The sequence below is a fragment of the Podarcis melisellensis genome, assembly GCF_964234715.1.
Source record: "Podarcis melisellensis genome assembly, chromosome: 13".
Taxonomy (NCBI): Eukaryota; Metazoa; Chordata; class Lepidosauria; order Squamata; family Lacertidae; genus Podarcis; species Podarcis melisellensis.
This window is the reverse complement of record NC_138545.1, coordinates 15,636,466-15,744,109: the sequence shown is the minus strand read 5'-3', so window position 1 is coordinate 15,744,109 and position 107,644 is coordinate 15,636,466. Positions and strand designations below refer to the sequence as shown.

At 46.3% G+C, this 107,644-nt stretch overlaps 2 protein-coding genes across 3 annotated transcripts in view; one reads left to right on the top strand and one right to left on the bottom strand.

Moving 5' to 3' along the window:
* STX4 (syntaxin 4) overlaps positions 1-9,486 on the bottom strand; it is a 14,401-nt gene extending 4,915 nt beyond the window's left edge. The window contains exons 1-6 of one of the 2 annotated variants that reach the window (XM_081883671.1): positions 9,317-9,486; positions 5,071-5,181; positions 3,799-3,898; positions 2,171-2,245; positions 1,913-1,983; positions 1,714-1,822 (exon numbers count right to left, since the gene is read on the bottom strand). In XM_081883671.1, coding sequence (XP_081739797.1) covers positions 1,714-1,822; positions 1,913-1,983; positions 2,171-2,245; positions 3,799-3,898; positions 5,071-5,181; positions 9,317-9,346 — 496 coding nt within the window. In that variant the 5' untranslated portion in view covers positions 9,347-9,486. Of the gene's footprint in view, positions 1-1,713; positions 1,823-1,912; positions 1,984-2,170; positions 2,246-3,798; positions 3,899-5,070; positions 5,182-8,014; positions 8,110-9,316 lie in introns of those variants that run through there. The other variant, XM_081883672.1, reaches the window with a different exon arrangement.
* A 16,161-nt stretch (positions 9,487-25,647) lies between these two features.
* On the top strand, positions 25,648-81,335 carry STX1B (syntaxin 1B). Its single transcript, XM_081883678.1, has 10 exons — positions 25,648-25,995; positions 65,459-65,533; positions 69,434-69,533; positions 69,769-69,843; positions 71,339-71,412; positions 71,863-71,971; positions 73,918-73,991; positions 74,819-74,956; positions 76,191-76,301; positions 79,366-81,335. The coding sequence occupies exons 1-10, from the start codon at positions 25,966-25,968 to the stop codon at positions 79,444-79,446; spliced, it is 867 nt and encodes a 288-aa protein (XP_081739804.1). The 5' UTR covers positions 25,648-25,965; the 3' UTR covers positions 79,447-81,335.
* The last annotated feature ends 26,309 nt before the right edge of the window (positions 81,336-107,644 follow it).

The window sequence follows — 107,644 nt, the reverse complement described above, 5'->3', positions numbered from 1 at the left end:
CTTGACAAACTATCTTTATTTGCTGTTGGAGACTAGGAGAGCCTTCACATCAGGAATTTCAGACAATGTTTTGGTTTGTGTGATCTGGCCTATCTGAAATGAAAGAAATGCTGAAAAACCTTCCTCCCATTCCCTCCCCTCATTTGGCTGTGAAACCCCAGGCCAAGTGTGCTTTGTGCAGCTTACCCTTCCAACTCTTCTGCCTTTCAAGGTCATCTTCCTTTAGAGGACAGCAGACAGACGCTATCCGTCTCCACAGGAAGATGACTTGGCCCACGTACAAGTAGGAGCATGTCAATGAAGCTTTTTTATATATATAAAACAGTTTGAAAGCAAAAGGGCTTTCAAGATTTTACAATACCTGCGAGGTGGAGGGTTCAGTTAGGAGCCAGGGTTGTACTAACCCTTCCCCACCACCACCCCACACAACAGGATACCTTTGAAACTGCTTCAGGAAGAAAAACTTGCCTTTTGGAAAACAGCCAGACTTTAGCAAAACCAGGTCTCCTAGTACTGATTTTTTTTATAAAATGTGCATCCTATCTACCCTCCTCTTCTGGGCCCCTTGCCTTCCCAATTCACAACCTACAACGCATCTCATTACCGACAGCTGTTTCTCTGATGCTTTGCTAACCCTGTACCTGAAATGTGTCACAGAAGGGAGGAAATGGGGCAAATGTCTTCCTCACAAAGACCACCAGTGTTCTCAACTTCCCCCAAACTAGAAATGTTGCCAGTGCTCCCCTGCCTTGTGTCCCAAGTTTTGGAAATTTTAATAGTCCCCGTGCAGCGTGGTAGTTGAGCCTAGGCTCCACAAAAAAGTGCTCTCAAGACCAAGATGCATAGTCATTTTCTCCAAAGCATAAAGAGCTATAGCTTGCCTTTGGGCCAGAGACATGCCTGCAAACACACAGGGGGGGAAATGAAAGCCTCATCTGGCTACAGCCTGAAGTCACTCTGATAAGACAACTTGGGCAGACTTCACCATGCTAGAAATCACTGCAGCTGTATCCTTGAACTGCTCAGTTCCACTTGTCTTTCTCAGGAGCACAGGCCTCAACACACACTTGCGTGGATGGGAAAGAAAGTATGCAAAAAACAGCAGTTATGAGCTTGGAAGTTGCCTCTTTTTAAAGCCAATGTAACGTATCCTCTACTCTGGAAAATGACTCTGCATCTAAAATGTGCAATGCAAATCAAGTTTGCATGCTTGTTTATTTTGCATGTTTTCCACTTCTGCTAGATGATGGAAAGATAGAAGTGTAAAGAACAGGCCTTAAAGACACATCATCTGACCAGTGGAAATGTTACATGTTTTCAATGCCCACTTCCTAAGATCTAGGAACTTGCTTTATAAACAAAATCAACAAAACTTCCAGAATCCACTTATAGAGAGTGATTGCAAAGACATAAAACCCACGTGTCCCTGACCAGCATCACAAACACAACAGCTCATGCGTTTCTGGGATATCTCTAACAGCAGCATTGTGATAAGAACAGGGCACCATGTCCAAGCTTAGGATACTCATCTTAACCACCAGGCAACCCAGATAACTTTGGGCAAATCACAATCTTAGGGCTGGCACTATGACTTGTTCCCATGACTTCTGGGCAACTCTAGTAAGTAGGAACCTTGCAGCAACCGAGATTGCTGATTTGGCACTGAAATGCAGTCATCTCTGGAGCCAGTGGGAAGAAAGAGCAGACACTCACTGATCTGCAGCTGTCTCCTGATGCGCTCCAGATTCTTGTCTCGGTAGTCAGACTGCGTTGCATTGCACTGGTTGATCAGGTCCAAGAACTGTTGGGACAGGATCCCATGCTGAGGCAGAAATGGAAAGAAAGGGTTAAGGACACTTCTGTGGCCTCCTCCTCACCAGTACCCAAGCGAGCTAGCTGGGCCGCATCTGACCTGGGTTCTCTTCATACGAACGTTGATGGAGTTTTTGTTCTCATCTTCCCCATCCTTCTTGGGCTCAATTTCTATATTAAAAAATAAACAGGGCTGCAATCAAGCCACGCCACTTTCTACTGGAGACAGACAGAAGGCCTCCTCCTGGTTTCAGTACAATGAGCACACAGACAAAGCTGGAGAGCAGAAGCTAGGAGGTCCGACATGCAGCACTCTTCCCTTTTATGCATTAAGACCCAATCCTCCTTCCACACTCACTTTTCAGGCGGGTCCGAATGTCTTTTGCCAGCTCCTTGATTTCCTCACGTAGCTTTTGCAGGTCTTGCTTCATGCCTAGAAAACACCAAGGTTAAAAAGTCAACAGCTGGGATTGTGCCAGAAAAGAATTAGATGACATCTGCATGTGGCTTTTGCTAAGGTGTTATGTATGGAGGTGCTTCTTTGCCACATCCCTTTCCCGCAGGCCATTTGGCCAACTGAAGGGAACATGGACTACAGTTGCTCTGCCCAAATTCAATCCACTGCTAGGCCAAATCATTTCTTCCTGAAGAACACTGCAGAAATGGCTGTTTCTCCATATTGCTTTGGCTAAAGCTCCATGATTCCACCTGAACTACAACCACGTCTCCTCACGTCAATGCAAAACTCCTTTGTCAATATTACTCATTTATCCTGTTTCTCTGACCACACTGATGCCTATCTTCTGATCCTTTCACTGGCTTTCCAGTCCATTCTACCTGGATATATAGAACAAAACCTTTGCCTTTACTTTTAAAGCTATCCATGGTCTTGCTCTGCTATCTTTCAGCTTTTGTTCTTCAATATATCCCACCAACAACTCCACCCATCTCCCCTGCTGCCCTCTTCAAGCGGGCCCTTCTTCTCTGAACGTGAACTTGGCACAACATCTGCTCATTCAACTCTCTCCTCACCCCTTCTCCTTTGTGCATGGACTTTGGCTTTTCCTCTTATTTACTTTAGAGTATTTCTATTCTGCCAACCAATCAAAGTTCTCAAGGCTGCTTACAATGTATTTCAATCCCACCCCCTCTGGTTTTCTAATGTTCTAACAATTGGCACCGTGCAGCTATATCTTTTGACTGGGAACTGACGGTTGAACCACCCATCTGAATCCTCATTCCTAATTTAACCAAGTTTTTAACAATGCAGAATAGCATTTGCCCCTATTCACTCCTTCCTACCCTTGTCTGCCTTTCCATCCTACTGTTGTTCCCTTGCTGTCTATTTTAGGCTGTAAGCAACTTTGAAGCATGAATCAGTCTACTGTGCTCATGCACACACTGATGGAACAGTATAAACTGTCGCAATCCATAATCTGGCCTGAAGGCACATAATGCAGTATCCTTGCTAAACTTAAATCAGGTCTAGTCTGGTCGGTGCTTTGATTGGAGGCTGCCTAGGAATACTATTTACATTAACGTAAGTTCCACAGAAGAAAGGTGGGGGTATACATCAATTATATTTTGGAAATTTGCTTAATTTCTATGCATTTGGACACCTCTTAAAATATCATAACCAATTTTTGCATGATGGCAATTGAAACCAAGAAGCAGGTTTTTGTTTAGATACAACTGGATTTCATTTTGAATCAATATGGTACACGGAATCTTTTCAAACTATAACTCATAAGAAAAGCAAGCTATGAGGCTGCTAGGAGTAAACAGCAATGTGCACTTTGCAACAAGGCAATTCTAATTCTGCACTACTTTAAATCATGAAATTTAAATACCACTAAACTCTGCCCCTAAATTTTACCATTTTCTCCAACTTTTCTTAGCCACTTACCTCCAAGAGCTTCTTTGTCCAGTTTTCCCCCAGCCCATATCTTCTACTTCACCACCCGCATTCCCCCACTGCAAACTTACTATCCTCAGGGAGGGGTGTGGCCAAAATGGTAGTTTGATGTTTTTCTAGATCTTTTACTTTGCTTCCCAGAGTCTTCAAGGCTTCACGGATCCCACGTGTCTGAGAAGGCAATAAAAAATGATACGATGAGAAGGAGTCAATTCTAACCAGCTGAACCCTGACTTCATCTTGAAGCAACATTCAGTTATAGAAGTGCTGTCAGTCTCCTACCCTCCCCTTTTTCCACTTTTCTTTGGGGGTGGTTAATGATAACACACCAGAAGAAGAAGAAGAAACACATTTCCTTTTCATTGTCAATGACCCCCAAATCTCCATCAATTAAGCAGGTTGCCATTGAAGAGGTATCTCCATAGTATGAAACCCACTCATATCTCACTGCGTATAACTACAAGCCACCAGCACAGGGAACTGGCTGACTAGATCTATTTACATAAGCAGAAAGCATAATGTGTCTGCTCCATAGGGTTCTAGAAAATGCTCAAGTGATTTGCACCCTCAAGAAATCACACAAAAACACTACTGTGTGCGGGCAATACTGATGCAGCTTCAGCTTACCAAAGACTGTTCATGGATGCCAGAATTCAAATTATCTCCTCTTATTTTATTTAAAACATTTCCTCCCATACAGCTCACAGCACATTAAAAATAAAATACTATTCATAAAAAACAGGAACATTAAAACTGCATGATATATAAAAACAACAGAAATTCAGCATAAAACCAATTTCAGGGGGAATGAAACTATGAAATGATTGGGAAAATAGAAGTTTTCTGCACGGCACTGGAAAAATAACAAGGCAGGCAATGGGCAAATCTTCCACAGCCAGGGCACCACCAAAGCGAAGGTGCTCTCTCTTTCTCCTGTTGCCACCTGCCTCAGGTGGCAGCTGGAGGATGGTCTCCAGAGCTTAACATAAGGAAAGGAGGACAGGGAGGTAAGCATGGTCTTATTGTTCTTCAGATGTGCAGCCAGAAGATCTCCAACTCCTCTGACACATTATAGCAACAAACCAATAGCATGCGATAGCAACTGTAGCAAGAAAAAAGTCAAGTGATTGTGGAAGAGTTTCCATGGGATAGTGAAAACAAAGATGATCATGCTGATAGATGCCATTTTTGGCACCAGAAGCGGGTGGGACGTTGGTAGATGCAGGATGGGTCAGGCTTATGTGTGTCCCACCAATGCACACAGCACCTTGGAATCCACACACACACAGGAAGATAGTTTTCAAGTCAACTCCGCACATGCTTAGAAAGAAAGATTGTGGTACCGTTCGGAAGAATTCGTCAGTTGGATCTGGAGAGCCATTGGGTCTTGCTGATCCTGGCTGTGGGACCAGAGTATCGAGTTCAGTCTCTTCACAGTCCGAGTCGACATCCTTCTGTTAAAGAGAGATGTGGAGGGAAGAGATCAGATGCACCAAAGCCCTCACTGCGCACGTGTTGCAGATGGCGGGGGGGGGGGGGGACACATAGAAAAAATCCCACACTGTTCTTAGACAAGATTCATTTTCATTCCTTTACAAACATTTCTATCCAAATCAACTTCTAAATCAGCTAACAATTTAAAACCAGTATTTTCAAACAATATTTTCATTCCATTTTGCATAGTACAGAAGACACATGTTCTAAGACTGAATAGAATCTAACATGTCATGGTTGCTTAAAAGGCTGACTTGGCACCAGTCAGCTGTGAAGAACAGACAAAACTGTCTTGTGTATTCAGTTTTTCTCCCTATTCTCTATCAACACACACTGTTGTACTCTTAGACTAATACAGAACTTTTGAGAGCTATGGGCATCTGTGAGAAGATGTGCAATTGGCACTGGATGTTCATCTGGCCATAACTGCATGTGGAAAACTGGCATGTAGATCGGGTACCTGCATCTATTGCTGGATGAGATGCATAAAACGTTGTAGACATATAACCAGTGATAGAAACTGAGATATGAAAGCTAGGAAATAAATGGTACCTTAAACCTAGATTATGGGCACAACAACGGAATGTCTAGGCACACTTTTTTTATAACAAGGATAAAAAGCTAAATATGAGTGAACTGCAGCTAAAACTTTATGTTCATTTTTCACATGGCCTAGTCCTTCTCCTGCCCACCCCCTTAATATTCTTAAGAGGGTCTCTTCTCCAGCGAGTAGCTGGAAGTGACGAGGCAGAAAAAAGTCCTCCTTTCCTTCCACTCTGCAGTTTTAATCTGAAATCGTAGGGACGGTACTATGCCCAGAGCTCAGAAATTGCTTGCACTAATGAAATTCCTTGTCGCAAGATGCGCCTAGAACAATGGGAGTTTCAAACTCTGCATATAATGTAACACACATTTCTCTGTGTGGATGCCAACCTGGTCACTACATTTTGCTGCTCAATAAATCTGAGCAATTTTTAAACATGTAATCTTGTACAAAAGTGAGAAAAATCTGTGACTGGGATACATGGAAGACAAGTTGGACACTGAGGGCTTCCTTTGTTGGAAAACACTCTTGCCTCAGTCTTTAATTCAACAAGAACAAAACAAAAAAAATGTGTTTTGCTCCTAGATTGGAAATTGGCTATGACACATACCTCGGATTAAGTACTTAATTTGTTCCAGAGGTCTGTTCTTAACCTGAAACTGTTCTTAACCTGAAGCACCACTTTAGCTAATGGGGCCTCCTGCTGCTGCCGGAGCACAATTTCTGTTCTCATCCTGAAGCAAAGTTTTTAACCCGAGGTACTATTTCTGGGTTAGCGGAGTATATAACCTGAAGCATATGTAACCTGAAGCGTATGTAACCTGAGGTACCACTGTACCACTCATGAAGGATTTGGGATGAAAACCTCAATCAGTGGGGCTGGGATGTGCCTCTGTGTACTTTGGCTGAATTCTGCTCCAACTCACTTGGACCTCACATTTCTTTGTGTCAGTAGCAATGGCAATTCCCCCCCCCCCCAGTTGAGAAGATGCACAACACAGGTCTTATTAGTAATATGCATATGGGCCAGGGTTCTGTGGGAGCAAATCAAACCTCAAGAATGTGACCTAGGGTATAGAATCCAGTTCCAAAAAAGCTTTCATTTCATTACCTTTCATTTGAATAAACTTTAAAAGCACAACATCACTAGCTAGTTTCTAGCTCTCATGGTTGATAAGAAATGCTTGAATCTACATGTTCAACACTAGGTGAAATGTCAATAGCCAAACAATGGTTGATCAAAGTTTCTAGCAGCTGGGGACAGGGCTTCAGCACCCCCCATAATTGCATGCCCCTCTATTTTATGCAAAATATTTATGCAAATGTGCACTCTCCTGTGCTAGAGATCCATGCTGGCTGAAGCTCTTTCTAATGCTGCACTGTACTTACAAGGCAGTGACAGCATTGTCATTTGAATTACCCTACCTTTGTGCAGAATTCCATTTAGTTTGCTTTTTAAAAAAAAGAATAAAGATAATCCTGCTTGTGAGACACTTTCTCAAACAGAACTGTTATGAAAAGAACCAACTATATATTCCAAAAAGTAGATGACTCCAGAAGAACGATGGTGGCATCTTTAAAACTAATTCATTTTAATTGTGGCATAAGCTTTCAAAGGCCAACAATCTTCTTTATCAAGGTAATCTATATAGGTAGTAGGAACATTACTACTCTTTAATTAGGGCTGTAAGCTTTAGCCAATTAAACTTTAACCACAGATTATGATTCAGTCCCTGCTTAATTGGAAATATACCATTGTGCATGGTGCAGATGTGCCAGCTCACTCCCTTCCTGTGTCAAATTTGACAACGGACTTGAAAAGAAAAAACAAAACTAGCAGCTATTTTGTATATTAGTGTGAAACCACCCTGGTTTCCTTTCTAGTAAGAACGACAAACATCTGAAACTGACATGAGAAGTCAGTAATATGTTTCCTAAATCTGTATTTTCTCGCTACTGATAAAGATGGAGAGACAAAGGGACGAATGGTCAGGGCAGAGATACTGAAATCTTAACAAAGCAAAGCCTAGAAATTCCATGTTTATACACAGGAGCTGAAGCATTCTGGAGGACAAGAAAGGCAACGGGAATACAGCAATAGTGTTGTTTGCTGACACCGAAAAGCATCTTAAATGTAATGTATAACTAAGTGGAAGGTGACTTTTGCATTAAGCCATCTGCAAACATTGTTCAAACCCTGAGACAGAATCAAACTTGGTCCCTCTATCTCTCCCTCTCAAACCACTTACCATTTTGGAATCTTGTAACAAGTGAGTCCCAAATGTAACTTCCTAATGTAACATTATTTACATTCTGGTTCTTTTATAATATTTCTATCCTACCCTTCCTCCAAGGATATCAGGGCAGCAGCCACAATAATCCTATGAGGTCCGAAAGGCTGAGAGTTGACGACCTACGGTCACCTGGTAAGATGCATGGCTGAGTTGGATTTTACACATTTTCCCAACCAAAAGTCTGACACTATCCACCACCAGTTGCTGCCTCCCAAGACAAAAAGACCAATGAGACATCCAGTGGCATTATTTTGGGGCTGGGTATCACTTTGGTGTGCAATATTGCCTTGCCCAAATGAGTTAACATCTCCAACTTCTTTCGATCTCTGGAAATTCCTGGGGGCCTAATGTACCCCAACTCCTTTCCATGGTGTTTTCCACTAAAACATTGGAGTAGGGTAGTAGCTAAGAGAAAGCCAATGAAGAGAGCAGATGAGAAGAGGGAACCAATGCAAGAAGGGACAAGGGAGTGTTATGTGAATATGGGGGACAAAAGGAGCACAGTGTGAGGACAAATGGAGTGTGGGGAAGAAATATAAAAATGCTGGGAGGCAGCCTATGGAAAAGGAAGGGCAGAGATGAGGAAGGCAACCCAAAGAGTGGATGGAATAATGAGGGTGACGGAGAAGGGGAAATAACTGGAGGCAGCAGGAGGAGAATACAGGGATGAAGAGAGCAGATAAACAAACCCAGAACTGGGTTGGGGGAGGCGAGTGGGAAAGTGGGAGACCATGATCACGGGAGGGAGGGACGGAAAACAGCGCCCCCCACAGGAGCCTGAGAGGAAAACGCGCATTTGGAAAGGAAAGCTTTTGACTGTCAAGGGGAGGGGAAGTTTGGAATTTATGAAATCCAGACGGCGAATAACAGAAGCGAAAATGGCAACTCCTGGCTGTGTTTTTGGGGTGGGGGAGGTGCGCACCTGACACCCTGCGGGGGGGGGGAGCAATGGGGCCCCGCGAGGCGGTCGGGGTCAGTGAGGGGAGGTGGAAATCGGCCTTCAGAGGTCGAGGGGCCAAATTTGGGGTGAGGTTTAGGAGACCTAAAATTTGGGGTGAGGTTTAGGGGGGATGAGAAGAGCAAAAGGGACTGCGGAGGGAGGGAGGACGAGGAGGCAGAGAGAGCGAACAGCCTATAAAAGGCGAGGGGAAAGCGGCGCGCAGGGGGAGAGCGCGGCCGACGGCGCAAAGGAGGCACGGAAAGGGGAGGAGCAAAGGCGACCGTTGTGGGCGTGGCCAGCCGCGCGAGGATTCTCACCCCTCTGATCTCGTCCGTTCGGTCCCTCATAGCTGCTTCCCCCTCCTTTTTTTTTCCTTTTTCGCACTCCCGGGGACGAAGTGGCGCGGGGAGGAGGGGGGAATCAGAATGGAGGGGCAGGAGCAGACTGCGCACGCGCGCTGGAGGTCCCTCCTCCTCCTCTTCCTTCGCCGCCGCCGCCTCCTCCCCCTCCCCCGCCTCTTTCTTCCTCGCGGGTAGGTTGCTGGAGAGGCAAAAAAAAAGGAAAAAAAGAGAGAAACACACTGTCGCCACCTAGCTCGTACTGCGCATGCGCCTTCTGGCCCCGCCGCTCGACACGGCGGTTTTCACCCTCAACCCCTTAGCCAGTGGAGAAGCAACGGAAGAGGAAGGCAGACACCAGGGATTGATTTAGTATGTTTATTGCTATTACAGAGTCTACCCGGGACCCGCTTTTTTTCTGTCATTCGGAATCATTACAACGGAGGATTTTTAATTTTTTTTAAAAAAAGCAACAGGAGGAGGCGGCGACTTGGGACGCCCATAATGAATATTCCTTTCTTGACTTCAATATGGCCGCTACCGGAAGTTCATTTGCGTCTACCGGATGTCGTTTTTCACCGGCTGGACATCGGCTGTCATTGAGGACCATAGAGCTACGTGTATGCGTAGAGTGTCCCACTAATTCTGGCCAATACTCAATACAGTAGTCCTTTGCTAAAAAAGTAGTGTCGTGTGGAAATGATTTGGAATGTGCAGCCCCGAATTTGTTTTTAATATAACCGCCAGTTTTGGGATACAGACTATTTAAATTTCTCACAAATTTTAAATGAATTAAAACGGGCCAATAGGCAACAGGTTCCCCTTCTCACCTATGGAAAATGCTAGTCCTTTTTTAAAAAAAAGATATTTATTAAAAATTTTAAAGGTACAAAAAGAGAAAACAAAAAACATCATTTTAAACAAAAAATAAGAAAAAAGAAAAAGCAGAGAATTAAAATCCATTAAGCAAAAAGAAAAAACAAGGAAAAATACAACAAATCTTCCCATTACTTATCTTTCATTAGCATATTTCCCTGACCTCCTCACACCTCCCTTTTTTGTATTCTAGGTCAATTATCCATTCCAGCAAATCCTTTCCCTCTTTTCAAATTTTTGTCCTGTAATTTATCTTGATATTAATATACCTTTACTTTCCCTCCTTTCACCAATTAACAGTCTGCTTTTTCCTAAATCTTTGTAACATTTCTGCTAAAATCACATAAATTCATTCCAACGTCATTCTAACATTCATTAATTTTGCAATGTTTCTGTAAATAGTCTTTAAATTTCTTCCAATCTTCCTCCACCGACTCTTCTCCCTGGTCTCGGATTCTGCCAGTCATTTCCGCCAGTTCCATGTAGTCCATCACCTTCATCTGCCATTCTTCCCGGGTGGGTAGATACTGTGTCTTCCAATACTTTGCAATAAGTATTCTTGCTGCTGTTGTAGCAGGAAAATGCTAGTCTTTCCTCACACACCACCACCTTTAATTCACAGAAATTCAGCTGGTGAAAACCAAAATCAGGGGCTGTAATGGGAAATATATATTCGCCCACTGAATTTCTGGCTGTCAGAGCTGCTACATGAACCTTTGCCAGAAAAAAAAGTTGGCAACTCTTTGCCTCCATTGGTAATTTGGAAGAAAGTTGCTTTGTTCATTTTCCTGTCAGTGTACTATAAATTACTAATAATGTATGTTCTGATCAGCCCATCTCCAAAAGGACATTGTAGACCTGAAAAGGGCACCCAGAATGATTAGGGAACTTTGCTTTTGAGGAAAGCCTAAACACATTGAGGCTTTTAGTTTAAGAAAAAAAGATGACTAAAATTAAGGAATATTAAAAAACACTTATTAAGTGGTGCATAGTGTAGAGGATGTAGCTAGAAAGAATTTTTTCTTCTGCTGCTTTAATGTTAGAACTTGGGTTCATCCAATGAATAAAACTGGTTGGCCTTGCAATAGATTCAGGAGAGGGAAGAATGGACAGTGTCAAGATGTGTCCCGAAAATGCTACTTTTAAGAACGTAAGCTGTAAAACGAACACCAGGGTTTCCTGTGGCAATGGTAGTAAATAGCAGAGGCACTTGTTAATTGTGCTCTGAAAGATTAGAATAGATTTAGTATAGTATTAAAAGTAGTATTAAAAATATGAGAGAATATTCCCTATTGAATATGTGCAACCTTTATGCTCTGAGATAATACTACATTGACTACCAGCTGCATCTGGTTGGCCACTTTGGGATAAAAGATGGAGTAGATGTAAATGGACCTTGGGTTTGATGCACCAGATCCCTTCTTACAGAGTGAGCTTCATCTATTTTAGTAAAAGAGTTACATCTACCCTTCAGATATTTTTCAGAGCAGCTTGCACAACCTTCAGATTAATGAAATAATTTGTGGTAGCCTTCAGAACAGCCCTGGGCATAGCCTGCTTCTGTAGTCCAATGTCAATTTATATTGGCTTCTGCACTTCAATAAAATGTACAGGTATTCCATAAAATAAACCCTATTTATTTTTGGGATTTAATATCTGCAGGACTTGTAACCCTGACTCAGATTTGTTTGCCATGGCAGATTTGTATGTTTCATTTTGAATTAATTGTTTTCTGTTGTAGAATCAGTGGCGTTGCCTTAAAACAGACATCCCCAAACTCAGCCCTCTAGCTGTTTTGGGACTACAATTCCCATTCCTGACCACTGGTCCTGTTAGCTAGGGATGATGGGAGTTGTAGTCCCAAAACAGCTGGAGGGCCAAGTTTGGGGATGACTGCCTTAAGAGCAATCCTATAACAATATCCACTGGGATGAGTAGGGTTAGGATCCAGTGGATCTCTGGCTGAGCTGGGAGGTTCCCAGCACAACTGGGCTTCACCAGCATAGCTCGCCATCCTTGGCTCAGCTGGAGATACCTGGCTCAGCCAAAGTCTGGCATATCTTAAACTGGGATAAGCCCTGGAAAAGGGGTGTTGTTTGGCAGAACCAGAGAAGTGACATAGGCTGGGTCCTAAACATGTTGGCTTGGCAACCCAGCATAAGTTAAGCCAGCAAAAAAAGGGTGGTGTGACCCAAACACTCTTTTAAAGCCTCATTTTCCCTCTGTCAGGCTGTACTTTGCACCAGCTTAATTTACACCAGTTAGTTTTATGCCAGCTTGTGAAAAGGCTCATCCCTTATATTGAGTAAGGCCATTGGTCCATCTACTTCACCATTGTCTACACTGGCTGGCAGTGGCTCTCCAGGGTTTCAAACAGGGTACATACCTAGCCTTACCTAAAGAAGTTGGAGATTGGAGCTGGGACCTTCTTCCTGCAAAGAGAATGCAGTAGCACTGAGCCGTGGCCCTTCCCCATGCTCATCAGTAAAGAGGGTGAGGAGGTGCAAAGAAACACAAAGGTTCATTGTCCTTTGGCTAGCTGTGTGGCATACATACTGACAGGTGCAGGTTTATCAAGCTAGGCTTATAAAATCTGTACCAGCCTAATTTCTTCATCTATGCTGCTCTTAAAAGTGGCACTGTCCTCCTTTCCGTTTTAAAGAAACCAGAGATAGGTTTGCCTCCTTTCATTGAGCTGATGATCCAGGAGGATCAGCTGCTATTTCTTCAATGAGAACTAATGACTAGGCGATGTTTCCTTAATTAGTAATCTACCTGCAGTGTGGGATCTAAGAAGAGTGTTCTCTTGGTGCTGGGACGTGGGCCAAAAAAATAAGCAGTTTGACTTTGGGCAGATGGAGAAACCAGGAGCTTTATGAGTTCTAGCAAACACCTGGGGTGTGTGCCATAGCCTTGGAGTGTCTGCATGTGTTTGCACTGCAACTATTCCTCTTTGAAAATCTGCTGCAAGATGAGCAGTTGTTCTGCCTGCTGTTGGGGGTGGGGGGTCTGCTTATAGATTTGTAAATAAGCAGTCTCCAGAGCTCCCTCCCTTTCGTATCGCAAGGAAACAGACTCTGTAGAGAGGCAAACCTCCCATCCTTTCTATCAGGGGAGTGAGCTGAGATGCTTTCATTTTTGTGGTAATAACTAGGTTTACTGGGGTCTCTCTGTGTGTGAAAGGGCTTGGTAGATTGTGGGTGGGGTGTTGTTGTTGTTTTTGCTGCTTTGCAGGTGGAGGGGCTTTGGCTTGTTGTTGCTTGGAGGACCGACGGAGCTGGAGCCACCGTGCGTCAGGCCAGTCCCCTTGCTGGCTGCCTTGGCAGCTTGCCCTGGCTTGTCTGTGTCAATAGCGCAGCCAGTGACTCAGGAGGTTGCAAAGCTCCGTGACGGGAACAGGGATGAACTGATCCCTGCAGCCAAGGCGGAGGAGGTGTGTGTGGGGGAATTAGTGTGGTTCAGAGAGGTAGGATAGGAGGAATTGTCTCCTGCTGTAAGGGACCCATTGTCTATTAAGGTCCTAAACACATAAAAAAGTCCCATTGAACACAATGGGAATACTTTGTGAGCAAATGTACATGTACTTGTACTGTTAAAATGGGGGAAGTGGTGTGACACGGCTGCATGGCGGCTTATGTCTGGCCTTAGCTTTTGTTAGTGTGTGTTGGTGATAATTATTATTATTATTCATTTCATTTCTATACCACTTTATATTTTTCAGAAAACAATCTCAAAGCGGTTTAGAGCACATAAAAACATCAAATAAGACAACCCGGAATAAAAAAATTACTGTAGAAAGTCAAAATATACATTCAAAGCAACACAATTAACAGGGAACTAAAATATTATCTTAAAGATTTCAGAATAAAACATCACAGACGAGGTCAACGACAGAACGCGCAACATTTATCGCAGTTAACGACGACAATTCTATCAAACATGTCGAAAGAGAAGATTGCTAAAGGAAGTCAAATATAAAGTGCACATTTAAAACAGCACAATTAACAAGGGAATAAAATACATCTTAAGCATAGGAACCTGTCCGCTGCTGTTGCTGCCAATCTTGCCAATGATGGTTCATGGCAGGTGGCAGCTGCGGAAGCTCAGGCTCGATGACCTGGGTCTGCACTAAGAGACAGCCAATATATTTCCATCCATGGGGTTAAAAGTACCAGGTTGTACCCCTGCTCTCACAAAATTATTGGGGGCGGGATGACACCCCACTGGGAAGTTTCATTATGTGAGCATTAGTGGAACAAGCTGTGATGCTCTTGTACAGGTTCAAGTTGCTAGAGAACACAAGGAAGGGGGGGGAGTTGCTGTTGCACTCAGGTCCTGCCTTCAGGTTTCCCATAAGCCTCTGGTTGGCTGCTGTGAGAGCAGGATGCTGGAGTAGTTGGCGCATGGACCTGATCCTGCAGGGCTCTTGTGTTCTTATGTTCTGGTTCACTTCAGTAGTGCTTGCATAGGAGAACCTTTGTACCTGGTTCTTTGTACCCCATAGGCGGTGCTGGATTACCTAATAGGCAGATTCAGCATGTGCTTTAAAAAAGAAGAATTCAACATTCGACATTTCAAAGAAAACACTGAAGTGAAAAATCAGACTTCCTTACACTCAACTGCACACCATTTCTCTGTTCCCTTTTTATTAGTTATCCTCGACAAAACCAGGAGGCACCCTACTGGTGTAGATCAAAATAATATGAGGAAATCAGATCCTGCCATGTGTTGCATATTCTATTCTATTTATTTATTTTTTAAAAAATTGATGGTTCAGTATTACCCTTATTGCTGCGAAACACCTTTATTCCCCCCCCACTCCCACCCACCCCCAAATCTGATGCCTGAGACCGATTGATCTTGTTGTCCAATGGGGGGGGAGGGAACCTCCTTCCGATGTCCGACTGCAGTCCCTCTGCATAAGTTATGCATTTCTGGCGCCAAGCCCTTTGTGCTGTTTCATTTTCAGGAAACTATTCCTGGCAAGTTGGGAGCTGTGACACGTTTTTTGCTCGGCAGTGGAATCTTCCTGCCAACTAGGGTAGGCCTGAATGTGCTTGACTCCCAGCAGACTTGGAATCGTGATCCATTCTCCCCAACACACACACACACACACACACGCAAAGTGAAAAATGTAAGACATGCTTCAAAATCACCAGATTTGAACTCTGCAAGAGATTTGTGTATGTTTCTTTGGATCAGCTTTGTGGACTGAAAACAGTACAGGGACATGCTGCCACCATAAGTTTCCAAACTTGGCATCCTGCTTGCGGAAGCCAAAAACTTTATTTCAAACGTAACAGAAGCCGAGATGCCAAATGTTCTTTTTTAGGTAGCTTGTGGGATGCATTTGCCACGAAGCACACATGGATCCCAGCTCTCCTTAAGGAACGCAGGGTGAGGGGTGCTGGGTCACTCTCCTGTGACTTAGAACTGGGGACTCAGCTGAGGGGAGCAAAGGGGCAGTGTCTGTCAGTGGGTAGAGCTTGGTGTGGCATGCGTGGAGCCCCCTAGTGGCATCTAGTTAGGGCAAAGAGTGACACTTTTGGGGAAGAGGCTGCCTGTGCCTCAGGAGTGGAGCTTGATGGAAGTGGGGGCGAGCGTAGACTCCATTTTATCCTTCTAACAACCTAGTTAGGTAGCTTACGTGGATAGATTTGAACCCAAGAGCTCTCTAGTACTGCAAACAGGCACTTGTCTGGCAATGGAGATTTTGCAAACTGGAAGGTAGCTGTGAGAGATTCCCCTCCCCATCTTCTTCCAAGCCATTGATGTGCTGCGAATCTGTAACACAAGTGTGTGGGGATAGCAGGCTACTAAAAATTCTGGCAGACCGGTGACCTTGGTGGACTTCCTAGCAAGGCTGCTCTGCAGTGACTGCACCCTGCTGGGTTCTCCTAGCCTGTGTGACATGCGCCTCCCACCCAGCTCTAGGCAAAGATGCTTGTTGTTGTTTTCTCCAACACTTTATTTATAGATTTCCTTTGTTTTAAATTACAGCCCTGTGGATTACAAATAATGTCATACCCCAAGAAAAAAGGATTCGGGGCTTGATATCTGAAGAAGTGTCTGTGTGGGTCGGATCCAAGCAAATCAGATTCAGGAAAGAGACAAGTGTAACACAGGGAGGGGCTGGTCTGTAAAAGACATGGGAAAGGGGGGGGGGGCGGAAGGCTGGCTGTAGGACTGGAATAAAAGGATTGTGGGTCATTTTGCTGAAATGGGCAAGGCCTAAGTGGGCTATTGGTGTGGTCCTTGATTCCTGTTGGCTGCTCCCTCCACACAGCTGTGGGTTGGCTGCTGGGGTGGGTAGGGGTGCAGCAGGGCAGGGAAGATGCCTAGCCCAGTGGAGAACAGCTCCTGATCCCAAGTACATAGCTATGAGCAACCTATGACTGAAGGACCTCCTGCAGCCATTCGCCTAATTTCAAGCAATTGGGTGGAGCCCAGAGGGACAGAAATAAATAGAAATCATAGAGTTGGAAGAGACCCTGAGGATCACCTAGTCCAGGGTTTTCCAAACTTGGGTCTCCAGCTGTTTTTTGGACTACAACTCCCATCATCCCTAGCTAGCAGGACCAGTGGTCAGGGATTATGGGAATATGCAGTTGGCCCATAAAGGGATTGAACCTGTGACCTTAGCATTATCAGCACCACACCCTAACCAGCTGAGCTATCCAGGATGGAACCTGGAAGGTGGGAGTGGTGGTGGGGGAATGGAAGGAGCTGAAATGGATGTGGCAGCTGAAAAAGAAGATGCGGGAAAAGCTCTCTACATATAATCAATTCCTATTACATGGTGGTCTGATGCCAGCTCCCATGGGCCACGGCCGGTCAGGAGTTCTGCAGGACCACGGATAGCTCCAAGGAAGCGATGGGCTTTGTCAATGGCTGCATGCAAGCCATTCATTTAAAGCACATTTCCCCGCCCCAAAGAATCATGGGAACTGTAGTTTACCCCTTACAGAGCTGAAATTCCAAGGACCCTTATCAAACTACAGTTCCCAGGATTTGGTGCATGCATGTGTAAATGTGCTGGAAATGTATGGTGTATCCACAGCCGAAGTTTGAGAGCAGACTGAGCCTTTTCAAGCCTCTGTCTCTTCCAGGCTCTGCCTGTCTCCTGGTGGATTCCTAAAGGACCAATCCCCCTTGTCTGATCCTGGTGTGTTCTTAGTAATTAGAGTTTAAGCAAACCACACTTCTGCTCTGAACAGGAACTGTGATCTGTTGAAAACTGTAAGCAGAAATTAATCTCTTAATTTCAGGCATGGAGAAGGAGGTGAGAGGAGATGTGAATGTGTGAACCCAGAGTTCACCGTGGTTTGTTCAGGTAATGAGAAAGCATGATTTATGATTATGTCTGAACTGGGCCATTGAAACTGATGATATTAATTATCTTTTGAATATCTTTTTTAAAAAAACTGTCTTTGTCGACCTATCTATTGTACAGTATATAAGACCCAAGTACAACTTAGTACATAGACGTTGTTATTCCTCTTCATATAAATTATGGGGTTCTTTTGCATCCGCCTTTGGCATTATCCTTGCCACTTCTTTAAGGAACATGCAAAAAATAAATCCAGCTACCCTGTAAAAATTGTAGTGCTAGTGATTCCACACATCAAGTAGGATCTGGAAGCTTGTAAATCCAATCCATCACTTCCCCCTCTCCCGAGGATCTGCTTCTCAATCAAGTGCTGCTATTGCCCTCCCTTCCACCCGCTGAAAATAGATTCTGGAGCTGATCCCGCGGAGAAGGCTGCCCAGTTAAGTCTTTCTCCAGCCTCCCCCTTTCCCAATTTGCCGCCTTGTTTTTACACACGACCCCTTTGTTATGTCGCGCTCCCGTTCACACGCCTGTGCGCACGACTATGCAACCAGCGGCCTTCTCCCCCACCCCCAATTTCACAGCCGCACGATCTCATGTTGTAACAAGCTCGTTCGCTTCGGTTGCGTTTTTGTTGTTGTTGTCGTGCCCAGCAGGGGGCAGTGCTGCATTCTGTCATGCAGCGGGGACGCATCCAAGGCAGGCGCGCGCATTGACCAGGGAACATCATCGTACCGAGTACGCTCGCAGGCAGCGCATAACCAGCAACACAAATCCCCTGGTATGCTGGCAAAACGTGCTTGGGTGGACCTGAAAGCACTTCCGAATTCTGTCACACATACACGCCGCCGCCCCCCGGCTCTGTATATGCCCAAATGCATATTCCAGTGGCATTATGGAATATGCTGGGGTTCTGTATATACTTCCATATGTATAAGCCAGGGATTATAGCTCCATGAAGGAATGCAGGAATCTGCTGGCTCAGACCATTGGTCATTTCGAGTTCTGTATTTCCCACACTGACTGGTAGCAGTTCTCTAGGATTGTAGACAAACATTTTCCCCAGCCTTACATGGAGAGATAATAATAATAATAATAATAATAATAATAATAATAATAATAATAATAATATTTATACCCCGCCCGTCTGGCTGGGTTTCCCCAGCCACTCTGGGTGCCTTCCAACAGAATACTAAAATAAAGGTAAAGGTAAAGGTACCCCTGCCCTTATGGGCCAGTCTTGACAGACTCTAGGGTTGTGTGCTCATCTCACTCTAGAGGCCGGGAGCCAGCGCTGTCCGCAGACACTTCCGGGTCACGTGGCCAGACACTTCCGGGTCACTGCATCTGGCGGAAACGCCGTTTACCTTCCCGCTGGTAAGCGGTCCCTATTTATCTACTTGCACCCGGGGGTGCTTTCAAACTGATAATACTAAAATACAATAACCTATTAAACATTAAAAGCTTCCCTAAACAGGGTTGCCTTCAGATGTCTTCTAAAAGTCTGGTAGTTGTTTTTCTCTTTGACATGTGTGGGAGGGCGTTCCACAGGGAGGGCGCCACTACCAAGGAGGTCCTTTGCCCGGTTCCATGTAACTTGGCTTCTCGCAGCGAGGGAACTGCCAGAGGGCCCTCAGCATTGGACCTCAGCGTCCAGGCAGAAGGGTGGAGGTGGAGAGGCTCCTTCAGGTATACTGGACCGAGGCAGTTTAGGGCTTTAAAGGTCAGCACCAAGACTTTGAATTGTGCTCGGAAACGTACTGGGAGCCAGCATAGGTCTTTCAAGCCCGTTGTTATATGGTCTCGGCGGCTGCTCCCAGTCACCAGTCTAGCTGCTGCATTCTGGATTACTTGTAGTTTCCGGGTCACCTTCAAAGGTAGCCCCACATAGAGTGCATTGCCGTGGTCCAAGCGAGAGATAACTAGAGCATGCACCACTCCAGAGAGACAGTCCGTGGGCAGATAGGGTCTCAGCCTGCATACCAGATGGAGCTGATAAACAGCTGCCCTGGACACAGATTTGACCTGTGCCTCCATGGACAGCTGTGAGTCCAGAATGACTCCCAGGCTGCACACCTGGTCCTTCAGGGGCACAGTTACCCCATTCAGGACCAGGGAGTTCTCCACACCCGCCCGCCTCCTGTCCTCCCCAAAAAGTACTTCTGTCTTGTCAGGATTCATCCTCAATCTGTTAGCTGCCATCCATCCTCCAACAGCCTCCAGACACTCACACAGGACCTTCACTGCTTTCACTGGTTCTGATTTGAAAGAGCTGGGTATCATCCGATGCCAGGATCAAGCCTGGGACCTCATTTACATGAGACAGATGCTCTCCCACTGAGCTTTGCCTCTTCCCTCTCTATATTGACTGGGAATCACAACCAGGGGCAGTGCTGTTGCACTTGGGTCCTGCTTCCGGAATTCCCATGGGCATCCAATTGGACGCTATGAGAGAACAGGATGCTGAACGAAGATGAGGCCTTTGACTCGATGCAGCTACAGAGTTTCCTTAGGTGACGGATTCTAGCTTCACGTGCTTGTCCAAATACAAATCCTCCCTGCAGACAGAAAACAAGCATAGCGTGGAGGAAAAAGTCAAGCCCCAGCTCTCAGCCTTTCTGTGCTGGCTTTCTACATGCGAGGAGGAGCATCTGGAAATGTGGTCAGCCATCTGCCACTCGAAGAGGTGCGGTATGTTCTTCTGTCTCGCTCTTCCACTTCGTTGCCTCACTTGGCTGCTCGTTGCCTCACTTGGCTGTGTATACCTGACCTAGTCCGGGGGGGACTAGAAGGGGGAGAGTGATCATTGGGACAACCCCCCCCACCCTAGATCTGTTCTCCAAAGTGGTGGAAATCATAACCCTATTGCCACAGCCTCCATACCAGCTCTCTCCGCCCCTCCTTACCCCTGGTGGGACAGAAGAGACCAAATGTAGCCCAGTTGAGTGATTTTTAATTCGGTTTTTTATTATTATTCCTCCCTTACTCCAAGGGGAGCTCTGTTTTGTTTTGTTGCTCATTTGCAATGCTATAAATTAAGTAAGGCTGAGAGATAGTGGACTGGTCACCCGGTGAGCTTAAATGACAGAGTGAAGGATATGAACTCCTGTTTTCTCAGTCTTAAGTCCAAATCATACACCACACTGCCTGACTGGTGCAGCCCAAGACAACTGCTGTCCTTGTAGACACCGTCTGCTCCCACTATAGAACATTATTAATTACTTAATTAAATTTGTATACCGCCCTATACCTTCAGGTCTCAGGGCAATTCACAAGATAAAAATCACAATAGAAAAATACAAAATACATCATCAAAATAATAAAAACAACCCAATAACCCTACCTCAACACATTTTAAAAGAGGATTGGATGTCAACCCTCCACATCCCATAAGAAGATTCTGCTGGATCAGACCTCTAGCCCAGCATCCTGCTCTCACAGTGGCCAACTGGATGTCTGCAGGAAACTGGCAAACAAGACCCGAACACAAGAGCCCCCTCCCTTCCTGCAGTTTCTAGTGACATATTCAGAAGCATCACCCCCTCTAATCCTGGAGACACAGCCCACCCATAATGACTTGTAGACATTGATAGCCTTATCAGCTACTAATAGGTAGCTTTATATGGCATTTCCAGCATAGTTCTAGTGGTGTATGTCGCCGGCTTTAATCACAATCTTCCATCCAGCTATAGCCAGGGCTGCTCAGCATATTCTCTGCTTTGTGATGGCGACATTGTTAACAGCGACAGCAAGCATGATTCTAAAAAAAAATAAAAAAACCCACTTTCAAAGCTTAACCGAGTTCTGCCCCAACCCTAAACCCACCATGCAGAACTTGTGTTTTGCTTATTTAAGAAAATATGCTTTGTTTCTGTTAGTCACAAGAAAAGGAATGCAACCTATTGAAATTCTGCCCGAGCATCCTTTTTGCGTTTTTCACCAGACACTGCCTGCATGCTTCAAACCTTTCCAACCTCAACAGCTAGAAACTTGCTGGGCTCCTCCTCTTTTTAAAAAGTCGAGACTCTCAGAATGCAGACTTCTGTGCCCACTGCTCAGCCTGCCAAATACACAGAGGCCCTGGTTGTAATTATTAATAACAGCTCTGTCTTGTTATATATGTTATGGACAGGAGCTGGCAGCCCAACTAGCCCTTTCCAAAATTTATTATTGTTAATGTCATGCCGTCAGTTATGCACGGCACAAAGAAGAAGAAGAAGAAGAAGAAGAAGAAGAAGAAGAAGAAGAAGAAGAAGAAGAAGAAGAAGAAGAAGAAGAAGAAGAAGAAGAAGAAGATGGACAGGGCTCTAACACACCGTCTACAACAGTCTCCCCCCATCTGGTGTCTTCCAGATGTTCTGGAGTGCCTCAGCCAGCACAGCTGTACTCCAAAACATCTGGGAGGCTGATCAAAAATTTGACACATGGAGCCAACAGAGGGAGGTGAGAGCAAAATGCATTTGGCTCAGGCTTAGTTTTGATCACCGTTGAAGACTACCTGTTCCTTCCGATGGCAGTGAACCCATCGTTGCTTTCTGCTCCCACCTGCCCCTGAGCAACAGAAATGTGTTCATTAGCAGAAGCATGACCTTTCGCAATGCCTGGCTCCTGACAAAAGTGCTGCCATAGGCTGACATGCCTGGCGGGAGCAGTCAGTCTAATATAGGTGCAAAATTGGCCCTAGACTTTTAAGTTGCTGCTATGCTTGGCATCGGGCCTCTTGATACCAACACCCAGTTGACAGCTGGGCATGCCATCCAGAGCCTGCAGCAGATGCCCTGTCTTTCAGATGGATGGACTGGCCCAGAACATCTGTCTCTGCGGAGCTGCCGTGTGTATGGTGACGTTACTGATTTTTTTAAAGGCGTTCCCACACTGAAACAGGAAACCATGACAAATGCTTAGAAAACTTTCCTATCACTGGGCTTGTACTTAGGGCTATCTAGGTCACTGAAAGCACCCAAAGAATTCTGGGAACTGTAGTTTGTTAAGGGTCCTGAGAGTTGTTAGGAGACTGCCTATTCCCCTCAAATAGCTATTGTTTCCAGAGTGGTTTGGCAATCAGTTTATATTCCCCAGAAACTCTGGGAACTTTACTCTGAGCACCCTTAAGTACAGTTCCCAGGATTCTTCACGGGAAGCCACGACACTATTGAAGTGGTTGAATAGTGCTTTAAAATGTACAGTGCGGCTGTGTACCTAGTTAACCACCAACACGCTTTAAACACACCTTTCTACTCATGATCAGGTTCATTAAAAAGAACAGGATTGTTCCCCAACCCCTTTAGCACGTGATTTTGATCTGTGTCAGTCACTATATCGTGCCCCATACACGAACCCACACCCCTTTTAGACATACAAATAACGAGCCTGAAACTATTACTGGGCACATAATCTAGTGACCGCAGCGTGACCCAATCAGCCCTTTAATCATTCTGCTAGGTTTTTCAGACTTTCTAGCTTCAGCGAAGCATTTCTTCGCCAACCTATCCGCTGAGGAAGCTGTGTGAATTTGTGGGGGTCACTGCACACTGGAACAACCCTCCGGCTTTCATGGGTGGCTTTCACAAGATTCGTTGGCCATTGCCAGCTTCTTGTGGAAACTGAGCATGTGCCCAGAAGAACGCATTAAGATGCTCCTCCTGGAACAAGCTCATTTGGAGGTGAACGCTGGTAGGATCGGGCCATCTGTCCTTCTGGGAAGCTTGCCTGCCATTGATCTCCCGATGGAGGAATTCCCTAATAAGCTTTGGAGGGATGTCCAAGGCCCCACCAAAATCAAAGCTTAAAAGCTTCTACTTGGTTGCATCCACAGCCTCAGTGGCTGTTGTTGTTGTTTAGTCATTTAGTCGTGTCCGACTCTTCGTGATTCCATGGACCAGAGCACGCCAGGCACTCCTGTCTTCCACTGCCTCTCGCAGTTTGGTCAAACTCATGCTGGTATACCAAGAACTAACTTAGTTGGTCTTTAAGGTGCTACTGGAAGGAATTTTTTTTGTTTTGACTATGGCAGACCAACACGGCTACCTATCTGTAACTCATGCTGGTAGCTTTGAGAACACCGTCCAGCCATCTCGTCCTCTGTCGTCCCCTTCTCCTTGTGCCCTCCATCTTTCCCAACATCAGGGTCTTTTCCAGGGAGTCTTCTCTTCTCATGAGGTGGCCAAAGTATTGGAGCCTCAGCTTCAGGATCTGTCCTTCCAGTGAGCACTCAGGGCTGATTTCCTTAAGAATGGCTAGGTTTGATCTTCTTGCAGTCCATGGGACTCTCAAGAGTCTCCTCCAGCGCCATAATTCAAAAGCATAAATTCTTCGGCGACCAGCCTTCTTTATGGTCCAGCTCTCACTTCCATACATCACTACTGGGAAAACCATAGCTTTAACTATACGAACCTTTGTTGACAAGGTGATGTCTCTGCTTTTTAGGATGCCATGGACAAAGACAACAGGCCTCAGTGGCTAAAAGGTGGCAAAAGGGTGGGCTGTGTTTTCTTACACTACACTTGTGAGTGAAATGGAAGTTCAAATCAGCATGACCGGTTGTGAGTATGGAGGAGGATGCCACCTACAGATCACAGCCTTGTACTCTGTATTAATTAACCCAGAATAACTGGCCTCCCCTCCCCATGTGAAAACATAAAGAACATAAAAAGAGTCATCCATTGGCCCATCTAGTCCAGCATCCTGTTCTCACGGCAGCTAACCAGATGCCCGTGGGAAGCCCACAAGCAAGACTCCTGCGGTTCCCAGAAAATGGTATTCAGCAGCATCACTGCCTCTGACCATGGAGGCAGAGCTGGAGCCATCATGGCTAGCAGCCACTGATAGAAGTTGTCCTCCGTGAATTGGACAGATCCTCTTTTAAAGCCATCCAAGTTGGTGGCCAACACTGCCGTCAGAAATCATTTGGCATCCCTCCCATAGGTCCATGTTGAAAGAACTGACCATTCCTTATCACACACTCTCTGTCCACCCTGGTTGTGAGCAGGGCTGGCATTGCATCCGAGACCGATTATTATTATTTGGGTGGGTGGTGCTGTGGTCTAAACCATGGAGCCTCTTGGGCTTGCTGATCAGAAGGTTGGCAGTTCGAATCCCTGTGACGGAGTGAGCTCCTGTTGCTCTGTCCCAGCTTCTGCCAACCTAGCAGTTTGAAAGCACGCCAGTGCAAGTAGATAAATAGGTGTCGGGAAGGCAAACGGCGTTTCCGTGCGCTCTGGTTTCCGTTGTGCCAGAAGCGGCTTAGTCATGCTGGTCACATGAGCCAAAAAGCTGTCTGTGGACAAACGCCTGCTCCCTCGGCCTGTAAAGCGAGATGAGCGCCGCAACCCCAGAGTCACCTTTGATTGGACTTAACTGTCCAGGGGTCCTTTGCCTTTTTTTGGCATCTGAGACGCAAAATCCCACAAGCACCTTTCCCCATCTAGCGGTAAAAATAAAATAACGGCCATAACTTCCTTTTCAGACAACTTGCTGCCTGAGACAGCCACCTCACACTGCCCAATAGTAGGACCGGCCCTGGTTATGAGCAGCAGAATGTGATGTTAAAGGGGAGGAAACCACAAAGAGTCCAATAGCCCCTAGGAGACTAAGAAATGTGTTATGGCATGCACTTTCATAGACTCCACTTCAGCAGCTGCAGAAGAACGCAGGTATCATCCCTCTGGAAGTTATTAAAGGGGAAGTCATCTCTCTGTGTGTTCATATTACTTACATCCCACTTCTGTATGTGGCTCCCGTGATCTCCCATCCCAGTTTCCGTCTGGTTTCATGCCTGCTTATCTTCGGTAGTACTGCAGCAACCTCAGCTGCTCCCAGACCATCCCTTGTCGTCTCCCCAGTCCCCCCCACCCCCACCCGCTTGCCGCTCTGCCTCAGGAAATAAATCTGTGCTTAGCAATCTCAAGTGAATTCCCCAGGAGGCAGCAGCTATTGCAGAAGAATTAATGTAGAGTCCAGGCCGTGCGATCTTATGGGTGATGCGGTGTCTATCGCCTTAGAAAGGAGCCCTCGCCTAGGATGCCCCCTCTCTCTGGCAGACTACAACTCCCATGGCCCCTCGGGTGGGAGGGGGTGCAGCGAGCATGCTCAGCTTCCCTGCTCTGCTCCCCCTCCCCTCCCCGCATCTCTCTCTCCCTCTCTCTCTCCCTCTCCTGCATCTTCCCACCCTGCTCTGCTGCATCAGCACCAACCTCTCTCCATCCTTAGAGCATCTTCCTCCTCCCAGCTTGGCTGAGCAGGGAAGGCTCAGTTTATCCATTACTGCAATTACCAGTAACCTTCCTTCCCGCCCTCCTCCTCCTCCACCACCACCCCAAAGAAGAGGGGTCTTCGCCAGCCACCGTGTCTGTCTGTTGAGCCACACGGAGGGTGGGGGAGAAGACCCACTGAGGACCCACAGCCTCGCCAGGAAGCAAGCGCAATGAAGGATCGCACCCAGGAGTTGAGAAGTGTAAGATGCAATTTTCTTTCTTCCCTTCCCCCACACCCACACAACCTTGATTTAATGCCTGGGGGCCTTGTCTCTGTCTCCCCGCCACCCAGCACCCAACCCTGTAGAGAGGCAAGTGGGGAGATTAGCAATAGCCCTCCGATGGATTTCTTAAATTCCCTTCCTCCAACTCTCCAAATGGCACAAAAACAATTATTTTGTTCAGCAGTCACTAATAGGCAAGGATTTAATGGTAGGAGGAACATTCTATATCTAAATTATGGTGTGTGTATGTTTTTGAGCGCGCGCGGGGGGGAAGAGAAAGTGGCGGTCAGATTATTGAGGGAGGGGGGAGAGAAGCGATCCACTGCGGGATCTGTCGAGAAGGATGTCTCAGGTTTCCAAGATGGGGGTTGGACTTGGCATGGGGAGAAGAGGGGCTCCTCTCTCTGCAAGACAAGGGGAAAGGCTGCCTGGTTGCATTTCAGGAGGGTTGATATTTCTCCAGCGAAGAATTACACAGCCATGTATCTGAATGTGGGGGAGCGGGGAGAAGGTTTTATGAGGTTGTTCCATTCCCCCAGAAGTATGGGGAGGAATTGGGGGGTGCGTTCTGTTAATGTACATGTCCGTGCGTATATTAAGGCGATTTTCTTTCAGAGTAAGGAAAGAGGGTGTTTAAATATCTCCTTTTAAGTCTCTTATCCTAGCCAGTGTATGTCTACAGAAATTTGTGTGTGGGAAGACACAGTCAATTTTTATAGGTCATCCGATTCCTCCCCTCCCCAAAGAGGAAGGGGGGTGGGTTGGAGAGAAAGGAATAGCCCTTAAGGCGTCAAATATTTCAGGAAGTGTGAGAATGGAGGGGGTGGCTGGGCGGGGGGGGGGAGAAGAGGAGGAGGAGGAGGAGGAACTTTCTCCCTCCTCCCCCTTCCACCAGCTTGTTGGGAGAAGGACTGTGATGGATGGTTTTTCTCCTTTCACCTCTTTGCATTTTTGGGGGGTGGGGGGAGGGTGGGGGATGGCTGAAGGTTGAGCCAAATTGGATGTGACAGATTCTGTCTCAAGGGGAGAGGCACTGGGAGGCAAAGAGATGTTGTGGGGTGCATGCGTGTTTTATAGCCCGGTGTGTTAATGTCAATTCCTTGATTAGCACAAAGCACTCACGCATCGATATGTTAAGAGAGGGGTCTAAGGGGAGATCACCGAAATAATTCCTAAGAACCCCCTCCTCCACTTTTTATAAGACCGCCCCTTACACACGAACTGCTGTGCTCCAACCTGCCTTCCCCCCCGCCATCCGTTTTCTGGTTTGCTGAGATAGGATGTGACTCTCATTTCCATTTAAGCCTGGAGACACACAGCAAATCTTTGGCTCCTCTCCCTCCTTCCCCCCACGTCGCTCCTTTCCCTCCCTCCCGTCCCCCACCCCACAAGGGGATGGAGTCATTCATACAAAATGTTTTCAGTCTGTATGTAAAGCAACAAGAAGTAAGGAAGAGGCTTTCTGTGATCTCGCTATGCCAAGTGGGCTGATAGAATTGGAGTGATCTACTTTTCTCACGTCCATCTAATTTCTCGCAGCTCTTTTTAAAGTTGGGATTGTCCGCGATCTGGCAAAAATAAAACAAGGATTCGTTTTGTTTTATTTGGACCAAAACAAGAATCACAACAAACTCGCCATCTCTTTCTCTCCTCCAAATGAGATTTACTTCTTCTTCTTTTTAAACAGTGCCTGCTGTTACATGGTCTGGTCTGTTCAATTTTAGCACCTGTGCTGTTGTTGCTTTTCTGGCCAGTTTCAGGGTCTTTTGTGTGAAAACGAGGAGATGCGCGCTTTTTGGTATCTCTCTCTGTGTGACAGAATATCACGGTGTGCGCGTCCCTATGTGTATAGGTCATCTCTCTCTGGGTCTTTAACGCTCACCCTTCTCCGACAGAACAAACAGTATCTTTGTGTGTGTGCAAAGGTTGTAATTGCTGGAGTAGCACATCCTCTCTGGACCCCTTTCTCCCCAATGGCTTGTGTGCATTTGTGGAAAGCAGGAGAAGGGGCTCCTTGGCCAAATCATCTTTGCGGAAGGAATATGTGACACTATCACCCAGCGACAGAGAACAGAAATTCAGCCATCTCCTTCCATCCCAATTCCACAATTGAATTGCAACCCCGAAGAAATAATTCAGTGACCTTTTCAAGCGTTGGGAGGATTTCTCTCTCTCTCCTCCCAACCTCAGTTTCTGTTTTTCTTATCCGAGTGAAGCAGGTTATAATCACCATTGCATATGCTTCCATCTGCAGTAGCAACAAAATCGAGCTATTCCCTTCTCTTTTAAACAATTGGGGGGGGGGGGAGCAGATGCAGTGACAATAAAGGAATCCGTGTCTCTCTCTCTCTCTCTCTGTGTGTGTGTGTGTGTGTGAGAGAGAGAGAGAGAGAGAGAGAGAGAGAGTGTTTTATACATATTTATTCAGCAGCTCCTCCCCTCTGCCTCCCCTTTATTCTGCATGGATTACCGGGGGGGGGGGGGACACGCCGACGACGGACCAGACAGAAAAATTGTTGCAAAATTTGTGCAGGCTCCCGATCTGGGAATAGCTTTAGTGGCTGCTTATACAGGATGCTGGTGATGTGCCCCATCAGATCTGCTCAAGGCAGATTTCTTTAAAAATGCCATCTCCATCTCCATCTCTCTCTTTCCCCCCTCCCTCCCTCCCAATGCCCCCTGCAAAAAAAACCCAAAACATTTCTTTGCCAGTGGGGGGGGGGGAGAGAGAGATTGGGTTCCAGCATCGCTTCCTATCCTCCTGCCCAGGCAAGGGAGAAAATGGCATTTGCTTTAACGTTGGCGCATTGTGCGTTTGGGGGGGGGGGGGTATGATGGAGGAGACGGTTTTGCTGCAGGAGCCAAAGGCTTGTATGCATGTGTCTGTGTCTCTCTGAGCGTGTCTCTCTCTCTCTCTCTCTTGCTGCTCTCTCTCTCCCCCCCCCCCCATCACCCCACCCCGGTGTTGATAGTGTTAGTTGCTGAATGCAGCAGAAGAGAAGATAGGCACACAATAAAGAGACATGTGGGGGAGATTATAAAAGCAGGTGTGTTGGCAGGAAGGATCAGGATGGTGGTGCTGGCATCGCCACCAAGCGTGGTGGCGGCGGCAGTCGATCTTGATGGGGGCGAGGAACCCGCAGCCCTGAGGCAGTGTGTGTGTTGGGGGGGGTGTTGTTGCAAGCTTTGCAAAATCCTGCAGTCTAGAGCCGGGTTAATAAGCCCACACAGACATGGAGAAGGGCAAGCTTGCTTTGCAATGATGCTATGCACCGGAGGCGCACAGGCGAGGGACTGTGGCCCCGTTGTCTCAAGCCTATTTGTTTATCTCCTCGCTATTTAAACCCATCCAGTCTCCAGCAGGGGAGAAACATCGCAGTGAAACAAATCAAATGGGGAAGTCTAACCCGCTGCTGAACTTCCCTCCCTCCCTCCTTTACACCGCACACAGCGGACCCCAGCCAATTAAAAGCCAAACTGAGATTTGCTTTTGGTTTGTTTGTTTGGGTTTTGTTTTTTAAGGAGGAGGAGGAAAGGTCTTAAATACTCCTTAAAAGATGCTCAGGTTCAGACTCTGGAGTGTCTCTGAAGAAGGAGTTGTGTGAGACAGGCTCGTTGTGCTTAAAATGGGTTGGATTGTAATGAATGGGAGCTGATAGCGGCTGGGGCCAGAGAGGAAAGATGGACCACCCCTCCCAATTCTGCATTTGATTCCCCAGAGGCCCATAAAACAGACTCCACAGACACAGCTCCCTCCGTCTGAACAGCTTATTAATTGCCCGCCGTGTTCAGGGAGCATATCCAGAGGGGCTGGCTGTGTGTGCATTAAACGGGCAGGACAGGGCTGGAGGGGCTGAAATATGAGGCTTGAGGAGGCTGAGAGAACTCAGGCGGCAGGTGGAGACACAGGTAAGCTGAGATTCTGTTGAAGGACTTGAAGAGGAGGAGAGCTAGGGGGGCTATTCTGGAGGATAGGAGAAGATTTGGGAGAAAGGCATGGAGGGAGGGGGCAAAAGAGGGCCTGACTGCGGGTGAAGATGTTCAGAACTGAGACAAATGTGAAGGGGAGCATAAGGAGTCAGCGGCGGAATACGGTTCTTTCTGCCTCTTTTACATGAAATCAATTTATACCCCACTTTTCTTGACTGATTGTGAACTCAAAAGCAGCCTGCAATTAAAAACACAAAAGCAGCTGACTGTGCAAATTAATAAATAAATAGTAAACAAGCAGCAATAAAAGAGCGAAGTCCCGACTCGACAAAGAAAGGGGGGGGGGAGAGAGAAACCAATCACAGTAGCAATAATGATTATTAGTCTATAGCCGCATGGTGGGGATAGGCTAGCCAGATGACATTCTTTTTTAAAGGCAGGTTTTTTTACCTGCTGTCTAAAAGGATGCAGCCTGGGATACTGCCTGGGGTGGGTGGGTGGTGTTCTATAAATGTGGCACCACTACCAAAAAGGCACAGTCCCCACTTGGTGCCTGTGAAACTTCCTCTGAAAGCAGCACCAGAGGAAGGCTTCGGATGCTGAACGGAATGTATGTGTGCAGATAAAAGTGGTCCTTTAAGCAGCCCAGGTCCCAAGCTGTTTGGGGCTTTAAAAATCAAAGCCAGTACCTGTACTGTACCTACAATTGAGCCTTGAAACAAACAGGCAGGTGGATAATATTAGATTAATATCACAGGCTGCAACTGGCCAGCTCTGTTCAATAAGCTGGCAGAGGCATTATTTTTTTTGCACCAGCTGAAGTTTCCAAATATTTTTTAAAGGCAGTCCCACATATAACGTATTATTACAGTGGTCTCGTTCCTTGGGCATGAATGGCTGTGGCAACGTCCGACTTAGGAGGGAATGGCCATGGCTAGCTTGCCAGGTGATGCTGGTGAAAAAAGTTCACCATTGCCATCTCCCCTATTGGAATCCTGACCTCCTGGTTCCTACAGCAGATTTCTAATCTCTAGGGTGGTCTGGCTGAGCTTTTAAAATGAGGACTAGTAGCTTGAATGAACCAGAGGTAAGATGTAAGCCACTGCAATGAGTTAGTACATAACTATTTGTTCCCATATTAAAGGGACAGGGGAAACAGAAATCCTCCCTGTAATTGCTTGAGGTTTGTTTTGTGCATTTGACTTAACAGCTGAATAGTGTGTACAGGGTAGGACATAAGCATATCTCTCTCTGTGTGTATTCATTTGTTCTTCAGCATCTAAAATGAGAGCTCATCCCTGTCATGAGTTTACTTGACAGCCTTATGCAAGTCACTCACCCTCCGGCCCCCCTTATACTATATGGAGAATAATATTGGCCTTCATTGCCGGGTTGTTGTAACGATTGTTGAGCTCACAGCACAATGCGCTATAATTCCTTAATTCTTCTTGACTGGTACTTTTTAAAAAAATAATCCAAGGAGAGGATTTGAACTCGGTCCCACCAGTCCAAGCCCAGAGGTGTTTCCCCCACCCCTCTACTACACTTCACAGTTTCTACATTATTGAGGTTTGGAAGTCTTGAACTGAGAAAGGCTCCTCAAGGCCAAATGCAGCAGTCTTTGCAGGATGTGAAATATACTGCTCAGTTTGCTATACTAAGTTGCATGTTGTAGCGTTAAGGTGGGGAGATATGATTGCTCTCGCTTCCCTCTGTCTGTCTGTCTCTTTCACCCTCAACTCAAGGGCAGTAGAGACGCTTTCGTGAAACCCTCACATCCTCAAAGGCATCATTTGGAGCGAGCTCAAAAGTGCAATCCTAAAACATTGAGCCCAGAGGAATCTGCTTCTTAGTAAATATTCTTCGGATCACACTTCTTAATGGTGCAACCGCCATATAAATTGTAAGCAGGTTGGCATAATGTTGGGAGATGCAGTGTGTTAAGAGGTGGACAACGGCGTGTTCTCAGCACTTCACAAAAACTACAGTTTCCAGAGCTGCTTTGTGGGCACAAGGAAGGAGAACCCACAGCACTCCTGCTGATTTAAAAACCATGTAAATTTGCTGTAGAGATGTGCCTTAAGGAAGGACATGCACCAGATTAGCTGTTCCACTTTCCAGGTAGAAGGAAAGAAGGCTTGAGCGATGCGTAGGCTTGAGCGATGCTTGATTTTTCTTGCTATGGGGAGAAGATGAGGAGGACCTGGTGCTAAGAAGGTTGCTGGGCTGGGAATCTTGTTACAGGGAGTGAGGAGAGGAAGAGTTTACAACTGGGGTGGGGGACATTTTTGGCCCTGTGGGCCAGTTCTTTATCTTCCTCCTCCACCCAATTTTGACGCTACCCACCTGTCTGTCACCTGATGTCAAGTGATTGACAAGTGGGCCATCCCACCTGCCTGTCGGATTTGACTTGTGGGGGGAGATAGCGCCTAAGCAGAACTGAACTCCTCACACATCATTTGACGCCCCCTGCTTTCTGTAAACTTTACAAGAAATGGCAACATCTCAAGAACCCCTCTGCCTGACTGTTGCAGGACGTCTTAGGTTATTCCAGTAAGAGCTGTTATGTCAGAGAGAGGTGACTTAGGTTGGAAGGACCCACTTTGGGGAGGAAAGCTGCAACTTCTGCTTTGGAAACCCTTATCACTAACCCCAGATTGCAGAGAACTAGTTGTAGAAGAGGGAGAAAGCATCTACTTCTTTGTTAACTCTTCCCATGTTCTAGGCCTGAGGCCAGGCAGGATCCAGGGCTATACCCTCAGTGAGATCCATCTCCAGTTAAATCCATCCATCACAGCTCTGCAGTTTCGTACACACAAGTTACTAGCCCAAAAAATGACAAAACCACCTGCTGGACCAGACCAAGAGTCCATCAAGTCCCACAGTGGCCAGCCACCAGGTATCTCTGGAAGCCCCCAAAGAGGACTTGAGGTCAATAGTCCACTTGTGTTTTTGTTCCTACTAGTTACATTCACTTGAACGCCACCGCTGAACCTCGAGGTAGGTGTAGCTATCATGGCTAGTAGCCATTGATAGTCTTTATCCCCTATGAATTTGTCTCATCTCCTCTTAAAGCCATCTAAGCTGGTGACTTCCTAGTCACCTAAAGGCATGTTTTTCTTAGCACAAGTGACCACCAGTATGGCGACAAACCTGATCACAGCTGTCAACTTTTCCCTTTTCTTATTTGGAATAAGGGAATATCCCTTAAAAGGGGGGGGGGGAGTTGACAGCTATGAACCTGATCCAACACACTGGGCCTTTACTGTGTATCCACAGAGAAAAGGTAGACTTACAGCTGTTTGTTCTCTCTCACTGGTCGTTAAACAGTGGGCCATGACCTCAGGTTGGGGCATCACCATCATCCTATTCTCTTTCTCTCTAATAAAGATTTTGAAGAAGACAAAGATGAAAGGATAAAGTTGTGGGAAGCAGCAGAGAAATAAAACAAGAAGAGGGGATAGAGGAAGAAAAGCCAGTAAGGAGAAGCGTCTGTGGGAGAGGCTGGTGGGAGGATAAAAAAATGCATAAAACAAAAGTGTGCCTCGTGTTGTTACTTTGCCTTAAATGTGATGCCCCCAGTTCAGAAAATGTTGGTGATTGCTGTGTTATCCTGCCTGTTGATTCATTCAACTGTTGTTACTATTGAGCATTTGTCCAGTTCATACAAAAAACACTGCTAGGTGTTGTGTTATTAGCCAGAGTCCTATATTTTGTGTGTGTGTGTGTGTGCACTTCAGAGTGTGGCAGGGGGGATTGTAACCTGAAAACCAGCCACTTAGACACACATGCAATCACCCTACACGGAAACGAGATTAAATGTTATATAAGTGTGGGATATTTGTATTTCTTGGAACCCGAGCTGCGGTAAAGCAGCTATTCTCTCTTTCTCTGTTTACCCCACCTGGTAATAACAGAATAAACAATGCAAGGAGGAAGATGCAACCCAAGATAGGAAAAGAAGTGGTCGGGGAACACCTACTTTAAATGAATTCAAATTTCCAGGGCCTGATGATCTCCACCCAAGGGTACTAAACGAGCTTGTGGATGTAATCTCAGAGTCCTGTGGACTGGAGCCAGTGTGGTGCAGTGGTTAAGAGCAGTAGTAATATGGGGAACCGAGTTCGCATCCCTGCTCCTCCATATGCAGCTGCTGGGTGACCTTGGGCTACTCACACTTCTCTGAAGTCTCTCAGCCCCACTCACCTCACAGAGTGTTTGTTGTGGGGGAGGAAGGGAAAGGAGAATGTTAGCCGCTTTGAGACTCCTTAAAGGGAGTGAAAGGCGGGATATCAAATCCAAACTCTTCTTTTTCTTCAAATGTTGTCCTCATCTTCAAAAAGGGGCAAAAAGAAGACCCAGGAAACTTCCAGTCGGTAAACTTGACATCAATACCAGGAAAATTCCTGTAACAGATAAATAAACAGTTGGTCTGCGAGCACTTGGACAAGGTTGCTGTGATTACAAAGATCCAGCATGAGTTTCTCAAAAAACAAGTCCTGCCAGTTGAATCTCATTTCTTTTTTTGATAGAGTATCAAGCTTGGTGGATCAGTGGAATGCTGTGGATGTAGTGTATCTTGATTTCAATAAGATTTTTGACAAAGTCCCCCATGATATACTTTCAGAGAAGTTGGTAAAATGTGGACTGGATGAGATACCTGCTAGGTGGATTTGTAGCTGGTTGACTGACTGAACCCAAAGAGTGCTCACTAACAGTTCTGCCTTGGTCAGATCACAGCTGGAGTACCGTGTCCAGTTATGAGTCTCACAATTTAATAAGGATATTGACAAGCTGCAATGTGTGAAGAGGAGGGCGACCAAGATGATCAAGAGTCTGTGTACTACATACAAAAATAGTGTGCTAGGAGAGATTCTGAAATGATGAGGAATTTTCATGAGGCTTTTTCTTTTTTAAAAAACCAAATTGCTTCAGAAAAGTTTAAGGTTCGAAATGTGAGAAACAGAATCGAAACTGATAGAGACTTTCACATTTAGTCAGGACTGCGCTAAATGGTTGACTAGGTTCAGGGCAGGTTCACAGAACCAACTTTGACCATTGTTTTCCACCAGTTTGTTACATTTATATCCCATCTTTTGTCCGTGATGGAACTTTCAGCAATGTACAGCAGCCTTGCATTTAAATACTCATCTAGTTCCTGAAGGAGTCCAGGAATTGGAGAGTGGACTGTCAGAAAAGGATGGCACACACATCCGTCCTCTGCACCCCATCTAGCAACCAACTGGGCTTCTATGCTCCAGTTGCAGCATATAAATAACCCCCCTCCATCCCTTTTCTGCCCCAGCCCCCAACAGGCTAGTGAAATAATTTTGCCAGCTAGGAATTATTTGTTGTATCAATTTCCTTATTTAATAGATTTATATACAGTGGTACCTCAGGTTACAAACACCTCAGGTTACAAACACTTCGGGTTACAGACTCCACTAACCCGGAAGTAGTACCTCAGGTTAAGAACTTTACCTCAGGATGAGAACAGAAATCGCATGGCGGCGGCAGTGGGAGGCCCCATTAGCTAAAGTGGTACCTCAGGTTAAGAATGGTTTCAGGTTAAGAACAGACCTGCGGAATGAATTAAGTTCGTAACCAGAGGTACCACTGTACTGCTTAACTACCACAGTCTCTAAGCGGTTTACAAAGATACAATACAAAAAATGAAAATCAGTTAAAACTATAAAATCAAACTTTTAATAAAAATGCCTGCTGGGGGTATCAGTAGGCACTGGAAGTTCAGTAGTGAGGGGCCCGGTCTAACCTCAACTAGAAGAGAATTCCGTAAAAATGGACCGATAATATGAAACGTACGGCTCAAAGATCAGGGATATAAGGGATTAGGTGGTCCTTGAGATATCCTGGAAGCTTATTTGCCTTATTTGTATGGCCAGCCTCTATGGGGTTCCCCTTCTGGCACTGACTTGCCCCCGATCTGCTTAGCTTCACCAAAGCTGCAGGACCCAATTGCCTTCAGGCCACGTCTGCTTGAAGTGTTGGGGAGTGTTTTGCCAAGCCCTGATCAAAATTTAGTTAAGCGTCCAAGGAACCAAATTAACTTGTGGGGGGGTTTTTTGGGGGGAGGGGCAGATTTGGCCTCGTGGCCATCTATCCTAGAGAAAGGACCCTGAGCTGTCATACCCCAGCCATACTGGGCCCCCAGAAAAGATGGATTTTGCACTATGTCAGAATGATGACAAAGGACTTCTGTTTTCAAGTTCCACATGCATTTGTGTTCCTCCACTGGTTATGAAACATCTACGTATTCTCTTCCTCTCCTCCTGGTTTCTGGACTATCACCCTTACAGCCTGAAGCCTGATGCCCCTTAAGGACTGGAAACATTATTTTCTTTCTAATGAAAGCTATCCCCCCCCCATGCTGTACCAAGCACCCAATGACATATTAGAGCAATGCAATAGCAGGTATATACATAGACACGCAACCCTGCTTGTGATCTAGAGAAGACTAGGAAAGGAGGGGCTGTTGTTATTGTTTTTAAGGGTGGTGGTGTGTGCTACAGAGGTACCTCGGGTTACATACACTTCAGGTTACATACGCTTCAGGTTACAGACTCCGCTAACCCAGAAATAGTACCTCGGGTTAAGAACATTACCTCAGGATGAGAACAGAAATCGTACTCCGGCGGCTTGGCGGCAGTGGGAGGCCCCATTAGCTAAAGTGGTTCTTCAGGTTAAGAACGGTTTCAGGTTAAGAACAGACCTCTGGAACGAATTAAGTACTTAACCCGAGGTACCACTGTATTTATATAACCATGTTGTGCATTCCATACTTTCGATATTTCCATCCCCATCTTTGCCTTCCTTCTGTCTTTCCTCTGAGGTCTTAGATCAGGCAGCTGGCTCAAATTGTCACAAGACTCACTTAAACAACACGAGACGTTAAAGTGGTCATGAGTTCATTCTGTCTAGTTTGCTTTAATTTCCAAGCTTCCTGGGCCTACTTCACTCATATCTGCAAGCACTTCCAGGAGGCGCAGAATTTTAATCAAAGCTCTCTGGGTGGTTACCTTGAAGCAGTTAGCAGTGGGATCCTAGGCATGTCTACACTGAAGTAAGTCCCACTGTGTTTAAGAAAGCGGCCGTAGCCGAAACCTAGCTGCACAAATAACTAGACATCATCTTTCTAGACCTTTGTGTAGTGTCTGAAGTCATGCTAAGCGCCTGCAGACTTCCTGTGTGTAGAGAAACAACAAAGAACCTCAAAGCACCTTAAAAGACTTAACAAATACATCATGCCATAGTCATTTTCTTAGGCTTAAGGTGCCGCTAAATTATGCCGTTTTTGCTGCAAGAGACTAACATGGCTTCCTCTCTGGAAGTTCTGCTTATACAAGATAATTCTGTAGTTATGTGCAATTTAGCACGTTAAAGAAAATCTTTCATTCCAGTCAAGTTTCTAGCCCTCAAGAGCATCGCTTACAAACTTGTCCAATCCCGCTGCCCCCCCCATTCTTTGTCAGCTATTCCCCACCAAACATCAAAAAGATTCAGCGTGGCAAATTATGCAACCAGAATGTGTTGTGATGACTGCCTAGCCTCTGCTAGCTTTAGAGGTCTACAGTTGTGCTGTCTGGTGTGTGTTTGTGTGTGTGTGTGTTGGGGCTGGAGGTGGGGGGTTGGGGGAAGGACAGCTTTCCAGACTGAGGACTGGAATACTTGGCTGGTGGAAGGAAATACTGCCAGATCTCAGAGGCGCTATTTGTCTTAAGCAAACGGAATGACTCATATTGTAGCTCCGAGCTACTACTTAGTTGTAGTTTTTATTTATTTCATTGATACGCTACCCTCCCAAAAGTTCAGGGTGTTCCCCCTCGTCCCCGTTTTGTCTTTGCAATCCTGTGAGGTAGGGGACCAGCTGAGAGACAATGCCAGGCCTGGGGTACTTCCACATTTCCGCTTGTGCCATGCTTTCTAGGCTCCAGTCTGAGCATTTTCCCAATAGCCCTACTGCTTTCCCTGCGAAAATCCCATTCTTTGGTGCTGGGTCAGAGCAAACATCAGTCCACAGAAAACCCAATGGGCATTTGCTCTGATTCAGCAGTAAATATTGCGTTTTCCTGGGGGAAAGCATTGGAAGTCTGGTTGAGCCCTATGATCACCCAGCAAAGATCAAGGCTGATCCCAGATCTCTCCCTCTGCAGTTCCAGTGCTCTGCCTTGTTTCGAAGCTCTCTTCAGCAGCAGTGAAGCATTTCCCTGTGAGATTTTGAATTATACTGGCGAACCTTCCAAGAATTTGCTCCATCTTTTACAGAATCACAGAATTGTAGAGTTGGAAGGGACTATGAGGACCAAACCCCTGCAATGCAGGAATCGTTTGCCCAACGTGAGGCTCAAACTCACAACCGTGAGATGAAGAGCCTCTTGCTCTAGTGACTTGAGCTTTCCAGCTCACTTGAAGACCTACTACGCATCAAAGCCTGAGTTTGATATTCAGCATCCTTGAATCCAAGCAGCCATGTTTCAAACAAGCCGTTTCATAGTTTGTAAGGTTGCAGAAACAGATCTGGAAGTTCGGGGGCAATGCTGGGTGATGTCTGAGGGCATTTCCTCAGTGGTGCTGAAGCTATGGCTATATGTGTGGTGTTCCTGTGCTACCTCTGTAATGTAGGAAACCTCCGGCCTCAATTGTGTTGAAACAACCAGGTTACATATGAGCAGTTCAAACTGGCTTCTCCCCAAGCTACTGCCCCTGTTTCTGGGTGTTGAGGCAATGCCACTGTGGGAAGGAGCCACACCATGGGTACCTTCTGTGTGACGGAACTGTGTGAGAATTAAGGTAAAGGTAAAGGAGCCCTGGACAGTTAAGTCCAGTCAAAGGCAACTATGGGGTTGTGACGCTCACCTCGTTTTCAGGCCAAGGGAGCCAGTGTTTGTCCACAGACAGCTTTCTGGGTCATGTAGCCAGCATGGTGCGATGGGACACCATGACAGAAGCCAGAGCGCATGGAAATGCCATTTACCTTCCTGCCGCATTGGTACCTATTTATCTACTTGCACTGGCATGCTTTCGAACTGCTAGGTTGGCAGGAGCTGGGACAGAGCAATGGAGCTCACCCCATCACGGGGATTCGAACCGCCAACCTTCTGATCAACAAGAGGCTCAGGAGTTTAGAAGCAAGATCTGCCATGCCACTCCAGAAAAATCAACAAGGGAAGTCAGCAAGGGCCTCCAACTTGAGGAGGCTCAGGTCGAGGAGAGGGGTTTCCATGCCCTTGCATAACTGAGGCCATGGAGGAGGAAGATAAATTATGCAAAATGAGCACATTTGCATAATTAATGCAGGTTGCATAATCCCAGCATTTCCCTCAGCAGAGGAATCTAGCAGGGAAGACGCCCCCACCTCCTCCCTGCGTATAATCTTGCCCATCCTGCTGCTTCTTTCCACCTTCCTTCCTCTTCTCCTCTGCCTCTCCTTCAATGTAGCCCAATTGTTTTTTATGTATCCTATCCTATCCTGCCCTGTCCTCATGTCTACCTTTATAAGGTGGCATCTGTCCAGCCTGTCAGCAAAATTGGGAGCTTCCTATTCTTCAGGGAAAGAAGAGACACACTGCACTTTGTTCGTCTTGTTCAGCAGAGGAGACTGGAAAAGCCAGCGCAAAGGCTGCTTTTATTTCTTTTTATGGTTTCTGTGCCTTCGGGGCACACACTGCGGTCTTTCCACCCAAGCCTGTCTCTTCAGCTAGGAAGCAAAAATGCTGGGTCTATGTGCTTTCCTTTTTTGCTTGTCTCCTTAAACTCTCCCTCCCTCCCTCCCTCCCTCCCTCCACACACACACACACACACACACACACACAGAAACTTAGGTTGTGGTACAGTGAAGGAAGTTACAAAAACAAGGCACCATCATGACATTTTAAATATAATTGCACTTCTTTCACTCTTTACCCCACTACTCCCAGACCAGCCTCGAGTGGTTGCAAAAAGAGACACAGTCTCCCTCAACCTGGTCTGCAGACAGAAATGAGAAAATGATAATTCAAATTAAAATGCTTTTATAAGGAAGAGTGGAAAAAGAAAAAGGAATGGCAAAGGACGCATCGTTGTTGTTTTTTGAGTGGGGGGTATTCAAGGAAAGGAGCTCATCTTTCCTTGCTAAGAACCTGTGAATCCTTTTTAATTTTAAAATAATTAATGTACTGTATTAAATTTCCCTGTGGCCAGTTATATGAGCCTTTCTTACCAAGGCCCAGTTCCTACGTGGCAGGGATATGAAACGGGGATGCTTTCGCCAGGCTTTGCCAGTTCACGGGGCAAGAACATTCCCTCACCTTGAAATTCTCCCCGCATGCAGAAAATTAGTACTGGAAGGAGAAGTGCTCAGTATAGCCTTCTCGCTGGCAGGCTATATCTCCACATGCAGGGACTTTTCCCTTTCCCCCTGCCCCCACACCAGGGGTGGATCCAGGCATGAGGAGTAGCCAGTGTGGTGCCCTCCAGACATTGGGGAGGCAGGAGGGCCTCAACAGATGAAAGAAACAACTGTGTACTGTAGTAGCGTGGAGGAGCCTTGGACTGCAAAATGCTCCTGTTTGGGGTTCCATTGAGCCAACCACGCTCTCTTCCAGGATACTCCATTCCATTCTTCCTCCCCTGAGTTTCCTCGTGTCCCTCCCCCAATGCCACACACACTCAGCAGTCACAGTCCTCCTTGGGTTGTTTGGAGATTTTGCTTTCTCTCTCTCACTTAGGCTCTTCCCCTCCCTTTAAAGATTTTTTAGAAGACTTCTGCAAGCTTTGGGGGGCCCTGATGATACCTCCTTTTTTGTTTCTCATTCAGCGCTTGAGATCATTATTCAAGGGAATGATTAGCCACTTAAGTTCTCAGGCAATTTTAAGGGGCATGCTATACCTTACCTTAGGGATGGAAGTGGGTTTTAAGGACCCACCAAAGCCAGTGTTGTGGTGGGTGCTAAGATTTCCTTGGTTCTCTTTCACAAATGCAAAATTTGGATATATATTTGTGACGGTACGGGGTACTGTCACCTCTTTCTCTGTTGCCCATGACAGCCATTTTGTACTAGAACCCAGGGCACTTTCATCAAGAGATGTGTGAAATATCAGTATCTAAAACAAAACCCTGCCATTTTAGGAATTGCTGTTTCAAACATTGGCATAAAATTGAGTGGCCACAAAAACCTTCATACCCACCCCCATGCCTTTGTGGTTCCTTGCGCACTGAAAATGGCTCCCTGTTCAGTGAGAGACACTTCCATTGGGAAGGAATCCCATGTTCATGCTGCTACGATGCGCCCACTGAGGGCAGGAGATCGTGGCTCAGGTGTCGACCTGAGTGCAAAGGTAATTGCAGGTAGGATGAGGCAGTTATTTAGACATCCCCATTTAGAGCCTTAATCACCATCATGATTTAGAGCAGGGGTCAGCAAGGTTTATCTTGCCTGGGCTGGATCGGTCCTGCTGAGATCCCTCCATGGGCCAGATTGTGCCCACACCCGCAATATCCGGTGTCTGCGTTGCGCAGACGCGATTTCTGGCACCGCGGAAGCGAGTCCCTGTGCTGCGCTGCGCCAGTTTAGTGCAGCGCATGGCTCAGTTTGGGGGTGGCTCGTGGGCTGGCCAAACGACCTCCGTGGACCGCTTCCGGCCCATGGGCCTTAGGTTGGTGACCCCTGATTTAGAGCTTTGGTCATCCCGATAGCATGGTCTCCTTTAGGCTGTTAAAAGCTCAAAACCAACACTTTGAATTGTGCCCCAAAATGAATTGGTAACCAGTGCCAAGATGGAAGAATATCAGAATGTGTAGTAAGTCCCAGCTGCAAGTCTGGCTGCTACATTTCAGACCAATGGCATCTTCCGAACGCATGTCAAAGGCAGCCCCACATAGAGGGCAGGAAGAAAGCACTGGGGGAAGAATAACATGCATCTTGAAAGCAGCTAAATAGCACTGCAACCAAGTAGGCTCTGAGTCCTTGAAGGATACGGTCAAATACTAAATATTAATATATGCAAATAAATGACAGAGAGATGGACTTAAGACTATTCACTTAAATGTTTCAGCTTCCACCTTTTTTATTTGGAATTTCAAAATCCAAACTGTGCTGCTGAGGAAGGCAGAAACAGAAATATGTAACTGTAAAGGCTTCAAGTTACCTCTCTTTGGCAATTCACTCATTTACATCTGTTACATAAACATTTCTCTGAAAGAGAGATGGGGAACCTCTGGCCCTTCAGATACTGATGGACTACAACTCCCATCGCTCCTGATCATTGGCCATGCTGGTAGGGACTGATGGGGGTCCTGCAACATGTGGGGAGCCACAGGTTGCCCAGCCAGCCCTGCTCTAAAAGGTAATAAAACTTTGACATGAATAAGAATGCAAAGGTAACTCACATGTATCACAACCTCTCCATGAGAGCCTGGAAGTGACCTCTCCAGACAACAGAACAACTCTTTTTCTTTTATCTCTGCAAGCTGCGATCTCCTTTTTGAGACAGATGCCATTAGGCTATTGAACGTGTACTCTATGTCTGTTTCCATCCCTCCCACTCATCCCCTCTGTGTGGCCCTGGGCACTGGCAACCCACAGTATGCCACTGAATCCTCCTAGCCATGTTTTAGCCAACGTTGTTTAGCAAACGTTGGCAATGTTGGCCAGGGCTGATGGGCGTTATAACCCAACACCTTACAGAGGGCAGCACGTTGGCCACACCTATTTTAGACCATACAATGTGATTATTTTGCAGCAGCATCTCTGTCTCTGATTTTTATTATAGACATGCCAAACATTCTTAAAATGCAGTGGGTCGTGGGTATCTATCAGTTTGTTTATTTTGCAATTCAAATCTCTACTTTTGCTGCAAATCCTGTAGTTCCCCTGCCTGAAATCTCTTTCCTCCCTTCATTGAGGCTTTAAATCCTGTCTCAGGGACATGATCCACCATGGAAGTTCTCCTGCCCAAGACTTGTTGAAATGCATGAGATCTATGCAAGAGCAGGGGGCTTTCCTGGTGGATCCAGTCTCCCTGGGTCACCCCTTCTACTCTGCTGCTCTTTAGTTCCTAAAATAAGAATGTGGATTGTATGTGGGGTAGTGGTGGCGGAGACTTATTTTTGTTGATGGGAGTCTGGAGGTGCAACTGCATAGAATTTGCAATGTTTTTCCGGGGGGTGGGGGGTGGGAGGTGGGAGGAGAAGCTGGTTGAGGAACCCACACACAGGGAGAAAGAGAGAGAAATCTCAGCCTGCTATCTGGGTAAGAGAGCCGTAGAGGCAGATAGATTTTTATATAACCGGTGATAGCGCTGTCACTGCGTGCTCCAAACAATAGAGCTAGCTGGAGAGACAGAATTATATAAAACCCCTATCTGTCGGTCTCTGTGTTGCCTTGTGTGTTTAGAGAAATCTGGATCTTTGTGGAAAGGCCCGTCTCTCATGTGACCATTTCTAAAGAGACAGAGAGATGGGGTTACCTAAAGTAATGAGCTGCTGTGACCCGCAAAGCTCTGCTTTCCGGAAATCGTAGGCTGTGGCCTAAAATGCCTTTGAAAATGGGATTGGGAGCCAAAGGCAACTTTGCCCCTTTGAACATAAGAAGATTCCCTTTCCCCCCAATATACAGTCAGATGATTTGTCCCTCTAGTTCCCAACTGGCTAGAGCTGATGGGAGTTGTAGTATGAAACATCTGGCGGGCACCCAGCTGGTGAAGGCTGTGTTAGTTCCATGTTGTTGGCATGCCCTCAGAGGCAGAGGACTTTCCAGGCACCTGTTGGCTAAGACACCTTTATAATTGGTGGTGACAACGGATTGAGCCTGAGGCATTCTCTGGACATCACCTGTGGTGCTTACAGGCCAGTCTCATCCTCCATCTATCTATCTCACTGGGTGAGATTAGATAGATAGATAGATAGATAGATAGATAGATAGATAGATAGATAGATAGATAGATATAGATAGATGATAGATAGATGATAGATAGATAGATAGATAGATAGATAGATAGATAGATAGATGATAGATAGATGATAGATAGATAGATAGATAGATAGATAGATAGATAGATAGATAGATAGATGATAGATAGATAGATATAGATAGATAGATAGATAGATGATAGATAGATAGATAGATAGATAGATAGATGATAGATAGATAGATAGATAGATAGATAGATAGATAGATAGATAGATAGATAGATAGATAGATAGATGATAGATCCACACCTTCTCTGAAATCCTAGTGATAAAGGAAAGGATTTAATTTGAGCCCGATTCCTGTCAGGCCATACAGACCCAGAAGCAAAAGGTCAAATGTCAAGGAACACACAGAATAATATTCAAGAAGGGAATGCAGGCACACAGATCACCCCCCTTTCCCTCCTTCCCTCCCTTGCAGCTGAGTAACTACATCTGCCCATTGTGCATCTGGGATTTGGGAATGCAGCTTCTAGGTCAAGCTGGAGCCCTGACACGTCTTTCTTTAAAAAAGAAAGAAATTAGGTACAATATCAAGACACATCCATCTGTATGTTGCTCGCGCTCTCTCTCTGTGTTGGTGTGTGTGTTTAAAGCCTTTCTAGGTGTTGTTTAACAGCAGAACTGGAATAAGGGCTATGACCTGAACTTAAGAAAGTACAAGACCTTCTATAACACAGCACTTTCCCAACCACAACTATGCTTAGGGCACATCTCTGCATGACCCCTCTTTGAGGAAAGGCTGTAGCTCAGTGATTGAGCATCTGCCTTGCATGGAGAAGGTCTTGGGTTCAATCCCCAGCATCTCCAGGTAGGGATTGGACAGTCTCCAGCCCTGAAAGCTTGTAGAGCCGCTGCAATCAGTGTAGACAATACTGAGCCAGGTGGACCAATTATTTGTTGGTTTAATTCGGTAAAAGAAAAAAAATAGACAATGGTAGAATAAAAGGAAAATTCCCTAGGTGCCTAGATCCAGGTTTGGGGCAAGTACTCTTTAGTGAGAGTCCCCCAGCAGAGATTTAAAATCACAAAACAGTCAGCAAAGTAAAATGTGTAAGTAGGGGCTGTTAGACATTTAAATATCCCTTTCTAAGTTGCTTCCAAAGTTCCTCACTTCCTTTAGCATACAAAGAGAGCCCACGTGTAGTATGTTAAAAATGGGTTACTTACAGATGCTTCAAAGGTCAGATTCACGTGTTATTCCATACAACAGCAATAAAAGACTGGTAGTGTAACTTAGGAATCTTGCAATTGGTAGGCATACCTGACAAAGATCATCTGCCTCTGCTGAGATACCTTCATCCATGCAAACAAGTACCCAAGAATGACAGGGGCCTTCTTGCCTGTATGAACTGATCCTTATATCACGTTATATCAAGTTACGCTATCAGTCCAGTCAGTGTAACCAATCTTGACCACTAGGTGTTCCTGGAACAGGGTGAAAGCTTTCAAACCATGTTCTACAGGATAGATTCCAAGAGTTCCCAACCCCAGTGCCATTTCATCAGCACTCCTGGTTTCCATTCGAACGCGGTGCCCATTTGGGTGGCAACTGGTGACCTGGCAAATAATGTGTTATCCTTTAGAGATGCAAGGTGTGGAGTATCTCAAATTTCTGTCCTGACCAGGAAAGGTCCTAGAACAGATAACTAAACACTGGGTCAATGGGCACTTAGAAAAGGATGCTTCGATTTCTCAAAAACAAGTTATGCCAGACAAGTCTCATTTCTTTTTTTGAAAGGGTTACAAGCTTCGTGGATCAGGGGAATGCTGTGGATGTAGTGCATCTTGATTTCAGTAAAGTCCCCCATGATATTCTTGTGGAGAAGCTGGTAAAATGTGGGCTGGATGAGATAACTGTTAGGTGGATTTGCAGCTGGTTGACTGACCATACCCAGAGAGTGCTCACTAACTGTTTCTTATCATCCTGGACAAAAAGTGAAAATGTGGGGTGTCACTGGATTCTGTCCTGGGCCTTTGTTGTTCAACATATTTATAAACAACTTGGATGAAGGTATGGAGGGGATCTGCAGATGACACCAAGCTAGAATAGGTAGCTAATGCTTGAATTGGGATTCAAGATGACCTTAGCAGATTGGAGAACTGGGCCAAAACTAACAAAATGAATGTTAATTGAGACAAATGCCAGGTTCTACACTTAGGTAGGAAGAACTAATGGCACAAATATAAGATGGGGACCCATGGCTTGCCATTAGTACACGTGAAAAGGATCTAGGGGTCTTAGTAGTGTAACATGAGTCAACTGTGATATAGTAGCAAAAAAAGCGAATGCTATTCTAGGCTGGGCTGTGTCGAGTCAAGGGGCCTGATCCAAAGGAGTAATAGTTCCGCTTTCTACTGTCTTGGTCAGACTACAACTTTGTCCAGTTCTGAGCACTACAATTTAAGGAGGATATTGATAAGCTGGAATGTGTGCAGAGGAGGGCGACCAAGATGATCAAGGATCTGGAAACCAAGCCTTATGAGGAATGGTTGAGGGAACTATGTTTAGCCTGTAAAAAAAGGAGAATGAGAGGATTGTTGTTGTTGTTTAGTCGTTTAGTTGTGTCTGACTCTTCATGACCCCATGGACCAGAGCCCACCAGGCACTCCTGTCTTCCACTGCCTCCCGCACTTTGGTCAAACTCATGCTGGTAGCTTCAAGAACACTGTCCAGCCATCTTGTCCTCTGTCATCCCCTTCTCCTTGTGCCCTCAATCTTTCAGTGATAGCCATCTTCAAACATCTGGAGGATGGAGCAAGCTTGTTTACTTCTGCTTCAGAGGTTAGGACCAATCGATTCATGTTACAAGAAAGGAGATTCCAACTAAACACCAGGAAGAACTTTCTGACAGTAAGAGCTGTTCGACAGTGGAATAGACTCCCGCAAGTGGTGGTGAACTCCCTGGAAGGTTTTTAAGCAGAGGTTGGGTGGCCATCTGTCATGTATGATCTAGTTGTGATTCCTGCATTGCAGGAAGTTGGACTAGATGACCCTTGGGGTCTCTTCCAACGATTCTACGATTCTATCCTGCCACTCAAATGGCAATATTCAGATGCGAGCAGGAAGCAAAGTCTGTTGCTCTCGTATCATTATTTCCCTGACTCTCTTGTTGACTCACAGCATCCTTTTCTTATACATAGCAAGGGCAATACAAAGTGATTTCCCACCTCCTGAGGCGATCTGGTATTTTTGATATATAATCAAATCACAACTGAGAAAAGAGGAAAATGGCCTAGCCCCCTTTCTGGCAACTGGCCTGAAAGCAAAAGAACCTTATTTTTCTGGCAGTCTTAGACGCAACATGTCTATATTTCTAAGAGCCAGCTCTGCTGCAATGTTTATCATCAAGAACGCAAATGGACTTGAATATTTGCTTCCTCTTTTCCCCTTCCTTTCTCCTCTTAGTTTTTTAACGTATTGGGTTTCTTTAGATTGTAAATATTTGTTTGTTTGTTATTGTAAGAATTTTATGAGCACTACAATTTGAACTGATTAACAAGGAAATATAAATGTGTGTGTGTGTGTGTGTGTGAGAGAGAGAGAGAGAGAGAGAGAGAGAGAGAGAGAGAGAGAGAGAGAGAGAAGGCATCAGTGCCAGGGCTCAGTCCTTGAAACATGGGAATTAACACTGGTAACACATAACCCTTCGGTGATACTGGGTGACTGGCTGTAATTTATTTATTTTAGTTAGTTAGTTACCTGTCCTTCTCTCTGAGGTCTCATAGCAGGTCATAACCTCTGAAAAAGCAACATTTAAAACAACGTTAAAAACTTAAAATCCTGAAGAATACAATCACTAAAATATGCATGCATCTCAGGTGTAAAGAGGTGTGTCTTCAGTATTCACTGAAAATTGTATAATGAAGTTACTAGATCAGGCATAGGCAAACTCGGCCCTCCAGATGTTTTGGGACTACAACTCCCATGATCTCTATGGCCAGTTGTCAGGGATGATGGGAATTGTAGTCCCCAAACATCTGGAGGGCTGAGCTTGCCTATGCCTGTACCAGATCCACCTCTGCAGGTGGGGAGCTCAACAGCTTAGGGGCTAGTCATAGAGAATGCCCTCTCCCAGGCTTCCGCCACCCAAGTTTCTGAACCACCAATAGGAACCCCTCTGTTGATCTTAGCACCTGAGAGGGTCTATAGGGAAGGAGGCAGTCTTTCAGATATTTGGGGCCAGAGTCCTTAGGACAAGCATAGGCAAACTCCAGATGTTTCGAGACTACTATTCCCACCATCCCTGACCACTGGTCCTGTTAGCTAGGGATGATGGGAGTTGTAGTTCCAAAACATCTGGAGGGCTGAGTTTGCCTATGCCTGCATTAGGACTTTAAAATACTCACATCAACACCCTAAATGGGCCCAGAAACAAGGAATGTGGCTGTTTTAAAACAGGGGTTATGGAAACCCAGCCAGTAATCTGGCTGCTTAATTGGGACCAATTGAAGTTTTGAGATATCTTCAAGGGAAGCCCCACGTAGAGTGCCTTGCAGTAATGCAATATGGAAGTAACCAGAGCATGGACTACAGTGGCAGAGTCATTTCTGTCCCAAAGGGGCTGTAGCTGGCAAACCAATCAGAGCTGGAAAAACACCCTCCTAGCCACTGAGGCCTCCTGCATGATCAGTTAAATGTCTGGATTGTAGCCCCTTCAAGGGGAAAAGCTAGGAGGCCACTTCCTGGACAGGCTGACTCAGAGACATGTGCTTCCACTGCCCAAAAGTGGTAGAATGTCTGGAACAGCCTTTACAAATTTAGGCTCTTTTGGAGAAGATTATGAAACTTATAGTGGGTTGTATCCAAAGTACATCCAAAGTACATTCATTAATGGCCTTAAGTTAGTCACATTCATTCCTTTCAATGAGTCTACATTGGATGCAACCTAGTGCAGGAATCTTTTGGCCCTCCAGATGTTGCTGAACTGCAACTCCCATTGTCCCTGGCTGTGGATCATGGGAGTGGCAGCTCATCAACAACTGAAGGGCCAAAGGTTCCCTACGCCTGACCTAGCGTCTCTGTTGGCATCTGTTTGTCTCTAGAGACAATGGAGTGCGCCTCCAGGGTTGAAGTCAAACTACTGCATTAGCAGCACTGAAGTGACCTGTCTGGGGTACATGCATGGGCAGTGTGTATGGAGGTCCTGGGCTGCCCAAATGACCCCCTCCCCTCGGTCTCGCTGATGTGGCCCAAAGCAGCCCAGAGCAATAGGTTTGTCACCAGCTTGACTGCTGGAATGGACGGAAGGAGGCATACAAGGCACCGTCCAACGCCCTCCCATCAGATGTCAAAGAGATAAACAACTACCTGACATTTAGAAGACATCTGAAGGCAGCCCTGTTCAGGGAAGTTTTTGATGTGTGACATTTTGATGTATTTTTAATCCTTGTTGGAAGCCGCCCAGAGTGGCTGGGGAAACCCAACCAGATGGGTGGGGTACAAATAATAAATTATTATTATTATTATTATTATTATTATTATTATTATTATACAAGGCACCATCCAATCATCTTAGGGACTCCACTCCTGATTTTTGTAGGGTTTACTCCTGAGACTTTTCTTCTCTTGAAGATATCCCACAAGGCAGCAGAGGTTTAGGATCAGTTTCCCTTCTCCTAGATGGGCTACTTTCCCAGGTGGACGAGCCCCATACGCTCCTTGCTTCCCTCTACAGCACATGCAGAGTCCCTAACTCGCCGACGGTTTGAGACCCATCGGCTAAAGCTATTGATTTTAAGTGTACGTGTTGGCCAGGTGTTACAGGTGTGTGGGCATGCTTGTTCACTGAGAGATCATCGCCGAAGGTCCTCCGAAGTCTCAGAACTGGCTTTTCCCTCTAGATACCTTCTAGCAGTTTTGCCAACCACCTCCATCCTCTCTCTCCTCAAATCCAGTTGTCTCCTGTGCCCACTTTAACCCAAATTGTTTTCAGCCCGTGCTCAGGCAAGTGGGTGTGAGTCATATTTCAAAGTAGCTTTTTCAGCAGCCTAACGGCCCGTCAATGACCACTCCAAGTGACTAAGACTCATCAGGGCCAGGGAGGTGTGCAGATGACGTTTGCTTCATGCTGAGTCATCGAGCCCACTACTATCTAATCTTGACTGGCAGTGGCTCTCCAGAGTTTTAGAAATGGGCCTTTCTCAGCCCTTCTGCTTGCAAGTATTTTGAATCGAAGAGATCAGGGATTGAACCTGCAGCCTTCTGCATGTGAGGCATATTGTCCACCATGGAGCCGACGTTCCACCATTCCTAATAGGGCAGTGTAGCTACAGTACAAGACATTTTTTTAGCCCTGCTTTGAGCAGCAAACATACCAAAGATAGGTGAGTGCATTTCAAATGAATATCAGTAATGCATTCCAGGTTTGTAAATTGCAAAATACGTTGACAAAGTCCTTCTGTTGATCTCCTGTTGAAATAGATTCTTTTATCCAGATGTCCTGAAAATGAAATTGAAATCTGATCCCCTCTTTTTCCCCTGGTTCTCCACTGCCCTCTAATAACTCTTTGCTCTCTAGACAACCTTCCATAGGGGACTAGATTTGCTACCCTCTGGGTGTCTGGAGAGAGGAAGAGCTTTCTCCCCTTGAAAGGCGAGGCAGATGACTGGGAAATAATATTTCAGAACACCAGAACAGACATTTTTCCATAATAATGGTTGTTTCAGAGAGAAAGAGAGGCTGTGGAAGCTTCATCTGGAGAGCTGCGTATAATAGCATTATCTCTGGGGATTCAAGCTTTACTCTGCTTAATTGGCAGATTAATCAACTCCTGCTTTAGTTGATTAAAACTGCCCCCCACCCGATTATTCAGCGATGGTAAATTTTAAGTGGTTGGGCTTAGGAGCAGATGCGTTTGTTTTTGAAAGCTGTGTGGTACTTGGGCTTTCCTGCCCAATGAATGAAATAGCAAAGGCGAAAATGGCCTCTGTGAGTTGTGACTTCTGTTTACGATTGAGCTGATAACCATATTGAATTGATTGCAAGTGATATGCTGATTTACTTTTCTTCGGCAAATTTGCCAGTTCTGTTGATTCAACCACTACAGATTCTTCTCAGTGACCGACAGCCCTGATTATATGGAATTTTTTTAAATGACGTTCTGATTTGTTGGAAGTAGGATGTGGGGGGAGAGAGAGAGAGAGAGAGAGAGAGAGAGAGAGAGAGAGAGAGAACAATTCTTGATTCCAGTCTGATCAAATATGATAGAAAATGGGCCCTGACTTAGAACAACAGGCTTTCCAGTGGTTAATGGCAAGTGCAACCAAAGTTATCTTCCTTCCTGAAGTGGCCAAATGGTGCTGTGCCCCTCGGTGTCCCTACCCCCAACTAGGATTAACACTTTAAAAACTCTTGCTTTACTGCTCAGACCCCAGTTCCTGCCTTCATCGATCATTCCGCCACCCGTCCTCCCCGGCCAGAACCCGGCTCAGGGCGGCTAACATCAAAATATAAATATATAGGATGCTTCCTCCCCCCCAACAAAGAAAGGGGAACCAGGGTTCAAGGATGCCCAGAAGTGATACCATTAAGACTGAGGGCCCCCAGCAAGGTCTGGTCATAAGAGGAAGGCCTTCTGCCCATGCTCAGAGAATTTTACCTCTTTATGAGAACATGAATATTCAGGGTTGACTCCTGACTTTGGAAACAATTATGGAGCCACGATTAAGCTCTCGACAAAAGCTCCGGCTCAGTTTAAGATGTGTTTTTCAGTTGCTTTTGTTGTTTTATCACTTCTTGTTTGACCCTGGGCTCCTTTGGGATATATTGTTGTTGTTGTCAATCACTTCTGTTTTGTACATACACGTCTATCTCTCCTTCCCCTCACCTGCTCTCCTTCCATTCATCCCTCTGCTGTTGTATACAATCCTGTGTTCCATCAGGCATTTATATGCTGCTCAATCATTTGCATTTCTGTGCTGCGTACATAAAATAAACCACGCAGAATAAACCAATAACATTAGACTAAAATGAAAACAGAAACCCAAACATGACCTTAAAATGCCTTCTGGAATAAAGGCGCCTTTGTCATGAGTCTGAGGTTCAGCAAGAACCTCCCATCTCTCCCATCTCACTTGGGTGCACCAATCCTACCCTTCCTGTCTTATATATTAATAGCAAAGGTTCTCTGAGCATGGATCCCCTTTGCTGTCAAAATGGCGCCATTCACACCAAAGGGGCTCAGCACAATTGGGGTGGGGGGATCCCTGAAGTTTCCAGCGCTACAGAAAGCTTCTAGAATAAAACCCCTAAGGGTGGTTTTCATCCAACTGGTACTCTCCACATGTTTTGGACTACAATTCCCATCAGCCTCAGCTACCAGGGCCTGGAACATTTGGAGGTCACCAAGTTTGTGAAGGCTGCCTTAAGGAGAAACACAGATGCACACACAGCTCAGTGAAGTCTGGGCATGCTCAATGGGCACGAAATAGTATGGTGAGGTAAACAGAAAACCAGGGTGGGGTATGGAATGGAATCTCCCACAGGAGGGCATGGCCGGCTGGAATTCTGAGCATGCCACGCTGCAACATTTTGCTGCAGGAATTGCTTGTTCCCTGCTGTGTTCTGTGGGGTTTCTTCAGTAGCAAGTGTGTTTAGGACTGCAGCCACCCGCAATTGTTCTCCCTGGCGCTGCCCCCTTCTTTCTCAGCGTTGTTGAAATACTGTTTGCCAGCTCATTATTCATATCTCTCATCCCTGTCTGTCTCCAGCTCCATCTATCCATCAGTCTCCTAGCAAATATCTCTCTGCCCAAACCAGTCCCCATAAATACTCCTTTGTCTCCGCAGCCCCATGAACACACACACACACAGACACACAGACACACACACACCCTACTGTGTCTGATGTTCTCCTCCTCTCCCTTACTTTCCTCCACCTGCATCCTAAAGATTAAGCATTCTGTTGGGATTCCTCCCTCCCCCCCCCCCGAGCTAGTCAGATCGGAGGTTCCTCCTCTTGCAATATAGTGGGTGCCTGTATTTGCACGGGGTGTGGATGTATTCCTAGGGCTCGAATACCTGCATTTCCCTTCCCCAAAAACAGCTGCAATGCAGGAATGATTGTGTGAGTGGCGGAGACGGACGTGGGCTTTGCTCGCCGTGTCTCTCGTTCACTCCCTGGTTCTTTTTTTCTTCCAATTTCCAGCAAATGCTATAACTCATGTCAGCCAGGGTGGTTTATGGGCTGCAGGCGGGAGGCTGGGCTGCAGTGGGGTGAGAGGTGACGTGGGGCTCTGAAGTGCTGGCTTAAGAATGCTAGATCTCTCTCTCTCTCAGATGGTTTATGTGAAACCAGGATATATAGAAATATCTGCAACCACGTTATCTGTGCTTGGACTCTGTCAGGCAACAAGAAAAAAATGTTATTAGTTATGATTAATTGCAAGCGTAATGTCCTGCACCTCCCTGCAAGTCTGTCTGTCTGCCTGTCGGTATGGGTTGGAGAGTTGGAGAGTTACCACTGGAAGTTGGGAAGGAGAGGCAGGTGATAGAAAGGGTTGCCAGACCTCCAGGTCTGAGATGAAGTCTCCAGTTTTGCCTGGCCCCTTGCAGGCAAGAGGTATAATAATAATAATAATCATAACAATAATAATAATAATAATGTACATGCAGCTTGCAAGCTGCAGCCCCACAGGAGGCTGGCTAGCATAGAAACTCTGGGGAGTGGGCTGTCTGCTCCCCTCTCCCAATTAACCTCCATTACCAGGACACCCCCCATGTGACATCACATGGGGCTGGTTTGGCCCTGAAATCTCAGGGTCTGGGATGCTCCTGACCTGGCAACTATGGTGGCAAATGATGTTAGGGGCTGTGGCAACCAGAGCCAGTGAGGTCTAGTGGTTAGTGTTGGTCTAGAAACTAGATGAGGGCTCAAGTCCCTGCATTAAGCTCAGTGAGTGACCTTGAGCCAGCCACGGTCCCTCAGCCTAAGCTACCCCACACGGTTGTTGTGGAGATGAAATGGGGAGGAAGAGAAGCAGGTGTGCTACCTTGAGGAAAGGTACAGTATAAATGGAATAAATAATAACAAATAATCTTCCACTCGAGTGGGAATTCTCTCCCCTTACCTCTCAATACCCTTTTCTCCTAGGAACTATACTGGGAAATGCCACAACTTTAGGAATCCATTGTGCCTTTGGGACATCAGTATCTATTCACCCAATCCCTGTCCTCCCCTCAGACCTATTTGCATGTCTAGCAACCCAGGGTCAAAACCTACTGTGGTTTAATGGGCCTGGAAGCAAAGAGTTGAGAAGGAGCATCTCCCCACCCCCCACCCCCTGTTCTGCCCAGACACTGAGGTCCAGCGCCAAGGGCCTTCTGGCAGTTCCCTCACTGCGAGAAGTGAGGTTACAGGGAACCAGGCAGAGGGCCTTCTTGGTAGTGGCACCCACCCTGTGGCAGACCCTCTCTTCAGATGTCAAGGAAATAAACAACTATCTAACTTTTAGAAGACATCTGAAGGCAGCCCTGTATTGGGAAGCTTTTTATGTTTGATGTTTTAGTATGTTCTGAAATATGCTGTGAGCCACCCAGAGTGGCTGGGGAAACCCAGCCAGATGGGTGGGGTCTAAACAGTGTTTTTTTCTGGGGGGATGTAGACCCCTAAACAGTTTCTGAATCTTTGTACTTTTGCCCAATCACTGTACCCCACCCCCGATTTGAACTATAAAATGGTGGTTTTCTAGAGTCAAAATGAGAGTACCCCCTAAACAATTTTTTTAAGAAAAAAAGCACTGGGTATAAATGCAACAACAACAAAGGGGTATATACAGAGGTACGCAATGATCAGCATTTGCTTTCTTGCTCAACAGCAGCTGTCTTTGTGGCCGCGTGTCCATACACACTGCCATTTACCAGACATTTTGCTAGAATGAAATACAGTGGTACCTCAGTTAAGAACTTAATTTGTTATAGAGGTCCATTCTTAACCTGAAGCTGTTCTTAACCTGAGGTACCACTTTAGCTAATGGGGCGTCCCGCACCACCACCACACTATTTCTGTTCTTATCCTGAAGCAAAGTTCTTAACCTGAGGTACTATTTCTGGGTTAGCGGAGTCTGTAACCTGAAGCGTCTGTATCCCGAGGTACCACTGTAGTGCCACCGAGCCCATCTAGCTCCCCATGCATCTGGGGTTATATGGAAGACTTCTGGGTTAAAGGGTATCACACCTAATTTAGGCTTGCACCCCAGAACCTCTCACTTTGGATATCAAGCACTGGACACACCGGTGGATACGAGGAACAACTGCCAAAACACACGCAATTCCCCCTCTCCCGTTGTTAAGCTGCCATTTTGAGAAGAACAAAAACGGGTCTTTTCTGCAACGCACCATCTCCGAATGCCCCGTCTCGCACCCAGACACAGCCCTGTTCTTTTTGAAGGGACATGCGAAGGGGAAGCGTGTGATTCCATGCTCCGCAAGTGCGATGCCACACACCCTGGCGTGCGCAATCTTGTCACAAGAGCTGCTTTGATCTAGTGCTAGATCAGATCCCTCATGGGGTTGCTTGCAGAAAACTGACAATGCATGATAACGTATCGGGGAGGACAGTGGCTAAAGCGGAAATCTCCCCCTACCACACACAATGGGTCACATCTCCAGAAATGCCCTCACAAAGAACAGCGATCAAAGGGGACACTACGCAATAAAAGGTAAATGCCTCAATATAACCCAGAGGAGAAAAACCTCATCACCTTTTGACCTGATGCCAGCTGGCAAGAGATGGCTAAATAATTTCTGTATAACACAGCCTCCTTCAGCATTGTCTTCATAGTATATTCCTAGGCAAGTTCCACCTCCTTTTTGTTTAAGCAGCAACTTTCAGACTTTGGGGGGCTGTTTCCCTTTCCAGAAACCCCTTTCCATAGGACAAGGGATACGTCTGAGATGTTGCAAAGAAATCTCAAGCATATTACAGGGTGAGCTCCTGCAGCATGTTGTGTTGCTTACATCAAAATTAGCAAGTACATACAAATTAATTCTATGTAATCATATAATGCCTCATAAGAACTAAGCTTATCATCTTTATCTCATTCCACACTGTCTAACATTCTTAAAAGAGCACATGGCTGAAGATTACCCTGCATTTTATTATTCCAAAACATAGTAAAAATATTTCCCGCCCAGTGTGATTGTCCATGCAATGTGTCTTTCAGGGATCTTGCTGATCTGCTCATTGAGGAAATTCTGGTGCACTCCTGAATGTTGGGAAATAAATGGGGAACACCAGTTAATCCTGAAGTCCCACATGTGTGGGGAACTATGAAGAAAAATGGCTAACTGCCTGAATTCAAAAAAGTATGTTCAGGCCTTGACTCCCCTTTAGCTGAAACAGCCCGCAGCAGAGTTTAAAACACAGGTCTATGCGATGTTTGCAAAGTGTGGGAAATATAGGTTGCTAGATGTCTAAATGTCCCAGTATTAAGCTCTTAAAATGTGCTCCCTCTACCTCTCTTGGAGTGAATAGACCACAAACTTTAGTAAGTTTAAATGCTTTACTTACAGATCTCACTCATGCATTGTTCAATGCTGCTGCTGAAACAACACAGGCCAGGTATTATTGGTTGCAAAATACAGAAAGTATCTTCAAACATGGAGTCTGGGCATGGAGCGCACCTGTCTCATGTGTCTGCTCAGCTTAAGTGGTTCAAATAGTGGAGGGAGGGAGAGAGGGAGAGAGAGAGAGAACGGAGGAGGAAACATCCCTTACTTCCTCTCCCCTTGGAAAAGAGGGGATGTGACATCACAGCGTAATCTAGTAGTTTAGAACTCTGTGGCCCTTAACCCCTTCACATACTAACTAGCATAGATGTGCAGCTTTGACTGCAAAAACTCCCACACTGAAAACCCCCCAAGTATCCTAAAAGATGGTTTGAAAGAGGAAGGAAGGAAGGAAGGAAGGAAGGAAGGAAGGAAGGAAGGAAGGAAGGAAGGAAGGAAGGAAGGAAGGAAGGAAGGAAGGAAGGAAGGAAGGCTGGCTTCTTTGTTTTTAAATGGCTAGGTAAAAACAGTCAGCTGCATAACAGGAACTGTTTTCTAGCATTCAGAGTAGACTTTACCAGTGGGCACCAGGTCTTATCGTGAGTAGCTTCAACTTCCTGCTTTGGGGCACTGTTGGGGAAGGACCAAAGCTCTTCTTTGCCTGGAGAAAGGCCTAGGACTGGGAGAGACTTCTGCCTGAAACTTTGGAGTCCCACTGCCAGTCAGTGTAGACAGCACTGAAGTAGATGAACCAATGATCTCGCTTGTCATAAGGCAGCTGGCTATGTTCCATTAAAGACAGGCAAATCTCTGGCTGTTCCATACCCTCCAACACTTCTCTGATGAAAATAAAGATGTTGCCTCCAACATTTCTCCAATGAAAATAGGGATGTCCCAAGGAAAGGTGGGACATTCCGGGATCAAATCAGAAACCAGGGCAGCTTGTGTAAATCTGGGACTGTCCATGGAAAATAGGGACACTTGGAGGGACTGCTGACCCCCCCCTCCCCGCAGGGTGCCAGTTAGATTTCTCCACCTTGGGTCCAGAAATTTACTCATTTACTAATTTTCTTACACTTACATCCTACCTTCCTTCCATCATAGAACCCTGTGGTTTCCAGGAAATCTTCCATTCAGATGCTGGTGGCCTTGAGACCCAAACCCTGAAGCCATTTCAGACTAAACTGAAATGGACCTGCCTGCTGGCTGTTTGCAGTGGCTTAGAGCAGTCTATTTTTGTGAAAGTTTCTCCCTCACCTTGACTGAGGTACTTTGGTGGCTGCTGGAACCAGGCACGTTGCCTCTGTGCCTGCCTGCCTCCAGGAGGTCGCAGGAAGGTGTCACTGCGGTCCAGGAACAAGCGATGGAGACAGGTGCAAGCTCCTCTGTCGCAAGCAGCCAAACTCATTTCTCAACCTCTTGGCTAGAGCGCAATCTCCGCCTCCTACCACCGCCACCCATTTCTCATTCCACTGTTGTTCTCATCACTTTGCATTTTTTGCTCTCTCTCTCTCTCTCTCTCTCTCTCTCTCTCTCTCTCTCTCTCTCTCTCTCTCTCTTTTTTAAAAAAACCCAAAATAAAAATAGTTATGCAGCACTTGCTGTCAGGAAACCTGTCAGGAGAACGCGCCACCCCCTTTGCTGCACTGTAGCCCTGCCTTAATGAGGATATTCTGCCTGTCTAAATGGCTGTGGGGGGTGGAGATTTACTTATTTATCTAGAAGCCCAAATGTGCGGTGTTTGGGGAAAGCAAAGCCCTGCTGCAATTGCAGTCTCCTCACGTTCCTTTTGACTGCAAATGGGGGGGGGGGTTTACAAAAAGAGGCCAAGTGTGGACAGCAAGAGGCTTTTCATCCGGTGCGAGACCTGGGAAGGCCAGAGGGTGAGGGACGAGGCAGGCCCACGGGGAGAGGCTGGGAAGGATGCGTGCATAAGCCATTAAACTAAGTGGCTCTGTATTTGGGCAGCTGTGTCTTTTTTTAGCCCATTATTTTGACGCTGTTGCGCCGGGTTTTCCTCGGCCAGGGGAGCGGAGTGGAAGCCGGGGACGCTGAACGTGGCACTTGCCAGTAGTCTGCGTTCTCTCTCTCTCTCTGTTCAAGAATAATGTTCATTATAATAATCTCGCCGGATTCCACGTCTGCTGGTATTGCTCTGTATTTGAGGGTTGTTTGCCGGAACTCAGGGGAGCTCTTCCCCCCCTTCTTGTTGATTTTATTGGACTCCAGTCCTTCCAGCTGAGGCTCTCAACCTGGTGCCCTGGCTCCTAGCCATTCTGCCTCTTAACAAACCAGACCGGCTTAAATAAGAGAGATGGAGAGGGTAGATCACTGGCTCACAGCTCATCTTCCCCCTCTTAACCCTTCCCTCTGCTTTGCGATCGCACAAAGAAACCAAGAGTCCTGGTTTCCCTGATTATAACCTCTGGTTTCTAGAAAAAGCCCTGTTTGGTTTGGTTTTGAATCCAGCAACACCCACTAAGGCTGAACAGGGACAGAATCCTGCACCCTTATCGCTCTCTGGAATGATAGTTATGCAGACAGAGTGCCTCTGAAGCTTGCGTTCTTATTTTTCATCCACATCTTGAGCAGATGAGAGACACTCCCTACCAGCGTATAAATCTTGTCTTGCATTTAAAAAAAGTTATGGATCTAGGGTGAGATGACTTTCGTGTTGCCACCATTCCCTTCCTGGCACAGCTTTTGAACAGCTGCATGACAGGTGACTCCCAATAAGTGCAGGTGATGAAGAAGGAATGCTTCACCTGTTGACCTTTTTACCTGTAGTGTCATTGTTCAAACCTCAGAGGGGAAGTCAGATATACACATACAACCTTACCCCAAATATATATATATATGTGTGTGTGTGTGTGTGTGTTTAAGTTGATGAAACCCATTTTGGCCAGCTTTGCAGCCAATCTGGTCTCTGCCCTCTGCTACTGCAATCTCATTGGCTAGAAAGCAGCTTAGTCACTCTGGATAGAGCGAGCCTGATGGCCAAAGAGCCAATCGCACTTGAAGGAGGCTGGTGGTGTGAGCTTTTCAGGCATGCAAACAAAGGTATCAGAAGCAGCCAATCACGCTGGAAGGGCAAGCCTATGAGAATCCTGATCTTTTAAGCGAGGGGAAGCAGTCGCCCAATCTGCTGTGAACACAGGCTTGCAAGAGACCTGGTGGAGGGTGGAGGACTGCCAATCAAATCTGAGTAGCCTGCAGACAAGCAATATAAAAGGCTAAATCATTCCTTCGTTCCGGTGAGGAGGTCTGATCTTGCTAGGGATCTGACTTTTCATCTCCAGGTCCTGCTTTTGATGTGTGTATGCTTATCTTTATAGTCTGGTTTACAGTGATATTTTCCTGCCTGCCTTTTAAGCTTTTGATAACCTTGACATCCGTTTAAATGTACGATGACCCTCAAAGACATGCCTAGCAAACAATACGGACTCTAAAGGCACATTAAAACACACACACACCCCACCTGAGCAAGTCTTGGCTTCCTCAGGGCCTGGATGGGGAAATGCTTAGGTAGCCCTGTCCTAAGCCCTGCTGAGTATGTAACAGATATATATATATATGTCTGTTAGCTGCAGCCAGCAACGAAAGCTGAGTCCTTCTGAGTGTCTCCTTCATTCAGAGGAGACCTAGGTTTGAATCCTTTGCTCACTGGGTCACCTTGGGCAAGTCGTCTTCAAATATCTCAAGGGCTGCCACATGGAAGAGGGAACAAGCTTGTTTCTTCCTGCTCTGGAGGGTAGGACTCGAACCCATGGCTTCAAGTTACAAGAAAGGAGATTCCGACTAAACATCAGGAATAACTTTCTGGCAGTAAGAGGTGTTTGCCCATGGAACGGTCTCCCGCGGGAGGTTGTGGACTCTCCTTCTTGGGAGGTTTCCCAGCCGAGGCTGGATGGCCATCTGCCATGGATGCTTTAGACGAGATTCCTGCATTGCAGGGGGTTGGACTAGATGACCCTCAGGATCCCTTCCAACTCTCAGATTATGAGATTCTAAGTCGCAATGTAGCCTCAGCACAGGACCAGTTTGGGGATTAAACAGGGTTACAACTGTGATGGCTAAATAAATAGATTCCATTCCTTCCATCGCTTGGGTATCTTTCCCTCCCATCAACATGCCTGGGAATCCTTGAAAAGAGAGGGAGCAGAATGTTCCCAAACTTTGAGCCTGCCTTCTAAATCAACATTGCATCTGAAGTGCCCTGTGGCTGCTTCTGAATCATCCAGATCTTGCCACTATTGCAGAGGGACGAACCATTTGCCTGGCCTGATAGGACCGTTTGCCCATTCTTGCCGGGAGATGACCTTGGCCTGCGTCTCCTTTCGCCATGCAAATTAGCAACCTGAGCAGTGTTTGAGAATATATATGGGGGTTGCCAAGCATCCAAAGCTAAGGTAGGTTAATTGCCTGAGCCAGCCAGGAGTGACACAGAACATCAATGCAAATGGCTCTGGAGAGGAGCCAGTCATGCGCCCAGCATCCAGCCACATGGTCCAACAGGATGATGGCTGGAGGAGCCAATCGGCTCACTATAGAATCCTTATATTCAAATAAAAGAGGACAAAAGGAGAGGTGATTGGTTGTACTTGGGCTATAAGGTAAAGGCACATGATACAGCAACCTTGCTGAAACTAAATAGGTCTAGTCATGCCTGGATAGGGGATGGTTTCAAACCCTGTGCATAATTATTATGAAACTCTATGTTTAATTATTATATTATATTATATTATATTATATTATATTATATTATATCATATTCCCTATTTTCCTTTACAGGGGCTCAAGGCATCTTACAGATAAAATAAAAACAGCTAAACAGAGGGGGAATAATTAAAAATAATGTAAACACTAATAAAGTCAACACACACACTATATATGATCTATTTAAAACATACAGATAATCACAATAAAAACAGCATGGCACTAGCCCTTTCATTAAAAGTTTAACTTCTCTAAGGAGGGAGTTTCAAAGTCTGGGAGCAGCCACCAAGAAGGCCCTCTCCAGCCACCTTGGGGATCTACAGTTGCAGAAAAGTAAAGTTGAACTTTAGCAGTGTTTCGGTAACATGCTTACCCACTATGGTCTCCTAACCTCCCCCGTAGTATTTCCCCAGTGGACCTGCTGTGATTCCGACTTCTTTTCCTTCTGCTCCTTCTTAAAAAGCTGCTAGTCCTATGCTGACCATAGAAGAAAACGTTAATAATCAGTGGGCAATGTTGCCAGTGCTTTGCTGTCACTCTTTTCATTCCTAGTTGAGAGGGTGGGGTGGGCAGCTGTCACTCTTTACATGGGTTTAGAAGTGGGAAAGGGAAAATATTCTCCCTGTGGCCCGCAGGCAAGCAGACAGCCACCAATCCCGCCACAATCACACCTCTCTCTGTTTGTGCGTGTTCCTTCCCGCCCCCTGCCCCCGCCTGCCCCTTACTCAGAAGTTGGGTGGGGGGCAGGAACGGGACATGAGAAGGGGCCACGGTTGGTTTGATATCTGTGGGCCAGTGTTGCATCTTCTGAGGAAAACCAACTCTTTAAAACTATCACAGAACCTTCTACAGTGGTGCCTCGGCTTAAGTACTTAATTCGTTCCAGAGGTTCGTACTTAACCTGAAACTGTTCTTAACCTGAAGGACTACTTTAGCTAATGGGGCCTGCTGCTGCTGCTGCACCGCCAGAGCACGATTTCTGTTCTCATCCTGAAGCAAAGTTCTTAACCTGAAGCACTATTTCTGGGTTAGCAGAGTCTGTAACCTGAAGCGTATGTAACCTGAAGTGTATGTAACCCGAGGTACCACTGTACTGCAGAAAGAAAGGAGACGGGAGGGAAGAGGGGAGGATTTTTATTCTTATTTATATATTTTATTTTGTCCTCCGTGACCAGGCTGGTTATTTTGGGGATGATGGTTTTCCTGGAAGGAGAAAAGGAATATGATAGTCTGCCGAGGTGATGGGGCGCTGCCCCTGAGCCACCCGGCCCGGTCTCTGCGTGCGCACGCATTCCCAGCACACTGGCTGTTTGTGTGCATGTGTTATTATGTCACTGTTCCAGCTCGCTTAGCTGTGACCTTGGACGAAAGGAGAATGCGATGAGAGAGCTTCGTCACAAACTGCCCTCCAGGAGACGGAGCCAGGCACTGGTCCAAAACACAGCTTCTCCCTCCAAATCCCTCTCTCCAATTCCTTTCCCCGTGGTGCCAGGCCAGAGAGCCTTCTCCATCGCTATTCCTTCCCCGCTGCCCTGATTGCCAGCTTTCTCCTGCCTTGTGGAGCTGCGCAAGTGGCAGGGAACCGGTGTGTGTGTGTGTGTGTGTGTGTGTGTGTGTGTGTGCTGCCTTCCAAGTGGCTGAGCCCATCTCCCTCTGACTTGTCGCCTCAGGTTAAATCGAGTTTTGGGGGGTTGCACTTATATAAGAAGAAATGTGGCCTCTCGGCTGAGAAGGCAGGGCTTTTTTTGGTCTTGACAACTGCTGCAAGGAACTATGGGATATGGAATGGGAGGTAAGGGTGGGGGAGACAGACAGACCACAATTTAACTCTTAGTGCTAAGCTGCCATTCACATAGGAGATAACCACTTCTGGACTTTACGTGGAGCACCCATGATTGACTTTCTTTCCTAAACTAAAAAAATTGAAATGCTCTGCTCCTAGAAAGCCAGGTGTTAAGAAAGGCTATTGTCTAGCTTTCGTTGATAAGGAAGTTTTCTATGTGAGGGTTTTTTTCTTTCTTTCTCATGTGGAAACGTTCAACCCCAAGATGCCCTCAGATCATCCAAAGCCCCTCCAGACTGGTGGTGTGTGTGTGTGTGTGTGTTGCAAATGTATCCTGCCACATGTCATTGATGCATGAGTTGTTCATTGGAGGTGAATTTATACCAGACTGTGCAAACACCAGTCCGCTTCATTAGTGGTCCTGTAGTCTTTGCTGGGGGGTCTTTGCTAGACCGCTAATGAAGCAGACTGGTGTTTGGACCATTCACCACCAATGAACAACTCATGCATCAATGGCATGTGGCAGGATACATTCATTAGTGGTCCTGTAGTCTTTGCTGGGGGGATGCAGGTGGCGCTGTGGGTTAAACCACAGAGCCTAGGACTTGACGATCAGAAGGTTGGCGGTTTGAATCCCCACGACAGGGTGAGCTCCCCTTGCTCGGTCCCTGCTACTGCCAACCTAGCAGTTCGAAAGCACGCCAAAAAGTGCAAGTAGATAAATTGGTACCACTCTGGCGGGAAGGTAAACAGCGTTTCTGTGTGCTGCTCTGGTTCGCCAGAAGTGGCTTAGTCATGCTAGCCACATGACCCGGAAGCTGTACGCCGGCTCCCTTGGCCAATAAACGAGATGAGCGCCACAACCCCAGAGTCGGCCACAACTGGACCTAATGGTCAGGGGTCCCTTTACCTTTACCTTAGTCTTTGCTGGGTGCTGTCACATTGTCATGATTTGGAGGGGCAAAGCAGGACATAACAAACACACACTTCCCAGAATATGGCGGTATAATGAAATGTTGGGGGATTTCAGGAGGAAGTTATGAGACCGGAAACAAAGCAATATGTATGCCCTCAAACTGTTGCACCTGCAAACCAGTCATGAAAGTGAGATTGTGAACAACCACCCCATGCCATCATGAACACAAGTCATCATGACCACACAGTTAAAAGGAAGCTTGGAGGCTGGGCCTGTCTAGTCCACAAATAGTTTTCCCCCCTGCGTGAGGCAACTGTCTGTGGTATTTCTTTTGGGTTCTCTAACCCGACTCTTCTGCTCTGGAACGGAAATGAAGCCTTGTGGGATGGAAGTGTGGGGAACTGGGTCTCCTGGGTTTTCTTTTTAGATCCAAAAGGAAACTGGATGCATTTCTAGAAAACAGGCCCTCAAGTTTTCTCCTCAGCTCTAGGAGCCGGAAACGGGTGTAGCTTCTTAGAGCAGGAAGGCATGATTCCTGAATTTCGTTGCCAGTTTGAGAAGATTAATCTGTTACTTCTCCCTCTTGGGGTTTTAGACAGTTCTTAGTTTTTAAAATGTGAGTTGTGACATTTCAAGTTTGCCTAGTGGGAGCATGCTCTGCATTCCCTGATCACCCTGTTTTTAATCCCAGATGTCTAGGGGCCTTACCCACAATTTTGTATATTCCACAGGAATCAGTTGACAAAGGGTGGTCAGCAATATTTTTAAAATAAATGAATAGGGGCTGGTTGTGGTTAACCCATAGCAAAGCCGACATCTCTGCATGTGGTCAGCTACAGTCAAGTCTTCATTATTGCTTCGCTTATTCCAGGGCTGAGCCTTAGAATTAAAAACGAGACGGATTGAACCCAAAGCATGTAGCAACCACAAACACTCCTCCATTTCTTCCTTCTCACTGGATATGTGCCATTTTCCTGGCTCCCTGGTCATTCCCTTTCTCCCTAACAAACTTTTGCTGAAGTGTGAAGTCTCGCACTTGCCCTTTCAGTCATGTTTTCTTGGCTTGTTTTCTGCTGAGGATGGCGATTTCGTGTTACGAGATTCATGTTAGGAGAGGCATAGCAATGGTGCCTTTCAGAAACCAGGGCTATCTAATTCTTCCTTTCTGACGGTTGGCAACATCTCTTCATTGAGCTAGGAAGAGGGGATTCACCCCAAGCATATTTACTTTCGATGATGCCGTATGGGCTAGGGCGAAACTGCTGCTCTGCTCCACCGAGATACAGATAAAGAATCATGCAAATCAGAGAGAAAGAGGGTGGAAAAGAATGAGGCCTAGGAAGGAACATGGATATTTGCAACAGAAACAAGGGCCTGAAATACTGGTTGGGGGAATCTGCTGAGTGTCTGTGTGCATCTGCTTAAATAGGGGAGAAGGGGCAATTGGGAAAGGTTAAAAGCTTGCTGATTTCCCCCAAATGGTTCCCCCACCCCACTTTTCATTGTGTAGTGAAGAAATGGCAATTGGCTACATGATATGTGTGCTTGGAAACACACAGAAGAGGAGAGCATCAGGGTATCTGTGAGGACAGCGCCAGGAGGGTGTCCTAACCTGTGGAAATGTTGTCTCTTGGGCAGGCCAAAGACAGCGACGATGAGGAAGAGGTGGTGCACGTGGACCGAGACCATTTCATGGATGAGTTCTTCGAACAGGTAAGAGGAAGGACAGCCTTGAAGGCGTCACAGCAGCATGGTCAGTGGTCAGGGATGCTGATATTTGTGGTCTAACGTCTGGAAGGCTGCAGGTCCCCCACCCCTGGCATGGACCTTGGTGTGGGCTCTTCTTTGGTCTGTTGTTATGCTCTCATTTATCTGGTGCTCTGCTTGAATTACATCAGCATTCGCCAACCTGGTGCCTTACTGCTTTTTTGGACTACAACTCGCATAAGGGCTGGGGCTGATGGAAGTTGTAGTCCAAAACAGCTGGAAGACACTAGGGGAGGTGAAGGCTGCACTACATATTGTATCTCCAGCTTAAATTTCCTCAGATTCAGGGGTGCCAACTTGAATAAAATATTGGGGGGGGGGAGGTAAGCCCTGTCCTGCATAATCAATCACAAGATGGCAATGCCCGTCAATTTTGGTGGACCCTGGTCCCCTCAGATATTTTATTGGGAGGGCCAAAGGACCTCAGCCCCTAGGAGTAGGCTCCTATGCTCAGAGTAGACTTACTGAAATTAACGAACCTTTTAGTTGTGTTCATTTCAATGGGGCTACTCTTGAGTAGCATTGGCTACAACCCTAGGTTTCAAAGCGTATGGGAAAGAAATAGTTTTCAAAAGGAGTGTCTGTGTCATAGCTGTCAACTTTTCCCTTTTCTCGCGAGGAATCCTATTCGGAATAAGGGAATTTCCCTTTTAAAAAGGGAAATGTTGACAGCTATGGTCTGTGTGAGGGAGGGAGAGATTCTACAGTTTAATGTTTCCTCTTGTTTTGGGTTTGGTACGTCATTCCTCAGCCGTGCCTGAGCCTATTTGCCTCTGAACAATGAGGCCCTTTCATGCTGGAGAGCTCTTGCTTCATTATAGAGTCTGAGAACCCGTAAAGAGGTTGGTTTTGTGCAGCAATACATACTTCCAGCTCCCAGACCGCTGTGCGGAAACCAAATGGCTGCCAGGATTAGAGAAGGTGGCCACCCTTGTTCCAGGTCCTCTCCTTCTCACTTTTTTGCAGCCTGCTTTTGCATAGGAGATGGAGCTACGAGCCTCCATGCCCTGAATTAACTCCTGCTTAGACACGTGCCTGGGATCTGCACGAGAGCTGAGCGTATTAATATTCAAGCAGCATGGCTTTTAGTATGCAAGAGCATCTTGTTAATGATTCTATGCAGCCCCTGCAATGGGCAGGCGTCAGAGGTGGAAGGATTGGAGGGGGGGGAGGGAGGCAGAGAGATGGCACCGGGATGGCAGCCACCCACAACTGTGAAATCCACGTTCGCTTGTTGGGTCTTGTTCACAAGTCGCAACTCGTGGCTGAGATCATCGCACTACACCCCGGAGAAATCTTGCCGTTTCTCTGAAGCAATTCCGCAGCGTGCTGTGGCTGCTTGCAGGGAATCCATGCCTCAGACAGCTCTTGCCTCTCTTTCCTTTGAATTCCAAGTTCTATTTAAAAAAATAAAATAAAAACCACCTACAGCCCACTCACCCTCCCTCTCTCAAATAAGCATACAGATTGCATCATTTCATGCAAAATTAGCAAATGTTGTTGCGTAGCTTTGACCCAAGATTGTAAACATTCTTGCAGTCTTTTCTGGTGGGTGCCTGGATTCTTATCAGTCTCAGCACTCATCAGGGAGTTCGTTACCAGTGAGACCCATAATTAACGATCCAATCTTATTTATTGCTTTTGTGGCCCCCCTTTAATCTCCACAGTCATCTTGAGGCGGTATACGTGTTTCTCCCCTTCCTCATTTAATCCCCACAACAACCCTAAGAGATAGATTAGGCTGACAGGCAGGGACTGCCCCAAGGTCACCCAGCGAGCTGCATGGCAGAGTGGGGATTCAAACCCTGGCCTCCCAGGTCCTAGTCTGACCCTCTAACCACTACACCACACTAGATCAATTTGTGGACATTTGGGCTCAGGCGACATATGATAGTGGAAGACCCATCTATTGTTGGCAGAAGAAGATTGGAAGAAATTTAAAGATTATCTTCAGAAATATTGCAAAATTAAGGAATGTTAGAATGATGTTGGATAGAAATCCAGCTGTAATGTTTTAAGAGATATGAAAAATAAGATTTGGGAATAAGTAAAATTAATGGTGAGAATTAATAATTTGCTGAGTTAACAATTTGAATTGGAATATAAGGAAGGGAGATATGAGGAGGTCTGGAAAATAGGTTAAAAGAAAATAAGTAAATGGAAATTTTATGTGGGTTTTTTTTGTTTTTCTTGTATTTTATGTATTATGTATTTTTGTTGTGTTTTTTTCTGTTTTATAATGTATTTCTTTTGAGAAAGTTTAATAAATATTTATAATAAAAAAAGGAAGACCCATCTATTTAAGACCTGGGCCTGCCCCACTCCTGCTTAGACCGGCAGCCTCCCCCAAAGAGAGCTGCTAAATGTGTTGCTGCTGCCCCGAAACCTCTTTTATGAAGTCATTTTCCCTCAGCCGTGCTCTAGCTCTGTAAGTGGGTCTGTACGGGAGGGAAAGACAACACAGGGAGAAACTTTGGGGGAGTTAAACAATGGGTGAGGATTCTTATACCCATGAACTCCATATGTCCTACAAATCCTCTTAGTTCACACGCCTCTTTATACACAACTGAGGCAGACCTGAGTTCGAAAGCTGCACTCTGTTCCAACATAGAATCATAGAACTGTAGACTTGGACGGGACCCTGAGGAATATGCAGCTGTCCCATGAGGGAAGCAGGGCTGGCCCAGGATTTGTGATACTTGATTAAGGGGCGCCAGCAAAGCTATTGTCTGTCGTGGGCGAGTCGGCTGCAGATTTCAGGACCTTGGAGAGCGTCTCCTGGTAGTTTGCCTCCGGGCCCGTATTTCAACTCCTTTCTTCAGCACAGTGCTCCCTGGTGGCCATGCTGAGGCCTTAACTGAGGAAAACTACTCTATCAGACCGACAAAAAGGTATTTAGGGAACATTTAAGTCAGAGTTTCCCAAACTGTAGTTCATGGACCGCCAGAAGTCCCCAAGCTTCAGTCAGCTGCTCTGTGACATGTCTGCATTCAATATTCCTATTGCTTTTTTAATTGGCTGCTTTGTTTATTTCTTATATTGCATGTTTTTGTATTGCAATCTGCCAAAGAGATCATAGTCTCAGTGAACTGTAGCAAAACTGTCAGTGCAAAGAAATATTTGTTTTTATTCATTTATAAAAAATATTTATATACTGTTGTTCATTAAAAAAATAAATATCAGAGTGGTTTTACACAATTGTACATAAAACCATGCCATAAAGAGCATTTAAAAAAAAACAACTTAAAATCAGTTAAATATTATGGGCAGTTGTATTATTAATTATTTTTAAAAATTAAACAGAAGGCGCCCACTGTATTTCCATTGGCAGATTATTCCACGATCCTGGCCCTATGGCACCAAAATCTCAGTTCCTTGCTGTGAAATGATCCTGACCAACTCAGGGAACCACTAACAAGACTGCTGCAGATTATCTCAGTGGCTGAGCTGAGATATAAGGGTTCAAGCAGTCCCCAAGGTACCCTGGACCTAAGTTGATCAGGGTGTTGTAAATTAATGCAAGGACCTTGGTATAGTGTACCATAGATGTTTGGTGACAGAGGTACTTCCCCCTCCTGCCTGATGCTCTTGCTCTGCACATGGCGGAATGTGGAAGCAAGGCCTGTGTATCGCTCTCTCCTTTTCCCGCCTCTGTGGCTCCTTCATGGAATCTCCTCCAAGCTTAAGAGTTCTGTGGCTCCACGATTGGCTAAATGCAGCATAGAGGACCCGTATTGACCGTGGCAGCCCTGGGTCACCGTATCAATTACTTAGCGGTGGGCGTTCAAGGAACCACAACAGGAGGGAGGTCCTATGCTCACTTCTTGCCTCCCTGTCTTTCCCCAGGTGGAGGAGATCCGCGGATGCATTGAGAAACTCTCGGAAGATGTGGAACTGGTGAAGAAGCAGCACAGTGCCATCTTGGCTGCCCCCAACCCAGATGAGAGTGAGTGGAACACCCAGAGGGTCACGTCTAGTGATGCTGTCCCATGGCGCTTGCACAAGCCCCGTGCCATGCGTGAATTTGCCCAAGATGGGTGCGCAAGGCTCTCTCTCTAGATCCAGCACAAGGATGAAGGCAAACAATGCATGGGGGGGGGGGACGGACACAGTTCAATCATCTCCCAGGTCTGCTGTCAAAACACTCCCCCCATTTGTTTATTTTTGCATTTTCCTTGTAGAGACCAAGCAGGAACTGGAGGATCTCACAGCTGACATCAAGAAGACTGCCAACAAGGTGCGCTCCAAGTTGAAAGGTAAGAGCTGGGTCTCCCCAACATAAAGTTATTAAAGGTAAAGGTAAAGGTACCCCTGCCCGTACGGGCCAGTCTTGACAGACTCTGGGGTTGTGCGCCCATCTCACTTAAGAGGCCAGGGGCCAGCGCTGTCCGGAGACACTTCCGGGTCACGTGGCCAGTGTGACATCGCTGCTCTGGCGAGCCAGAGCCGCACACGGAAACGCCGTTTACCTTCCCGCTGGTAAGCGGTCCCTATTTATCTACTTGCACCCGGAGGTGCTTTCGAACTGCTAGGTTGGCAGGCGCTGGGACCGAGCAGCGGGAGCGCACCCCGCCGCAGGGATTCGAACCGCCGACCTTTCAATCAGCAAGTCCTAGGTGCTGAGGCTTTAACCCACAGCGCCACCTGCGTCCCCTATAAAGTTATTATATATATATATATATTATATATATATATATATATATATATATATATATATATATATATATATATATATATGACCAAAAGTCCAGAGGTAGCATTGTAATCCATTTACGATGGAGTGGGAGGTTTGCAGGCTATGGAGGACTTGCTCACAAACTTATTGACAGCTGCACAAATTATTATAGCCAAGAAGTGGAAGGGGCAAGCTGAATATATAATAGAAGAATGGTATAATGAGGTGTGGGAATTAACACGTGCCATTCTTTCTTTTTCTTTCTTTAACTTTGGCGATCACTCATAGCTGAGTAAGATTGTCTTCCATAAACACGGTTTTAACAATGAGTCCGTAAGCGACTTTGGAGGCCAATTCTGGATCCACACATTCTTACACAGCAGGGGCATTGGTTTCCAGGTGGGAGTTGATCACGGTGTGGATTTGCCAAGCGTGCCTTCCTCTTAGCACATTTCTCCCTTGCGTTCTGAGTTTGAGTCTCTTCAAAGCCCATGACGTCTTTGGTGAAGGCTGTTCTCCAATTGGAGCGCTCGCAGGCCAGTGTTTCCCAGTTGTCAGTGTTTATACTACTTTTTTTAAGATTTGCCTTGAGACAGTCTTTAAACCTCTTTTGTTGACCACCAGCGTTACGCTTTCCATGTTTAAGTTCAGAATAGAGTAGGACGGGGAATATGCAGGAGAAACGATTCTGAGGAGATATGGAGGGCGTTTGTAGAATTTGTACTGTTAAAACGGAAAAGAGGTCAAACCATCGCAAGCCAATGGGAAGCCGGACAGCATTGCGGAAGGTGGTCCCCGCTCTGCTCCGTGCTGTTTTAGCGTGGTGCACGGGAGCTGACCGAGCGGGCGGTGGGAGTCCATGGGTCGGTTAAACGACCTCCATGGACCGCTTGTGGCCCATGGACCTTAGGTTGCTGGCTCCTGTCCTAGCCCTTAGGTAGCTTTGAACCTGCAACTTGGCAGCTCACCACTAGAGGCAGCAGGAGAAGAACCCAGAAACTCCAGGCTCTGACCTAGACAGCTCTTCACTCTCCACCCAAGCTGCCCTGATCTCTTTGCCCTTGTCCTCTCTACAGCAATTGAGCAGGGAATCGAGCAGGAAGAGGTGCAGAACCGATCCTCGGCTGACTTGCGGATCCGGAAAACGCAGGTACTTGTCTTCGTCACATATATTGCATTTCGCCTTATTTCTTCTGCTTCTTCCCCCACCCTCATCCCCAGAGTACTTATATTTAAAATAAATTGCATGTTGTTGTTTTTTAAAACTTCCCGGTTAATTGGGGGGGGGGCGCTTTTAGCTGACCAAATTGTTTTTAAATCCATGCATCTAAACCCTGGGGGGAGACCTGCAGGATCAGGCCAATGGCCCATCCAGTCCAGCATTCTGTTCTCAAAGTAGCCAGCCAGAAGCTTTAGCTCATTTGCGTAACCATTTCCCCTCCCACACACACACACACACTCACAATTCCAAAGGTCTGTGATCAATAGGTATGGGTCTTAAATTGAAACAGGGGAGCGGAGGGAATGAGGGGTACAGTCCGCTCTCTTTGGTACCTTCCTCTCTGCCCCAACATGACTGACTCCCCATTTCGCTGCCTAGCACTCGACCCTTTCCCGCAAGTTCGTGGAGGTGATGACGGAATACAACACAACCCAGTCCAAATATCGAGACCGATGCAAGGACCGTATCCAGAGGCAGCTGGAGATAAGTACGTTAATCCTCTCTCTTGTATATATTTCCTGCCTTCCCTCCTTAGGTCTGGCCTGATAGGTACGTTTCCCCCCCAAAATTGAACTCTCTGACGATCTAGGAGTAGCATTCTGTTGGGTCGCTTTCTGCCAGGAATTATTTAGCTGTGATTCCTGTATTGTCTGGGGGTGCTCAGAATGACCCTTGATGGCGCTTCCAACTTTGCAGTTCTATGATCCTACAATTGCATTCATCCAGTAACTAGTGAGGAAAGAGCTGAAATATATGACATTAGCGATAAGGACATAAGAAGAGTCCTGAGGCGCTCTCTCTCTCTCTGAAACAAATTTTTGATTTTCCAAAATATAAACATACACAAAAAACAATTCCCATTCTAATTATCAAGATTACTCTGAATCTCCTGACTCCGCCTCCATCCCATCCTATTGATTCTATTTCATATCTACTTCATATCAATTCTTCTCCCATTTTTCATCTTCCTAAATTATGTATACGTTCTGTTGCATTACAAGTGTGTTTAAAATCCTGCTAATGCTTTGACCTGTTTACAATGATTTTGTATATACATTATAAACATTTCCCTTTCTTTTTTAAATTCCTTGTCTTCTTGATTCCTGAGCTTCCCAGTTAGTTTTGCCATTTCAGCATATTCCATCAACTTGATTTGCCATTCTTCTCTGGTCGGGGTTATCTCTTCGTTCCATCTCTGGGCTAGTAGCATCCGAGCGGCCGTTGTAGTGTACACGAACACTTTCCTCTGGTCCTCTGGGAATTTGGCAAAAGGTCCAGAAAAATCTGGACGTATGGCAACTCATGTCCAATTTCTTTGCAATTTTGCAAAAAAAAAAGTTCAACAACTTTTCTGTCCTTTCTGTCCGGATATTCACTTTTCGGAATATGGCAACCCTACCCTATGGTAGGGCCTGAGGACAACTCTCCACACTTGCAATTCCTGACAACTAGTATTCCGAGGTATCTTGCCTCCAACAGTGGAGGCGGAACATATAGTAGCCACTGATGGCTTTGATCTCCATGATGAAGACGAGAGTGCTACCGAGCATGTGCAGAGTGGCTTTTCCTCACTGCCTTGTGATGGCCGCTGGCCTCTTATTATCTGAGATCAGGGGGCTGGGCTCACACAACAACCTCAAGCAGGCGTGAATGCTGGCACTATTACAACCTGAAGTGCGAGGAGCCGCCGCACACCAACCCATCTTCAGTCATACTTTGTTGCGGCTGTTTTTTTGTAGCAACTGCCTTTGCCTCATAGGGGCGAGTAGCCCCTGCGAGTTTTAAAAAGGCAGAGCTGCTGTCTATAGCTAGGTGCTTTCATCCTATTCCATCTTCATCATCATAATTTCATTATCTATACTCCACTCATATAAAATAGGGACATTCTGGAGTCAAATTAGAATCTGGGACGGCTTCTGTAAATCTGGGACTGTCCCTCAGAAATAAAGATACGTGGAAGGTCTGATGCAGCTTCCTGCTTCCATCTCTGGGCTCCGTTGAAAACGGCTTCTCCATGCAAACCAGGAAGTGACCTCTCCAGACAACAGAGCAACTCTTCTTTTCTTATCTCTGAGACTGCGATCTCCTGAGTGACACGGGCGCCATTAGGCAGTAGAATACACATCCGTACTCAGTCTGTTTCCCTCCCTTCCACGCGACCCCAGCTGCTAGCAACCCACGCTACACCACTGGGCTGTCCTAAAAGCACATTCTCCTGCCACCCTCTTGCCGGTAGTTGCGCGCCTCACTGGTGGAAGGGAGCCTGCTCACTTTTACATGAACTGGAAACAAGGAGATCAAAACAAACAATATGCCAGTTTCCTCATCGGGAGGCCAAGGTGCGAATGCTTTGTTGAAGCAATAAGGCGATGTATTATAATGTGTATTATAAAGTGTGGCCATTAATCATGGCTCCGGTCTTCCCTTTTGCAGCTGGCAGGACAACAACTAACGAGGAGCTAGAAGACATGCTGGAGAGCGGAAAGTTGGCAATCTTCACCGATGACGTACGTATCCCAGAAGCACTTGCAAGCATGTCAGACATGGCCGTCTTGTGGTTCCAAGCTTAGGAAACGACAGGGTTGGGGTGCTCTGCTAGGAAACAGCGCTGGGGGTCCTTGGAATTTATGGGTCAGGCTGGGATTGAAGTAAGCAGGTTCAAGGAGGGGCAGAATGTCAGGCAGGATGCTGAAACCCCAACCACTGATATTACAATGCCCTGTTCTTCTCTGCTTCCCTTCATAGTCATAGGGAATAGAAGTTTGCCAACATTTCTTAACATATAAGAAGCAGGCTCTCCGGGTTCCTCCTCTTTGGCCCATTGTTCTAACAGGGATGGGGCTCTAACTTGGGTGGGCGCTGTTTTATTTGGGGGTGGGGTTCTTTTAAATTGTTTTCAAATGTTATATGTTAATTTGTATTTGTGGACTGGGGTATTGTTTAGGAGCTTTTGTTGGGAGTGTACTTTTTATTAGTTTGTATACATTAGTACTGTTAATTGTTTTAATTATTTCTATCATGTATTTTGTGCTTTTATATTGTAACTTTATGTTATTATGAACCACCCTGAGACCTACAGGTATAGGGTGGTATACAACCTTTAACAACAACAGAAGCTGTGGTTCCTAGGACAACAGCCACATTTAACAAGTCTATGTGGTTCTGTCTTTCAATCTGTATCACTGCTTGTCAATTTACATTGTTTATTCAAAATGTGGGGTGGAGGCTTCCCCAGAGGGTTGTGTGGGCATTGGAGCGCAGGAGTTTTCCTTAGTGCAGAATTCTGTCTGTCTTTCTGTCTTTCTTTCGTCTTGACTCATGATGTTTCCTTCAGATCAAAATGGACTCACAGATGACGAAGCAGGCCCTGAACGAGATCGAAACCCGGCACAACGAGATTATCAAACTGGAAACCAGCATCCGGGAGCTTCATGATATGTTCGTGGACATGGCTATGTTGGTGGAGAGCCAGGTACGGCCGCAGGGTCAATGTGGAGCTGTTCTTGAAGATGTAGCTGCTAGACAACGAAGAGGGACCAGGAGTTGGGATCATATCATACCCGCTTGGAAACCAATTCCAGTGGCTCCCTATTCCTTACCTTTAACACCCTGCATGGCTTAGAACCTCGGTACATTCTCCTGCATTGACCCGCCTGTGTTTCTGGGGTCCCTATCTGAGGCTCTTCCGTGGGTGCTCCCACCATAGGAAGCAAAATGGCTGGCAGTGATCATAAAAAAGGCAAAAATAAAAATCTGGAATCTTGAACAGGAGCACTCCACACAGCAGTTCTAGGTCCTGCTTATAAGTAAATACCATATTTTTCGCTCTATAAGACGCACCAGACCACAAGACGCACCTGGTTTTTGGAGGAGGAAAACAAGAAAAAAATATTCTGAATCTCAGAAAGCAGAACAGCAAGAGGGATCTTGCTGTTCTGGCTTCTGGGATAGCTGCGCAGCCTGCATTCGCTCCATAAGACGCACACACATTTCCCCTTACTTTTTAGGAGGGAAAAAGTGAGTCTTATAGAGCAAAAAATATGGTAAATAAAATAGTTTCATTGGGGACTACAGACTTCATCACACACACTCCTCAGAAGTCAGTGCAGAGGGATCACCGTGATTCAGTATAATAGCTTCAGTATCTGTAATTCTAAAATTCTAAAAGGAGAAGTTTCAGAGCTCAGTTACCTGGAAACTTCTCTCTCTCACCCTCTCTCACCTTGCTCTGTGTTCTCAGGTGAGTAGTGGACCCTGAAGCTCCTCTTTGCTGAGAAAAATACTTTGTACATGTTCAGAAGCACATTTTCCAAGCTGAGCTCTGACAGCCAACCCCTCCTGCCCCCAACCAAGAACTAGGATTTCATGTTTGTATCCCTTTGCTCAAGTTAAAGCTTGGCTGGGAGTTATTTTGTGTGTGAGTTAAAGCTTGGCTGGGAGTTATTTTGTGTGTGGAGTGCTTCACACGAAACATGTACAAACCAAATCAATGAGCGCAGAGGGTTGGGCTTGAACTGAGAAAGACTTGGGTTCAAAACCCATGGAGCCATAAAAACTCATTGAATTGTTTCTGGCTAGTTGTTGTCCTGAGCCTCGCAGGGTTGTTAACCTTAGAGGAAAGGGTCAGGATGATCAGATTATCAGCCATAGCCATTGGCCAATTAACTCGCCTTAGCTTCACAAGTCGCCACTTTCTACCATTTCAGGGGGAGATGATTGACCGCATTGAATACAATGTCGAGCACTCCGTTGATTACGTGGAAAGAGCCGTCTCTGACACCAAGAAAGCTGTAAAATACCAGAGCAAGGCTCGGAGGGTAAGTAGGAGCGGTTGGGACACGGGGCAAGGAAGGCAGAGAGGGGCTAATGTTTCCCTCTAGGTGCAAAAGGCAGTCAAGAACCTGGAATGAGTAAAATGTGTTGGAGAAGGCAGGGCTGAGATCAGAAAACTGAGGAGTCAAGCCAAGTTCAGAAGAAGGGGAGATCTAAGAGAAAATCTCCACAATTAGGAAATTACCTATGGATTCCAGATTCTTAACGTTGGTTTGGGAGCGAAAAATAAAGTGGATGCAGTGGCTTCTGTGGCATATCTGCCACATACAGTCGTACCTTGGATCCCGAACGCCTTGGAACTCGGATGTTTTGGGTCCCAAACGCCGCAAACCCAGAAGAGACTGTTCCGGTTTTCGAACGTTCTTTTGGAACCCAAACGTCTGACGGAGCTTCCGTGGCTTCTGATTGGCTGCAGGAGCTTCCTGCAGCCAATCAGAAGCCATGATTTGGTTTTGGAAGTCAAACGGACTTCCGGAACGGATTCCGTTCGACTTCCAAGGTATGGCTATAATTTTGAACTGAAGTGAAACTGCCGTACTTGGAACCAGACCTTTTCTTCTTCTCTTTTGGTACTATCTCCTCTGACTCCAACACTTCAGAAGAAGGAGTTTCACAGCCATACTAACCGAAACCCTTTTAAATGGAAACAATGGTAACTCAAGGGTGGAGAATTCCCTCCAGGCCTATCTGTCCTGGCCCTCAGGAGTCTTGCAAGGCCACCCATGCCCCTCGCTGACCATGCATCAGTCTCTCCTTGACTGCTTCTGCCAGCCTGGAATGTGTCACTGAACTGCGACAATTGTTTCTTGCTACCCTGGAGGGAGGGAGTTGTTTGTGCATGTTATGTAGAAAACTCTGGCTTGTGGCATGTAGGCGATTGTAGACAGGTAAGAGTTGTAGGTCTTGCTCCTCCCACTTCTGCCTCTGGCCCCTCCCACTGCTGGCGGGTGGCCCCCAGACACCTGTCTATGAGGAAATGTGGCCCTCAGCCTGAAATTTATTTATTTGGTTTTTTTAAATTAAATTTTGATAGCTTCCTCACCCCTGTGGTAACTGAACCAAATGGCTTTCTTTCCCCTCTGTTCCTTATTTATTCCTTATAATATTGTTAGGTTGCCTCTCTTGCAAGTCATCTGACAGTACATAACATAACTGTTTATAAAATCGAGCAACTATTTTAAACACCACAAACTGACAGCAGTTAAGAGCTTATTATAGCTCTCGGCCGAAAGATTTAAAAATACATTTCCACAGCATCAACCTGAAATCATCAAGGAAACGCATGTTGGAATGAGTAAGTTTTTTTTTAACAAGAAGAAAAAGCTCATTTAGAAACCTGAATAGAAAGGGCTGGTCATGTGTAAACAGGAGAAGAGTTTCACAAATTTGTGGCCAGCATTAGGAAAGTCCTCTCCCTTGCATCCTGCAACTTGATTGACCTTCCTTGGAGGCATTTTTATAGGCAATCAAAATTTTATTCACACAGACACTGAAGAATTAAAACAATTAACAATTATCATAGGGACAGAACTGGGATTAAGGTTGTTTTTAAAGGAATCTGTGAATACGGTCCTTTTACAATAAGGCTATCAACAAGGGCTTTTGCAAGGAGCCCTTGATTAAAATCTGTGTACTCAACCTAAATCACACATTTATCAGAAATGTCAGCCTGTGGATCACAACAGGCTTCAGCGACCTGCTGCCCTCCAGATGTCTTAGACCAGTGTTCCCCAACCTTGGGCCTCCAGCTGTTTTTGGACTACAACTCCCATCATCCCTTGCTAGCAAGACCAGTGGTCAAGGATGATGGGAATTGTAGTCCAAAAACAGCTGGAGGCCCAAGCTTGGGGAACACTGTCTTAGACAACAAAGTCTGAAAAGGTGGGGTTACAGGCAGTGTTGAGATTGGAGGTACCAACTGGCCAATCGCCAAGGCTTGCCTAGTAGTTGTGTTGGTGATGCTTTGCAAACCTCAGCAATCACAGCCTCATGCCTTTGCCTGCACAGCTTGGCTTCAGACCATGTGGGTAAAAAGAGGTCAGCTGACATCATTGTTGTATCAGGTGATTGACAAGAGGGCAGCCCCACCCATCCATAAAACTTGTCCTATGCGTAGTGAGGGAGATAAGGAATTTGCTCACCAGCCAGATCCTCCCCGCCCTTCCCAGGCCCATGTTTGATACCAAGCCATCAGCGTTGGTGACATCTTACAGAGCCTGAGAGGTGGGAACGAACTTCCGTTCTAAAATAGGCAATGGGGAAGCTGACAAGCGCAGAGAGAGTGGAGGCTGGCCTATGGATGAACACAGTGGCAAGTACTGAAAACCTGGTGGTGGTTGGGAATGAGGACAAAGGGGATAGTCATAGAATCGAAGGGACCCTGAGGGTCATCTAGTCCAACTCCTTGCAATGCAGGAATCCTGTCCACAGCCATCCTCGGGCGGGCGCGAACCACCAACCTTATGGTTAATAGCCAGACACACTGACCCATTGCGCCACAGCCAGGATGGCCAAAGGCCAAGATGGAAATTAAAGATTTTGAGGAGGCATTCAAAGAGAGGAAGGGAGGGAGGGAGTCTACTTCTTGGTTGCTGTGTTGGTCAAACACCATTTGTGATGGATAGCTCTGCCCTGGTCCATTCTCTGGCGGCTGCCACTCAAACTCACATTCATGGCCTGGTGTAGGCCTTTCCGAACCTGATGATTTCGGACTACAACTCCCATCAGCCACAGCCAGCCAGGGTGTTGTAGTCCAAAGCAGCTGGAGGATGACAGGTCAGGAAAGGCTGGTTTTGTGGGTCTACAGCCCATGGTCAGTTCCTTTGAGGTTTGTGGGCTTCCCGTGCATCACAGCCACTCGTATCTTTCTGAAAATGTGTTGCTTCGATTGTGTACTGTGCAGGAGTGCACAACATGGCGGCCTGCAGTTTGAGACTCAACACCTCGCCTACAACAGCCTGTTACTAATGCTCGCTTGTCTTTCTTTCCCCCCCTCCCTCATCTCTCTCCTTTTCCGTATTGCTCCGTGGATTTTCTTGGGTAATGTAGAAGAAAATTATGATTATAATTTGTTGTGTGGTTCTCGGTATAGTACTGGCCTCCTCCATTGGGGGCACGCTTGGGTTGTAAATTAAAGCAAAAATAATAATAATATTATAATAATAATTTAAAAATTGTACATGCAGTGGATATAACAGCACATGTTCCAGCTACCTATAGATAAAAACAACTTTATCGGGTCAGCAAATCTAAGTTTGTTGTTCAGCATCATCTTTCTCATCCATTTTTACTCATTTGCTGGACACCAGGGTTCTGTCCAGAATTTCCAGAGATTCTGGGCCTCAACCGGGTGTCTCGTAACCGCACCTCCTCTCCCCTTCCCCTCCACCATGGTCCAAAACGTGTAATTCCTGCCCACCCCGGCGATTTCCCCCTTCATATCAATGGTTAACCCTGAGGGAAGAAATGGTTCGTGGAGCTCTTTTCCCGTCTCAGCGTGGGAAAGGACCCGGCCACGAATCGGGCAGTCATCTCTAAACGGGCCGTTGTTTAAAGTGCTAGGACAGGAGAGATACCTGAAAGGGAGAGGGGGGGAATAGGCAGAAGCATTAATGCTGGAGTACTAGGCACTGGCGAGGGCCGCGATCTAGCGCACAGCTGTTTGGAACTTACTCCGTTGCACGCAGGGGTAGGGTCCGTGTTCAGGTTCCCCCTCATTGCCTGTGGAAAGGGAATGGTGAACGGTACACCTCGCGAAACTGACAGACACTCCCTTTTCGTAGCTGGCAATGGGAAACCTTGGGGAAAGCAGACATGGTTTCCAAGAGTAGCATTCGTTGCAAGTACAGTCGTGCCTTGGTTCTCAAACGCCTTGGTACTCGGACGTTTTGGCTCCCGAACGCTGCAAACCCGGAAGTGAGTGTTCCGGTTTGCAAATGTTTTTCGGAAGCCGAACATCCGTTGTGGCTTCCACAGCTTCCGATTAGCTGCAGGAAGCTCCTGCAGCCAATCAGAAGCCGCACCTTGGTTTTTGAACCGTTTCGACTCCTGGAATGGATTAAATTCGACTGTATTCCAAAACACACACAGACACACAAACAACAACAACAACCCTGAAGTTTTCATTCTTAGGTACCTGGAAAAATTGAGTCAATTCTCAGGGCACAATCTGTTCATCTGCTGCATCTTCTTCCTTGTCCGTCCGTCTTCCCCACCTTGTGTGTGGCTCCACAGGCAGAACTTTCCTGCCACAGGCCCCAACCCCATCCCTTGCCGCTGTCAGAGAGCTGCCTGAGCCTGGCAGCACATGTAAGAGACTAACCGGATCAGCCCCTCAGATTTCAAGGATTATCCCGGCGCTCCAGGACACTTGGGTAGCAGTAAATCAAGTCGCTGCATCCAAAAGTTCCTGCTGCTCTAGCTTCCAAAGACACTCAGTGTGGACTACGACCACGTTAAATTGGTGTGTTGATAACGACCACCTTTTTAAAAGATTGCCATATCAGCGGGGAGCAAGCAACGTGCAAAGCTCACATATCAGCACAGTATTATCAAGCAATATTTGCAGCAGCCAGGAATCTGCTTTAGGGGCGCTAGGAAAGGGAATGCTCCCACGTCGAGCCGTCAGGAAAGCCGCAGATTTTGCTCCTCTCTTACCTCAAAACTTGTGATACGAATGTACCCAAGACTAGAAAACAGAGACTGTGGCGTCCAGTCGCCCTGTTTCAACGTGCGCCAGAAAATAGAATTCAGAACTACTGCTAGCTCATGACTGTGACCAGCCACTCTGCCATTCTCCCAGCCTTTGCACATAGGACTGGGTTATTAATTCAGTTCATTTGTATCTGGCAATAAAAGAAAACCAGAGCAAATGATGCTCTTCTGGGCTTCAAATAAGGACGACAACTAGAGGTGACGTTAGTCGTACACTTTGTCCTGGTGTGCATGATGTTTTAAAAAATCATAAATAGCTATTAGTAGGAAGGGGAGTGTCGGAGGATGATCGAGGCTGTGGAGAAGGAGCTGCTGCCGCCATCTCCATTGAATCAGGACCTGCTCTCTGCAGTGGGACGAAAGCCCAGCGACCAGTGGGTGCTTCCCTCCCATTGCAGACATGTGGGGAGCAGGGCAGTTCCACTCAAAACCATTGCCATAGTCCTTATCTGGCCCAGTGAGTATTTATGTTTATTTTCAAATATCATCCACGCCACGGCTTGCCGCATGACTAATGTCGCATATGCCTTGGTCCTTCATGGGCCAAAAATGCCACCTCTGGGGCTGCAGTGCTTGTTTAGAAATGTCCCACAAAATGCAGAGTGTACCATGTCAGACTGCAGGGGAGTTCTCACATTTTGAATTCTTCTTAATTACCCCCCCCCAAAAAAAACCCTCTCCCTGCTAATGGAAAACTAGTTTATAGGTTTCAGCTTAACCTCATCTCCTCCTGGGCGTGCTCGTTTTCTATTTTCAGAGAGATTCTGACAGGAGGAGAACCTTCTAGAACCTAGCCCCCTCACTTGCATGCTGACATGGATGGGATGGCTCCAGGGGGCCTTGCTGGATGTGGTGTTTTTGAACATGCAGTTCAGCTCTGAGCAATTTCGAATCAGAAACAGAGACGCCTGTCTTAGTAATCCACTGCCAGAAATCAGCCGTTAACGAAAGGGACACGGGCAACAGTAGAAGGCTTGTTCGTTTTTCTAATAACATTCCAGTTTTCCAGACTTGATGGAGAAGGACTGTCAGGGTTTCTTCCCTGCAGTTCAACGTGGAACTAAAATAAAATAAAATAGTAAGGTTGTTGCTACCATCAGCAGCAAAATAGAAGACAATAGCCTCAACTATACTAAAGTTGTCAGCTGATGCTACAGTAGTGTGGACTTACTTATATGGCAATTGGTTCCCTGGAAGGGTGTTCTCAAATGCATCAACTAGAACAGGCTTAATTCACACAGCAGGCATTTGATAGCATTCCATGCAATATCATTTGTCCCATACCTTCCAACACCTTGAAGGCAAAAACAAGGACACAATCTTCCCATATTTTTTCGTGAGAGAACGGCCGCCATTTTGGGCGTCGTGATCTCGTGCCACGATTCCTGCCCCCCCCCCGCCTCCGTGCTTTCTTTGGGCATGGTGGCCAAAACCTTGCATTTTGGGTTGCCCCTGAGATCGTGCTTTTTTTTCAGGGGGAAATCATGGCACAACATTGTGTGAGACCATGGCACCCAAAATGGCTGCCATTCTCTCACGAGAAAAAGAATGGGATGCCTTGGTTTTTCTGGGACATTTGTGGGGTGTGTTGTTCCCCCGCCTCTAGTGGCTCTTAAGGACAGTCTCTACATTTCAGCAGAATCAGGAGGGAAAGCTTTCATCGGACCATTTCAGATTAGAGATAGGGGGTTGTGTGTTTGATAACAAACCCTCCTTCTCAAATCCGGAAACCTCGTAAAGAGTCAGCCTAGCTGTCTCCCTGAAACATGCTTGTTTTCTCTTTGGCAAGAAGTTTTGGAGCGCTGAAAACTCCACCCACAGCCCAGCTTGGCACACAAAGTGCTTTACCTCATAGTTCTGCTGAATGTGTGAAGTGGCCCTTGCTTTCAGGTACATGTACTTGGAAATCTGGGTTGTTGGTTTTTTCACTTGTTTTGATTCCTCTGCCCTGTTCCCCCAGCCGCATTGCCTTGACCCAGTGATCATCTTTCGTGACCTTCCATTATCTACACTGAGCAGCTAGGCTGCTGCGGGATCTCGCTGGCTGCCGTAAACGAGAGGCAATCCCTCGCTCTGCCTTCCGTGCATGAAGACCAGCGCGAAACCCTACCGCAGGCTAGGAAGACGGAAGTCCTGGGAGGATCTTCAGGTCAATTTCTGCATGCACAAAGCGTCGCTCATGTGGAAAGAGACCCAAAGCCCAAACCCACCTGAATGCAAAAGTAAAGGCATATCCATATCAAAACTCCATGCACAGAACTAATTATGCACAGTGTATAGCTTAGCTGTCGGTTGTATCAGTGCCTGTGAAATAAGAAGTAGTGCTAAGGTACTGATTGCCATGAAAGCATACTCTGGCCATGCTACAGTCGCATTACCCAGCTCTTAAAAATTGGCAAAGTATTATTATCCCATTAGCCTATTTGTGTTAAAATGTACACCCCTGAGTAACAGTACTCCATCGCTAGAGTATCCTAATGATGCTGTATCCTTAGCAGAAAACAACAGCACCTGATGCGATTAGAAGAAGCCACACTCTGACCCTTTCCAAATGTGCTGCAGTATTTAAGAACCCACTTACCAAAGGTGCTGCAGTATTCTGGAGTAAGGTAATACTGTGCCCCTGTGTCGAGTTTAGTGAAATAGCTTTCTGCCTTTCCGAGAAAATAAAACGAGCAATGCAAACTGCGCCAGCAACCTTAGCACCCAAACTATGCATCCTTTTCAGGAGTGCTCGGTTGACGTTTGCTCCTTTAAATGGCAACTCTATTTAAAAGAAGAAGAAGAGCGAGAAAAAGCACACCCAATGATTAGATTTTGTAGTAGAACATTAGCTGCTTCTTGGTAGGCTTTTGTAGATCTGGAATTACCTGGAGTGAGTACTAACAATCCAATATTATGAGTAGATTGTGTTGTGGAGTTACCATTCTTGGGGGGAAATAGTATTATTATTTTTTAAAAGAATAGCATGAAAATTATTTTCTCCAGAATGTAACATGTAGGAACATGTAGGGCAGTGTTTTTCAAAGTTCGGGAGCATTCTTACGTCTGAGATGTTTGAGAGCGTGTAAGAAGTGTCCCCCACCCCAACCCGGTGTTTTTGCATAAATCCCTGTTCTGGGCTTGTCTCCTTTGAGGGGAAGCCAGTTTACTAAGTCTCTGTCTTGACCGTCATTGCACCATCCAGTCCCTCCCAATGCAGAGACTCAGCAGAAATGCCCCATTCCTGGTTGATTTGACAAAGCCTGAGTAGTGAGCATACAGAGATGCATTGGGCAGCCTCCTTTTCGGCTGGGTCATCTGGGCCGACAAAAGGGCACTTCTTTCTTTCTTGTGCTCCTGTTCTCAGTGCAGAATTCATGGTGTGTTGAGGAATTCCTCAACACACCAGTTATCAAAGATGGCAAGGTCCATACGGACCTGTTCTTCGCTGAAAGCGTCTTCCGTTTCCCATGGCTGCTGTGTAAAGTGAAGTGGGCTCTACATTTGATGGTCTTCCTAGATTGTGAGGGACAGAGGTCAGGGAAGCACAAAGACCCCACCACCACCAACCTTTCATGGGCTACCCCTGCCATCAATCTCCTCACAACTTTTTCACTTCCTGTCGATGTGCTAGCAATGACAGCTAGGTGTGCACACCTTTTCGAATGTCCCAACCATTTCCTCCTGCTACCTGAGCCTGCTAATCTGGACTGGGAGGCAGATATGGGGCAGCCCCCAAAGTTCCAGCCGTGGATGCCTCAGGCTTCAAAACACATTGAATGTGGAAAATTTGAGGAGTCACCCACATTGGAATAAGTAGCCAGAAGCGGCGATGGAAATTATCCAACCCTCTTGGCTGCGGAAGGTGACCTTTAGCGTGGAATGACTCCAGACTGGTTAGAGGAAATAATGCAATTCTAGAGGGAGGATGCCCAATCGTTCCGTAATGCTCAGGATCCTATCCAGTTAGGCCCCGCCCAGTTCCACCTGCAATTCTGTTCCCCAGGGTTCACTCTCTTAAACAAAAGGGTCCTCCATACAACTTTCCCACTGGGGTGGGTAACGGTGATTTCCCCCCACCTCCAAACTCTCATTTCTCTTACCCATTCACGCATCTGCTATTTCTTCCGTCACCTTTGATTCTGATTTTATAAAGAGTGTGTGTGTGTGTGTGTGTGTGTGTGTGTGTGTGTGTGTGTGAATACATATCTGTAGATATGTTCAGCATCTGTTCAGCGTGGAGGTTTTTTGTACCTATATACAATGGAGCTGATGGGGATATAGGTAAACATATATAAACACACGCTTGTTGTATACTTCAAGCAGTATGTGATGTGTGTTTGCATATGTGTGTTATACTCTGTACGTTTCTGGTTTTCCGCATGTGATCACTGGCAGTCCTTTGCCCTGCTTACTCCAGAAGGAGGAGATCCTTAAACTTCAGCGGGAATTTGGGCAGAGGTTGCTCCAGAGTAAGGGGGTTTGAGATCCAGGTATAAGTATCCTCATATATATGGCATCCTTGCTGTCAGACTTTATAGGAAGATTCTATGGGCAACTTTTCTTTCTTTCTTTTAAAGCACCACCAAATTTGTGTCAGATCAGGGGGTTCACACGATCACTCAGTCTGGATTAGTTCACACCATTAATGGAGAATTAACAAACAATGAATGCGGTTATATAAGAGCAAAGAATGATCTTTCAAATACTGCTTAATAGGGTAGCGATTCTAAACTTTATTTGCAAATGAAACCTGCATTACAAATACAATGCACAGACTTACAAGAGGAAACTGGGGGAACCTTTTTTATGTTATTTCAACCACCCTGATTATGTGAATCAAAGGGTAGCTAGAAAATGCAAACATTGATCTAACCATGCACTGGAAGTTCACTGATCCTTTAGTAATTCGGATTACATTTAAACGAGAATCAACCCAATTCATGCTTCCCGAAACAATTTGAAATTTGCCCTTCTCTGAATTTTGTAATGAAACTCTCCAACTCTTCATGAAGCCTTCTCTCTCCCCCCCCCCCCCAATTGCAAACTGAATAATGGAGAACTGAAGTTAAAGACTGGTGAAAATGAGAAATGTAGAGGAACTGAAATTGACGGGTTTGCCCATCCCTAGCTTCAGCAACAATGGAGAAGCGGACCCCCATCACCGTATTTTAAAATGCCGCTATTAGTTATTCTGTTTAGAGCTGAGCTACGCAGTCAGCAGATCTGTGTGACTTATCTCCTGGTGCTGAACCCGCATGACTTCAGACAGCAGGCAGAGGACCAGGCGCTTGAGCCCTTCCGCGTACTGTACTTTATAAATTCCGTCCATTTCGTGGGCATATGTTTGTTCTGCATAGGGAGGGAAGTTGTATTGTACTTGAGCAAGCATTCAAACGGCCCATCCTCCACCCGCAGCCCGAAGCAGAGCATTAGGTCTGCTGATCGCGAAGCTTGACTCTTAAGAGAAATCACCCAGGGTTAACACAAGCCTCACATTCGCAGGATGCTTACGAGACCTTGCGGGGACGTAACTGGAGTACAGAGTGTGGCAAATGTCTGTTACGTGTTGTTGGCATGACGAAGTATGCTTAACATGCATACGTGACACTGTTGATGCCTGTGTCCAGCTTTTAATGTGCCTAAATACTATGCGCTATAACTATTTATTTGTGTGTGTGTGTGTGCGTGCGCGATTGGTTCTCAAAGTGCAAGGTGAGTCTACCAAGGAAAGGGCAAACAGTTGCTAGGGGAGATGAAATCCCTTCTGTGACTCCCCTCGATTGGGCCAGGAGGTTGGAGGGGACCCTTCCACCTCTCCCCTCCCCTCTCTGCCCTCAACAAAACCACAGATCACGTGCCCTGTCCCTTGGGTTGGCTGCCAATACTGAGGATTCTTAACACTGCCTTCAAAACTCATCTCGGCTATACATTTCTCCAAAGGCAATTGGAAACTTTTCTTTTCCTTGGCTTCTTTTGGGAGAAGTTCCATTGCTGTAGCTCGCTGGCAATTTGAGAACCATTTATCTGTATTATCTCATGGAGAAGTAGAGATAACATTTATGTATATACTGGTATAGGCCACGTTTTTGCTATGCAATGGGTTTCTAATGTGTGCATTTAGAGGCAATCTGTTTACCCCCCCACCGCTCCCCACCCCCATATCGCTGAGCAGGCAAGAAGGCCCAGTTGGAAACTGGCTGCCATGATCCTAACTCCAAAGTGGCTCAGGGTCTGAATCGTTGTGTTGGGATATCTAAAAGCCATTGCAAATTCAGCCGCTAAGCTATATCAGTATATTAATGTGTGTGCCACAAGCGTGCAAATCAAACACATAGGTCTGACTTACCGCTGTGGATGTGCTGCTCATCTTTTTGTGTATGTGTATAAATACACACACACACACACACACACATGTAAACACACAAACACACCCCAACACAGTTCAACTCAAACACACACACACACACACACACACACACATTAAAAATGTGAACAGAACTGTAATTACCCTCAACCAAGCCCAAAAAGTTTCCATTCAATATCTGGGGTTCATCTATTAGAGAAATTACGGTAGGCGGGACTGGCCCAAATTAAGTGTGCAGTGCATGGTGGGAGATGTAGTCCACACATGGTTTGCCCTGAAAAGCTGCTTATACCTGTGTGAACTGCATTTTTCGTGTTCTGTTGGGAGGTTGGATTTATTTGCTCTTTGAGGGTGGGAATGCCTCGGTCTCTTCAAAGAATCATCCTTTACATTCAGGGTTAATCTATCCATTTGCCATGGGGTGCTTTTATTTCATTGTTTAAATGCGTTTAAAGGAGACCTTTGTTTGGGGGTAAATGCAGTGTAAACTCCAGAGTATATTTGTACAGTACTGTGTTTTCTCTGTGTAAATACATACATACATTCCTTATTTTCTCTTTATAAAGCCTTCATCATGTCATCTCTGCATAAAAAGAGATCAAAATCCAGAAAAAAGAACAAAGAAAACTTAGATTTTTTGATCTTTTTTACAAAAAAAATTCCAATATAACACACAAACCAACAAAAAACTGTTTGAAAAAAAAAGATACGACGACGCAAAGATAAAAAGACAAACCCTACGAACGTGTCGAAAACCCCTTGACTTTCCATTTTGGGTATTGATCTGTGTATTGTTTCAATGTAGGCGGTTTATTGTAGTCTGTGGCGTATTTGCTAAGAAACAACTTTTAAAAAAACTTCCTTTTTTCCAAAAAAAAAAAAATCATTCTTTATTTCCCACTGACATATCCTTCTTTTCCCTGACTCTTTTATTCCCCTCTGCTTTCTTCGCTGAACTTCTGTGGTATTAAAAAATAAAAATGAAAAACCACCAACCCACAAAAGAGGGGGACCTACTCTCGGCATACCTTCTTTCCCCGCCATTTCACCAATCAACTCATTTTACAAACAGAAAAAAAAATAAGAGAGAGAAAAGAAAACTATTTCCCTCTTTGCCCCATAAAAACCATGCCGTTACTGAGCGTCCTTTTAAGGGACAAATGCTTCGTCATCTCTCTTTCGTGTTCCTTGTTTCTTTGTTTTTCATTTGATTTTGGATCGAGGGAGTTCATCTGATTGGCGGTCAGCTAATAGTCCTCTCGGAGATCCATGCATGGTGTGGTGCAGGGATGAATCTCTTCAATACATGGGGCTCCCTGTTCGTTGCAGTGCAGGAGCCCTTTTCCATGTTTTGCAAAGGAATCTATGCGCGGAGAACACTCGCAAAAGCTCCTTACCTGTCAGAGTTTCCACATCTGGAGAAATAAAAACAAATGTTAAAAGGAGATTGGCTCTCCCCCACCCTGCCGCTTCTAGAGGACAGGCCTAGTGGGATCTGTTAACCTTGGGCTTCCCCCTTTTTAATTATTTCTTATTTATTTATTTACAGTGGACACTCGGGTTGCGAACGTGATCCATGCGGGATGCATGTTCGCAACCCGCAGCTTTCGCAACCCGCGGCGGCGCATCTGCGCACGTGCAGGTTGCGATTCAGCGCTTCTGAGCATGTGCAACGCGCAATTTAGCACTTCTGCGCATGCGCGACCTCCGAAACCCGGAAGTAACCCGTTCCGGTACTTCCGGGTTTCAGAGCGTCCGTAACCTGAAAAAACGCAACCTGAAGCGTCTGTAATCCAAGGTATGACTGTATTGCATTTCTATCCCACCTTTTTTCTGCAAGGAGCTCGAGTTGCCGTACATGATTCTCCCTCTCCTCATTGAATCCCCACAACAACCGTGTGAGGTAGCTCAGGCTGAGAGGCAGCAACCAGCCCAAGGCCGTTGTGACTTTGATAATGCGGTCCAGACTCCACGGTTCCCCATAGCAGCCGGATGGTTTGACACCAGAGTCCTCCCCCTGCAAATAAACCTCTCCAAATAAACCACATGAGGTATCTTTCAAAAGGAACTAACAATATTGGGGTCTTAGAATCATAGTTTTGTGGCTATGGAAGGCACGCCAGGGGTCATCTAGCCCAACCCCTGTTTAATCACAGTTTAAATAATCCCTGACAGATGGACCATCCAACGTCCGTTTATAAACCTCCGGTGAAGGAGAGTCTACCACCCTAAAAGCTAAAAGATAAGCCTGCATTTTCTCAGCAAACAAGCTTCTTTGTCTTTTCCCTTTGCAATGAGTTCTCTGACGTCCTTGTATGTAAATCTTCCTCTTTCCAAAACATCGCAACCCACATATCTAGTGACTTTAGGCTTGTTCACATGTTACAATACTGAATGCAGGTAGAGGCAACCCAGGACTAGAAACTTGCCAACCCAAAGACCATCATTCCAAGTCAGGGACTGTCTCCAAATACCATAGAAATACATGCAGGCTTTTGATTCGGGGAGCAAGGGGCTGGGAGGCAACTTGCTGGTGGTTTGTTAAAAGGAATACAATCCCCAGTTGGAAACTCGTCAGATTTGTTGGCGCTTTTGCCGATGAGTGAGAAAATATCCATTCCTGCTTCCTTTACGATTTTTATCCTGCTGAAAGAGCTTCCTCGGTCCAAAAGAAAAGGGGGGAATATTTATTTATTTTTCTACAAAAGAAATATATATATATATCTATATATATCTCCATTTTCCTATTTAAAATATAATTTCCCCCTTCTCCCCCCCCCGCCTCCTCCTCTCACATGGTGCTTTCAAGGAGTCAGAAGGGCTCGCCAGCCCCTGATCACCCAAAGATTTACACAGTTGCTTAACTTGAAGTGGGAAACCCAGCTCTGTCAACCTTCGGGGCCCTTTGCGAAAGCCCTTAGCAAGACTCGGCTCTGTTTAAGAACAAGTGTTTGAGGGTGCCGTCCCCTGGGAAGTTCTCACGGCCGTGCCCCACCGAAGTGAGCAAAGCTTGCGCAAGGCGATGTGCTCTTGCGCAGCCCCCATTCATTTCGGCAGGACACAGGTCAGACAGACTCGCAGCGGCTTCCACCCCCATCTCACGGTCCCCCAGTCATCACAAACCGCGCTTGCAACCTCCATCGCACCCTGTGGAGCGTTTCCTGGTGAAAACGGAAGGAGACCTTAATGCAAATTGGGGTGTTTCCTTTTCGTCCTATGCAGGGGGAAGAGTCGCCTCCCTTCCCCACTTCCACGTGACTTTTTAAGAGGCAATGGCAAGGATGTGAAAATGTCATCTTAGAATTATTGGCCCATAGCCCTGATTCCCTTCTGGTCCTGTGCGTAGCTGATTGTCTCCTCTTAATTCAACCAGTCTGCTGGGGACGCAGTTAGGCTATCCCATTTTCTGGATTTTTAGCTTGCCCTTGTCTTCTGCTTGCAAGATTTTTCTCATCTTTTGCTTTCGACGCTTCTGTGCCGCGACCCTAAGCTGGTTTCAAACCAGTCTAACCGCCATGCCTTCCATGCAAAGATCTGTAGCTTGGGGAATTCTAGTTTGATGGTGTGGCTGAACTGCAACTCCCATTGGCTACAGCAGGCATGGCCAGGGCATTGTTGGAAGTTGTGCATCAGCAACACACAGAGGGCGCCTGCCTTACAGTTCCCAAGATTCCTCAGTAGTCCCGGCATGGCAGTTAAACTAGCTTGAAACTCGCGGTTGATACCTTCCCCTTGAACAGTCTTCGGTAACCTGGTGCCTTCCATATATTGTGGATTACAGCATGATGTAATTTTCATGATGAAAATACTGGCTGGTCCAAGCCATCTAGAGGTCACCATGTTGCCGAAAGCTGCCTTAAGACGCGCATCTGAGAGTGACCAGCAGAATTCACCCATCTTCATATTATTATTTTTTAATGACGTTATTTCATTTTGTTTTGCAATTGCTGGCCAATAAAAATAAAGGTGGGAATGCTTTCAAACAGGGTTGAAAGGAAGCATTTCTCCTCCTCCTTCCCCCCCCCCCAACGAGGGAATGACACATGTGCCCACTGCTCAAAATATATATATATATATAAAAAAAATTGAGAGTTGAAATAATCCTGGGGGTTTTAGAGGTGGGAGTCACTGACTCCAGGCGACACGCAGGCAGGCAGGTGTGAGAGCAGCATGGCTCCATGTCTGTCTCTGGGCTCATGCACCCACAGCAAACCAGGCATGCTGTGGAATGAGAGATCGACAAGGAAAGAAAGCAAGGTTAGGTTGCCGTGTGAATCTTGGCTAGATTCAGGGCCCAAATTGGTTCAAAGGACTCATCTCCCCATCTCACCTCCTAGCTTCCTCCTCCTCCTCCTCTTTTTCAAGAATATTTTTTCTCCACTCTATAGTTCCTTCCCCGCCTCCGTGTGTAAATACCAGCTGCTGTGCGTGACGGGTGCCCTTCCCTTCCTCCTCCTCTCTCTCTCCCCCCCCCCACCCCCCGTTTTTTCGTGGAAAAAGTTGCGTTTGTTTTGTTCTGAATGCGCTTTAACTGGCTGACTTCGGAGGGTTTGAGTGTTTTTTATTCTGGGGAAGTTTCTTTCCAGATTTCTTTCCGAATTTGTTCGTGTGGCTCTATGACTACTTCGTCTTTTTTTTTCTTTTCCAAAAAAAACCGACAACAACAATCAGTCCTTTTCATTTTTAAGAAGAGATAATGATTTGATTTCGTCTTTTTTTTTTCTTTCAATGTCTGTCCGAATGTGCTTAGTTAAAGCCAGTGACTAAATGCTAAACCTTTCCAAATGCTCGACGGCTTTGCACGCTCTTGCCAACGGAAGTTGGTCTAATAAAAAGGTATCACCTTTTGCCTGCCTTGTGTCTCTCTGTGTGTCTTAAACAGTCCACCTCTCTCTCTCTCTCTCTCTCTCTCTCTCTCTCTCTCTCTCTCTCTCTCTCTCTCTCCCTCTCCCTCTCCCTCTCCCTCTCCCTCTCCCTCTCTCTCTCTCCTTGTTCCGAGGTTTTAATTCTGTGCAGATCGGACTTGGGTTTTGCCAGGAAAGCTGATGGCCAATCAAGTCGGAGGTCATATGACTTTCAAGGGAAGTTGAGTACGCATCTCAAAACACAACATGTAACAAGCAAAAGGACGCCTCTCAAAACATGTGACCGGCAAAGCTGAAGCCCTCATAGTGAATCCAGTTTAATACATGGCATATCAATGAGGAGTTTTGCCCACTGCTTCATGGTTAAGAGGGGTTTTTTTGTCCATCTAGCCCCCGTGTCATTGACCCTGACCCACAGCAGGTTTTCTGTGAGACTTGGGCGGGGAATGGTCTTTCTAGCACTTCCCCATGACGGCCAGAAAAAACACTTTTTGGGGGAACGGCACCCCAAAAAGACGTATTTTGGCACGCTGTGCAACATTGTAGACTTGGAAAAACACTTTGGGGTGTGCGTGCTGAGCTCTTGACCCAAAATTGCACAAGAGCAAGGTGCCAAAATTGTAAGAGGAAACGGGATGTCCCAGTTTTTCCAGGGCAGTTGATGGGTATGCAAGAATAGGCTGGGTCCTGAAAACATACATTCCAGACGTTCAAAGGGCAGTGTATAGTGAGCTGTATAGTCAAGAAGTCACACATGCCTCTGCAGGGAAGGGAAGTCCACAACTTAGGGGCTGCCACAAATAATGCTTTCTTCAGGGACACCTTCCCTCCCTTTTATACTTCTGGAGGAGGCAAAACTTCCAAGAAGGCCCCTGTGCCATTCTTAACACCTGGATGGGACTAATAGGGAAGGAGGCAGCCTTTCTGATATTTGGGGGTGAAATCATCAAGGACTTAAAACACAGAGAAGAGGCCAGGGAAGAACCAAGTCTTCAAAGTGCAAGACATGGCCTCTTGCGCTGAGCTGCAAGTTACATGCAAGAGCCCCTTGCCAGACAGGCCTGTTATAAGCCAGCGGGCCCTGGAAGCAGTTGACCAGTGTGTCACAATGTAAGGGGTACCAAACTGCTCTGGAAGCCTTAAAGGTGCAAACCCATTGGACACAGGCCATTTTCTCAGTAACAGCCCCTTGCTCCGCAGAGGAGGGGGAATGAGGCTGCAAGGAGGAGACACAATTCTTCTCCTCCATTCACAAATAAATCTTTGTGGTGGTAGCAAAATCCGTTTTCATATGGTGCCGTGATATAGCTAGAGCTGCCTCTCGTTCCAAATAATATTTAAGAGCGGCATCACAGGATTAAAAAATACGCAAAACAGCACTAATTTGTTTATTTAGAAATTCAGTTCGGTCTCCACACGCCGTTGTCCCCAGCTCAGATTATGCCGATGCCTTTCTCCTCAAGCCTGGCTGAGAGCAATGCAAATTGGGCAGACCCTCACCTCTTCAAAAGAAGCTCATTTCTAGCAGAAAGGGGCTTTGACAGCTGCCACCAGCCCCCTTCATGACACTGTCACCTAGGCAGCAGCAGTCTCTTTCCCAAGCAAAGCTCAAACTGAGACATATTCTCCCCCCCCCCCCCTCAATCTTGCCGTCCTCCAAAGAGCCCAGGAGAGCATTCGTGGTCTGTCTTTCCCTTTTTTAATCCCCACACAACCCTGTGAGGTAACTTAAGCAGAGAGATCGCAAACTGGCCTACAGGGCTATGTGGGGATTTGACCGCAGATCCTCCCTGATTCTTCACCAGCACTCTAACTCCAAAAGAGGGTCATGGGGTAAAGTGCCTTGCTCTATTGGGTCGAGGTGGGCCGTCTTTCAGCGCTTCTCCACGAAAGCCAAGCTATGCTTGGAGAAGCGTCCTGCCAGCCAGAGTGAACTGGAGGGGAAGAGAGAATGAGAACCAGGAAGGGGAAACGGAGGGCAAAAGTTTGGGAGTCCTACGTGCGGCCGACTCTGAACAATGGGGCAGATGTGTGGTCCTGGTTTTCTGATGCAGTGGAGAGAGTTAACGGGGTCTCCTGCTGCTGCTGCTGTGCCGCCGGAGCACAATTTCTGTTCTCATCCTGAAGCAAAGTTCTTAACCTGAAGCACTATTTCTGGGTTAGCGGAGTCTGTAACCTGAAGCGTATGTAACCCGAGGTACCACTAATTTGAAAAGGTGTCTGGCTCCACTGTTGGCCTTGGCTGGAAAGGAATGGCTGGGTCCATTCTCCTTTTGCATGGGTGCCTAAGAAGATCTGCTTTTGGCAAGTATCTAGCCCTCATGTGCTCAAAAATGGGAGAGTGACACTTGCTTGAAATCTCAGAAGCCAGAAAATTAGTAGGAGGGCTCAGGAAGCGCTTTCCCCAGTGGGCTGCTGCGGTGGAGCTTCTGTGCCTTAAATACATCCTTCCTGCTCCCATGACGGCCACAAGTATAATCCATGTTATGCAAGACAGTGGAAAGGGCAGGATAAATTTATTCAGAAATCAGAGCAATTATGCAGATCGGCGTCAGAAGCCAGGCTTGGACACTTCTGCATCCTGGGATATCAATGGTCTTGATAGGGAGGGTGGAAGCAGACCCCAAATTGAAGGAGATGAAGCACGTCTGCCCTCAGGACTTTCTGGGCCTGGTATACTGTATTTATTTATTTATTTTCAAATTCATAGAATATTTATTAAGATTTTTTAAAGTGTTACAATAAAAATGAAAAAAAAATGAAAATAACAAAAGTACAAAATAAAAATAATTAAAAACACACAGATTTTCCATTTACTACTTTTCCTTTAACTTATTTCCCGGACCTCCTCATAACTCCCTTTTTTGTATTCCACTTCAAATTGTTGGTTCAGAAAATCCTTACCCTTAGATTTTTACCTGTTTATAACCCTTTTTTCATATTCTCTTAAAGCATTACAGCTGGAAACCACTTAATTTCTATCCAACATCGTTCTAACATTCATTAATTTTACAATATTTCTGTAGATAGTCTTTAAATTTCTTCCAATCTTCTTCCACCGACTCTTCTCCCTGGTCTCGGATTCTGCCAGTCATTTCTGCCAGTCCCATATAGTCCATCACCTTCGTCTGCCATTCTTCCAAAGTGGGTAGATCTTGTGTCTTCCAATACTTTGCAATAAGTATTCTTGCTGCTGTTGTGGCATACATAAAAAAAGTTATGTCCTTCTTTGACACCAATTGGCCGACAATGCCCAGAAGGAAGGCCTCTTGTTTCTTCAGGAAGGTATATTTAAATACCTTTTTCATTTCATTATAGATCATTTCCCAGAAAGCCTTGATCCTTGGGCACGTCCACCAAAGGTGAAAGAATGTACCTTCAGTTTCTTTACATTTCCTACATTTATTATCGGACAGATGATAGATTTTTGCGAGCTTGACTGGGGTCATGTACCACCTGTATATCATTTTCATAAAATTCTCTCTCTGGTACACTGTATTTTGGTTGGGCCCCCTGCCCCTTGACCTAGTCGGACAGAAGCCTGCATAAGATCTGCATGGATGTGTTATCTGCATTTGCAGTGCAATTTGTTTAAGGCTTCCTTACTCAGAAAATGGGACGCGGGTGACGCTGTGGTCTAAACCACTGAGACTAGGGCTTGCCGATCAGAAGGTCAGCGGTTTGAATCTTCACGACGGGGTGAGCTCCCATTGCTCGGTCCCTGCTCCTGCCAACCTAGCAGTTCAAAAGCACATCAAAGTGCAAGTAGATAAATAGGTACCTGTTATGTTCTCACCCTGGGCCAGCAGGGGGATACTGTAGATAGTTATGCAAATGAAGGATCGAAAGTGACGTTCAGTGATTGGATAGTTTTAGAAAGTTGTTACAGTAACGTGGTACTGGAGCTCTATATAAGCAGGCTGACTGAGCCCTTCAGTTCAGTTCTGTCCTGGCCTGTGAATAAACAAGAGCTCTTTGAAGAATCACTGTGTCGTCTGATAAGTTCACCCACAACGTAACAGTACCACTCTGGTGGGAAGGTAAACGGCATTTCCGTGCTCTGCTCTGGTTCTCCAGAAGCATCTTAGTCATGCTGGCCACATGACCCGGAAAAACTGTCTGCGGACAAACGTCAGCTCCCTCGGCTAGTAAAGCGAGATGAGTGCCACAACCCCAGAGTCGTTCATGACTGGACTTAACTGTCAGGGGTCCTTTACCTTTACCTTTTACTCAGAAAACAGCTTCAAAATGCCCCAGGGAGTTCTCCATTGTATGAATCCAGATGAAAAAACCTAGAGTGATGTACACATCAAGTAAGACCCCAAGAGGGCTTCAGAATTAACCAGAAAATTAATTTTTCGATGCCTGGAGTTCTGGGACCATTTTAAAGTTTTCTGTTGGGCTCTATGTTCTTCTCTAGGACTCGTCAATCACAGCCCTGATTCCTCTCATTGGCTAAAAGCACTGAAAGGCGGGAGCAGGCTCATCTCTCGCAAAGCTATAGCCATGATGGTGATGGCAATTTCTGCTTCATAACTTTTGTTCTATGAGGACTAGAGACTTGCTTTCTTTTCTTGCCTGGGACAGGAGTACCCTCTGCATCCCACCTCTCCCCTCAGCAACCCTGGGAGGAAAATCTGCAGAAAGACACGGCTTCCCCTCTCTCCGCTGCTCCGAAAAAATATTTCCTTGCCATCGTTCTCAGATCCCAACAGCAACAGCTGCTCTTTGGCTGAGGGCTGGCTAGTTTCAGTCACCTAACAGATACCCAGCCACTTGCCTGCCTGCCCCCCTCCTTCCCTCCTTCTCCCTTTTAATATCTTCCTCGGCCTTGTTCCTTTTCAACTCACCAGACTGAAAACAAATGGCTGGCTTTTAAATAACTCCACCGAGGCGCAAAGCTGTAGTGGCAGGAATATCATTCAATTATTAAAAGCCTCTTCCGTTCCTCATAAGTCTCCCTGCTTCAAAACCTCTCGGATTTTAACATTCTGACGCCTTCAATAGTTTTATCACCTTCATTTCTTGATATATATTTTTAATAGTTTCTGTTCATGAGCAGTTCTTAAAAAGATACAATAAAAAGCAACAATGGCTGATCTGCTCCTCCGAGGACCCTACCGTGCACACCTCCCCAAAGGAATATTTTTCTTGCCCTCTTTTCATTTTCATTCTCGTGTTTTATTGTTGAAGTACTGTCACTTTTCTTTCCTCTAACAACCCACTTCCTCGCTTCAGACACAGAGCCTCCCGTCGCCTCTGACCATTGGCCATATTTGCCGTGACTGATGGGCAGTGGAGTCCAGTTACGGGTGGAGAGGACCACAGGTTCCTCAACTCTGTCTTAAGGGAAATTTGTAATATTTCCCCCATCTAGGTAAAGCCTCCGAGCGCAATCTCAGAGGAGGCAGAGGCCGTTGCTCAGCGCTGGGGATTGCTAAGGCCTGCCCAGCTGTTATCGCACAGCGGGCTTACCGAGCATTCGAAATGGGATTGTTCTAACGAGATTTCCCTTTAACGATCCAGGATTATCCACCCTACCCGATTAGAACGCAATCCGATTAGATAATGGCATTTCTGCTGGCTGGTTTGCCAAGCCGCTCAGCGACTGCCAAGAGACTGGGGTGCTCCTCTTCTGAACCTCTGCCCTCTGTTCTCTGGGGCACAGCAGCCCCCTAATATTGTACAGGCCCATCACATCTCCATTGGCTTTGGGGGGAGACAGAGAGAAAAAGTGAGATTTTATACACGGAGCGAATGTCTCTGCAAAGAGAAAGGGGAGACCTTAGCGGTTTGCAAACCACTACAGTGGTACCTCGGGTTACATATGCTTCAGGTTACAGACGCTTCAGGTACAGACTCCGCTAACCCAGAAATAATACCTCAGATTAAGAACTTTGCTTCAGGATGAGAACAGAAATCGTGCTCCGGCGGCACGGCAGCAGTAGGAGGCCCCATTAGCTAAAGTGGTGCTTCAGGTTAAGAACAGTTTCAGGTTAAGAACGGACCTCCGGAACGAATTAAGTACTTAACCCGAGGTACCACTGTATTTTGCTTTGCCTGCTTTTGTGAGATGCAATCTCTCTTCACCTCCTTCCTCCCTATTTTCCTTCTACCTAGTAGAGGCACAGGCCGAAATTGGTGTCAAACCAAGAAGTGTTTGCAATGTAGATGTTCCCCTTGTGAGGGCTACAGGTTCCCCTCGTCTGCTTCACAAAGCCAGGGATTAACGCTTCCATTTTCTGCCTTTTAGGCCTTGAGCCTTCCTGCAACAAATAGCCATTCAGGGTGTGGCGCTTTCCCCCAGTATGGGGACACAGCAGTTTGAAGGGCTTCACCTGTTGGTTGTCTGCCTGCCACACCCAAGATTATAAAGGCACAGAGACCCTGCTGGGGTGGAGGTGGGAAATGTGGCAACTCTTCCCATGACCCAAAGCCTGCAGCACAATACCCCAACCCCAGGACCTAAGCACAGGTCCTGCAGGGGGGAGCGACGTGCTTCTCACTGTCAGAGAGAAGAGGAATTTGGGGCCCTCGAAGAACAGAAGAAAACAAACCCTTGCTAAAAGAAAGCAAATGGAAAAAAGGTCAGCCAAGCACTCTTCTGAATGGCTGCCGCGTTTCAATAGATCAGGGGTGGCCAACTCCCAAGAGGCTGTGATTTACTCACAGAACTAAAAACTGGCAGTGATCTACCCCCTTTTTTGGGGGTTTGGGTCAAAATTGTTGAGTTTTTTCAGGGAGGAGGTAAAATGTTGAACTTTTTTTAGGTGAGCCACAGTTGTTCAGCTTCTTTGGGGGGAGCCAATGATCTACCAGTGATCTACCGCAGACGTCCAGTGATCTACCGGTAGATCACGATCTACCTGTCGGACATGTCTGCAATAGATTATGGCTGTTTTCCTTCCTGCATCTTAAACCCCCAAGATGCAAACAAACGCAAATAATAATAAAGAGAGAGGGGGGCAGGTGCAGCAGCTGGCGGGCGAATGCTCCCTCCCTGGCCAGCGCTCCAGACAGTTATACAAGCTGTCAAATGGTCAGCCCGGCCCCCAACATCCTGAGCCGCCGACTCTCATTCTGACTGCTCCTTCCTTACACGATATCACATGCACGCAGCGCTCTGTCTGTTCCCATCTATCCTGACCTACTGCCCTCTGGCTTTAATAAACATACTTTAAAAATATTCTCTCGCTTCTTCTCTCCCCCCCCCCCCTCTCTCCCCTCCCTCCCTCCTTTCCGTCTTGATTTTATTTTTAGGCTGCCTGGGAGCATAGTTTCTTAATGTAGTGGTTTTTGCGGTCAATAATGTCCTGCTGCCCTCTGGTGGCCGGCAGTGAATTAGAGCTGCAAATCAAAACACAAACAGCAGCAGAAGAAAAACCCCTCAAACTGTTTTTCTGACTTGATCCAAGGTCTGTGGTACACATACAAGCACACACATCACCCTCTGGGGGTATGAGGAGCTGTTGTGGCTGCCTTCTTCATAACAGAGATTTTATTTAAACTTCCTGTTAGCGCTTTAACTTGGGAAAGGCTGAATAATATTGGAGTTGCTTTAAAGATAGCAACCTTCCAGTAACGGGCAGAAGACAAAGGTTCCCAACTTTGAAATCGGCTTCTGTTTCTGTGTCTGGGACAGCATGGTTCTCTTCCCCAGCTCACATGTGTAGCTATAAGAAGGGGTTAATGCTAACTGCCATGGTTTTTTTGTAGGCAAGGTTACTGCTTTTAGACATAAAAGCAAGGCAGGGCTTTTTCTGGGCAGTTGACCACCCTAGTGTCTAGGAGATAATGAGGGTGATAAGTTTTTGAAAAACTGGTACAAGATGGGATAGAGAATGAATCCAAACCCTTGGCACCTCATGAGCAAACAGGTTGCTTCAGTGAGAAGCAGCAAAGCATGGATCAGACCGGTTTTCCATTTGCCCCATTGCTTTACCTGGGAAAACTTGATCTTTACTGCTGAATCGGAGCAAACATCAATCTCTGGAAAACCCGGTTGATGTTTGCTCCGATTCAGCAGTAAAGAGCACGTTTTCCCTGCGGAAAGTGGCAGGACTTTCTAGAAAGCATCAATGTAGAATCACAGAATTGGAAGGGACCCTGAGGATCAATATGCAGCTGTCCCATACAGGAATCGAACCTGCAACCTTGGCGTTATCAGCACCATGCCCTAACCAACTGAGCTATCCAGTGTCAGTAACAACAGGGGTCTAGTTTCCAAATTCAGGACTGCAGGGCCCCCGCTGCTGAGTCCTGGAGCCTTGTCTCAGCCCTGGTACCCCACCCCCCACCCCCCCCAAGCATGGAATCAGCAGGCAGTCGTGTCAAGATAGACCAGCCTCCTGTGCTTGCCTTGCACTCCAAAGAAAGAGGACAAGTTTTGACAGTGTTTTGACAGTGCCAAGGGTAATCTGAAAGAGGGTCTTACTGAGAACATCCTGCTTTGATAGCCTCCCACCCATTCACCCCAATAAAACCTGGAGCCTGTGCTACTCACGGCAACCTCCATCAGGGATAGAGCGGTCCATACGTGGTTTCCAAATCTGCCCCAAGCCTTGACTTTTCAGCCAGCCCCATAGCTCTCCCCTTAACAGCAATGCGATCTGCAGATGTGCCCAGATGTGAGTCGTTGTCTCCATGTCGTCATGACCAGCTTCACCTGCCGATTTTGGGAGGTTAGAAAACATTCGGGGGCAAACCAAGGAAGCTGGGGTTTTGTTTTGTTTTTGTTTGTTTCCTGGCAAGCCGGCAACCTTAGTTAACCTCTCTTCTTAGACACAAAACGAGGGAGCGCAAGGCAATCTGTTCTCTCTTCTCCGCAGGGAGCAGAAGGAGCCTGGGTGGGGCTGTGTCATCTCTTTGCTGCAGGGGGAGGCTAGATGAGTAATAGGACTCCCGGTGCAGATTTGAGCTCCCGAGCAAAGGCACACTTACCCCCTTCCCTTGGGGGGAGGATGAGGCAGAGGCACAAGGGAGGATTCGAACACGATTCCTCTCATCAACACTGACTGCGTGTTTCCTTCCTCCGGGCAGCTGGGCTAAGTTACGCCCTAGAGGCGACCTCCCGTTCTAGATCATCTTGCCAATGGCTGTTGGATTGTTGCTACACACTACAAAATATTTATCGCCTAATATTTTCTTCTTCTTCTTTCACATTAAGCAAGCCTCAGCTCTCCATATGGAAAACAAGAAAGATAAACAAGGATGGAGTTTTGTAAAGAGCTTATAAGGCACATGAACGGTGTCTCCCCAGTGCATGATCCTGTACCCAGGATTCCAGCAGTGGAAGGATGATTACATATGCCCCCTCTTAAATCTTTATATGGAGTTAGGAAAATAAAATAAACATGAAATCCCATCAACTTCTATTGCAGGTATGGGGAACCTTTGACCCTCCAGGTGTTGATGGACTACAGTTCCCATCATCCCTGGCCATTGGTCCAGCCTTGCTGGGACTGATGGGAGCTGTAGTCCACCAACACCTGCAGGGCCAAAGGTTCCCCACATCTGTTACACTGGATGTCAGAAATGGAAATGTTTCCTTTGAGATGTAGACAGTTTCCTTGCCAGCTGGGCCTGCTCTAGAGCACATTCATTGTGGTCTGGATTAGGGCCACAGTGGGCCTGACTCAGCCCACTAGACACATTTTCTAAGAAGGAAGTTTCAGCAGGTACAACGGGCACCCATTTCCAAGTATTTCAGCTGTGGGGTGATCACATTTCATCCCTAGTCGCTTTTATGGGCGGGGGGAGCAACCAAATACAGTGGTACCTCGGGTTACAGACGCTTCAGGTTACAGACTCTGCTAACCCAGAAATAGTACCTCGGTTTAAGAACTTTGCTTCAGGATGAGAACAGAAATTGTGCTCCAGCCGCACGGCGGTAGCAGGAGGCCCCATTAGCTAAAGTGGTGCCTCAGGTTAAGAACAGTTTCAGGTTAAGAACGGACCTCCGGAACGAATTAAGTTATTAACCTGAGGTACCACTGTAATAATCTTTTGAAGGCTGGAGGCTACGTGAGGATAGGTAAATAACCCAAGGGGCAAGCCCTCCTCCATAGGGTGGGTTTTTATTGCAAACTCAACGTCCTTGCTCATGAGGTCTAGAAACTGGATTTATTTGAAGGTAATTAATAAAAACCAAGATCTCCAGGAATCCATGTTCTTTCAGGCTACATTCCACAAAAATAGTGTGGCTATCCACCCAATATGTCCTAGTTAAATATTCCAAATGTCAGGACTCCTGCAGTTTCCTGTGTGGGTGGGGAAAATGCTAGGAGACAGATGGCACTCCCCACCCTATAACATTTGGCAGTGCGCAGATTACTTGATGTCCAGCCAGAGTTGACCTAGCATTTGTCTCTGACTACGCCTTACTGACGGCCTTTGAGCCGTTTCCCCTTTCGCCTCCCCTCCCAAAACCAACACAGGGCTTCCTGGACCAGTTGCGCTTCTCCTCTGTCCTCAGAGAGCGGACAAGAAATGCAAACTCTTCTCCTGGGAACGATGAGAGAACGATGCTGCACCTAGAAGCAGCCAGACACTGGCCAAACCATGCCACTAAGGGGCAGCATTCGGCCGTGCCATAACACTGGAGCCATTTGAGACCTGGTGCTCTCTGTGTGCATCCCTGCTCTGGGGAACCCTCGGGAAGAACCCCAAATAAGAAGATCAGAAGGCGAGGCCCTGAAAGAGAACTTGCTCACCACAACTGCCCAACGGAGCCCCTGGAGCCACAAGAGACAACGTTTGGGGTGCACCTTCTCAGTCCCTCTTCCCAGAGGATTCTGGGAATTGTAGCACAGTAAGAGAAATAGGAGGGACACGGGTGGCGCTGTGGGTTAAACCAGAGAGCCTAGGACTTGCCAATCAGAAGGTCGGCGGTTCGAATCCCCGCGACGGGGTGAGCTCCCGTTGCTCGGTCCCTGCTCCTGCCAACCTAGCAGTTCGAAAGCACGTCAAAGTGCAAGTAGATAAATAGGCACCGCTCTGGTGGGAAGGCAAACGCCGTTTCCGTGTGCTGCTCTGGTTCACCAGAAGCGGCTTAGTCATGCTGGCCACATGACCCGGAAGCTGTACGCCGGCTCCCTCGGCCAGTAAAGCAAGATGAGCACCGCAACCCCAGAGTCGGCCATGACTGGACCTAATGGTCAGGGGTCCCTTTACCTTTAAGAGAAATAGAAGGCCTCCTAACAACTCTCAGTGCCCAAACAAACAACAGCTCCCAGGATTATCTGAGGGAAGCCATGACCGTTTAAAGTGGGGCAACAAGAAGGCGGAAATTTCCGGGTGTCAAAAAAGGTTGTTTATGTCTGCCACTACTCTGGCCCCTGTTTCGTTAGCCCCAAAATGGAAATCGAGCAAGGTCCCAACTAAAGAAAAATGGCAATTTAAGCTGACGGAATGTGCGCAGCTTGCAGACTTAACATATAAAATAAGAGAACAAGAAGAACATACGTTCTGCAAAATGTTTATTGAATATATGGGGGGGGGGAGAATGTGTACACTTGAAAACATTGGCAGCATTAAGATAAATCTAACAGTGTAAATATGTTTTGATGGAATACTGAATGGTTTAGTTTCTTGTAAAATGTGCAAGGATTTATGATATGCAAAAAGAACCACGGAAAGAGAAGCCATTGATATTTTAAGGGTGTTTAAATGAGTATTCTAAACTGTAAAGCAGAAAATTTAATAAATATTGTGTGTGTGTGTTTAGTGGGGCAACAATGCAGCCTCACAGGTACGCATGCCAGGACCGCCTCCTGGTGGCCTTGCAATGTGCAGGGCATGCACATTTCCTCCGTAGATGGATCTATGTGGCGCCCCTTGCAGACATACGTCTCGGCTCTTTGGGTGGAACTAGCCCTGTCTTGGAGGAAGAAGAAGAGCATTCTCTGGGGTCCTCTCCTCCCTCCGTCTCAGGCCAACAGTATCATTTTTAGCGTCCTTGGAGCTATATGGCAGATGGAATGACAGCAGGCCTCTTCGCCACACCGCCCCTTTGTCAGCTGTTGCTACAATGGGCAAGTTCTGCTTCATTTGCAATTTTGGTTTCCAAACGCTCCATTCCATATCCCTCTTGGGGCGAAGGAGGGAGGCAGAGGTCAGCCCACACACCCCCACCTCCCAGTCACTGGGCTCCAAGACTGTTGACAAAGATTTGCTTCTTCTTTGAGGAATTGGTGACTGACTGGAGCAGCTACCCTGTGTGAGAGAGATGCACCCCACTTCGAAAGCCTCCCCCCATTCTCATTTGTCGCATGTATCTCTAAGAGGAGGAAAGGGGGGCGGGCAGATGCTAAGAAATCCCAGCAAATGCCTCAGAAATGTGTGCATCCCGTCCCACTCATTTCAAAGAAAATGAACATGATCAGATCAAGATGAGCACCTTATCTTGAAAACTCTCAGATGCAAAGCTAGCTTTCCTGACTTGTTTTCAAGGCTCTAGGCCTTTTTATTCTGGAGTTAAGTCAGCAGTGTCTGTAGGGATCAGTAGTCCTATAAGGCGGCTCCGGCAGTCAGGCATTGGGGGTTGGAGGGGGCGTGTATCAGGTACCAAAAAGTAAAAATCCTGGTTGCTGGATCCCTTGTACTATGTCTCCATGACAATGAGAGCTATGGCCCTTTTCAAGTTCTTCTATGTCAGTTTTATCAGATTCCATATAATGGTTCCTAGGCACCCCACAAACTACCAGCCACAGCAACACCTGAACCTGCATGACTTCAGATGACCTTTTTTACGGCCTTTACATCTCATGGCAGCAAATGGTCCTCCACTGCTTGTCTCCCTACAAATGTCCCCAAATCCCCCCCGTTTGCATCAGTAAGGCATCACTCCAGACACCAGGGACTATGGACAAGCTACTGTGTGTAAGGTCACCGCCCCATAGCCAGTAAGTCCCACTGATATAAGGCCTTACTGATTCGTTTTATAGTGAAACAGGGCCGTGGGTTCTCCTCATGAAAGGTCACATCAGGGTCAAATTGCACAGCCAATTTTGCAAGCCGCATAAATCGTACTTGCACTCTCTCATATTTGGCAATATTTTCTCTCTTTCCTCATCAATGAGTGACGCAGGGCTCTGGAGCCCTGTTCGGAGCCGCTTCTCGCATTCACCCAAGGTATTCGCAAACACAGGGAGTGGTGCAATCTGTTTATACCAGGGGTGACCAACATGAACCTCAATTCCCATCATGCCTGGCCACTGGCCATGTTGGCTGGGGCTGCTGGGAGTTGGAGTTCAGACTCTGCAAACATGGCTTGTTTGTTTTTAAAGTTATATAAGCCGTGTCCAGTGGATTTTCTAACCTTAATATTATTCACCTCTGCTCACAAGCAGTGAGTCTTATCTGCCAGGCGATCTGAAAACTTCCACATGTCTACAATTCCTACCTTGTTCATAAACACGCCATTTATAGCACTGTTAGTTAGAGGAAGAGATTTTTAGAGAGGGAGCGCTCCTACGGACTTCAGAATTCTCATTCTGCCATTTCTACGACCAATCTCTGCATGGCCCCGCCAAGGCTCCCCACAGACACGACAGGAGGGAAAATAGGAGCCAAACTCATTGTCAGAATTCAACGTTTTTATTTATAATAATTAATACTTTGATCAAGGAATACATTCTACATTATTATTTGGTTTCACCAGCAGGAGCAGCAGGCTGGCATCCTCACCATGCCCAGTTTCAGCACCAGCAATGCTCTTACAGGGGGAAGGCAGTTGGTCGTGCTAATGGATACGACGAAAAGGTCCCTCGAGCCCAGAAATGCTACCTCTGAGGAGCCCATGAGCAGGGCGTCAAGGCAGGAGCAATCTCTGCCAGCCAGGGAAATCCCACTTCCAACCCCTGTGACCAGCGGCCCTATCTGCCATCTATTTGCCTTGTCCCTTCTAAAAAGCCAGCTTAAGCCAGTGATTTTTAAAGCCTTCCTTGTTACCCAGGCATTTGATGGCTGAACGATAGCCCCTGAGATAACTGGCTGAGGGAATGTGCTTGGTTTTAGCTGGTTTTAGAAAGTTTTCAATTATATTTTTATTGGTGCATTTGGTGCCCTGAGCTCCCTCGTGAGGAAGGGCGGGATATAAACTGAGTAGGCGTCACATTTACTGACAGAGCAGTGAACTCCATCAATTAATTAAGTCACTGTGTGGTAAACAGCTTCCTCTTCAGTCTCCAGCCAATTTCTGTACTGCAAAAGAGGGAGAAACACCTATTTCAATCGGCTTCCTCCATGTCGCAAATCATTATATCTGCCTCTATCTGCCCTAGGGATGGCTGGCTCCCCAATCTCAGTTTCTCTTTTTTAAAACCTTCAGGATGCCCCATTTCTAAATCAATTTGTGGGGGTCCCCCCCCTACTAATACATGCCTTTCTGCAAGCAATTTCCATCAGCGCAATATCGTTTTGTGCCTCGTCTACACTAAATATTTATTTTTGTACACACTATGAGAACTGCATCGCAAAATTCAGAAACGTGCAAATTTTAAAGGAAAGTGGTGTTTCAGTTTGCATTGTGGTTCAGAAACTAGGAATTAAGCTCTGCATGGAAGTGCAAACTGAACAGACTCAACTCTCCCCCTCACCAATTCCTATTCACCCCCAACCTTCAAATCATCTAAACTTAAACATGTCCAAAACACTTTCGCCTTCCCTGTTAAGGATTTTGCCAGCGGGCTTTCCTGCACCTTGTCCAGCCCAGCAACAGTGTGTTGTGTGCCTTTGTCACTTTTATTCAATGCTGTCAGTCCTTAGATCCTGCAAGGTTGCCAAGTTCCTGCATTTGACAGGACGTTTCAGGGAAATGAGCCTCTTTCACTGGATCAAATCTCAAAGGGGGGGGGAGTAAAACCACATGGCAAAGAGTCAGAATGAGGGAGGCTGTTAGCTCTGTCCCTTATTAATCAGACTGTGGGCAGGGGCATCTGGGCTCCACTGTAGTAGCGTGCTGTTTTAAAAAAGAAAAATCCGCCATGATTCTCCAGTCATATTCATAGTGCACAAGCCCCGCAAAAAGTGGCAGGGAAAATAAATCGTGGCATCATATGTCATGCTAAGTGAAGTCCTACACTGAGAGGACAGGCTGGATGAAAATCAAAACATGGATCTGGATCCCGACTGCACTGGAACCGGCGGTGTAGTGGCAATTGAGGTAGGAAGAAAAACCTGGAATGGGATCATGGCGATGCGGAATGGATCGAGGATCCTTCAGAGGGGTTCACATTGCTACAGGAAAGGAATGACGCAGCATGAAATTGCACACAGCCCTCCCCGACCCACTGTGCCGTTCATTTGTAGCACACTGAAAATAAAGACTGCCAAGGGAATGGAATAAGAACGAAGGAAAGTGGTTCTGGAAGAGGAGGACTCCCATCAGAGAGGGAGTCTG

Bases quoted from the DNA above. Each gene is read 5' to 3' on its own strand.
- STX1B (XM_081883678.1), top strand. From the start codon at position 25,966: ATGAAGGATCGCACCCAGGAGTTGAGAAGT. The intron at 25,996-65,458 runs GTAAGATGCAAT...TCTCTTGGGCAG, and splicing joins GCACCCAGGAGTTGAGAAGT to GCCAAAGACAGCGACGATGA. The intron at 69,844-71,338 runs GTAAGAGCTGGG...TCCTCTCTACAG, and splicing joins GGTGCGCTCCAAGTTGAAAG to CAATTGAGCAGGGAATCGAG.